The following is a 125,996-nucleotide window of genomic DNA, read 5'->3' on the forward strand; positions in this document are numbered from 1 at the left end:
AAACTTTAATAAAATAAATAAAACACACACCAAAAATACACATATACTTTCCCATAAAATACAAATAATATATGTTTACTCAAAGTACCTGCGTTCTGGGAAAAAATATTCATCTTCAGATGTTTGTGTTTCATCCATGATGGATCTGAACTGTTTAATCTCCACCACTGACTCTAGACGGAAGAGACAAACAATCTCAAAAACTACATAAGTAGTTCCAAACTGAAAAAAAAAAAAAGTACTTTAATTTGTTACATCCAGAGATGGCAAAAGTACACATATCCTTCACTCAAGAAGAAGTACAGATACTCATATTCATAATATTTTGGTAAAAGTAGAAGTACTGACTACACTTTTTTACTTAATTTAAAGTAAAAAAGTATGGGCTCAGAAATGTGCAAGTAAAAAGTACTCATTACTACTACCTGTTTTAGTGTCACGCTGGTAACTGGTCCTCACGTCATATTGACACTTACAAAATAATAAATAATGATAATAAAATAAATTTGTTAGCTAAGGAATGTATCAAGGCTAAACAACCACCATGTAGAAAAACCATGTAGTTTTTTTGTATGGCCATTACATTTAAATAAATATTTAAAAACTTAGGCTGGGGCCGTTCAAAATAAGAAAAAGGCTCTCTCTTGAACTTCCACATTCCTTTCCAGTCTCTTCATTTTCCATGATATCTCTCTTTATCTCACTCTGTGTGTTTGCTTTTTTCCACTAATTTTCCTGTACCTGTCACTTTTCCCATCAGCCATTTACTGTTATGAGCAGAACTGTCTTCACCTTGTTGCAAATTCATAGTTTCATATTTTTCTCTTACCAAAATTAACCATGGTTTATTACAGTAAAAGTACACTAACCATGTTTTTTTTTGTTTTTTTTTTGTTTTTTTGGCGGATTGATTACAATCTGTTTTAATTTAACTACAACCAATTATTATCTGCCCTAGCTCCCTTTGAACGTATTACAAAACTGTTTTATAACTTTTGTTTGCTAAATTATACTGTATTGTACTGTAATGATGTCCTTAAGAATAGAGTATTTTGAGTGATTATAGTAATTTCGTTTATAGTACTACTGATGTAGTTTTGTCTTTGTTTACTTAGTTAAGCAATAAACTGCTAGCAACTCTTAGCAGCCTGTTTACAGATAAAACTGACCTGCACTTGAAGTCCTGAACAGGTCAGTAGTTTTGCCTCTATGATCCACCCGGGTGCTTCCACTCCATTCTCGAGTCACTTGCAATGATTACTTAGAAACCTTCTGGCCGAGACGCAGAGCGAGCGCGAGCCAAATCCGCGTTGCCAGTCACGACTAACCCATCCATGATTTATTAGATACTTGTTATTGAACAGTGATCCACCAAACGATGATTAAAACTAAAGTAAAGAGCCTGGTTTGAAAATGTAAGAAGTAGAATGTACAGATATTTGTGTAAAAATGTAAGGAGTAAAAGTAAAAAGTAGTCAGAAAAATAAATAGTGACGTAAAGTACTGATACCAGAAACATCTACTTAAGTACAGTAACAAAGTATTTGTACTTTGTTACTTCCCATCTCTGGTTACATCCAACTTTTTTTGACCTTTGACTTTTTTTAACTTTAAATTTGATTAGATATTTTTCCCCAAAAAATAATAAGACCATACACCTTTTTTTTTTTTTTTTTTTTTTTTTTTTACAAATTATTATTATTATTATTATTATCAATATTATTATTATTTTGTTCATTTTGGAAAAAAAAAAATTTATTCTTAAATCTAAATATATATTTTGCTTCTGAATAAACTGCTGTTAATGGTCACCAAAGACCACGGTTACAAAATAAGATATGAGTATTACAGGTATTACTAGTTTTAACTTAAATAGAAGGAGCATATAGATTTGTTTATCCAGTATTATCTCTCTCAAGATTCAACATGTAAAAATACAAACAAACAAACGTTATATATTGCATTTGTTTGGAGGCACAAACATCATCATTTAGGAAAGGAAGTCCTCCAGAGACCAAGAATTTAAGGTGGATTTGAGCTTTTGGATTTAATAAAAAAAAAAATTCAATTGAAATTATACATTTAAAGTAAAATGGTTAGAAACCATTTATTTAAATCAGACTCAATTTGTTTTTATACCATTTACGTTTTTTTGTTATCGTGCAATACTTCTATTAATAAATTAGCCTGTGATGTTGTCTAACATTTCTAACAACAGGCTCTTAAGGCTGGGAAATGATGTTATGTACATATATTTTCCCCATATAAAGTAATTTTATAGAATAATGCTTATATTACAGTTAAAAGGAAATCTCTTTATTTACAATGTTTTTTTCTTTTAATTGCTTAATTGCTTTCATACGAAAATTTTATGAATAAATTGTCTTTTCCTATTATATATAAAGAATATTACTCTATGATAACAGCCATTCCCACAGATTTGTTAATGCTAACGAGAGGTCATATGTAATTTTTTAATATTAGCAGAACTGATTCCATACTTTGTTTAAATGGGGTGGACGTTAGTAGTTGAAAATGAACAAATAAACTTATCAGACATATATATAGTATAGCAACAGTAGAAATAATTGCAGTGTCAACTGCTATAGAGTTAATTTACTATAATATCAAGAAATGGCTTTCATCTGACATTTTGGTGTGACATCATAAATGAACAGCCATGCACACACACACACACACACATGCTGCTCGAAAAATCCAGCGTTACAGTCTATCATGGTTTTATTTATTGTAATTATTTTATGAAATGCAAATGTGGTTAACTGTTTCTGGAAGCAGATATTCATTTTTAATAGTTGCAAGAGTAGTTGCATAAATGATCTGTTGGGTATTTTGAACTGAAACTTCACAGACACACTCCAAGACCAATATTACATCTCATAAAAAGGGTAATAGGAGCCTTTTAAGTTAGTGTTTTATATATTTAAGTGTTTAATTTTATATTGTACTTACGTAGATTACTTATTAATTAATGTAACATAATAGTGAAGTCAACTTGCTTTGATCAAACTGTCAGGCTGCTACACTGTACAAACACTGCTGTTAAAAAGGTCAAATTCTATAGTAACATAACATTTTTCTATTAAAACTGTAATATTGAAAACAATGAATATTGAATATTGAATATTGAAAATAATGCCTTTTGGGTGTCACAATATAGAAGAAAACCTTGGGGAGACAAACAGGTAAGTTTGTGATCTTTATTGACAGCATGGAGCAGAGAGAAGAGATGTCGAGGCAATAGGTAAGCAGGTATATAGCAGTCTGTAAACTGGACTTAACTCGGGCGGGTAACAGTCCTATGTTTCTCTTTCCCACTGGGCAACTGGGCAATATTTGCAGTTTGCTATGAACTAGCCTACAGCATTATACTCTGAATTAACAGTTCAGAGTCCAAACTCAGATACTGTGTCTGAAATCACATCCTACACCCTCATTCACTCTTTGTTACATTAATGTAATAGTCTACTTGACAGAGTGAATTAAAAAACAAGTGAGTGAATTCAGACATTGAGTGAACTGTGACATTAGTGATGAACGTACTGTTAACAAGCAGAATCAATGAAGATTCTGCTTCAAGAAGAACATAAAAAGACGTGAGCAGAAACACAACTACAACTGAAATAAAAGAACACAACCTCCCTTCAGAGCTCACAGCCATTCCTCATCCAAAACACATGAACACAACAGCCAGGGCAGAGTCTGCAAGGCACTATGAGAAACGGTGGTGGTGGAGAGTCAAACACGTCTCATTCACCGCTGAGACAACATTACAGCACAAAGCCCATTACAGTAATATAACATATAGTGGTTTTGTATGCTTTTATACACTGTTTGTGCCTAACCATAAAAACTAAAAAGAACTATAAAACACGTCTGCTGTTTGTCTCATGGAACAAAAAATGTACCTAACCTAGCTTTAAATCTCACAAGACCTGACCAGAGGATGATAAACAACTCCACAAACAGCATTACCAGCTTTACTTATTACATACCAGTTTGACTTTATTACTATATATGTTTAAAAAAGCTTCACCTCTGCTGAAATCACTGTAAATTTATGTCAGACGTTTTCCTTTAGTAACATTTTGCTTTTCTACATCATGAGTAAAATATAGATTTTAAAATAAAAACTTAATTCTGCAGTTTTCTCTGACCACATTGGTATTATTTATCGGAAGATAATATTTTTCTTGCTAACATTGACGGTGATTTTGAGGCAATTCTGTTAAGTGAAACTAAGTGGTTACTACAGCTTACACAGTTGTTAAATACAGTCAAGATTAAACCAAATGGTTAATTCAGTCTGCTGTATGTTATACTGATGTTTCATATAACAAAGTTACATAAAAAGAGTCTTTTTAAGATTACCTGTAAAGCTTCCTGGATTTAAAGTTGTTGTTCCTCTTCATGAAAGCAGGGAGTGTTGGGTGGAGTCAGTGATTTTACAGAGGTCAAAGATTTCTTTTTGTATTCAGGCAAATTCAGGTCTTAGTACAAACTAACAAGATATTGTAAAACAGAGACTGTAAAATTATATTATTATATAACACGATGTGAATTTGAAAACTTATTGAGACTTATAGTGCTCAATACATATCTCTGGGTTGTATATGGAGGTCTTATAATTTATTATGTTAAATATTACATTAAATTCTTCTGTTTTTCTTAAAGCTTACTCTTTTCATGAATTCTTTTCATTTCCACTCCTTCTGCCACATTTTTGACTTTAGGATATTCATTTTTCTGCTTCAGTATTCAAATTTTATGACAGCAAAATGAACTCAATGCATGTGCTATTAAAAAAATCAAAGAAGTGTCTTATGTCATTGGAATTCTTGGCTGAGGAGGACACGCATGAGACAGACAGAACACGCTGATGGCTGAGTAACACGAGACCTCACGAGACCTAGGTGTGTGATCCAAGATGGTGGCACCTGTCTGCTAGATTATAAACAACTTTAATATTAAACATCCAAATATCTACACATTTTTTCTCTCTTTTCTTCTTCTTCTCTTCAACTTAGTAATCATGAAATAAATACTCTTGAAGCCCCTTTAACAGAACATTAAATTTTTAACACCCTTAAAGCACCAGGCCCAGATGGATTCCCTGGAGTTCTACAAACACTTTTGGTTCATCTTATCACCACTTTTTATCCGAATGATAAATTAATCAAAACTAAAATCAAAACTTCCAGATAACATGAATACAGCTACAATTTCACTTCTTCTCAAACCCAATAAAGACCCAACAGTACCATCAAGCTATCGTCCAATTTTCCTAATCAATGTAGACATTAAAATCATCGCTAAAGCACTAGCCCATAGAATAGAAAAAGTCACACCATCTATAATCCATCCAGACCAAACTGGTTTCATTAAAAACAGACTTGCATCTAACAACACATGCAGACTTTTTAACTTAATGTATTAATCATCAATTAAAAAAGCAAAAACCATCATAGTCACCCTCGATGCAGAAAAAGCCTTCGATAGAGTCAACTGGAAAATTCCTGTTTTCCACATTAGGGAGGTTTGGTTTTGGGGAGTCATTCATTAACTCATACACATTCATTCATTTACTCCATTCCCATTCCTGAATCAACAGCTGCCATAATGATCAATTGTTCTAAACTCTCTCTCTCTCTCTCTCTCTCTCTCTCTCTCTAATCTACAAGATGTGTTTTTGCCTTTGCACCTAGGTCCCGTCACACACACACACACACACACACACACAAGTTGTGTTTCCATGTTTTATGGGGACATTCCATAGGCGTAATGGTTTGTGTACTGTACAAACCGTATTTTCACCCTACACCTACCCTATACCTAAACCTAGTCTTCACAGAATATCCAAGGCGAGACAAGAGCGTAATCCAAAAAACAGCAGAAGGTCAAAATACCAGAGAGCAGTCCAAAGTAGCAAATAAAACAAGGCAATGAAACAAGACAAAACTATGGCAATGAAACAAGGAGAAACTATGACTATGAAACAAAAACAATGACCATGGAAATAACAAAACAAGGCAATGAAACAGGGAAAACGCTTGGTAGAGTCCGTCTGTTATCGCTCCCAGCAGAGGAAGCGATAACAGACAGTACATGGTAGGGGCTCTTTCTGCTGGCATGGTGTTACATGTATAAACACATTTTATTAATTTAAATGATTTCAATTCTAAAATAATAATAATAATAATAGCAATTAAAATGTATTTAAATTATAACAAATCAATACAAATATGTTATGAATAATGCTCTTGTACTCTTAAATAAACAGTTAGTATTGATGCATATGTAATAATGTATTAATAATAATAATAATAATAATAATAAATATTAATTGTATTTTATTTTCATTTTATATATATATATAAAACAAAATATTACAATAATCATATTGCACTTAAAAAATAATTTATTAATAAAATGTACCATGGCTATTATTGTAATGTAAATGATAACAAATGTAAGAAATAACAAAAAAATGATTGCAATAATCATAACAAAATTATCAGTAATATATTTGCTACAACCTATCTAGGGTAAAGGCGCAATACAAGTGGGGGAATTATGACTTCAGGAGCCGACAAGGCTAAAATAACAAACAGAAAGGAACTGATATTTTATCTCTCAAAAGAAAAGAAAAGAAAATACAATTATGTCCCTAACTCCTTGTACAAAAACAATCAATAAAAGATTTCAACAAAAATGTTGTCGGCCTCCCTACCTCCCCAAGAACACAGGCAGTAGTCAGAATTACGAATGGTTGGCGAAACGCACTAACAAACAACAATCTCTCACAGTTAAACACTCAAAAAGAACACACACAGAATCTCAGTCTTACTAACACATGTAACTAACTAGCACAGCGATGGAGAAGCAAACAGGCACAAAGCTAAAGCAGGAAGTGATGATGGGATCTTTTTTAATGGCTGCAGGGGAGTCAGCTGACCAGGCAGGGTGTGGCACCAGTTAGAGTACAGGAAACAATCAGACATCATCCTCCACAGAAACATACACATAACACTTCCCAAAAACAGAACAAAACACAGAAATAGCCAAGCCTCTGGTTCAAGCCTCCATTAAGGACAGCAAGCCAAGTTTGTTTACCATTGCCTATCAGGACTGGATGGGCAGGCGAACTCGTGAATCCGTATTTATTCATTTTGGTGTTTCAGCAATGAAAAATGTGATTGTTATCGTTGTAATTGTTTCATTCTTTCTGTTCGATATGATTTTTAAAGGCTAAATGCATGATAGTCAGTAATGACATGGACAGCTTCCTATGCACGTGAAACTGTATTTCGTAACTGACATAACTAAAAGTAATATCTTGCAGATCAGGCAATTACCGAGTTTGAACAATTCATTAAGACAACTGGCTCTTAACAATTATTTGTTCGTATATTATTCATATTAATTTTTTTTGTAGCAAAGGATGACCTCACTCTAAATTATTTAGAGCATCCCTCAAAAAGACAGGGGATTTTTTTGCCATTCTGTATGTACTGTCTTAAATGAACGGACAATAAGGAAACATTATCGGCCACATAAATCACATCCTTGAACACTGCATTTGTGGTTACCACTAAGCTGATATATGTCTTGTCTCTGTGAGCCGTGTGGCTTCTATACATGTGTAACTTTAATCCAGAAAAAGTCCTGAATTTGCCAGGACAGTGTTCAATGCCACATGAGAACCTGTAGTTGGCAGAGTTTCTATAACTTTTTAGATGGGCACAAAAGATTTTAAAATTAACAGTGCGGTGACTACAAACTTTTCATCTATACATTTTGCAAAACCCACAACCTCCATGCAACCTTTTTTTTTTTTTTTTTTACATTAATTGTTTGCTGGTCAACTCTTCATTGTGTGTCGTGTCCTGCAAAACTTTGTCATTCTTAGGTTCCCTCCTCATACAAGACCTGCTGCACTGATGTTCTGGTTCCCATCTAAATCATAAAAATAAATCCTATCAATCCAAATGTCAAAATAAGATAAAGAAAAAAAACGTCTTTGTGTCAAAATTGAATAAGAAAGGTACAATTGAACCAAGAAGCCTTTACAGAATACAATTAATACGTCAATATAAAAATACAGTAAATCTCAAACTTCACAAAGAAAATCTATAAAAATCTAATTCTAAAACAAGAAAGATGTCAGTGTTCGTTTAGTAATCTAGATAAATTTGTTACGTTATTTTCCCTACTAAGCTGCTGACCAACATTATCAATAAACTCAAAACCTGAGAAAAATCACAATAACTAATTTAATTAATACAAGATAAACTTTGCTTGATTAAATGATTTTGATTTAGCAATTCAATATACTGACAATATGTCGCTGAGCAAATGCTAACCAAGGTTATAGATTGGGGTGCACAAATCTAATAACTGTAGATATTGTCAACTCACACCCTTTTTTACCTTGATTGTTTGCTGGTCTTTCTTATTCTTTTAAGCAAAGATCTCCTCAAGTGTGTTGATCATCAGAGACGTCCTCTGAAACAGAGAGGTCCCCTCCTCAGACAAAACGTGCAATGTTACTGTGCTGGTTCCTGTCTAAATTATAAAATAGATCATATCAACCCAATTGTCAAAATGTGATCAAGAAAAAAAAACGTCTTTGTGTCAAAATGAGTAAGAAATGTACATGTTACGGAGAGTGAGAGACGAGAGGCGAGCGGATCCATTTGCGAGCTTTTATTGTATGGATGAGACAGGTACATGGTCGTGCAGGCAGGGTCAGGCAACAGTAATCAGGAATGTCTGAGGCGAAACGAGAGAATAGTCCAGTAAGGCGAGCGATAGTCCGAAAAGGCAGGCGGCTAGACAGTCGATAACGAGAAACCAGGCGGGAGAACAAAAACTAGGAACTAGGAACAAGAAACTAGAAAAACATTAACAAAGGGAATACAACAATAACAATCCGTGACTTGCAAGGGGAAAGTCCGGGGTTTTTATAGTGAGCCTGATTGGCTACCGGAGGCAACGCAATGGGCGCGGTGGAGGATGGGAGATGCAGTCCGAAGTGCAAAGTAACAGTCAGAGTGTAATGGAAAGGTGAGTGACATCTGGTGGTGAGCGGTCCGCAGAGCACCGACCAGATTCGTGACATAGCCCCCCTCCCAAGGAGCGGCTTCCAGATGCTCGAAGGAAACAACAGTCCAGGGGAGCGGTGGGGCGGGAGCGAGACAGGGCGAGGGCTGGAGGGCCAGGTCCATGTAGAGGACCCGGTGATTGAGGCAGGACCGACAGAGCAGGTATCCTCCAGGGCGGGGCCGGAGGCGGAGCAGGAGCCCCCCAGGGCGGGGCCGGAGGCGGAGCAGGAGGCGCAAGAGCCCTCCAGGGCGGAGCCGGAGGCAGAGCAGGAGCCCTCCAGGGCGGAGCAGGAGGCGCAGGAGCCCTCCAGGGCGGAGCAGGAGCCCTCCAGGGCAGAGCCAGAGGCGGAGCAGGAGGCGCAGGAGCCCTCCAGGGCGGAGGCGGAGCAGGGACCCTCCAGGGCGGAGCTGGAGGCAGAGCAGGAGGCTCAAGAGCCCTCCAGGGCGGAGCTGAAGGCGCAGGAGCCCTCCAGGGCGGAACAGGAGGCAGAGAAGGAGGTGCCGGGGCCCTCCAGGGCAGAGCAGGGACCTGCGTCATGGGCTGGGACCTGGGGAGAGCAGGGATAGAGGAGACAAACAGAAGAGCAGGAGTGGCAGGAGCCCTCCAGGGCTGAGCAGGAGGCACCGGGAACTTCCAGGACGGAACCGGAGGCAGAGCAGGAGGCGCCGAGGCTCTCCAGGGCGGAACAGGAGGCGCCAGGGCCCTCCAGGGCTGAGCAGGAACCCGCATAATGGACTGGGACCTGGGGAGAACAGGGACAGAGGAGGCAGACAAAATAGGGGGAGAAACAGAGAGACCAAAGGATAACGCCGCCTCCCTAGGAGGATCTACAGCCGAAGCTGACACCTCAGGAGGCATTGGCGCGGCTTCTCCGACAGGGTCGGCCTCTGGAGCTGACTCGTGGTCAGACGGGGCCTCTGAAGTAGACTTGAGACCAGACGGAACCTCTAGAGCAGTCTTGAGACCAGACGGGACCTCTGGAGCAGACTTGAGACCAGACGGGACCTCCGGAGCAGACTTGTGATCAGTCGGGAGATCTGGAGCAGGCTTGTGATCGGACGGGAGTTCTGGAGCAGACTGGTGAACAGACGTGGCCTCAGCAGCTGATTTGTGAACAGACATGGCCTCAGGAGCTGACTCGTGAATCGACATGACCTCAGGAGCTGAGTGTGCAGCCCACACACACCAAATGGCCACCGCCATTATAGGAAAAGCAGCGGCAGGTGACAGGACATCATTATAGGAGGGTTCTGACGATGTTGATGGTACTGGGATGTTTGAAGATCGCCCTGACACTAGTGGTGGGTCCACCACGCTGGCCATCATGACTGGCCATGCCCTTGGGGTGTTGGATGAGTTGTGACTTGACTCTGGGCCGTTGGACAGGGCATGACTCCACCTTGAGCCATCGGACGAGGCATGGCGAGGCTCTGGGCGGTCAGACAAGATGTGACTTGGCTCTGGGAGGTCAGACGAGACGTGACCTGACTCTGGGCCATCGGGGAGGACGTGACTGGGGCCGTCAGGCGGGACGTGACTTGACTCTGGGCCGTCAGGCGGGGTGTGGTGAGGTTCTGGACAGATAGACGAAATGTGACGGGGCTCTGGAAGGTCAGACGAGACGTGACTTGGTTCTGGAGCCGCAGCAATAACTTCACTTGGCCCATGAAGATCAGCTGTGGTTTGACCTGGTTCGTGGGGATTGGCTGTGATTTGACTTGTTTCGTAAAGATCAATGACCTTACTTGACTCAGGAACCACGGCTGTGACCTTGCTTGACTCAGGAGGAGCGGCCCTGACTTCACTAGGCTTGTGAAGATTAACAATGACTTCACTTGGCTCAGGAATGACAGCCTTGACGTTGCTTGATGCAGGTACGACAGTCTTGACGTTGCTTGATGCAGGAACGACAGCCTTGACGTTGCTGGACTTGGAAGCTTGACTGGACTTGGAAGCTTGACTTGGCTCTGGAATAACAGCAGCAGCTTGACTTGGCTCATGAGGATCTGCTATAACCTGGCTTGGCTCATGGGGATCCGCTGTACCGGGACTTGACTCATGAACGACATGGCTTGGCTCAGGAGCAACAGCTGTTACGTGACTTGCCTCAGGAACAACATGGCTTGACTCAGGAACAACAGCTGTAGCGTGACTTGACTCGTGGGGAACAAATGTGACTTGGCTTGACTCGTGGGGAACAGCTGTGACCTGGCTTGATTCATGGAGAACGGCAGCTGTGTCTTGACTTGACTCAGGGGTAGCCGCCGCGACATGAAGGAGCGCCACTTTAGCTGCCCATACCGTCATTAGGGGTGTGTCCAGCACGTGGGCCATCATGACCACAGGTGGCGTCCGGGTGCTGACCACAGGTTCTGGAATGGCAGCCATATTGTAGAGTGGCTTGGAGACGGTGGCCATCTTGTGCAGTGGCTCTGGCGTGGCAGCCATCTTGTGCAGTGGCTCTGGCGTGGCAGCCATCTTGTGCGGTGGCTCTAGCGTGGCAGCCATCTTGTGCGGAGGCTCTGGCGTGGCAGCCATCTTGTGCGGTGGCTCAGGAAAGATGGCTGTAACTTGACTTGACACAGGAACAATAGCTGTAGCTTGACTTGACTTGGAAACTTGACTTAACTCAGGAAATACAGCTGCGACTTGACTTGGGGACTTGACTTGACTCAGGAAACACAGTAGTAATCTGACTTGACTTGGAAACTTGACTTGACTCGGGAAATGCAGCTGTAAATTGACTTAACTTGGAAACTTGACTTGACTCAGGAAATGCAGCTGCAACTTTATATGGCTCTGGTATGGCAGCTGTGACGTGACGGAGCTCTGTTTTCGCCGCCATCTTGTGAACAGGCTCCGCCGTCGCCGCCATCTTGTGAGCGCACGCCGGCGCCGACGCCATTTTGTGAACGGGCACCACAGTCGCCGCCATTTTGTGAACGGGCACCGCTGTCGCCGCCATTGCTCGAGCGCGCTCCGCCACGGCCGCCATTTCACAAGCGATCCAGGCGGAAAACTCGTTTGTGGTGTCGTGATCCGGCGTTACCACCAATCTGCGCGCGGGATGCGCGGCTGCCATGTCCGCGTTGTCGCGTTCCTCCTTTGCGACCCTCACAGTACACGGCGAGCCCACACACAATAAGGCAAAGTTCATAAATTCCGTGAGAGATGAACGCGGACCCTCGCGTCTCAGCCTCGCCCTTAAAGGCTGATTTACGCCATCACAGACAATTTCTATTTTTAAACAGTCCGGTAGGGTGGAGTAGTTGGAAATGGAAAGAAACTCACGGATGTATTGATCCAGTGTGTGCGGTCCTTGTTTGATGCGGCAAAGAATCCTGTCTGTGTCCATATCATGTGAATGTCCGGCTAAAGAGCTGCTGGATCCTGTTGTGACGGATTGTTCTGTTACGGAGAGTGAGAGACGAGAGGCGAGCGAATCCATTTGCGAGCTTTTATTGTATGGATGAGACAGGTACATGGTCGTGCAGGCAGGGTCAGGCAACAGTAATCAGGAATGTCTGAGGCGAAACGAGAGAATAGTCCAGTAAGGCGAGCGATAGTCCGAAAAGGCAGGCGGCTAGACAGTCGATAACGAAAAAACCAGGCGGGAGAACAAAAACTAGGAACTAGGAACAAGAAACTAGAAAAACATTAACAAAGGGAATACAACAATAACAATCCGTGACTTGCAAGGGGAAAGTCCGGGGTTTTTATAGTGAGCCTGATTGGCTACCGGAGGCAACGCAATGGGCGCGGTGGAGGATGGGAGATGCAGTCCGAAGTGCAAAGTCAGAGTGTAATGGAAAGGTGGGTGACATCTGGTGGTGAGCGGTCCGCAGAGCACCGACCAGATTCGTGACAGTACATTTGCACCAAAGAGGCCTTTGGGGTATACAGTTCATCTACATTCATTTAAAAAATACATTAAATCTCAAACCCCACAAAATATATCTATAACAATCTACTTCTAAAACAAAAAAGGTAACGTTAGCTAGCAATCAACAGTTTTGTTTAAATGAATACTTAAAGATATCCTCCGGAATTGCGCCACCCTCCTCAGACAAAACCTAAACAAATCCTGTGGATCCAGATATCAAATCGCTGCGTTGGCGCTAAAGCCACTGTGGAAAATACAGTATTATACATCCATTTGAAAAAATACAGTAAATCGCTGTATTTGATGTTTGACGTCACAGACAATTCCCATGATGCAAAGGGAAATACAGTTTTTAACTGTAAATAGAATTTGCAGTATTATGCTGGATGAAATACAGTAAATAACTGCAAATTGCAAAAATGTCTAACAGTGTGTCTAAAGAATAATTACGGCAGAAGACAATTATTTTGGTCAAAATTAAATTGTAGCCTTAATTTAATAAATACCACTTAAAATTTTAAATGAATATGTTTTGCTTGAGGAGTGTGTAAATACAAATGTGAAATCATTGTAAGTGCCACCTTTTGTCTTTATTGGTTGTTGATGCTTCTGCCTCATTTTCTTTAATTTGTGTCTTTGTTCCTGCTAATCAGTACCTGCGTTAAATGTGAATGCAGTGGCTGAAGGTGAGACTTTCCCTGATCTCTGTGATAATGAGTGTTATAGTTATGCTGATTGGATTAGAGTTGCTGAAAATCTTTACACAGGACTGGCGGGATATATGAATGAATACAGCTTTATTATATATGGTATGTGGTTTATTTTGATAGGTTAACTGTTTATGCGGTGTTTAGCGCTCCTCAGCGCGTTCAGAGAGAGAGAGAGAGATCACATCACATATACGGTTCTTCCACTCACCTCTTTCGAGTGGATTTTTCCCTGGTTTTTGTTCTCCTCTTCGAGTCAAATATGGTTTTCCAGCATCCCTCAAAGCCTTCCTTACTCTGTCCTTTCATTTGGTCATGTCAGGCGGCTTCATTGATGCCTTAGTGCTGTTTGTTTTGACACGTGACACTAAATTATTGGCCAGTGTGGTCTAACCTAACTGTCGGCTTTGGTAAACCTCTACTCTTAACATATAAAAAGGTACAGACAACAACATTGTCAAAATGATCCCCATTCACACGGATCTGTAAAAATGACTAAAACAGGCTGTTTAATGCATGCCAGGTCTGACATCACTGCTTTGACAATTTTTTGTGGTTTACAAAAGTTATTTTCAAAACCTTGCACTTTTAAACCTATTTTCAAAAGCTTGTGTTTTTACGCTCCCTAAATCAGGTTGTCGTGTAAATGAACAGCCAAATTCAGAAACAGAGGTAGCTGCAGTCTGGAGCAATGGGCATGCCGAAAAGTAAATCGGTACAACAGAAACTACCCTTTAACCTTCCCCCACACCCTGACAGACTTTGTCCACCAATCATAAAGACATTTCTCCATGCCCCTACATTTAAACCTGCCTGAACCTTTCGCCATGCCCATTGCTCCAGCCTGCAGTTATTCCTACTTTTTTTATTTTTTAGTTGAAAAAGTTGTTCTATAGACATACCCTAAATGTATTGATACCTGTTGTCTTGTGCCATTCAAACTGTTGTTTTAAACTTTTTTTTTTTGTTTTGTTCTCACCTTAGATCTAATAGCACTGAAAGAGGAGAAAGAAGTACTTAAAAGAGATTGAAGAAAGAACAAAATGAGAATCTTCAAAAGACAGGAACTAAAAGTTATTTCTCAAGTTTTCCATTTGGAAAGAGTTTCAGTCAACAAGGTAACCTGAAAGTCCACATGAGAATTCACACTGGAAAAAATCCTTTCACCTGCCAACAGTGTGGAAAAAGTTTCAGTCGAAAAGGAACCCTTAACAGGCACATGCGAATTCACACTGGGGAGAAAGCCTTTTTCCTGCCAACAATGTGGAAAAAGCTTCACTCATAAAACAGATCTTGAAAGGCACATGAGAATTCACACTGGAGAAAAGCCTTACACCTGCTGTCAGTGTGGAAAAAGTTTTTGTCAACTTGGAACCCTGAAAGTCCACATGAGAATACACAATAGAGAAAATCCCTTCATCTGCCATCAATGTGGAAGAAGATTCAATCATAAAGGAAGCATTAACAGGCACATGAAAACTCACACTGGAGAGAGGCCTTATACCTGCCCTCATTGTGGAAAAAGTTTCAGCCAACAAGGAAACCTTAAAGTCCATATGGAAATTCACACTAGGGCCATGGGCCATCCAGTTTGAATGCTTTTCCATGGATTTACTGTAATAACACTAACTGCACTGTGGTATTTTAGCATAATTATGAAATGTATATAGAATTTTATCATATTATTGTAGGCATGTATTACTGCATTAAAGGGACCTTTCACCATTTAACACTTCAATCGATCTCAGACCCCTCAGAAGTGAATTAAACTTGTGAGGTGGTCTTTCATCTAAAGGTACAGTTCACAAAAAACATGCATTGTAAACACAAATCGACCCAGCTCACTTTATTTTTCCATTTGCAGATTCTGATTGGTCATCAGATGTCTTCATACAAATTAGATGTTCATAATGGCTGCTTCCTCTGGCAGATCTGTACAAATTATTTGCTCACAACTTCAGGAACTATTATTATTATTGAGCTGGGAGATGTAAAGTATTCAGGCCAACTGGCTCTTTTTGAGGCCCACCCACAAACTACTTTCTCTCTCCACCACTGCGCTATCGCCATTTACACTTAGTGCAAATTAAAAAAAAAAAATACATTTTTCAAATTAGATTTTTGGCCACCTTTGATCTTGTAGGCATTTGTTCCACTTTGAGAGATCAGAACTGCACATCTTTACTCTCTTTATTTCACTCGTCCCCTCACTGCAACCGCCTACTCTCACCTAAATTTCAGACGAGGCTAGCCACATCTCAGACGGTCCTATTATTTATAGTCTCATGTTGTCCCAAACCTGTATTAATTTCTTTAGTGTCTATTTACACTAAGTGCAAATAGCCTGCCTTGTTGGCAGAGGCTATTTACACTACACTAACACTAACGAAAGGTGATTGACAAATGTTAGTTCCAGTGGTTTAGATGTTAAAGCTGCAAATGACCCGAGTTCGAATCCGCCTTTTGCCAAACTTTTTTTCTGCCTTTTCAAATCTCATATCACATTGGAAAGGCATTAATTTTCAATACAATGAAGGAAGTAATTGAAAAGTTGAAAATGAAGTACCAGGTAGGGTTAGACTAGGTGTAGGGAGGGCTTTATAGTCCCAATAAGGTGGCATCTGTTTAATAATTTGAATTAAAATTATAATTTACACTCTATACGTTATTTACACTCAATACGATAATCGCATACCCATATGCAGTGGACAGTACATTGCAGGTCCCAGTTTATTGGTGGCCCCTCCCTGACTGCAGTAGTGGACAGAGGTTTGCTACATTTTGATTGGATCTTGTTGAACTAACTTAAGCAAACTGTCCAACGCCATCAGATAAAGGACAACAGCCAGACACCTCTTAGAGGGCAAGTAGAAAACCTCTGGTACAAATCCCTGGAAGGAAAGAACTTCCTATTGGTCAAAATGCAGTTTGTGCCTCTCACCCACCTTGAGACTGATTCGTAAGGGTTTGGCCTGTGATCGACCATAAAAATTCCTCAGGACCTCCATCCAGGATTTCATCCAAATCTCCCAAATGTGGGAAGTAAAATGATGTTTCTAAATGAATTTCCAATAATTGAAATCTGAGCGCTTAATACTTAACTTGTTTATATTATAATCACATTTTAGCACAAATAATATAGACTGACTTATAATTTGAATAAAGATAATTCGGGGAAATGTAAATCACATTTTGTTAATATTTATAGAAAACTATTTTAACCATTTCCATTAAACCATCAATGTAATCCTATATAGTTTACAGGCATAGACCTTTGATAAAATCCACTTTAACTACATAAAGTTTAAATTTGATTTATTGCCTTAATATTCTTGGGAAAAACTGAGATGGAATAAGACTGTCATAATTTCATTAAATAAATGAAATGGTTAAATCACTCTGAAACCACAAATTTAGTTTTGATCTACAAATTCTTTATGAGTTTGTAATATTCATAAATTCTTTCCAATCCTGTAATTTGAATATCGAGACAATGGAGTTTGTCTTTGAGAAGATCACAAATGCTCTGTAGTTTATCTTGAATTGAAAGCACTTCACAGTTGCTTGTATTTAGACTAGATGTAAAGCTCATAATAGCTTTGGGGGTTTGATAGTTCTGCAGTTCATCCCTTCAATTCCCCATACCTTATTATTTACATTTGTTTTCTAATGTAAATCCAAAGCTTTGTTTTCAGAGGTGTGTAAAGACCTTACATAATAAGGCTGATTTTCTAATGTAAAATCTACCTTACATTTGCTAAGGCTTAAAAGGCTTTTTATTTTGGTCTAAATATGTGACGTCACAAAGGCTGCTTTTCCCAGCGGAAGGCGCGCTCTGTGATTGTGATTCGGTTGAAGAGAGGTGTGTGATTTTAATCATTTATAAGGTGTTTACATCAATAAAACTTGTTTAAAGAATGAACTGTAGACTTAAAAGTAAAACTGTCTCAATAAATGTGACTGAATAATTAAGTAAATATAATTCTTTGAAAGCTTCTGCGCCCTCACCGCTAGATGCACCTTTAAAAGGCTTTTATTTTGGTCTCAATGTGATGTCACAAAGAGAGGTGTGTGATTTTAATCATTTATAAGGTGTTTACATCAATAAAACTTGTTTAAAGAATTGAATGTAAAACTGTAAAATTAATTATTACTGAATGTAACACTTATATGCCTTTAATCTGCCTGAATGACGGGCTTTTTTTATTTAAAGCGCTTTTGCAAGTAGTGATGGTGGAGACACGGAGGTTTTTGAAGATCCGAGTCAATTGAATCAATTGATTCACAAAATGATTCACTGTTTTAAATCACTCGAATCAGCGCGCGAAGACACACCTGCTGATCAAAAGTGTAAATGAAACGACACAAACTTGAAATTAAAGTGTAATATATTAAATAAAACCTACAGATCAGAAAATGCAAAGTAAATCTTAATACAAATATGAACCTTGTATAATATATAATTAGTGTAATTTTATTTTATTCATTTGAGTGCTAGTTTTTGTTGTTGTTGTTGTTGTTTGGTCTTATCAGGCAATTTAAGGCCATTATCTGACTGACTCCCTTATCAGTGCACTGACTAACCTACTAAATAGAGACACACCCAGAGATTTAGTTTGGATTAGTTTTTTTTTAATTATTAATATTAATTCTTAAATAATTCTGTTAATTCCTGTTAATTATATCTTCAACAGGACAAAGTGTCCAAACACAGCAAAACTGGTGAAGCAGCTGAGATCCATGTGACACACTGTTATAAAGATGGTGTTTATTAAAGAGGAGAGTGAAGACATGAAGATTGAAGAAACATTCAGAGTCAAACATGAAGATACTGAGGAACAAACAGGTCAGTTTTCATTCTCAAAGCTGAACTCAAATCAAACAGTTAATGTTTTTGAGTAACTGAACAAGACACTGTGAACTAACAGAAACATCTGTTGTGATTTTCACATCTTCTGACAGCATCAGCTGTAAATGTATCATCAGAAGTTGATCTAGGATGAGTTTCTTCTCCTGAACTCATGTAGCAGCACATGTGGGATCTTCTTCACATTAAGACACAATGTAAATGTGAGGAACAATCTCTGAATTGTACTTTAGTAACAGGTGGATTTGTACAGAGAGACTAAGACCAGTTTTTGATTCTGCTAGTGAATGCTCATTTACTGCTCATAACTCATTTAAGGTTGGAGGTCAAATGTCCCATATGACAGTTTGCACTGACAGTTACATTAATATTAACCAGACAAACTGAACACTTTTAACTAAGAATGCAAATGTCACAAAAATCATCTGAAAATAAAGTGCATTAAGTGAACAAAATGTATAAAACTGAAATAGTCTGCTCTATTATGCTGTAAGCAATAACATACTGTAGCCAATGCAAAGTTCTTTTCAAGTGTCATCTATATTTTAATAACTCATGATTACATTTAGAAACATTTACATCTACATCTAGATGTCCATTCATCACACATCAGGGCCATTCTCTCTGCACAGTTGATGTTTTTACACTAATCTTTACCTCTTCATAAATCTTGGGCAGTGAAATGTCTGTTGTGTGTCTGTGTGGATTCGAGATCATGTAGCAAAGCACCGTAGTGTTCACCATATGCCTGATATAACAAATCCTTACAATGAAATGCACCATGACTCTGTTATTTTCTTTGCATAAGCAGATGAGGTAGATGGAAGCTTGTTGGTGGTATTGTCCAGTGCTGTTGAATCAACAGGTTTTGGCTGAGGTGTGTGGTGTCTTGTTGGTTGTGCTTCCAGAATTTTTTAGTGTGGCAGGGCAAAGCTCACAAACGGCATTTATCTAATTTATTACTCCCTGACTTATTTTTAAAACCAAAGTGCACCCACACATCGGCTCTGAAAGCTGGAGGAGCTCTTATATTTCCCGCCATGTTTGCTTCCACTTACTTCTGAGACATTGGCTGTATGTATATGAAGTGCAAGTGTTAGCTTTGTAAACAGCGAGTCAGTGACAGAAGCAGGGGAAGAGGTTGTTTGACACACACAAAAGGATTTGATAAAAAAAATAGAACGTAGTTTTAAATCTGTTTAAAACATGATTTAAAAAAGTATAGACAGCATTATTGATTTTAATGGAAGTTTTGGTGCCATTGCAGAACTCAGTGAATGAGCTCAAGCTGATCTGAAATATTTGACAGCTCTAGTGATTATAAAGACTGCTCTTATTTCACTTTGATTATATCATGTTTTATCATTTCAATTTTTAGCGCCTTCCTTAAACACCTATTCATTTATATGTGCCTACAGATTGCTGCATAAAGATTTTACACAAATGTATAAGTAGGTGATCCAGGGTGTTCAGTGTTCAGTTCTGCCAGTATTGTTCACTCGCACAAGATGGAGGAAAGGGAATAAAAATTCTGTCTGTTTCACACCATTGCAGTTCATGTGCAAGTAAAGCCACCACAGTCTATGTGACAGAAACAGAATGCAGCATCATGTTTTCATAATTGTTGGAAGACAAAAATAAGTAATAAATAAAATGAAACTATGATTCTATTAATTGCACAGCTGCAAATCAAAAGAACAAATGTTTATTAAAAACTGCCAACAAGAGGAAAAACTCAAAAGTAACATGCAGTGTTAAAAGAAATGCAGAACAAGTATGGCATTAGCAGGTACAGAGTTTATAAATAAGGCACTGAACATTTGCTGACTATAACGTTTATGACCAAATTTTACTTTTTTGGCAAATTTTGTATACTGTATAAAACTACTATACAAAACATAATTGTACAATTAGTTAATAGTTTCTTTTTTACACAAACTATTCTGGCATGACAGTGCACTAATAAACCACAATATTAACATTTTATAATATATAACATTTAAAACAAGCAAATGTGTAAAGTATTGTGAGCATGTGTATGAATGAGTGTGAACTTCATTTCTACTGAACAACACAGAACACTCATTTGACATTGTGGAAAGAGTTACTATACATATATAATTCTTCAAGACAATTCATGTAGTCATGAAGCCCCATCAACTCAGCAAAGATGTGCGACATCTTTGACATTATCCAGGGCGGCCTCCTCCTTTAAAACCACTGTTGCATCAGTTTGGGGGAAAGATCATTTCTCCTCTTTGTCCAGCATTCATCCCAGTCACCACTTGTTCTTCATCAGTGGTCTAAAAGAGAAAAACATTTAAAAAAGAAAACATTTAGTTAAAATGTACCATTTTCAAACAGAGGTGCATCCAATTCTGTAAGGATACAGTAGGTAACTAGATTGTTTTATAATTTCAGCCATATTGTGTGGTTGTTTATTGTCTTTGTCTACCACAGCGCTCTAGAATACTACAACAGCAGACAACGGTAACATTTATTTTCTAAAAAAAAAAATAACTCCCATCAATCTTAAAAGAATGAATGAAGCTCTCTTATGTCTCTGGCCTTTTAACATCTACATAAAACTTTCTTTTACACTTGATACAAACAGTGGTCAATTTGGATACTGTGTGCTCCAGCTGCTGTGCTAAAAACTGGTGTTAACTTGTATTTTTTTCTTTTCATCTTAGACCTGATGCCACTGAAAAAGAAGAGTCAAGAACTGAATGAAACACAAGAGAAAGATCAAAATGAGAAACATAATGAATTCAAAAAATCGACGAGTCGCTCACAGACTGAAAAGACTTCTTCACCAAAAAAAGCTCAAAAAACACACAAAATACAATCCTTAATTCCAACATGAGAACTCAAACTGGAGACAGCTCTTTCATCTGCCAACAGTGTGGAAAAATATTTAAGCGGAAAGGAAGTCTTACAATCCATATGAAAATTCACATTGAAAAGAAACCATTAATATGCCCTCAGTGTGGAAAGAGTTTTGCTCGGAAACCACTCCTTAATGTCCATATGAGAATTCACACTGGAGAGAAACCTTACACTTGCAAACTGTGTGGAAAGAGTTTCTCATTAAACAAATATTTTAAGACTCACATGAAAATTCACACTAAAAAGAAGCCATTAATATGCCCTCAGTGTGGAAAGTGTTTTTTAGAGGAAAAAAGCCTTAATGTCCACCTGAGAATTCTCACTGGAGAGAGTCCTTTCACCTGTCCTCAGTGTGGAAAGATTTTCACACGTAAAGGAAACCTACAGACTCACATTAGAAATCACACTGGAGAGAAGCCTACATATGTAGTCAGTGTGGAAAGAGTTATAGATATACAGAAAACCTTAATACTCATTTGAAGATTCACCTAAGAGAGAACAGTTTTACATGTCAACAGTGTGAAAGAAGTTTCACAGACACAAATCAGCTTAAGAATCATGTTAAAATTCACATCGGAGAAAAGCCTTTCATGTGCCATTACTGTGGAAAGAGTCACTTAAGTGTTCACACTGGAGAGAAACCTTTCATCTGCGAACAGTGTGGAAAGAGTTTCACAGTTAAAGGAAACCTCAAGGTTCACATGTTTAACAGTCATTTGCACATTAATTTGAGATTCAACTGTGGTCAGTGTAATATGCCTGACTGTCGTCTTCTTTTATGGTAAACCCAGAAGCCATGCCGCTTGATGCGCGACAACTGATGAGTTTTATTCTCATTCGTCAAGCGTGCACATTTCTGACCAGTCAGAATGTAATGGGAGGAACCTAATGTTCATTGGAGAACATTTCAACATCTGTAAGAGACCATCCTGTCCTCTTCCTGTAAGTGTAAGGGAGTAGTGTAGCACTTTTTTGCTTGTTTCGATTTTAAATAAGTCCCCTAGTAGCGTCACGGCAGAGGATGACAGGACACTTCTGCAGTGTATGACGCGTATGCTGATGCCCATTTTGGTAATAATGCACAACTACGATTTGGTTTTACAAATGTTTGCAAGAGTTTATTTATATATCTTTTTGTAAAGTTCATTGATATTTTTCTATACCTGTAAATAAAGGTAAGTAATTAAATTTTTCAGTAATTACAAGTTTTCATGGATTACTTGACAAATATAACAATGTGAAAACCCACCAGTGTCCAATCAAACATTACACAACTCTATACATATCTGTGACTGACTCTTGTTACACTTCCAACATTCAAAGCATATTTACAAACTTGTAGCAACTTGTAAGTTAGTTCAGCAGCGTTTCCTGAGGACCTGAATAACAAGCAGATGAAAGTTTCAATGACTGATGACTGATGACTTCTCATTCTCATATCTCTTTCTGGTAGAAGTGAAAGAAATTTCAGCGTTTCCATTCAACACAAAAAATACAGATGTACAAACACTGAGGTGAGTGTTTCATCCTTTCGTTTCCTCGTTTTCATATATGTGTTGTTTTATGATGTGTCATTGGTCACTTTGTGCTTCTTAGACTAATGCTGTGCTGAAGTCATTTTGATGATTTAATTTAAACCTCTTTATCATGATCAAATGGATGATCAAGTGTGTCTTTGTAAATGACAGAAAGTTGCATATTCTGATATTGTTTTTACTGTGTTTATTAGTGTGTGTGATTCTCAAACAGTCTTTCTTATCATGCGCTCTTTACTCTGAGAGAGAAACTATCACTCAACAGCGTTGTGGCATCTGCAGACAGTTTTGATTTAATACTGTCTTTATGATGAACTCAGACTTATTCAATAAAAATCAAGTGCAGCATTTCTGCAAACTTCCATTTACAAACTTCCATTGTAAAAATAAAGTGTTCATAAATATATTTTGTTCACTTTTGAATGTTGATTCGTGAGATTGGGAAAGTATAACAGCTTTGTATTATTACTAAAAACTGAATGTACTGAAAGTTGAGAGACATTTATTTTAAGTAAAGTAACCCTGAAACATGATTCAGAAACATAAAGCAGCTTATTTGGAATGTAGTATCTAAATATTATTAATGTTTAACTGGAAAGGTTTCTGCGACCTCTCATGAGATCTTATTTCCTGTTGTGTGTATGCGCTCTCAAGTGTCCAATTGTCAATAGTCTGTCTGTCATTCAAAAGGAGAAACCGAAACAAGGATATTCAAGATATATAGAGAGATACAACATGTAAACAAAGCAGCACTTGCTTACCATTTTGAATAACAGTTATATTGATAATTTTTTTAAGCAGCTCTTGTTGTTATGAAAGTATTTGTTTATTTGAATGCTCAGTTAAGATAACTTAATATTAGACCAGCTTTCTGTCTGTGCCATTTTGACTCGCTTGTTTTCATCACTTTCACCTTTATTCTCAGGCACTGACTTTTTCTCTAAACTGTGCATGCAATCAGAGTTCTCATTCTCCCCATCCATCATAAAAAGTGTCCCACACTCAGAGGGGTTAATAAAGGCCACCTGAAGCAAATAAAGGCACTTCTGTATGGAAAAATATCCATGTTTAAAACTTTATAATCAGTAATATCTAGCTTCTGCTAACTGTTCAAAATAGAAAGTCATAAATCGAGTACAAAACAAGAATTTGTAAAGGAAAATGTCAGAGGATTTTGATATAAGCCAAAATGAGAATGGTTTTTTTCCTTTGCTAAAGTAAGAGGAATCTTTGCACCCTTTACTTCATTAAACAAAACTTGATTCTCGCGAGACTAGCAAATTCTCACCAGCGCATACGCTATCCCTGCGTCCTCACCTGGAATGTCACTCTATTGTGAACATTCGTACAGCAGTTTGCAGAAGCTAGAGATGACTGTTTATAAAGTTTCAAATATGGATTTTTTTATATATATAAAAATAATGATAATCGATTAACACATCAATTCAAAGGACATTTTTTTAAATAGAACTCTGAGTGAATTTGTCTAAAAGAAGAAAGCCATATACACATGAGAATCATTGAGGATGGGGTCATTTTCATTTTTGGGTGAACCAACCCTTTAAGAAAAAATTTGAGAATAAACTTTTTTCAAGACTTTAAATGAAAGATAGCTTCAAGATGGTTTTGTATTTATTCAGATCATGTTGATCAAGATGATGCTTGTTTAACAATGGCTAGACTACAGTATGTTTAAACATGGCAAGCAGAACTAGATAGAACATCTGAAGGACAGTTTGTGGACTTCATAGTGGAAGCAATGTCAGAAAGTATTCAAGTTGACACAGGTTGACACTGATGTAGTAAGACTCTAGTAAAACAGCTTTTTGGCCCAGGTTTGCCCAACACTGGACATCTGGTATTACATAGTCAGTGGAATGTTGACATTTGAGCACTCCACTCCATTTATTAATTTCATACATCTACAAGTCTTTAATGAGAAAATTAAGGTTTATTTCTAGGTAATGGTTTAGGAAGGGCATCCAGCATAAACGTGCCAAATCCGCTGTGGCGACTTCTGATAAAGGGAACAAGCCAAAGGAGACAGAGTTTTAGTTAATGTTTTACTGAAAATTATTTGTTTGAAGTCACTGTTGTGGTGATTCATGTTTTCTTTAGTTATAATCTAGTATGTGCTTGAAAATTTGCTGCAAATAATGTCACTCCTTGTGACAAACTGATTGTGTTGATTCTTTTTGGATAAAAGCATATGCTAAAGAAATAAATAAATAAATACATATAATGTAGACCTTGATATTCTAGGTACCGTCAATAATAAACCAACAACAAAAAACAATGTTTGTTTGTTTGTTTTAAATAGATACATTAGGATTAGATCGTTATTTACACTTGGACTGTAATGTTTAATAAATAAAGGTTAAAACATAAAAAATGTAAAAGGTATTTTGGAAAACACAGTGGTAAATGGCAAAGTTTTGGAATTAAACATTTTATACTTCTGACATGTTGCCAGTACTCAGTCAAAGCATCAGTGTCTGGGTGATTAGAAATGACACTATATCATCAGAAGGGGTACATCTCGAAAATTCACGTGAGTTTTGAGACTGTTGTGGTTTTGTACTTGTTCTGTAGTGTTACGGCATCAATAAATAAAATAAAATAAAAAAATACCTCAGGTATCTACCTCGGTTGTTACCCAGTCTCATGAAAGTGTGTATTTGGTGTAGGTTACTACTTATTTATACGCAGAAATTGACTTCAAATGACTTCAAATGGCGCAATGGGTAGGATTAGGGGTGTGGGGTAGATGCGTATAATATGCATGCAAAAACTGCGTATTATGCACATCAAACACATGCATATCATATGCCCACCATAGTCAATTTCAGCATATGAATAGCACGCCAAATAGAAACAGAAAATCGTGCTATTGATGATACGCATTTTCACGAGACCGGGCTCTCGAATTAATACATTATAGGCTAATGAAAACAATACTTTAAAAATGAAAAGAAGCAGGTTGTTGTGATCACATAATTTTAAACTGCTAAACCCCTGCAAAGTCCAAGGATCCAGTAAGCCAAAGCATTTAAACATTCTTGTCACAGATCAAAAACAACTCGTTGATTTATAAGCTTTAGGTGGAGCATAACGAAATTCTTCTGGCAAATCAGCAGTCTCGCACACGAAATTAGCTAGTTCACAGAGGAACTTGCAAAATGTTAAAGTAAAATACTAAAATGTAAATGCGCATCTATGCTTATGAGAAATATTTAATTAAAATGAACCCATACATCCACGTCTCTTGGTAAATAATCCATTGTTATTTGCTGTTATCACAGCCCACAGCACAAAATAGCATATAGACTGAACTGGAATTCAGTCCTACAAATGGCGGCCGCACCACTGTGTGATGTCACATAATTATTCACAAGGCTGCGTGTTCTTATCCTATGAGAAGATGCTTCACCTAAATATTCACGGCAGCCTGTGGTGATTTGCTTCAGACTGTGAGATATTAACATATATTAACTAAGAGAAACTTTCATGGATCAAAGCAGAGTGTTTGTTTTTGTTTGCTTTGTAAGAGTTTGGCACAAACGCGATTCATTCACAGGCCCTGTTTACACTAGTTTTAAAATAAAAATGATCCGTATCTACACTATGTTTTCTCTGGTTTTCAAAAACGATCTCCGTCTACACTACACAACCGAAAATGCATGTCACATGACCATTCACGCAGATACAACCATAGTATAGGTAGATTCCCACCCAGCAAACACAGAACATTCCCCTAACATTCCCCTATGGTTCCCGTTTGGTTATTTTTTTGGGAACTAAATGAGAACGTTCTAGGAACACTCCCTGTAGGTTCTCTTTTTAATAACCTATGGGGAACATTCCCAGACTTTGCAGATCTTTCTGATTATTCTAATGCTGAAATGTATACTTTTTCATCATAAACAAACAATTTTTTGCAGAATTTCATGTCTGAAATAAGCGTTTAATAAAGTGTAGACATCAAAGTGGTCAAATCACATTATGATGATAAATTATAATGATACATATAATATAATTCCAACTTTATACCTAAAATTAAGCCAAGGTTAAGCGTAGTCAGAAAATTATATCATTAACACTGGGTTTGAATGTTTCTTTTCTGCGCGCCTCTGATCTGCATGCGCTTCTCCAGCACTCGCTCAATCCTGTCTTACACAGAAAGCCGCGCACCTGTCTTACACAGAAAGCCGCGCACTTTTTAATTTTTTAAAAATTAATGGTCATTTTGTTTTACTGACTGACTAACATTCGTTGATTGATCTCTTTAATGAGTAATTACTTATAATTAATATATATACGAGAGTAAATATTGTGATTTTAGGGAAATTTGACAAGTCTAACTGAAGAGAACATAATGTTAACGGAGAAGTTTTTGTGTACTGACCAGAAGAGAGAAGCACATCATCGTTAATTCAGTGGTAAGAAACAAATGTAATATTATTCTAAGTAAAGTCAAATAAATGTTATTCGTTTTCATTGTCTGTAAAAATAAAATTCACATTTTTAAAATCCAATATTTTCTTGAAGTCAATGTTATTTGGTGCTTTAATAAACAAAATCTGGGTTATGGTACTTCTAATCTTACATATTAATGAATACGACAAATCTAGCATATTAGAGGATAATTTAAGCGGTATCGGAGTGAAGAGGTTAGGAGAACGTTCTGGGAAACTTCAGAGAACTTTCAGGGAACCTTCTAGGAACATAAGTAGAATGTTCCCTGTTGGTTAGCCAGGAAAGTTTTCTTAACGTAAATAGAACGTTCCCTGTAGGTTAGGGGAACATTCTGGGAACCTATCGGTAATGTTCCGGGAATGTTCTCAGAACGTTGCGGGAACGTTGAAATATGTAGTAATTTCAATGATAAATAGGGATGATCATTGCTGTCTGCCTTTTCGTAACACAATCAGAATCAGAAAGAGCTTCATTGCCAAATGTGTTTACACACACAAGGAATTTGTCTTGGTGTCAGGAGCTTCCAGTGCAGGCAGTGCAGACATAGTGCAGACATGCATATAAATTGGTTCCTGAAGTCCACTATGTCAGACCTATGTGTACCCTTTGGACTGTTTGTGTTGTTATCCCGGTGTTTGCCCATATTTGGTCTTCCTGTTCCTGTCCTTGTTAGTCACGTCATTGTCCTATCATGATCACCTGTCCTGTTTTGATTGGTTTGTTCTGTGTATTTAAGTTTGGTTGTTCCCCAGTGTCTTTGTCGGTGATTGTCTTGTCTTCCCTTGCTGTTCGTTTAAGTTTTCTGTTTGGATTTCTCTGCCGTTTCTGTCTGTTCCTGTCTCCTTGTGGATTTAATTAATAAAGTGTGTGCACTGGACTTTCTCGTCTGCTCCTCGTTCCTTGCACACCATGACAGCGTGACACTATCATCTTGTTTTCATACAAGTTTAGAGATTCTGATTATTCCTCCATCTCCTCATGGTGTCTCTCCTTAAGCAAATGTTTCTCATTTTGTAAATGCATTGGGGCTGCTCATTAACTGTTTAAAAATGTCAATTATGAAAACAGGCAAAACTTTCTGATGACAGAAGTAATGATAAGTAATTTGATGAGATAAAATGAATGATGATTTGGACTATTGCTGGAACAGATAGTGTCTGTAATGATTGTAATGTGAAATGTTATTTGTCAAAACAATTAAACTTGTCAATTTATAAGACTATGACACTTTCAGCCAATATGAAATATTTCCTTGTACATCCTGAGAGTTTGTGCAGCTCAGATCTGCATCTCTCTGACATTATTTATTGATTCACAGTATTTCATATAGGCATTCATCTACTACAATTACAGAGCAACATGTCAATAAGTTATAACAACAATCTCAATAAGGTCTGTAGTGCAGATTGGATTATTTTTTTTTGTATTCATACAATCATAATATTTTTTTTTTCCAAAATCATTTTTTAATCAATTTCAACAAAGCTTCATTAAAAATGAAAGCAAAGAACAAATTTGTGAAAATAAATGATTTTATAGTATATAAAATAATTATAAATTATTTACCAATGATATGGTTATTTCATGACTTACAAAACATTTTTGGATGACTTAAAACACTTGTGGCATGTTAACATTTCACTTATTAATAATCTACAAATGTATATTAATGTTTAAATGATTAATTAATTGTTAACAAAACACTTTTGAATTACTTGATCATTATTATAAAGTGTTACCAGAAATGTAATAAAACAGTCTGCAGTCACTGTCCCAAACAAACTGTGTAAAAACTATGCTGATCATGATGCTTTTTCCAGGGAGATTTGGCAACTTTGCATGAAAAACAAGCTGCTTTCGCTTCTGTTTTGTCAGTAGAGTTTCCACTTGACCGTTAGATTTTTTTCATTTTGAAAAACTGATTCTCAAACTGTTTTTATTATTTGCTAATGTTTACATGTACGCAATGAGAAACCAAGGACACTTTGAGAACTTGTCTAGTAGCCGAACATTTTGATCAAAGCAAGTCTTCTGGTGTGGAGCACAAAGGCAACTTCCTTATTATGTAAGTCAGCATAAAATACTAACTTCATCATGAAACACTCAAGAAACATGATTAAATATGGACAAACAGGGATTACAAGATTGTAACACATTTCACTCTAATGTTCTGTAATCATGTTTTCAGACTTTTATATAATTAATATAATGATGATTTTTAAAGTTGCCTACTGTTACCTTATAGGTTGTGTTTTACACTGTAAGTAATATGAAAAGTAAAATGTATTTCAGTCATAGATATTACTCTTGCATAGCCTTTCTTAATTACTATAAGGAGAATATATCACCTTTATGTTCTTTGTGAAATCTTGAATCAAAAACACTTCTATGTTTATTTTCCTCTTGCAACTACTCAAAATAAATATGTGCTTTTAGAAACAATTCAACACAAACTGCATTTTATAAAATAATTACAGTAGATACACCCTTTATATTGGTTTGGGCAGTAACACTGTACTGTCTGTAGTTAATGACACTAGAATTGTTAATTTTCTTCATAAAAAGCCATCAAACTCTTATATATTTTTTATTTTTTGACATGTACATAAAAAAGTATATATGACTCAGCTGACATGTAACATGAAGTGAGGATTATATCTCTTATATTTAAAGGACTCCAATATAGCAGTGTTGTAATTTATGCTGAATTTGACTTTATGTAAGCTACAGGTTTTTACCTAACCAGAAAAAAAGACAATGCAGAGACATGCAAACCGATTCAAACCAATTGCATAAATAAAAATAATCACTAAATACTCCTAGCAAATGAGATTAACATGAACAAGGCATATTAGAAATAAAACAAAATATTAAATCATGTCAGGACTCGCCCCCTTTTGGTTGTACAATGAAGAAACACAACACCAAAAAAATGAAGTTAACAAAACAAAACAAAATGAATAAACAGACACCTAATAATAGAACAATAATATAATAAGATCTAAATAAACATACAAATAAGTAGATACAAATAATAGGCCCCTAATCTCATTCACTTTTGCAACAAATAAATGTGTTAAACAGTTAGAGAAACTGTATAAATGTGGATTTCTGTATTTTCCAGGCTCGGTGGGATGATCTACTAAAAACATATGCATATTTTTAGTTTTTACACATGCAAATTATTTCTGAAATGAATGAATTTCTGATGTAAATTAGTAAAGGTATGTCATTTGTTAATCATATGTAAGATCTTGTAAGATCGTAGAAAGTATATCAACCTATTTGATTAAACATTGTTCATGTGAACTACTTAAAATGTTAACTGATAAAACTAAAATTGACTATCAGAATTGAGTAATTACAATGATTTGTATGTTGTGTGGCCAAGTGTGAAATATTTATTGCAGAAAAATAGTTGCTTATAGGATTTATCCTTCTTTCTGATGTTGACGTATGACTTAACTTTGGTTTAACATTTTATTAATATTATTAGAAAGTATTTGACTATTTATTTAACTTTCAATAAACTGTAAATAAAAGTATATTTTTTTATTGTATTACAGTATAACTGATTTACATTGTTACATCAATTATATTAGTTACTAATGTATTCAAATAGTAAATGAGGGTGTAGACTGTGATTTGAGACAGTCTCTGAACACTGCTAACTCAGGATATATTGCAATAGACTACTTAATAGGAAACAACAAATATTGTACAGAATACCTTGTTTTCGAGTTATTTAATGAAAAACAATGTTACTGAAGAAATGTGGCAAGCATTGTTACAGCATTTTTACAGTGCTTAATTCTAAAGTAAAACTAGTTTGCATGCAAGTCTGTACTGCTGTTAATCCCTTTCAATTATAAATTATGTTTAAACTTAAATAGTTACAAAGTAGATGACATGATAAAACATATACAGTTAAATGCACCCAGCATGTATGTAGAAGGTTCTCTGAGAGAGACAGAAAAAGAAAGAATGTTTAGCTTCATAAAGGAAAAAAGAGAAGAGAGCTGTCAGGACTTGAATCTCACCTATGGCTCATGTAGAGAGGAAGAGAAAAGTCCCAAGAAAAGAGCCAAAAAGAATAGAGAAGAGCCAGAGTTTCAATCTTCTTTTAACCCAAGATTCATTACTATTGGGACCTCAGTGACTTCTGGAATGACAAATGGCTCTTTTGGTAAGAAAAAGGGTGTTGTAACAGAAGTACAAATGTCTACAGTTATAGCTTTTGTCAGCCAGACTGTATCTGGCCGATACTTCCATTCCAGAGTAATACTGTATTTCCACCTCCATGTCTGGAACAAACAGCATAAGCAGAAGACTGTTTAGTCCAGTGTGTCACAACAGAGAGAAGGCTGTTTCAAAGGATGATGAGCAGGTGGATGTGCATCTCTTGAACTTGAATGATTACAGAGACACAACAGTTGACACGTACTGATGTTTGTCATCTCCTGGTCACCATTATGAACAGCATAATGCTGTGCTGCACTTCACTTTTTCCCTTAACTGTATGTTTCAGTGCTGTCTGTCTCTGTATTACACTCTCAGAAAAAAAGTACAATAGTTGTCATTGTTAAAAGGTACAAATATGTAGCATTTAGGTACTAATATGTGTATTTAAGGTACCAATATGCACCCTTTATGGGTAAATAAGGTACAAAGGTGTGCTTTTTGAAAAAGTACCGCCCAGTGACAACTTGTGTACCTTTTTTTCTGAGAGTCTAGACATGCGTTGGTCATCATACAAAGTGTAAATCGCATATTTTGGTAACACTTTACTAAAAGCTTTTATGTATAAATTATAAATTATTATTGAATGGTATAATGAATTCTAATTATTCATTAGTCAATGATTTGATAGGTGTTACAATGTATTAACTATCTTGAAGAGCAATCTTCCTTCTAAAAGAGTGATTTCTCTGAAAGAGCTGGCACGGTGGGATTGTGTGTTGGTGAACATGTCTTTCCCTCCGTGCCATCCTGGTTGCGGCTTACCTTCCCAAACGATCGACATGACCGTTGTGTTCACTGTTGAGTTATGCTCACGCTGATGCAGCGTTTGTTGTTGATTCATGTTTTGTTTGCGAGGACATGATCATGGGCGTGCTTTGCTCGCGAGCCGCAACTGCTTCCCTCTCTGGTCCTTCTGCTTCCGGGTACGAGGCCGTTGCGAGGTGCGTCAGTGGCGAGCATTAGGAAGCAGGGAAGGTTCCGCCGGGTGAAAACCCCGCGAACCTCTCGCTCCTCGCGTCCCTCGATCGAGCTTTCGGACGAGTTTGTTAGTCTGTCTCAGTACAGCTGACTTTCTTATTCGGAGCTCCTAAATGGGCGGAAAAGGTTAGTGGCAGCATTGCTAGGAGGGCGTAAACTGTTTAAAGCTGAAGTTTCAGCTGAGCAAAACTCTGTGGGGGGGTTGATTCTCAGTTTGAGGCGGACACTAAAATGGCAGCCGTGCCTGAAACGGGCAGCCAAGGAAGGGCTGATTAATAGACATCTGGGTAATGACCTGTATGCTCGTTTCCAGTGCCTGTTTCCCGGAAGTGCACGAGAAGTCGATGGGATCGCAGAAAGCCTGTTTAAAAAAAAAAAAAAAAAAAAAAGTGGATCGTGATAGACCAACTTCTCCTCCTTCACCACCCTTGATGGGGGTCCAGCGAGGGGGTTTCAGAGGTTCCCCAGGCGGAGGGGGCGTACTCCCCGCAAAACGCCGCCACTTGTTGGATTCCTCCCATCACCCCCGTCCAGAGCCTGTAAGTTCTTTTTGGGCAAGGCTTACACGGCTTCTGGACGAGCTGCGTCCACCTTACATGCCACGGCCATCCTCTGGGCATTCAGGCCATGGCGTTGTGAGTTCGATACGAGGGTGGTTCCAACCCAGAGCTATGGGAACTGCGTACAATAACCGATTACGCTCACTGAGCTATGAGGTCGTGGCGCACGCTCTGGGAAGGGCGATGTCCACCTTGTTTGTACAGGAGCACCACCTGTGGCTTCACCTGTCAGAAATGCAGGAAATTTGAAGTCCGCTTCTTACCCCCCATTTCCCAGGTCAGTCCTTCTGGCAACACCGTGATAGAATTTGCACGCAAGTCCTTCATGGTGGTTAAGGAGCAGGCTCAGCCGTGGGTCGGGCTTCGGCCCTCTCTCCCGACTACTCCGGTCTGTTCGTCGCTACGGACGGCCCCCTATAGAACTTCTGAGGCCCCGCGACAGCCGGGCCTCCGGCCAGACCTGCCCAACGGTCAAAGTTCTTCTGGGAAGGTGGCAACACCAGCTTGTCAGTAGGCTTGCTAGAACCCTCGTTAGGCTTCTAGTTTTTCCTCAGACGAGCAATCCAGAGCAGGCGGCCTAACTGACCCACCCAGATCCACTCTCGACCCGGGGATGAGAGGTGGATTCGGCACAACCATTTCTGACTGTCTGTCTTCCGCAGACAGTCACTGCCTGGTCAGTATATATTTCAGCCCCTACTTAATTGTACTAGGATGGGTGGTCGACTCATGCCAATCTTAACCCTCTGGGGTCTGAGGGTGTTTTGGCACCCTGGAGAAGTTTTGACATGCCCTGACATTTGTGCTTTTTTCAGTATCTAAAAAACATATTAATGGCTAAAGTTTGATTACATTGTAATCAGCACAAAGCAAGCAACATTAATGTACATGTTTGTGTTTTTGAGGAAACATTTACACGTTTTGTGATTGAAAGGGATTATGCGAGGGAGTGACAACGGCCATGAATATTTAGTGATTCGCACCAAAAGGCCCTCCCCTAATGGCCCATCAATAAGACTCAGATTGTCAGGTAGAAACAATGAGAGATTCAAAGAATGGAGTTTTAGACTATTTGTATTTTATTTACAACACAGTATCATCAAAACATACATAATGAAGGTCAAAAGCACATTATTGACTACATTGATGTTACATGTACAGAGATGTGAACAGACTTTGTGTCATTCCTGAAAACTGTTTTCTGGATTCTGTTCAAGAAGTGAAACAAGTAAACTATACCTGATATTTAAGTGATTGCTGCTTCTTTCCATGGATTTAAGAAACAAAACTCATCATCAGTAGTCCAGGTGGCAGTCTTCATGTGGCATTCATGTAGCATTCATCTGTGGTGCAGGTATCAGATCACTAGAGAAAAACAACAACAAAAAAAACATCTGTGAGCATGTTAATATCAGGAGCATCTGTAATGTATACATATAGTATGATTTTGTAGTCATAGACTCACACATGCTTTATACTATCATAAAATATTGACAATTTATATCTGGGAAACTAATTATTATTGTTTAGCATGTTAAACACCTACTCACAAACAGTATTAAAAATAAACTAATATTACTTTTATATCCTATTGTTATACAATAAATATGATTTTATAGTCAAACACAAGCATGCTTTGTATGTATTATAGAATACATACATTTTATGTCTGGGAAACTAATTTACTATTGTTAAGCACGTCATAAACATCTATTCGTGAACAGAGTATATGACAGTAGTTTTGTCTAAACAACCTTACACTGTCATGCAGTGTTACAGTGTAAACACTATTACTTTTATATTGCGTCATTTTTATTTTATAGAACATTAAAAACAGCCTGGCATCGTCGAACATTTCGATGCAATGAAATGAAACATAATTCATAACGTTTCACTTGATTACACGTAGTAAGGAATTATAGTTTGGAAAAAAATCTAACTACTATAATGTCTTCAAGTTATATCACAGTAACACAACTAACGTAAGTAGGCTAATAAAAGAAAGACTTACTTTTTCGGTGGATCTTGCCATGCATCGCATCGCGCTCTTCCTCTGAGGGAAATATAAATCTCCTCACAGCGCGTCTTCTTCCAGTAACAAGATGCAAGTAGCCGAGATGAACAATGAAGTGAAGTCTAGTCTCCCACTTTGTTTACGTTGATGTGGGCGGTTCACCGCTTGCGCCTCCACGTGGCTGATTATAATAACAAACTGAAAGTAGCCCGTGGGCGTGATCAAATTAAAAATAATTAGGTCTGATGAGAAAGACTGGACATGGGGTTGGTTTCATACAGATTACTTTAACACATGAGGGAGTGTTGTTTTCGATAAGACTAACTCCATTTAAAAGTAGACATATCAGGCTTTCTATAGATATCTCTCTCATATATCTGTGTGGAGTATTCGCTGAGTTTTAATTCATTTTAGTGACGCATTTCTTAATGACGATCACAGAGAACAATGCAGCAGACTGCATACCCTGTTTGTTTGCTTTATTTCACAAAACCACGGAGTGTTGTTGTTATTATGAGTGTACACAAATAAAAGTGAATTCCTTACAGATTCCATTGATGTATTGCTCTTATCTGTACGATCAAAAATGACAGAGTAATTGAAGTTCTTTTTGGCATTATCAGGAGAAACGGCCACAAACCGCGCCGGCACGTTTTCGACCCCAGGGGGTTAAACAGGGATTTTTTGAATCGGCCCCTTTTCAAGCACCCGTTCAAATGTTAGCCCTGGAACATACAGCTCTTGTGGGTCAGGGCTTAAGATTGGCGTTGGACCTGAAGGACGCGTACTGTCACTTCTTGATCCTTCCAAGACTCTGTCTTCGAGATCAGGCTCATCAGTACAAGGTTCCCCCTGCAGCCTATCCCTACCACCTGCACCTACACGGAGGTCACGGGGGCCACCCTCGCCCCCTCGGGGTAGAGGGCATGTGCATTCTCAGTTTTCTCTGTGACTGGCTGTCCTAGCACACTCACGAGGTTCGATTTGCACTCTCAGGGATGTGGTTCACAACCCTTGATTGGGACTTCAGGTCATTTGGGAACAGAGTAAACTCTTCTCAGTACGGGGTTGCTTTCTTCTGTATGGACTCGGTCACTGTTCTACGCATTTTGCCTAGGACTGTGTACAGTCAATGCTGTAGAGCGCAAGTGCACTCCGGTTCACCACAGCAGATTTTCCGGCTTCGGGCTTTGCTACTGTTCGGGCGCTTTTGCTTACTGCTCCGCACTTTGCTCCCTATTTATATACTTTTCTCAGACTTTTCTAAGATTTTAACCTCAGCAGATCAGCACAATGCTCAAACAACACATTTTTGGCACAAACACTAAATTAAAAACTTTTTGTAATACTACGAAAAAGGAGACTCTCTGCCTCTCACTGCCAGCAGTTTACATTCCGGAGATGGGAAAACACTGCTGCCTACTTTCAACAGACGAGAAAGAAAATGCCTCTTCAGCCTCTTCTGGAATCTACTTGCTGCACAAACTGCCACAGACTTCTACAAAGGATTGTGGTTCTTGAAACAAAGTTACTTGCTGGACTTCCAAAACAGGCGGACACACTCAGTAGACCATCGTCACGGACCCCCTCAGCATACAGCCGGTGAGTCCTGTCAACCTAGTGAATCTCAACGGTTTATAAGTGTAGAGGAACAAGCCGAAACTGATCGACACACTAATCGATGGCACAAACAGGGAGCGAGACCCAAAGGCACTCGAGACATCAGATTGTCCTGAGTGTCTCGTATTGCTGCAGTAGCATCCTCTACCCCTGATATGGCTATGACAAGGCTTGCAAAAACTGGTATTTTACCACTTCCTGTACAGCTTGAAAACAGATTTGAAGCACTAATGAATGTAGGTGAGAATCCCCAAATGTGATTGAACATGGATCGTATGAGCCAGCAGCTAACATCGCTACTAACAGGCGCTCAAGGTCGAGCAGCGGCACTCAGCTCAGAGTGTGGCCAAGCCCAGGACTCTGATAGTGGGTGATTCCATTATCAGAAACATCAGTAGCAGGACTACAACTACATGCTGCTTTCCTCAAGCGACCGTCTCTGTTGTGAACAGGGAACTTCGGAATATCCTCATGAAGCACAAGACTGCAAATTGAATCATCATCCATGTGGGGAAGAATGATATTCGGAAAGAGCAGCCAGAACTCCTGAGGAAGGACTTCAGTGAACTCATTGAAACACTTCAAAGACTTGAAGTTCAGATGTTCATCAGTGGACCACTCCCAGCAGGGGGAACTAACATTTTTTCACAGTTGCTCGGGCTGAATACATGGCTACAAAGAACCTGCAGACTAAAAGGAGTCAATTTCATTGACACCTTTAGTCTTTTCTGGGGCTATAGACAACTGTTTAAACTGGATGGCCTCCACCCAAACAAACTTGGTGCAAGAGTGCTAAAGGACAACATCTATTTTTCACTCCATCATCCTTCAGTAAAGTGTGCCAGTCCACCCAACATGAATGGCACTCACACACCTGGACAAAGTATGAGTGACCACAGGACTTCAAATCAGCTTCAGAGTCGTCATGTGGTCGACACATCCCACAAGGACACTGACAACGCCACACAGCCACAACAAGCACTGCTCATGGACACCATCCCGGCTGAGCCCTGCCCACAGAGCTCATCACAGACAGACTGTGACGTACTACAACAGCTCCAAGACTCAGCGCAGAAGGACGACTTTCTGGTAAACAGCCAGGAAAACCAGGACAACATATTTCAGCCACCGGAAACACCAGAGCCAGAGCCCCGCTCACCAGACACATTATCCCTCTCTCCATCTTCTCCACTTCTAAGCTTCTCACAGAAAATGCAGGAACTGGTATATGCTGGAACCAGACTCTCCCACTCTTTTGCTGCAAGTGATATCAACTAAAAAATGACAGGCACCACAACCACCAAAGCCTGTGGGCCCAGCTCGCCCTCCTCCTCCTTCAAGAGTTCTCCGGCCGCTGCCACAATGCCAGGGCCCAAACCCTCCTCCATCTGCTGTAGGTGAACCAAAAACAACTGATAACAACTCTCAGTGATATGTGTTGGGTCCCCGCTACGATAGCAGCAACATTCAGGGATGTTTACATAACAAACGGAAACCCAGTGCGCCTGTAGCTTTCTCTATCTTTGTTTTATCACATGATAGAAAGTCTAAGGCCTTCTCAAGCCGTACAGCTGACCCATCTAATCTGCGGCCTATTAGGTATCAAACTAAGACTGCTCTAGAGACAAAAAGCATAAAGTTAGCATTTTTAAACATTCGCTCACTAAAAAAATAAATCATTTCTGATCAATGACTTAACCACAAACAACCTGGACTTTATGTTTCTAAACGAAACATGGCTTGAAGACAGCTGCAGTGCAACAGTCCTCAATGAAACAGCCCCTCCTAACTTTACTTTCATGAGTGTCTGCAGAGCTGTTAGGAGAGGTGGCGGTGTAGCGGCTCTTTTTAAAGATGTCTATCAATGTAAGCAAGTGTCATTTGGTCAGTACTTGTCTTTTGAATATCTAGGGCAGGGGTGCCCAACCCTGTTCCTGGAGATCAACTTTCCTGCAGAGTTTAGTTTCAACCCTAATCAAACACACCTATCTGTAATTATCAAGTGCTCCTTGAGATCCTAATTAGCTGGTTGAGGTGTGTTTGGAGCCAGGGTTGGAGCTGAACTTTGCAGGAAAGTCGATCCCTAGGACCAAGATTGAGCACCCCTGATCTAGGGATTGTGCTGAAAGGTGCTCCACGAATTCTATTTATCATTATTTACAGGCCTCCTCGCTTAAAAGAAGTCACTTTGTCTGTTTTTGAAGCAATTGATAGCAAAACTTTGGAAAAAATAGTACAGCACCTTAAATCCTCAACCTGCAACCTTGACACACTTCCCACATCTTTTTTCAAAAGTGTGTTTAACTGTTTAGAAGCAGATCTCTTAGAAGTGGTGAACACCTCACTTCTTTCTGGTACTTTTCCATACTCCCTGAAAACTGCAGTTGTTAAGCCCCTTCTGAAAAAGAGCAATCTAGATAACACGATTTTGAGCAACTATAGACCAATATCTAATCTTCCTTTTATAGGCAAGATTGTTGAAAAGGTAGTTTTCAATCAGTTGAACAACTACTTAAACCCAAATGGATACCTGGACAATTTTCAATCTGGTTTCTGACCACATCACAGTACAGAGACAGCGCTCGTTAAAATAATAAATGATATTCGCTTAAATTCTGATTCTGGCAAAATATCAGTGCTGGTACTACTAGATCTTAGTGCTGCGTTTGACACTGTTGATCATAACATTCTTCTAGAGAGACTGGAAAACTGGGTCGGGCTTTCTGGGATGGCTCTCAATTGGTTCAGGTCATACTTAGAAGGGAGAGGTTATTATGTGAATATAGGAGAGCATAAGTCTAAGTGGACGTCCATGACATGCGGAGTCCCTTAAGGCTCAATTCTTGCGCCGCTCTTGTTTAGCCTGTATATGCTCCCACTAAGTCAAATAATGAGAAAGAACCAAATTGCCTATCACAGCTATGCTGATGATACCCAGATTTACCTAGCCTTATCGCTGAATGACTACAGCCCCATTGATTCCCTCTGCCAATGCATTGATGAAATTAACAGCTGGATGTGCCAGAACTTCCTTCAGTTAAACAAGGAGAAAACTGAAGTCATTGCATTCGGAAGAGGAAGTTCTTAAGGTGAATGCATACCTTGATACTAGGGGTCAAACAACTAAAAACCAAGTCAGGAATCTTGGTGTGATTCTGGAGTCAGACCTTAGTTTCAGTAGTCATGTCAAAGCAGTAACTAAATCAGCATACTATCCCAGCTAACAAAAAAAGGTCGCCACAAAGTCCCCTGAATGGCATCTGCGAACGTCCCCTGGACGTCATCGTGTAGGGTTTTTTGGACGTCATGAGGACGTCGCAAGTTTGTTCGCGGGACGTTCGCGGGACGTTCATGAAAACATTGTGGGGACCTATTGCGATCATTCGCTACAGGTCATTTTAACATATGTAAACCTGTCATTAGATCAGACAAAATTGAACTACCCAAGGAATAAACACACAAGCAATAGTACGTTAACAATACTTTTTTATTTGATAAAATATTTTTCTTCTTTTGGTTTGTGTGTGCATCTGTCTGTCGTCTGTCTTGTGTTCCAGATGTTAGGTTCGAAACCTAAAAAAATATAAATGAACAAAAATCAGAAATGGTTTTAAACCTTGACTTCATTTTCACATAATGACATAACATTCTATAAAACTGAATCAACTGACTACACTTTATCTGCGCAAATGCGACCTGTGTAGAATTTCCCAATGTAATAAGTAAATTAACCGATGAACATATCAAAATAATTGACATTTTTGCCAGATTGGATGCTGTGATGTATCTCAGTAGAATTTTGGTACTGCAGACTCAGACTCACTGTAGAGACACAATTTCTTTTGATGCTTTTTACTATTTTTTTTTTTTTTTTTTTTTTTTTTTTTTACAGCTGTTTTAGGTTAGAGGACAATTCTTCCCGTTGTCCTCTAACCTAAAACAACAAAATGAACTCATTCAGTAGTAGTATGATTTTATATGTCTACCATCATTTATCTATTGAAAAAGATTTGCAAATACTGCTGACAATTTGGATTTAGACCATGCAGTCTGAAATTTAGCGCACATACGAAGATATCCCTACCAAATGGGCTTTTTTTCCGCATTTGAGTCTCAGTGTGTGTTTTCACCACATGGAAATTCAATATTTAAGTTAAATATCTGTCAATATTATATACCTTTAATCATTTCAACTTTACGTGCTAACGTTAGTTTCGAAAGTGTTTAGGCTAACGGCCAGCAGCTGTACACGACGGACAGACTCAGCAAACATTTTAAAAGATAAACTTGTGTTTGTGCCGTGTTTGAGGAAATCACCGGTAAGACCATTAACTGTCACTCAGTGGCTCAGCGTTGCCATGGATACATGAGCGTACCATAAAGTGATGTCATTCGATCACAAGCTCATTTGATTGGCTATATTACACTTTTATTTTTGCGCTGCACGTATAACAGTCTTAAATGCAACAACTAAAAAAATAATTTTCCTAAATAACTTTTCTTGTCAGCTTACCAACAGTTTGATATGTAAATATTAAAAAGTAAGAATTAATTTATTTGTCTTACCTGTGTTTTCCACTTTCTTTTCTATTCGTCATGTTTTCCTTGGCTGCATTCATCACTCTTCAGGGATTCAACCTTATTTTATTTATGTATGTGGAATACATAGGGCCTAATTGTAGCCCATGTTCAATTACATTATTGAAGTGTGTCTTGTTTTTGATGTTTAAATGCTGAAAACAGACTCGTGATTTGATGACATCTTGAATGTTATTAAATATTAACATCATATTGCAATGAATTCAAATCTATTGTTTATACTATAGTATAATAATAATAGTAATAATAATAATAATAATAATAATAATGTCAATCTTTGCATTTTACATTCCATTATCACAGTTAAAAAAGGGATTTTATTTTATGGAATAATACCCTCTAAAATTCAATATGGGTTTATTTTTCGTTTATTTGTCTTTAATTTAATTAACTCTGTCTGAGTTCCAAGGTGTCAGGTCTGATGATAAAGTCCAAGCATGGGCGACTGGATTTTTCAAGTGTTCTTATGGAAATGGAAGATAAGGGACGAACGTTATAAAGCGCACAAAATGCGGACGTCCTCCGAATGTCCGCCAGCGAACATTACAAAGCGGACGTGCTGCAGACCTAAACCGACATTTGCAACATCCGGGGGATGTCCCCTGTTTGCTGGGATCATCTCAAAAACATTGCAAGAATTAGAGGTTTTGTTTCCAGTCAAGACTTGGAGAAACTTGTTCATGCCTTTATCACAAGCAGGGTGGATTATTGTAATGGTCTCCTCACTGGCCTTCCCAAGAAAATCGTTAGACAGCTGCAGCTCGTACAGAACGCTGCTGCCAGGATTCTGACTAGAACCAGAAAATCTGAGCATATCACACCAGTCCTCAGGTCTCTACACTGGCTTCCAGTTATATTTAGAATTGATTTTAAAGTACTTCTACTCATTTATAAATCACTCAATGGCCTAGGACCTAAATACATTGCAGATATGCTCACTGAATATAAACCTAACAGACCACTCAGATCATTAGGATCGAGTCAGTTAGAAATACCAAGGGTTCACACAAAACAAGGGGAATCTGCTTTTAGCTGTTATGCTGCCCGCAGTTGGAACCAGCTTCCAGAAGAGATCAAATGTGCTAAAACATTAGCTACATTTAAATCTAGACTCAAAACTCATCTGTTTAGCTGTGCATTTACTGAATGAGCACTGTGCTTCGTCCGAACTGATTGCATTATGTATAATAATGAATAAATACATTTTCTGTTTTTAACTGTCTTAAATTTATTTTAAATCAGTTTTTAAATCATTTGTAAATCATTATATCAATCAGTTTTTACATTTTACGTTTTTTGTTTTATTGTTGTGATCATTGTTTTTATGATTGTTCTACTTCCTTTTTGTGATTATTGTTTTTATTATTGTTTTTATGATTATTCTACTTCCGTTTATGTAAAGCACTTTAAATTTTCTCTGTGTATGAAATGCAACCTTCAGCCTTGGGGACACATTAGTTCTGCGGGCAGGTTGCCCCTGGGACAAGTGTCTACACGCACTGTGTCTCTACAGTTGCTTCCAAATCAAGCTGGGGTGCCATGTGCAAAGGGTATGCAGCCTTGGGGTTCGGTTGACAATGCTTGGGCCCTGAAGGGGTTTCGGCCTCTGTCACGACAAGCATGTGTTGGTCGGCGCTGACAACACAGCGACTGTGGCATACACCGACCACCAGGATGGTGTATGCTACTTTCACATATCACAACTCACCCACGATCTCTTGCCCTGGAGCCAGCACAGACTCTGGTTTCTGTGCGCCACTCACTTTCCGGGTGACAGGTTTGCCCCAAGGTGAGTGGAGGCTCCACCCTCAGACGGTCCAGCTGTTTTGGAGTCAAGGACTCCCTCGGTTCAGATCCGTTGACACTCAGTGGACCGTACGTCTTATTCCCCAGTGAGCCTTATTGCACAGACACGGTGCAATGTCGGGAAGGTTTCAAACAGATTCTCTTGGTAGCGCTGTTGGCCCAACGGAACTTGGTTCTCGGAACTCGTGCTCCTACCATCGTTGCCTTCCTGACACACCCCCTGAGAAGGAACCTCCTTCCTCAGGGGGGGGCACAATCTGGCACCCACGCCCAGATTTCTGGAACTTCCTTCTATGGTCCCTGATCGGTGGGGCACGATTTGTTATGAGGTGCCTGGAAGGCGAACCCTCCCTGGTAGCACCACATCCCCTCTTGTTCTGTCTGTGGTCCTCGGGCCTACAGTAAGATCCGTTGAGCCCTCAGTCGGTTGATTCGGTGCCCTCTCCATGGAGACGGCCTCCCCGGTGGCGCTCACCCCTGTTAAGAGCGGGAAACCTTCAAGCCCTTTGCATCAACGTTCATGCCTGGAATTCGGGCCGGTGAACTCTCACGTTGTCCTGGGAACCCGGCCTGGATACATGTCCTTGGTAACCACCAATCCCTCAGAGCAGGTGGTGACCCTGCAAGCAATTCCTTACCAGGAAGATGACCCCAACCTGACCCTATCATGCCCGGTTCGTGTCCCAAGCATTACCTAGAATGTTCTCAGCACTTCAGACGTTCCAGTCAGCTCTTTGTCTGTTATGGAGGACAGCGGAAGGGGAAGGCTGTCCCCAAACAAAGGATCTCCCACTGGCTTGTGGATGCGGTCTGTACGGCCTACCAGGCCAGAGGCCTGCCTTGCCCACGGGGAGTAAGAAACCAACCTGACCAGGGGCATCGCTGCCTTGGCGGCTCTTGCAATGCAGCCTCGTTAACAGACATCTTCAGAGCTGCAGGTTGGGCTACACCTATACACTTACCAAATTGCACATGGAACCAGTGTCAGCTAGAGTTTTAATCGCAAGCTCTTGGTGCAGCACTCTGGTTGGGTGTAGAGCTTGCTTAAGCGCTTCCCCTAAATGGTGATTACGCTTCTAAGTTTCAATAGGTTTCCTGTCGCGAACCCTGAACACCTTCTCCATCACTTGGCACTTCTGGACATGGCAGAGTTCGGCGGAGGAACTCGCTGCAAAATCCCAACATAAGGTATGTTTACTTTACGAACTCTTGGTTGGGATTGTGCCCCATATGCAGTGGCTCCTTATGTGGCCCCATGTGTGTAATACACCCTATAACTCTCTATGTTGCGGTGTTTCCCCTAAAGACAGGTTTGTCTCTAGGATCTGAATTTGGTAGTCTCCCTAGCATGAGACCCATGTCAGGTTCCATATCTAATAATATTCACGATTACACTAAATGCAAATAGCAATAGATTCTATTTATACTGTAAAATTAACAGTATTTTATTTGCAATAAGTGTAAACAGCAGTTATGGAATTTACACTACTTAGTGGCAGATATTTTCACTTCAGTATTATAATAGAACGTATAATATAGAATGCACACTCATTTCCTTATTTTTTATTTAAAATAAATGCCTTTTCCGATGTGATATGTGATGTGAAAAGGGAAAACAAGTTCAGCAAAAGGCAGATTTGAACTTGGGTTCAGAGCTATGTGCTTTACTACCTACACCACTGGAGCTGATGTTTAACTGCTGTCATTTAAAATGTCTAGCCCAACAATACAGTGGTGGACGGAGTTAGTGTAAATAGCCTCTGACAACAAGGCAGACTATTTGCACTTAGTGTAAATAGGCACTCAGATTTTTTGGTTTTATTTGAGCCAATCTTTGTTTCGAACTTGCACACAAACTGCATTCCAGTAAAATGCAATTTGTGTGGAAATTATGCGAAATCTGTAAAGAGGATGTTAACAGAGACCAAAGGTGGGACACACACAAAAAAAAATGCTGTATTAGAGTCAGCATTTTTAAACACAGGGTTCCCGTGGGTCCTTAAAAAGTCTTACATTTAGTATCACATTTAAGGTAATAAAAAGTAATAAATTGTACAAGAAGAAAATTGTACAATAAAGTCTTAATTATGACTAAGAGGTCTTAAATTTTACGCACAGAAAGACCAGAATTGCGATACAGCTTAGTGTGACAATTAAACTTCAAAAGACTATGATTTCCTTAAATAAATTTGTAAATAAATAGCTTTCAATAAAACATCAACACTGACTACAGCTAAAACTGTTAATTCTCAAAAATAACTTTCGTAGATGCATGACAGAAATAAAATCATATTGGTTTGTGATGAGTGAAGACAGGAATGCTGTTTTTTGAGTTTAATCATCCTCTTCTGAGATCTTAAGCTTTAACGTCTTTTTTAATATGGATTTTTAAATATGGATTTCTGTATTTTCCAGGCTCGGTGGGATGATCTACTAAAAATAAATTAAATAAATAAACTTAAATAAATTTGAGCGCTGCACGTTCAAAGTCTGGTGCTGAGCTGCTTTGTGTACTGCCCTTACCGGGGAAACCCATGTCTGCAGTTCCGAATGCCCCATCTGCTGGCAGAGATTGAATGTGCATTTTCAATTACCCCTTTTTTTTTTTCAGTAGGGCATTCTTACAATACAGGAGGCTGTAGTTTCAGGACCGCATTTCTAGGACCCTGTAGTTTTTTTTTAATATTATTATTATTTTATTTTATTTATTTATTTGTCATATGTACGCATTAACAGCTCATACTATCTATAGCACTTGCTTTAAAATTCTGTATATTATTATTTTTAAGGAAATAGTATGTAGCTTAATTGTATACACTTAATTTTTGTCTTAACCAACTCCTAACCCTAAACCTACCCCTGGGCAACCTCTTGAAATATTTAACCTAATTTATTTCAATATATTCTAGACTTCAGTTCATTAGCCACAGCACAGAGCTTCATGTCTGATGTGTGACCCACTCAACAAAGTGCAGTAAACAGTAAACAATTGCTGTACAAATTAGTGTTTATTTGTACTTCAATACATTTAAAATAATTTGAATGCAAATACTAATTTACAACATCCAGCAGCACAATGAACTGTTTTGGACAGCTAAACAGATTCAATGACAAATAAATTTAACAGCCACTTCTTGCCATCAAGTGGTAAAATTATGTAGTTGACATTATTTGAAATGCCAGTTAGTTTCAAAGATGACTTGCTCAAAGCTGTTTCTTATACAGGGCGGGGCTGATTGAGCACAGGTGTGGAGGATTAGAACTGAGAGCAGGTGGGCGGTACTTCTGGTGATGTGAAAGGTGGCTGTGACTGTGGTGAATGCCTGACAATATCCAGAACATGTAAGTATCGCACTTTTTATTTTGTCAGTGCTAAATTGTTAGCACACTGTACGGCTAATATGGCTAAAGTTACCAATGTCTCTGACTGTATTCACAGAGAGTAGAGCTATGTCGTTATTATTTTTTAAGAAGCAATAAATGTGTGTTTATGAATTATACAGACGGTGAGCATTTTCAGGTTAAAAAAGTAAAAGTAACAACACAGCTCTGGTCTTTGTGAATACAGTAAGATAAAACATATTAACAAGCACTTTCAGAAAGGTGATTTGCAAACATTCACAAAATATAAAGCAAGGTACTTGCATGTCCTGAATATAAAGTTAGATCACAAACATTTGGTATTGATCCATCTTTGAGAATTAACTTTTGTGCAAGTCATTTAATGATCTCCATGAATAAAATGAATCCACTGTGTCCTCAGAGTGTCACAGAATGAGAGTTGATGGAGAATATGTTCTTTATTACAGCCAACGACAGAACAGCTATAATGTTTACGTAGCTCATAAATAGTACTAGCTGCTCTAGATATTATATAAACATGTATAAAAAGGCTTACCAAAACAAAGTTACTGGGTTGTCCTTTTTCATGTTTTCTGGTTTGGTAGATGCACTGGGGACCTGATTCTAGCACCTAAACATGGAAAAAAAGTCAGATTTGCGTGATATGTCCCCTTTAATAGTGAGAATACCTGAACAACATATAAATTTGTTTAAAATGTACTTAAAATGAAAAACTGGTATCGGAATGGGCCCATTTGTTTTTGAAATAGTGGAACCATAAAAATTATGATCAGTGCACTCCTACTCTGTTTATCAATGTTTTTCAATGTTGTCAATTATTATACTCAATGGTGTGTCAGATATGTTGTGTGTGGTCTGTTGATGACAGATTCTCCACATGGTTTACTCTCATCTTGAGTCTACTATATTTTTCATTATATATTTGTTTTCTTAAATTGTTTTGGTTTAACATGTTTAGGTTCTGAAGAAATCATCCCCCTTCAGAGTCCTATAAAAATTCAGAATTGAAATGAGCTTCATAATCCACTTAGGTCCACATGTTAAGAGTGGAAGTTCTTAAGATCTTTTTTTTTTTTTTGACCTGCAGCTGTGAGTTGGTGAAGGACGATGGCGTCTGTTAAAGAGCTGCTCGTGGACTCACTGAAGGAACTGGTAGAAGCTGAACTGAAGGAGTTTCATTGGCGCTTAATGAATACATCTCATAAGTATATATCAAAGTCTGAAATGGAGAAGGCAGATATATTTGACACAGTAGATAAGATGGTGGTGTGTTTTGGACCAGAAGAAGCTGTGAAGGTCATGGTGGACATCCTGAGAAAGATGAACCAAAATGATCTGGCTGAACAGTTGGAGAATAAAAACAAGCAAGGTAATTCACTGTAACATGATTAAATATTTACAAGTGTGAAGGTTTGAATTAATTTTTTTTTCCTGTTTGCTCTGCTGATGTGTCTCTCTTTCTCTCTCACACAGCTCAGGCTGAGGGCAATATGAAGACATCTGTCACTGTCGGAGGTAATTCACAACAGATCTGGAGTAAATATCAATCACTGTCTGTAAATGGGAAATAGAGAGGAAAGATAATAAAGAGAAAAATAAAGAGAAAATATAACTGCAAGCAGCAAATACAGGGCCAGACACATCCGCACTGAAAAAGTGTTAGGCCGGTGGTATCTTGGCGGAGGGAGTCTTCCTCTCAATCTGGCCATTAGTCTGTGGGTGGTAACTGGAAGAAAGGTTAACGGAGACACCAAGCAGCTTAAAGAAAGCTTTCCATACATGAGGTGAATTGAGGACCCCGGTCTGATACAATCTCCTCCAGGAGGCCGAAATGTCTGAAGACCTAGTGAAATAGTTGTTCAGCCGTTTCCATGGCAGTCAGTACGCCTCTTAGAGGAACCAGCTTACAGGATTTGGAAAAACGGTCAACAATGACAAGAACACAGGTGTTACCTTCAGAGTCAGGCAGGTCAGTGATGAAATCCACTCCTAGATGGGACCAGGGCCTCTGTGGGATGGGTAGTGGAACCAGTTTGCCTGTAGGAAGTTGACGGGGTGAGTTAGACTTGGCACAGACTAAGCAGCTTTGGACGTACCTGATGATATCACGGGGCATACTGGACCACCAGTAGCGAGATTGTAGAAGCGAGAGGGTCCTACTACTGCCTGGGTGTCCAGAGCCCGGAGACCCGTGAGCTGTGCCCAGAAGGTTAGCTGTTGGGAGAGAGGCACGTAGATCTTCCTCTCTGGGCATTCCGGCGGAGCCGGAAAACTGTCATGAGAGAGCATCTGCAGGTATATTCTTTGAACCAGGTCTGTAGGTGATGGTGAATTGGAAATGTGTCAGGAAGAGAGGCCAACGGGCCGGTCTTGGGTTTAGCCATCGGGCTTCTCGGAGGTATTGCAGGTTCTTGTGATCAGTGATTATGGTGAATGGGTGAGCTGCTCCTTCTAGCCAGTGACGCCACTCCTCCAGGGCCAGTTTGATGGAAAGCAGTTCTCGATTCCCAACATCATAGTTCTGCTCCGCTGGAGTCATCTTACGGGAAAAGGCACATAGGGATGGAGGAGGGATGACTCACCGACCGCTTGCGATAGCACCGCTCCAATTCCAAATGGTGGAGGCGTCGACTTCCACAGTGAATGGGAGTTCAGGGTCCGGATGGTGTAGGATGAAAGCGGTGATAATGATGGACTTCAATTGTTGGAATGCTTTGTGGGCCGTGGGGTTCGTAGTGACCAGTGGGTGTAATAAAGGCCGTCTTCCACTCGTCTCCCTCACGAATATGAACAAGGTTGTATGCACCCCGCAGGTCCAGCTTCGTGAAGACCCGGGCTCCACGAAGCTTCTCGAGGGCGGCCGGGACCAGGGGTAGAGGATAGGGCTGCTGGACGATCTGGGAGTTGAGTTGCCTGTAGTCGATGCATGGCCGTAAACCTCCATCCTTCTTGACCACGAAGAAGCTGCTTGAAGTGGCCGGCGATGTGGATGGCTGGATGAAACCCTGTCTTAGGGCCTCCTCGATGTACTCCTCCATCGCCTGGTGCTCGGGGATGGACAGGGGGTAGATCTTTCCCTTAGGTAGTTTCGCACAAGGCATTAGTTCAAATCGCACAGTCCCATGGCCGGTGTGGTGGAAGATAGGTGGCTGCTTGTTTACTGAATACATCCTGGAATGCTATATACTTCGCCGGGATCTCTGGAGGATTCTCAGGTTTGGGGCTTTCTACTTGGGTCGAGGATAGAAGTACCAGAACAGGTGGTGGTCTTGGAACATTGGAGAGGCATTGTTCATAGCAGCGTTCACTCCAGCCGGTGATGTCGCAAGGATCCCAGCGGAGAATGGGGAGATGTTGCTGCAGCCAGGGGCGACCCAGGACCCAGTGGAATCCTCCAGTACCAGATACCGTATCAGTTCTGAGTGAAACAACTTGCTGGTGTGATGTAGGGTGATGAGTGACGAATCCGCCCATGCCCAAGTGGTTTTCCCTGAATGGTCTTAATGGCATATTCGTGAGGATGACGTTGACGTGATAATTGAAGTTGATGTAGACATTCCTGTGTGATGAAGTTGCCAGAGGAACCTGAATCAATTAGAGCAGGCACAGGCAGCGAACAATCAGCAGTATGAAGTACAACAGGTAATAGAGTTAAGTGAGCAGTTTCAACATCAGATTGTATGGTACTCACCACCGGGCGTGGGGGCCGAACTGGACAATTACGGATGTGATGACCAGATTGACCGCAGTATAAACAATCCCAATGTGATCCGACGATTTCTCTCTGTGCGTGATAGGCGATCCACTTGCATAGGTTCTGGTACTGGGGAATAAGCAGCCACCGAAGCAGACTGAGGAGCGGTTACAGGTGGCTGGCAGGTGGCTAGTCGCTGGGAAACATGGGTGGTACGTTGTAGAAAAGACTCCAGTCCAATAGCGTCATTCAACCCGAATTTCCAGGTTGAATCCTTGACGATAGGCGCCCAGGAGCGCGACCTCATTCCAGCCACTAGCCGCCACCAGCATGCGAAAGCAGAGAGTGTAGTCATTCACCGAAGAAGTGCCCTGTTGCAGAGGGAAAGCCTGCTGGCTTACCAGTCAGAAGAGAGACGAGGAACGCCACCTTAGCACTTTCTGACGTGAACTGTTGTGGTTGCATCTGGATAAACAGATTGACTTGGAGAAGGAAACCGCTACCTCAGCCACTTCGCCCGCAAACGTTGCGGGCATGAGCAGTTGGTTGAGCAGTCCAAGGGCAAGAGCAGAGCAGATGAGATGAGATGAGATGCACACCGGAGAATCTGGAGAGCATAGGGTCTGGCGCTAGCGCAGGGGAAGTGAACAGTAGACCAGACAAGGATTGAATGAGGAGAGAGTCTATTTATAGGGCTTGGTAATTGGATTCAGGTGTACGTGATTAGAACTCCGGTGAGGCAGAACGAGTGGGTGGTGCTGTGGTTGATGTGGCTGATGGAGGTGGCTGTGGTGAATGCCTGACAAAACCCTTTTTTCTGATGCCACAGTATCCAGAATCCTTCTTCATACACAAGACTAAAATGTAAGTCTGAGCTGTTTCAACTGAAAGAAACATGCACTGGCTGATCTTAAAATATATCAGTGCCTTGTTTTGTCTCAAGATGTACACCAGTAATGTTTTTTTTCTAAGGCACGTTTATAAAAATGACTTAAATGTCCTAATTGAACTATGGCCTAATCCTGGTTTAGTCTAAGACCTGTCTGTGAAACCAGGCCATAAAATGATAGATGACATTTTAAATGAGAAATTACAACAAAACTAGATTAGTGAAGTAGTTACAATATTCAGTCATATATCAGCAAGACTTCCTGCTGGGTCCATAGCTGAACAAAAATCAAAACAAAAGCAATTTTAACTTAATCTTTATTGAGTACATTTAGGTACAGTACAGTTTTTATTTAACTTTTAGGTACAACACATTTTAATTTAATTTTTATTAAAGTCTTTATTTATTTACCTGTTTTTTAAGCACAGTGCAGTGTTAATGTTCAAACTGTATATTTACAATGTTAAAGTGGCTGACAACAATAAATATTCTTATTAGGAAAAAAACTTTCTGAACTGTGCAGAGCTGCAGTGCCCGGGGAGCAGTTGGGGGTTTGGTGCTCAAGGGTGGAAGAGAGTACTGTACATTCACTCCCCTTGATTTACTGTCCCTGTCGGTACTGAGACTCAAACCTGTGATCTTTGGGTTATAAGTCTGATTCTGTTACAATTAGGCCATGATTGCCCGAGCCTTCAACTTTGCTGTGCCTTGGAATCCTTTAAAAAAAAAAAAAGAGAGATTTACAAAGTGCTACATGTCATCACTTTAACCCTCTGGGGTCGAAAAACGCGCCGGCGTGGTTTGTGGCTGTTTTTCTGATAACGCCAAAAAGAACTTCAATTTCTCTGTCATTTCTGATCATACAGATAAGAGCAATATATCAATGGAATCTGTAAGGAATTCACTTTTATTTGTGTACACTCATAGTAACAAAAACACTCTGTGGTTTTGTGAAATAAAGCAAACAAACAGGGTATGCAGTCTGCCACGTTGTTGTCTGTGATCGTCATTAAGAAATGCGTCACTAAAATGAACTAAAACTCAGCGAATACTCCACACAGAGACATGAGAGAGATATCTATAGAGAGCCTGATATGTCTGCTTTTAAACGAAGTAAGTCTTATTGAAAACAAATATCATGTGTTAAAGTAATCTGTATGAAACCAACCCTCATGTCCAGTTTTTCCCATCAGACCTAATTATTTTTAATTTGATCACGCCCACGAGCTGCTTTTGGTTTGTTATTATAATCAACCACGTGGGTGCGCGCGGCGAACCGCCCACATCAACGTAAACAAAGCGGGAGATTCACTTCACTGTTTATCTCGGCTACTTCATCTTGTTACTGGAAGACGCGCTGCGCGCAAGAAGAAAAAAGATTTATATTTCCCTCAGAGGAAGAGCGCGATGCGACGCACGGTGAGATCCACAGAAAGAGTAAGTCTTTCTTTTATTAGCCTACTTACCTTAGTTGTTGTGTTACTTTGAAAAAAAGTGACAACGTACTGTCAACTATGGTGACCCAGTCGAAATTGGTCCTCTGCATTTAACCCATCACGAGTGCACACACACAGCAGTGAGAAGTGAACACACACGCGCACACACACACACACTGTGAACACACACCCGGAGCAGTGGGCAGCCATTGCTCCAGCGCCCAGGGAGCAATTGGGGGTTCAGTGCCTTGCTCAAGGGCACTTCAGTCATGGTATTGAGGGTGGAGAGGGCGCTGATTATTCACTCCCCCCACCTTCAATCCCTGCCGGACCTGGGACTCGAACCTGCAACCTTTCGGTTCGAGACCGACTCCCTAACCATTAGGCCATGGCTGCCCCTGATATAACTTATACACATTATAGTAGTTAGATTTTTTCCAAACTGTAAGTCCTGACTACATGTGCAATCAAGTGAAACGTTATGAAGTATGTTTCATTTCACTGCATCGAAATGTTTGATGACGCCAGGCTGTTTTTAATGTTCTATAAAATAAATATGACGCGATATAAAAGTAATAGTGTTTACACTGTAACACTGAATGATAAGAGTCTAAGATTGTTTAGACCAAACTACTGTCTTATACTCTGTTCACAAATAGATGTTTATGACGTGCTTAACAATAGTACATTAGTTTCTCAGACATAAAATGGCTTTGTACTGTATAAGAGATACAAAGCATGCTTGTGTTTAAGATTATAAAATCATATTTATTTATTTATTTATTTATTTATTTATTGTATAACAATAGGATACTATTCGTTTATTATTAATACTATGTTAATGAGTAGATGTTTAACGTGCTAAACAACAATAATTAGTTTCTCAGATATAAAATGCCTTTTTTAAAGATAATATAAATATAGTATATTTTTTTTGTTTTTTGATTTTCTAGTGATCTGATTCCTGCACCACAGATGAATGCTACATGAAGAGTGCTGTACCAACATCAGATGTTCAACTACACTGATTTTTTTTTTTTATTGTAAAACAATTTCCTGGACTACTGATGATGAGTTTTGTTTCTTGAATCCATGGAAAGAAGCAGCAATCACTTAAATATCAGGTATAATTTACTTGTTTCACTTGTTGAACAGAATCCAGAAAACCGTTTTCAGGAATGACACAAAGTCTGTTCACGTCTCTATGGTTAGATCAGTGTAGTCAATAATGTGCTTTTGACCTTCATTATGTATGTTTTGATGATACAGTGTTGTAAATAAAATACAAATAGTCTAAAACTCCATTCTCTGAATCTCTCATTGTTTCTACATGACAGTCACAGTCTCAATGATGGGCCATTAGAGAAGGGCCTTTTGTCTCTCAGGTGTAGATCACTAAATATTCATGGTCGTTGTCACTCCCTCGCATATTCCCTTTCAGTCACAAAACATGTCTTAGAAAATTTAAATCAATATATTGTTTTCTGTAAATGCGTAAATGAGATGATTTTCACATCTTTTTGTAGAAAAAACTCTAGACAACCACATCCAGTTCTCAAAAGTCTTGTGAACTAATGTTCTGAATGTGTTTCATGGCCTTATTTCAGTGACTTAAAGATTTTAGTTTTTCACTAACCACGCATAAATGTTGTTTTCTCAAAAACAGTTAACCCTCTGGGGTCTGAGGGTGTTTTGGGGCCCTGGAGAAGTTTTGACATGCTCTCACATTTGTGCTTTTTTCAGTATCTTAAAAACATATTAATGGCTAAAGTCTGGTTACCCTGTAATCAGCACAAACTGGGTTACAATAATATGTAAGCAACATGAATGTACATGTTTGTGCTTTTGAGAAAACAACATTTATGCGTGGTTAGTGAAAATCTAATTTTTTAAAAAAAATTTACACATTCAGAACATTCGTGCACAAGACTTTTGAGAACTGGATGTGGTAGTGTAGAGTTTTTTTCTACAAAATGATGTGAAAATCATCTCGTTCAGTCGTTCACAAAAGCATTGCCGCTTTGTTTACGAGTTGATGTGGACGTTCATTTTGCTCGTCTCTCACATGGATGTTTGTAATAACAATAGCGACTGACAGCGCATGGGCGTGAACTAATTAGCGGTAATGAGGTCAGAGGGGAAAAACAGGACATGGTATTGGTTTCATACGGATTACTTACACACAGAATATGTGTTTTCGATTAAACTTACTTAATTTAAAGGTAGACATTCCAAGCTTTCTATAGATATATCTCTGGTGTTTGTGTGTCATGTATTTGCTGAGTTTTAGTTCATTTTAGTGACGCATTTCAACTGGATATTCACTGAGAATGAGAAGACTGAAATGATAACCTGTATATTTTCTTTATTTACAAAAACCACGAACATTTGTTGATATGTTGAATGTACACAAATAAAAGTAAACTTTCTACAGATTCAGTTGATGTATTACTTTTATGTGTCCAATTAAAATTGAGGGAGCAATTCAAGTTCTTCAATTCAATTCAATTCAAATTTATTTGTATAGCGCTTTTCACGATACATATCGTTGCAAAGCAGCTTTACACCAAATTGACATTTTTACAATATATGTAGTAGTAGCTTGATGTAAATATGGTAGAGATGTGTGGTAAAGATCAATTAATGACGTAATCAAACAGACAAAGAACACTATAAATTAGTAGCAGAATTCGGTAGTGCTGTATGTTTTCAGGGTTGGGATCATCTGAAGTCCTCTGTGGTGTTGGCATCATCTTTTCTTAAGTGTTCTGGATCCACACTGGAGCTTGTGAATTCCTAGTTACCATGGGATGTCAATCCCACCGCAAAAACAGAGAACAAATAGGAACATAATTAGCATAGCTGCTGTTCAAGCTAAGAAAAGGAAAGTTTGTTAAACCAGAGCTAAAAGATTAATAATGAACATTTGATCAGATATAGCTGCAGGAAAAGTTTATGAGATGCATTATTTGAATGCTTGGCTAAAAAGATGAGTCTTTAATCTAGATTTAAACAGAGAGAGTGTGTCCGAACCCCGAACGTTATCAGGAAGGCTGTTCCAGAGTTTGGGTGCCAAATGTGAAAAAGCTCTACCTCCTTTAGTGGACTTTGCTATCCTAGGTACTACCAACAGTCCAGAGTTTTGTGACCTTAGGGAGCGTGATGGATTGTAGCATGGTAGAAGACTAGTTAGGTACGCAGGAGCTAAACCGTTAAGTGCCTTATAGGTAAGAAGTGCTATTTTGTAGCTGATGCGGAACCTAATAGGTAGCCAGTGCAGAGACGTTAAAATTGGGGTAATATGATCATATTTTCTTGATATGATCATATTTTCTTGATATGAATTATGATCTTAATATGATCATAAGTTCTTCAGTTATTTTACGTACAGATCGCTGCATTCTTATAGATTCTCATTTGAAATCGGATATACAGCTGAAGTACCACAGAAAGTTTACATTTGTTTGAATGCATTATTAAATCACGCTTTCACTTGAAGATATTCAGTATCTTGAAAGAACAAACTAATTCATTGAAAACTATAATTTTCTGCTCACGTCCATTGCCGTCATCTTAGTTTTCACATTCTTTCTCATTTGAGTGAAAGCTAGCTAAATAGGCTTTGTTTAACACGTGAATTCTTGCTATATATGCAGTTATATTATGGGTCGTTGTCATGAATTGTACTTATGATGGAGCGATGCTGGAGCGCTCTTGGAGCGAGTAAAAACCACAACGCTCCAACTTTTAAAATCTCCGCTCCTCACTCCATTAAAAATCAAACCGCTCCACTCCGTGCTCCGCTCCCACTCCACTCCGCTCACATACTCTGATTGGAATGCCCTGGGTAATGTTTGCAGGCAAGCAATAAATAAATAAATACAATGTAATTGAATGATATGCAAAAGAATATGTGATGAATCATAAACTTACTGGAAAATCTTTACAGAATAACTCAGTCCAATATCCAGTAAGAATGGTCTAAGCAACCCTCCTATTAAATGTACATAATACACAAAGGTCAGCAACATTAGGCAACTGTAAATGAATCTTAAGTATTAACAGTACTACAGTACATGTTTTAAGGGAAAGAGTTTTACATTGTCTCTGTTATTAAAATTATTATGCTTCAGTAAGCTTGAGAATGTTTTACTTACATTAGTTGATTAGTTTGTGCTGTATTCAAATTATTATCATTTTTAAACATGGTGGCAGTTTCTAGCTTAAAAGACAAATAATTTTCTAACATCTTTGCAGAAATAGTTTTAATGGGTCCAAAACCACACTGGGTGTGCATGATTTTCTAATAATTCAATGGCACATCATCATTTTTTTTATATATAATGTAATTTATTGTAATCAATGTAACTATAAATGCATTCAAAATAAAACAGGTGTTTGTTGTGACTTGTGGAAAGTATATGTAGAGCTTTATACACAGTGTGAGCCATTGTCTAGGTTTATCCCTCACAGCATTGTTTTCATCCAAGAAAAAAAAAGTCATATAAAACCCAAAACACACACAGCCACAATCAGTAATAAAAGAGGTGCATTTTCTGCTCTCATTCACCAAGATACCTACTCATTTACCCCCACCCTTGAATTTATACATTTACTATATCAATGAATAAAGTCAAGTACCGCCCTATAATTTATCAAATTCTAAAACCTGTTTCACTCTGAAATATGTCACAAGATGTAAGTCAGCCATCATTTCTGTTACATGACTTTAAGTTTGCTAAGCAGAGCGTGGACACTAATTATGATGTTGTGAAATCAAAAATCAAAATGGCAAGATCCACTAGAGGTTTGCTTTTTTTTAACATTTCAATTGACATTGAGTTTTTCTAGTTGTAAAGGTTAAAAACAGGGGTGCCCAAACTCGGTCCTGGTCCTTGGTTTAGCTCCAACTTGCCTCAACACACCTGCCAGGGGGTTTCTAGTATGCCTAGTAAGAGCTTGATTAGCTGGTTCAGGTGTGTTTAATTGGGGGTGGAGGTAAACTCTGTAGGATACAGGCCCTGCAGGACAGAGTTTGGGCACCCCTGGGTTAAAACAATGTTAGGATACTGACAAACAGTAGTGTTTCCCTGGACTCAGACTCGAATTGACTCAGACTCTGCCCTTTGGAACTCGGACCTGAGTCCGACTCCGCCCATTTTAGACTCGGACTCGTCTCGAACTCGATTGGTTAATGGCTTGGACTCGACTCGGACTCGACTTAGGTGGACTCGAACCCAACACTATTATGTGATACAACTGTTTATTAAAGTTAACCAATATGTGACACTGTCACCAAATTGATTTAGTATCATTAAGACATGATTACAATCACACATGCAAAGGCTCATATAAGCAGGTTAAAACACATTGTAAATACAGCCTCACATTTTGTTTGATGGGCTAAATGATGTGGCAATCATTTATCAGCTTTTGGTAACATTGGTCAGCATGGCCTAAAGATGATCTCAATCAATACAATAAGTGATCCGGATAGAACGTAAAGAGAAATTGTAAAACTGAAACCCAAGTTGTTAGGGATGGTCTGCTGTTTTCAGTAGTAAGAATTTTATCTGTCTGAACCATTTACTACTAATGATAATCATGCTGATATGAAAAAATGTGTCAAATTTATAAATGCTTTTTTGTTTTATATCTCTTATTTGTTTTTAATTATAGAGCTGCAAAATGTCTTGAAAACTCACAAAAACAACATGAAGAGAAAGGCAAAATATATTTTTGAGGGCAACATGGAAACTGACACAGATCTCAAGGCTGTTTACACAGAACTGTTCATTACAGAGGGAGATATGGAGGACGTCAATCAAGAACATGAGATTTTAAAGATTGATGATGTTTTCACGAACAAAAAAACACATGACAAACCAATTAAATGTAATGATATATTTACTGAACTGAGGAAAAACAATGAGGAGAAGATTGTGCTGACCAAGGGAGTCGCTGGCATTGGAAAAACTGTCTCTGTGCACAAGTTCATCCTGGACTGGGCAGAAGGAAACACCAATCAGGATATAGAGTGTGTGTTTCTGCTTCCATTCAGAGATATCAATGTGATTAAAGATAGAGAGATCAATCTCCATGAGTTTCTGCTGAAATTTTATCCTGAATTTAAGGATATAAAGAAATCAAAGTTATATAAGGAATGTAAGCTAGCATTTATATTTGATGGACTTGATGAGAGTCGTCTGCCATTGAACTTTAAAAGTGAAACATTGGACACTGTTGAGGAAAGAGCATCTGTAGATGTGCTGTTTACAAGTCTGGTCAAAGGTAAGCTGCTTCCATCAGCTCATGTGTGGGTGACATCACGACCAGCAGCAGCCAATCAGATCCCTTCTCGGTATGTGGGTTTGTTCACAGAAGTCCGAGGATTCACTGACCAACAGAAGGAGGAGTACTTCAGAAAGAGAATCACAGATGAGACTCAGGCCTCTAGAATCATCTCACACATTAAGACGTCTCGTAGTCTCTACATCATGTGCCACATTCCTGTGTTCTGCTGGATCACGGCCACAGTACTTAAGGATGTTCTCATTAAGAACAATGCAGAGAACATCAGCACAACTCTCACTGAAATGTACATTCACTTCCTGCTGATACAGATGAACAGGAAAAGTCAGAAGTATGATGAACAAGAAGAAGGAGAACGTACAAAGCATTTACAATTAAATAAAAAGATGATTTTGAAGTTAGCCAAGCTAGCATTTAAACAACTGAAGAAGAAAAACATTGTGTTCTATGAGAAAGATCTGAGAGAATGTGGTATTGATGTGTGTAAAGACACTGAGTTCACAGGAATAATCGCTGAGATCTTTAAGATGGAAGATGGACTTTATAAGACAAAGGCCTTCTGCTTTGTGCATCTGAGTGTTCAAGAGTTTCTCGCTGCAGTGCATGTGTTCATCTGCTACCTGAACAAGAACAGACAGGAGCTTTGGTTTTTCTTTGAAGATTCACAAACTACAGTCTTACAAAAGCTTCTATTCTTTTTTAGAAATGTCAAATTTCATGACTTAACAAAGATGGCCACTGATAAAGCAATGCAGAGTCAGAGAGGACATCTGGACTTGTTCCTGCGGTTTCTCATGGGAATTTCACTGGAATCCAGTCAAAATCTACTCAAAGGCCTGTTCACACACACTGAAGACACCACAGAGAGCATCAGACAAACAACTGAATACATTAAACAAGTACAAAACAAGAATATCAGAGATGAAGCTTCAGTCAACCTATTCTACTGCTTACTTGAGCTCAAAGATCATTCATCATATGAGGAAATACAGAGTTACCTCAGTTCAGATGAACACCCAAGTAGAGACCTCTCATCTTCAATGTGCACAGTGCTGACTTACATACTGCTGATATCAGAGAAGGTGCTGGATGAGTTCAACCCAGAGAGGTTCACATTATCATCTTCAAACTACACAAAGCTCATTCCAGCTGTAAGATGCTGCAGAAGAGCACTGTGAGTAATTTCACTGACTGTTGTTCAATCAAACATTTTGTTCTACATCACTAAACAATTAAGTGTCAGAATAATATTTCCCCAAATTATAAAGAGTGCAATGTTTTTTGCAGAAAAACTGAACATCAGAAAATAATTTGCCTTAAAACACTGTTTTGTCAGATTTGACAGCTGTGGTTTTGATAAAACATGCTGTGAAACTGTGTCTATTGCTCTACAATCACCGAACTCCCATCTGACAGAGCTGGATCTGAGTCGCAATCACCTGCAGGATTCAGGAGTAAAGCTGATTTATGATGGACTGAAGAGTCTATACTGTCGACTGAACATACTGAGGTTTGACATTCACATTCACTGAATCACTATTTGCTAGCTATAGTTAAACACTTGTCTATATTGTAGTATGATTGTATCAGTGGCATTTTCTCCAAGAACACAAGGTAGGTAATCAAAAAACCTGATGAGAAAACAGTCAGGGTTCCCAACCATCCTGGAAACCTGGGATTTTGTAATGCAGTGTTCCAGTTATGAGAATGAAATAATACCATAACTTACTTAACCATAACTAACATAACTTAATGACTTCTTTCAGTTGTTTGTTTTGTGTCTTGACAACGACTGTGACCGGATCATTAAGTCAGTGAGATGAACTGGATCAGTTTGATTCATGAATGATTTGTGGCAGTGTTGAGCACAAATGCACAGATGAATTATGAGCTTAACTCTCAGGAGTTGACCCTGAGGCATTTTTCAGACCTTGAAGATGTTGTGACATTTGTATTTACTTATGTTACTTAAGACATTTTAATGGATAATGCGGTAACACTTTAACAGTAATAAACTGTTGTTAATACATTAATAGACTATAAACAAACAGAGAGCTCTTCATTCATTGTCACTGTCATTAAAATTTTTTTATTGTTTAATCAGCTCATATATAAAGAGTTAGATAATGCTTTGCAATCAATTTAACCGCAAATAGTTCTCACTTTAAATGATGTCATGGTATATCAAAAAATGTAATCAATTAAGTGCTTAGGGGTATAAAGTGAATATCATTAGATATGGGACCTGAAGTGGGTCTCATGCTAGGGGAGACTACCAAATTCAGATCTTAGAGACAAACCTGTCCTCAGGGGAAACACCACACCACGGAGAGTTATAGGTGGAATTACACACATGAGGCCACATAAGGAGCCACTACATATGGGGCATAAATCCAACCAAGAGTTAGCAAAGTAATCATACCTTGTGTTGAATTTTTGTTCCTCCACCAAACTCTGCCATGTCCATAAGTGCCAAGTGATGGAGAAGGTGTCCAGGGTTCATGTCAGGAAACCTCCTGAAACCAACTGAAGTGTAATCACCATTAGGGGAAGCGCTTAAGCAAGCTCTACACCCAAACAGAGTGCTGAGTCAAGAGCTTGTGTTTAAGACTCTAGCCAACCCCGGGTCCATGTGCAAATTGTAAAATCAAGTGTATTAGGTGTAGCCCAACCTACAGCTCTGTACATGTCTGTTAACGAGGCCCCGTTTACAAGAGCTGCCGAGGCAGTGATGCCCCCGGTTGAGTGGGTTCTCACTCCAAGTGGGCAGGGTAAGCCTCTGGATTGTTAGGCCGTACGGATCGCATCCACAGGGTTTCTGGAGGCTTCCTGGTCATGTCCAGGGACCATAGAAGGAAGTTCCAGAAATCTAGGTGTGGGTACCAGATTGTGCCCTTCCCTGAGGAAGGAGGTTCCTTCTCAGGGGGATGTGTCAGGAAGGAAACAATGGTAGGATCATGAGCTCCGAGAACCAAGTTCTGTTGGACCGAACAAGGCTACCAAGAGAATCTGTTCCGAGACCTTCCCGACATTGCACCGTGTCTGTGCAATAAGGCTCACTGGGAATAAGCCGTACAGTCAGCTGAGTGCCAATGGATCTGATCCGAGGGAGTCCTCGGCCAGGCCGTACCACCACTGGCAATGAGTGGATTCTGTTGAGGCAACAGATCTACCTGTGCCTGGCCGAATTGACTTCAAAACAGCCGGACCGTCTGAGGGTGGAGCCTCCACTCACCTCGGGGCGAACCTGTCGCCCGGAAAGTGAGTGGTGCACAGAAGCCTGAGTCTGCTGGCTCTAGGGCTGGAGATGGTGGGTGAGTTGTGACATGCAGAAGTAGCGGACACCGTCCTGATGGTCAGTGTACGCCACAGTCGCTGTGTTGTCAGCGCCGACCAAACACGCTTGCCCCAACAGAGGCTGAAACCCCTTCAGGGCCCAAAGCATTGTCATCAACTCCAGGCAATTAAATACCCAAGCAGCCGAGGGCCCAACAGAACCCCGAGGCTGCATACCCGTTGCACATGTCGCCCCAGCTTGACTTGGAAGCAACTGTTGAGACACCGTGTGTCTAGACACTTGTGGAGAACCAATGTGTCCCCAAGGCCTGAAGGTTTGCAACACAAAGTGTGACGTGCACATGATGTGAGCCTGGGTGCCATGCCCATCTTGGGACTTGGTATGAAGTCAGTGCTACAGCGGTTCCATATGCATCAGGTCCAGCAGTGTGACCACAGCTGATGATGCCATATGTCCCAGAAGCCCTGGTACATGAAGGGGGCCGCTGTACTTAACCAGAGTGCACTCACGCACTACAGCACTGACTATGCACAGTCTTAGGCAAGACATGAAGAACAGTGACCGAGTCCATACAGAGACAAAAGCAACCCCGTACTGAGGAGAGTTTACTCAAGCAAAACATGAATCAACAACAAACGCTGCATCAGCGTGAGCATAATTTAACACTGAACACAATGGTCGTTTTGATCATTTGGGAAGGTAAGCTGCAACCAGGATGACACAGAGGGAAAGGCATGTTTACCAACACAGTCGCAACCGTGCCTGCTCTTCAAGATCACCGTTGAAGCACGCAGGGGAACTCTCACAACGCTTATCTGTTTTTGAGAAAAGAGAGACCACTGCTTGCGTCATGAATCCAACGACGAAGAGGTGAATGGTGCAGCTTCTCACAGAGAGACACTGTAGTCGACTCCGAAGAAACAGAATGAGTGAGCAGAGCATGCACTGCCCTATTTATAACCCTAATGTTCGGGGCATGGCCAGCTATGCAGATCTGCACACCCAATTTCATTGGCCTTTTCTCAAACTATCAGAGGTGTTTGGGCTTGGTCGTGGACCATCCCGCAGTGTTGCAGATCTCCTGCATAGGGACACCTGCCAAGAGGGCCTTGGAGGCCGCCATACCTCAGGTGGAGTGAGCCTTGACCTCCAGAGGCGAAGGGAGATCAGAGGACTCATAGGATAAGGAAATGGCATCTACAATCCACCTGCTGAGGGTCTGTTTCAAGGCAGGGAAACCCGTTTTGGGGGGACCATAGTAAACTAGCAGTTAGTCCGCTGGAGGATGGTCTCAACAACTTCAGTTGAGAGACTGGACGCTATGAGCTGTGCCCCCTCAGGGGCCACACCCACAGCTCCGGGCGGGGGTGAAGGATGATGCCCCCCACCTGTGAAAGGAGATCCCTCCTGACAGGAATCTCCCATCAGAGAACCATACTCGGCACTGCCGAGCCGCCAAACTCTCTGACTGAGCTGAAATCAACCAATCGTTGAAGTAGTTGAGTATGTGAATGCCCTGGAGTTGTAGGGGGGCCAGAGCTGCATCCACACACTTCTTAAACATATGGGGTGAGAGTGCTAGGCCGAAGGGAAGAAACTGATATTTGTATGCTTCGCTCCTGAAAGCAAACATCAGGAACTTCTTGTGTTGAGGCAGGATGGAGACGTGGAAGTATGCATCCTTGAGATCTATCATGACAAACCAGTCCTCGGACCTTATTTGAGACACAACCTGCTTGACAGTAAGCATCTTGAACTTCAACCACATGACTGAGTGGTTGAGTCGGCGCAGATCTAGAATGGGACGCATCCTTCTTCGGAACAATATTTACTTGTTTTCAATATGGTTGTTTTGTTCTTTACACAGGCTATGTGGATGTAATCTCACTGCTCATTCCTGTGAAAGTTTGTTCTCAAACTTCCTGAGAGAGCTGGACCTGAGTAATAATGATCTGCAGGATTCTGGAGTAAAGCATCTTTCTGATGGACTGAAGAGTCCAAACTGTCAGCTAGAGATTCTGAGGTAAATGGTTTTAATAAAATAAATAAGCAAAGTGTGTTTATTAAATTGTAAAGCTTGCGATGTAATTTGATATAATTATACAGTGCAGCACTATGTTTATATTCATGCAAAAAGCTCATGGTTCATTGATTTCAGTGTCTTTCTGGATTTGAAAATACAACATGCATCAAACATCTGCCCTTTATTTGATTGGCCATCCTAATCACTAGTTGATATTGTCTGGTGTACTGTTAGTTTAAATGTTTTTGTCATCCAAACAAATGGTTAATATGTGTGTAATGAGTGCAGCAGAACAACATGAAGAATATCTAATATTAACCCCTTAGCATTCTTATGAAATGTAACTAAACTCGAAATGTACAACAGGTGCTACAATGAAATGCTAACATGTTAACATCAAATCAGGGTTCTACACTTACATTTCTTTTTAGTATTTTTACATAGTCGTATACAGTAGCTTTCAGTCACAAATGCAACTTGGTACCTATATAAAAGACTCGTTTATATCTTGCTGTTTGATAGGGGATCAAATACTTATTTTACTCATTAAAATGCAAATCAATTTATAACTTTTTTTAAAATGTGTTTTCCTCGATTTTTTAGTTGTTATTCTGTCTCTCACTATTAAAATAAACCTACCATTAAAATTATAGACTGATCATTTCTTTGTCAGTGGGCAAACCCCCACTGTGTAAACAATGATTTTTGATCGTGGAGACATTTTTATCGTCCATGATCAAACATCTTAATTTTGGAGAAATAACATAATATTGTGCTATTCTATCAGTTGCAGTCCTGGTACCTCCATCTCAATATACTGTACAATGTGACATACATTCACATCGGTGTTAACTCAACGGTAGAGTTACACTCACAGGACACTGCACTTATTCACAATCACAAAAGTACATTATTTGCTTTAAAGCCTTGCTGGTAAAACATTTCATAAGCATGCTGTTCCAGTGTGTGTACACCTGAAGAGTGCTCCTGTCAAATAGCACATAGTTACTGAACTAAGTTACATATTGCATCTGATTGCGTTAACACTGTCAAAACACACAAGGTTTACATATGACAACAGTTGCTTATGTCTAAAGTGAAAGTAAACAGTTGAAATAAAAATGGATGCATGTCTGTATATTTGATAGGTGCAGCTCTTAAAGAGACAGCTGACCAATTATACTAAACATGCTGCTGCTTGTCATTAAAGGGATAGTTCACCCAAAATTATATTTCCATCATTCTCATGTTGTCCTAAACCTGTATTAACCCTCTGGGGTCGAAAAACGCGCCGACGCGGTTTGTGGCCGTTTTTCTGATAACGCCAAAACGAACTTCATTTTCTCCGTCATTTCTGATCGTACAGATAAGAGCAATACACCAATGGAATCTGTAAGGAATTCACTTTTATTTGTGTACACTCATAGTAACAACAACACTCTGTGGTTTTGTGAAATAAAGCAAACAAACAGGGTATGCAGTCTGCCGCGTTGTTGTCTGTGATCGTCATTAAGAAATGCATCACTAAAATGAACTAAAACTCAGCGAATACTCCACACAGAGACATGAGAGAGATATCTATAGAAAGCTTGATATGTCTACTTTTAAATGGAGTAAGTCTTATCGAAAACAAATATCATGTGTTAAACTAATCTGTATGAAACCAACCCCATGTCCAGTCTTTCTCCTCCGACCTAATTATTTTTAATTTGTTCACGCCCACAAGCTGCTTTCGGTTTGTTATTATAATCAGCCACGTGGAGGCGCGCGCGACGAACCGCCCACATCAACGTAAACAACGCGGGAGATTCACTTCATTGTTCGGCTACTCGCATCATCTCGGCTACTTCATCTTGTTACTGAAGAAGATGCGCTGTGAGGAGAAACATTTATATTTCCCTCGGAGGAAGAGCGCGATGTGACGCACGGCGAGATCCACCGAAATAGTAAGTCTTTCTTTTATCAGCCTACTTACGTTAGTTGCTGTGTTACTGTGATATAACTTGTAGACATTATAGTAGTTAGATTTTTTCCAAACTATAATTGCTGACTACGTGTAATCAAGTGAAACGTTATGAAGTATGTTTCATTTCATTGCGTCGAAATGTTTGATGATGCCAGGATGTTTTTAATGTTCTATAAAATAAAAATGACGCGATATAAAAGTAATAGTGTTTACATTGTAACACTGAATGACGGAGTCTAAGATTGTTTAGACAAAACTACTGTCATATACTTTGTTCACGAATAGATGTTTATGACGTGCTTAACAATAATACATTAGTTTCCCAGACATAAAATGGCTTTGTATTGTATAAGACATATAAAGCATGCTTGCTTATTACTCTAACATCACATTTATTTATTTATTTATACATTCATTCATTCATTCATTTATTCGTTTATTTAACGTATAACAATAGGATAATATTACTTTAGTATTAATACTATGTTAATGAATAGATGTTTAACATGTTAAACAATAATAATTAGTTTCTCAGATATAAAATGCTATTTTTTGAAGACAGTATAAAGCATGTGTGAGTCTATGACTACAAAATCATATTATATGTATATATTACAGATGCTCATGATATTAACATGCTTACAGATGTTTTTTTTTCTAGTGATCTGATTCCTGCACCACAGATGAATGCTACATGAAGAGTACTGTACCAACATCAGATGTTCAACTACACTGATTTTTTTTTTATTTATTGTAAAACAATTTCCTGTTTTGTTCAGTTTTACTGATGATGAGTTTTGTTTCTTTAATCCATGGAAAGAAGCAGCAATCACTTAAATATCAGGTATAATTTACTTGTTTCACTTGTTGAACAGAATTCAGAAAACAGTTTTCAGGAATGACACAAAGTCTGTTCACGTCTCTATGGTTAGATCAGTGTAGTGCTTTTGATAATGTGCTTTTGATCTTCATTATGTATGTTTTGATGATACAGTGTTGTAAATAAAATACAAATAGTCTAAAACTCCATTCTTTGAATCTCTCATTGTTTCTATCTGACAGTCACAGTCTCATTGATGGGCCATTAGGGAGGGCTCTTTGTCTCTCAGGTGTGAATCACTAAATATTCATGGTCGTTGTCACTCCCTCGCATATTCCCTTTCAGTCACAAAACATGTTTTAGAAAATTTAAGTCAATATATTGTTTTCTGTAAATGCGTGAATGAGATGATTTTCACATCATTTGGTAGAAAAAACTCTAGACTACCACATCCAGTTCTCAAAAGTCTAGTGAACTAATGTTCTGAATGTGTTTCATGGCCTTATTTCAGTGACTTAAAGATTTTAGTTTTTCACTAACCACGCATAAACGTTGTTTTCTCAAAAACACAAACATGTACATTAATGTTGCTTGCATATTATTGTAGCCCAGTTTGTGCTGATTACAATGTAATCAGACTTTAGCCATTAATATGTTTTTAAGATACTGAAAAAAGCACAAATGTGAGAGCATGTCAAAACTTATCCAGGGCCCCAAAACACCCTCAGACCCCAGAGGGTTAATTTCTTTCTTGTGCTAATCACAAAATAAGATATTTTGAAGAGTGTGGGCCTAACCAAAAAGTAGCTGGTCCCTATTGAAATTAATAATAGAAAATATCAAATAAATAATGTTCAACAGAAAACAGAAACTCATTCACATTTAAAACAACCTGAGAGTGAGTAAAAAAGAGATTGTATAAATATAAAACACTATGACGGAATTGACAGACAAATGACAGAATTTTCATTTTTGGGTGAATTATTCTTTTAATGTTAATAAAACAAAAATAAAAAAAAATCGAAAAATCACGCACTGCTCTTGACTGAAGAACTTTAAAACAGTTGCTTTAATAAGAAACAATGTTAAATTGATGTATATAATGTATAAGTATGTAGTGTATCACTTTGGCCTAAATATCTGCCATTCTTTTCTGTTACCTTTAAAGGCTTTGTTTTTAAAGAAAGGAAATTAATTTGACTGTACTGCTCGGTAACCTTGCAAAATAGTAAAACCAACATGACAAAGAATCGTGATAAAATCGTGAATCGTGATATTTCTGGGAAAAAAAATCATATATGATGTTTTTGTCATATCACCCACCCCTCTCTCTCTCTCTCTCTCTCTCTGTATATATATATATATATATATATATATATATATATATATATTTTTTTTTTTTTTAATACTTTTTTTAATCCATGGCTGCAATGGGTATAAATGTGTGAAAGATTTGTCTGATTGTCACGTGGACTATTGCTGTGTTTTTAGATTGTCTGGCTGTATGGTGACAGAGAAAGGCTGTCGTTTAGTGTTTTCAGCTCTGAGTTTAAACCCCTCACACCTGAGAGAGCTGGATCTGAGCTACAATCACCCAGGAGATTCAGGAGTCAAACTACTCACTGAAAAACTGTTGGATTCAACCTGCTCACTGGACAAACTCAAGTATGTCTAGCAGGAAGATTTTACATTTTTCTATTTCAACTCCTCAGTGGCTATGTGCTATATACTCTACACTTATACACATATTTACATACACACACACACACACACACATATATATATATATATATATATATATATATATATATATATATATATATATATATATATATATATATATATATATATATACAGTCGCACAGAACGGTGCAGAAGTCTTAGGCTACTAGTATTTTCACCAGCTAAAAAAAAAATTGTGTTATTTCTATCTTCTACTGTAGTGTCAGTAGAAAATATCAGTTTACATTATCAAACATTCATTTGGCTATTAATTTTAATAACCCATTGAGACCAAGGAGTCTGACAACAGCCAGTGCTCTGCACAGAGATCTGATCCCACCATCATCTGGAATGACATGAAGAAACAAAAAACTGAGACAATTCAGATGAACTGTGGTAACATCTCAGTGATGCTTGAGATGCACTGGTGGTTATCAGACTCCTTGTGCAAACAAAAATCCCACTGGATTATTACATTTAATGGAGATAGAAGATAGAAATAAGATAGAAATAATAGAAATAGAAATAATAATAAGATAGAAAGATAGAAAACTGACATTAAACCATTTTAGCTGGTGAAAACACTAGTGGCCTAAAACTTTGGCACAGTACTGTTTATATATGAAAAGTTCAGATGCAAAACCAGCTAAAAGCCATCTCGGTCAAAAATAAGATAATGATACTGAGTGAATGCTCTCGACACATATTATACATCCATATTATACTCGCTAAATTCCAGCCTCAGCCCAGAAGTACCAGACATACCCGAACTTACCAGAAGTATCAGAAGTACCAGAACTTACATAGGAACCTATACATCTGAGCCTGATAAAAATGCATTTTTTAAAGAAAGACGTCAGATGGATTTAGCTGGTTTTGCATCTGAACTCTTCATATATATACAGTGATTCTTTTTTTTTTTTCAGTTTAATGTATGAAAAATATTTAACACGATTAACACAGGGGCAGGGATAGGGTTAGACACACTCACAACTGCTGCTTCTGTCTCTTTTCTTTTTCTTGACAAGAAATGTGTTTATTTAGAAATAGAACATCTTTACAATGAGACTTTTCAGATGCACTCTGCAACTTCACCTCAGCACTTGGTGCTAGTCCGACAAACATGGAAACAGTACCGGTTATGAGGGGCTTCAGTAGAACAAAAGTGAACTGCAGTCAGATGAGAGGTTGTCAGGCCATATGTAGGTAAAAATGAAATTTTCTGTTCTGTCAACCGTTTTACTGTGCTGGTAGGCTGCATTTTTGATCAAATAAATGCAGCCTTTATAAGGAACTTTTAAAAAACATTAAAATCTTACTGATCCCAAAGTGTATAAAATCCCTATATACATACATACATTTTAATGTTTTTTAAAAGTTCCTTATAAAGGCTGCATTTATTTGATCAAAAATAAAAATAAAATAGTAATATAATGAAATATAATTGCAATATAAAGTAATAGGTTTCTATTTTAAAATACTTTAAATAAGTATGTATGTATTTATCTGATGCAAAGGGTTTTTTTTATCACCCATTACTTCAGTCTTCATTGTCTTCACAGTCACAAGATCCTTCAGAAATCATTCTGATTTATTTTAGAAATCATTCTGAGTTATTTTAAATTGTAATAATATTTCACAACAATTTAACTACTTTTATTTACTATTTACAACAGCATAGCAAGACCCAATGAACTAGGAGTGTGTTCAATACATATGACAATGTACTACTTGATGATAAGGGTATTGATGCAGCTGTTTCTGTATCAGTTCCACAGCAGGTGCACAGCAGTGGAGCGCACTTAACTTGAATGAAAAAAAAAACAACAACAAACAGATTAAAACAGAAAAAACAGTGAATAGAGGATATTATAGACTAAACAAAGTTTAATCAGGCCACAGAGGAACACAACTGATGTTGCCTGATATAAAGAGACGTAAACCCTGAAACAGAGCTTCACATTTGCAATAGTGAGATATCTGCTAAATGTGTTACCTATTTTTGTCAACCTGGCAACCATGTGAACATGCTCTCTCTCTACTTTAGATAAAAGTGCTGCTATTTGTTTATCATTTATCAGTGCAGCTGTGACTTTAATTGATTCCAATAACAATGATGTTACAAACTCCTTGCAGAGATAGATAATGCAGCTCTTCAGCAGTTAAAATATTTTATTGGTACGATTTGCAGGGAAGCACTTAAGTTTGTGTTTGAATGTGTGTGTGTGTGTGAACTACAGTGAAGACACTCATTAGTTTACGACACTTCTCTTTTTTTAAGCTTGTGATTGTGAGATTGTGTTATTATTTGTGTAGTAATCACTTACCAGCAATGTAAAGATGCTTTTATTAATATGTGAGCTTGATTGTCTGTTCTGCCTATATTTAGCTATCAGTATGCAGGGTGTAATAAACAGCTGTTTCACTTAATTCTGCTGAGGTGAAATTTATTGCAGTCCCATATCCAGATACACAGCCCTACTAGCAACCACCCCATGTACCCTAGCAACTGCACGGCAAAACCCTAGCAACCACCTTGTGTACCTTTGCAACAGCATAGCAACAGCCCTGCCACCACTCCAAGTACCCTAGCAATCACCTTGGCAACCACATAGCAGCAGCCTAGCAACCACCCCAAGTACCTTAGCAACTGCATAGCAACCACCCAAATACATTGGCAACTGCATAGCAACAGTTTGTTTACTGACTGAATGTGTGTGTGTGTGTGTGTGAACTACAGTGAAGACAGCACTTTAGTTTACAACACTTCTCATTCTTATTTTTATTTATTAAAGGTAGAGAGTGGGTTGATTTGTGCAGTGATCACCTACCAGCAATGTAAAGATGATTTTATGAATATATGAGCTCAACTGTCTGCTCTGCTTGCAGTTATCTATGATCTAGAGTATTCAGTGTGTAATAAACAGCTGTTTCACTGCTGAAATTCACTGCAGTCCCGTATCCAGATACACAGCCCTACTAGCAACCACACCATGTATGCTAGCAACTGCACAGCAACACCCTAGCAACCACCTTGTGTACCTTGACAACCACATAGCAACACCCTAGCAACCACCCAGAATGTATCAAGCACACAGCAAATACCCTAGCAATGATATAGCAACAGCCTAACAACACCCCAAGCATCTTAGCAACTGCATAGCAACACTCTCGAAACCAGCCAGAACACCCTAGCCTCTACATAGTAACACCCTAGCAACCACACTGGGTGCTTTAACAACTACATAGCGACCACCCAGAACATGTCATTAACACCTTTGCAACCACCAAAGTACCCTGGCAACTACATAGCAACTCTGTAGCAACCACCCTGAGTACATTGGCAACTGCATCGAAGCAGTTTGTTGACTGACTGAATGTGATTCTGTGTGTGTTTTCTAGTGTGGATCATGGAGGAGAATCCAGGATTACAGCAGGACTGAAGAAATGTACGTCTACAAACACACACACACACACACACACACAGCTGTAGTGATTGTTGTTGTGTTATAAATGTGTCTGTTCTTATGTTCAGATGCCTGTTATCTCACACTGGATCCAAACACAGCAAACACTGAACTCAGACTGTCTGAGGAGAACAGAAAGGTGACACGTGTGGAAGAGTATCAGTCGTATCCTGATCATCCCGACAGATTTGATGTGTGTCAGGTGTTGTGTAGAGAGAGTGTGTGTGGACGCTGTTACTGGGAGATTGAGTGGAGTGGAGATGATGGTGTGTTTATATCAGTGTCATATAAGAGCATCAGGAGGATGGGAGTGGGTGATGGGTGTTTGTTTGGATATAATGATCAGTCCTGGAGTTTGATCTGTTCTCGCTCGTGTTACACGTTCATATACAATAAGATAGAGACTGATCTCCCTGTGAAGTTCATCAGTCGTAGAATAGGAGTGTATGTGGATGTGAGTGCAGGAACTCTGTCCTTCTACAGCATCTCTGACACAATGAGCCTCATCCACACAGTCCAGACCACATTCACTCAGCCGCTCTATCCTGGGTTTAGGTTTTATTGGTCTGGATCATCACTGAAACTGTGTTGATGAATCAGAATAGACTGATGAGAGATTCTACCCATAATGCTTTGAGCTGATGATGAATCAGTAACAGTGAGATGTTATGGAGTCTCTTCATGACATTAATACTGCAGCTCAACTTCTGTCACTCAAATAACAGAATAAATGTGTCAGAAATCCTAGACAGTAACATCAGTGTGTCTACATTTGTTTTTATTTTTGTCTCATCAGTCATTTGTTTTAATGTCAAAATGTAAAAATGTCACAAACATGATTGATGAAGATCTTGTAATTAATCTCTATTGTTTTTTACAGAAATAATAAACCCAATGAAAAATCAATTTGAGATCAGATTTTAATTGATGTTTGTATCATGAATATAATCGATTCCTCACAAGACTGAAATGAGTTTCTGACATTATAAAATATTACTTTAATCACAGCATTTAATAAAACATATTATTGTAACTAAAGTAAAGCTGTATTAAATGATTATAAGATCTCTTTTAATAAGTGAAAGAACCTGTCAAAATACATTTTAAAATATTTTCTGAGTTTTATGTTTTATAGTTTTGTTTTAATGAGTATATTATAGACAAAAATCATATTTCTTATTTACTTTTTATATATTGAATTAATATGAACAAGTATTATATTATAGATATAATGCAAACGTTACTTCAGCTGACATATTTATATCAACACCTTTTATTAATTTAAATTATTTAAACTTCAATTATTGCAATTATAACAAATCAATAAAAATGTAATTATAATAATACTCCTGTTGTCACACCCCTAGACTATTTGTATTGGTTTTTCCCTCATGTGTCAATATATGGTTGTTCATGTTCCTGTCCTTGTTGTGTCATTATTAGTTAATCACCATCACCTGTTTTGTGTATCATTAGCCACCCTTTATAAGTTGTTTGAGTTCAATGCTTTGTGTCCGGTCTCTTTAATGAATATGTGTGTTCCTGGCTCCCTTTTGTGGATTTACCTGTGTGGATTATATTAAAGATTTTACAGTGCATTTTATCGTCATGTTGCGCCTTCCTCCTCACGTGTTGTGACACCTGTGCTCTTAAATAAACAGTATGTATGCATGTACGTAATAATGCATTTATTAATAATAATAACAATAATAAACATTAATTTTATATAAGTAAAAAAACAAAACAATGAATATTACAGCAATCATATTATTTACATAATAATACAAAATTATTTGGTACAATTAAAATGGTACAATTGCTGTAAAATAAAGTCAGTATTTTAATTCTATTATTATTGTGTGTTATTGTACATTTTGTATTATTGTTGTTTTTTATATTAACCGTCTGGTTGTGTTCAGGTCAAACTGACCCGGAAAAGATATTCTTTTATCCAAAAATACTAGTTAATGTTATCGCATTGGACTCAAACTTACTGACTTTGTTCACACAGGGTATAAGTACTTCTCAGAATTCTTTTTTTTTTTTTTTTTTTGAATTTTTGTAATTTTTGTGGGTTTTATTTCACCTAGTCACACTTGTGGTGTTCCTGGTCAAAAATGACCGGACTCCCAACAACTGCTTATAAATCTCTCATTATGGTATATTAAAACCAAATATTATATTCATTATTTTTGTCAACTTGATTTCTTTCATTTAGGACTGGTTTTGTGTTTCTGTTTGCATCTGATTAATCGTAGGCCTCATTTTTCTGAGAGTAGTGAAAAAATAATTTTTATGAATGATTTTCACAATATGATATAAAAAAAATGAAAATTTACACTGTTTCTCACACTGGTGTGCTTTAATGTTTAATCAGGAAGTTTGCTTTTAAAAGCTTTTATTTTGTACGAAATTGCACAAAGTCACACTTGTCAAAAATGGCCAGCCATTGAAAGTGAATGGGGAAGATCACAAAAAACAATGATTTTATTTTCTGAAAAGGGGCACAAAGTAACACTTACGCTGTTCCGGTTAAATCTGACCATCGTGACTTACAAGAAAGAACGTCACAGGTTACGTATGTAACCATGGTTTTCTGAGAAGGGAACGAGACACTGCGTCCTCTAGAGGTCGCTATAGGGAACACCTCGGCATGAGTGGTGTCCTGAAGCATACATCTAAACACGACAATAACATTGGCGGGCGACAGCCTATGATGTCACTCCCATAGTATAACCGCAGTATAAAGGGGCATCTGAAGCTTGTGTTTTTTAGAGGACACAGTGTCTTGTTCCCTTTCAAGGGAACATCGAACTGTGTCCTCTAGAGTTCGCTATTGGGAATATTATACCCACGCTGCCATGCTGAGTGCTGAGTGCATGCCAAGCACAAGCCCAGCACCGAGTACCAACTCTACCAAGCTAAGAGTTGCCCCAAGGACGCCTAGATGGCTGTCAGTGACATTATCCCCTTCGGCCAAAGGCCTGAGCAGCATACCCCAAAGCTTACCTGTTAGGGGTCAGATATCCTGGACCCAGGGTAGATCTCAAAGGCTTGGAATCAGAAGAAGAGATTCCTTTAAGGAGATACGGGCAAGCACCTAGGAAGTAACTAGGCCCTGGCCTGTCACCCAGGGGCTACTGCCAGCTCTGCATGAGCTTGCTTAAGGAACTGTCTTCAACAGATCCTTGGTAGCAACACCCTTTTTAAGTCGGTATCACTAGGGATACATAGGTAGAGTGGGGCCCGAGGGAATCGTGGCCTGAGCCAACTCAAAGAATGGGAACGAAGTTGAGCGCGTAACCCATACCATACAGGTTTTTAGAAACAAACACAAGATGCTTAATGTGTGTCCTTACCACAACATGGATTTTAGAAAGTGCACAGAGATTTAACATGATTCTGCATGTACAGAGAGCTTGTCACGGAGCTCTGGGGAGTGGAGAATTTAACTCTCAAGAAGAGAGGAAATTCTGAACAACCCTCTGAAGTGTGGGAAGCATAGCTGAGTTCACAATGAAACAGTCTAGGGGGAAGGCTGGATAAGGCCAGACCCCCTGACATTGCTGTGGAGGCCACAGGGAATTCAACTCTTCAGCATAAGAGAGAAACGCAGGTGCTCAAAAGGGGGGCAGCATGCTCATAGGTTATCTCCTAGGGTGAGGAGAGCACTGCTAAGCTGGAGAGGCCTAAGCAGAGAGCTCAACTTTCAGGATGAGAGGGAAACTCAAATGCTCAGGGGGAAGCAGTGTGTTCATAAGTGACCCTCAGAGTGAGGGGAGCACTGCTGAACTCACCATGAGAGCAACCTAAAGGGGAGGGTGGAAAAAGGGCCTGACACCTTGGCATGGCTGCATGATGGATCCCACAGAACAGAGAATTCAACTTTCAGGATGAGAGGTAAACTTCTATGCTCAAAAGGGAGTGGCATGCTCAAAGTGACCCTCCATGGTGAGGGGAGCAATGCTAACTCGACCATAAAGCAACCTACCAGGGAGGCAGAAGGTGGCCCAACAACCTGGCATACCTGCTAACTGGAGCTCTAGAGGGTGGAGGCTCAGCTCTCAAAATAGGTGAGGAACTCAAACGCTCAATTTTGGCAGCGGCGTGCTCATAGGTGACACTCTAGGGTGAGGGGAGCACTGCAAAGCTTAACCAGTCAGAGAGCAAGCTAATAGGGAGGCAGAGAGTGGCCTAACAGACTGAGATTGCTGACTCACAGAGCTCTGGGGAGTGGAAATTCAACTCTCAGAATGAGAGGGATCTCAGGTGCTCAGAAGGGAGCAGCATGCTCATAAGTGACCTCTATGGTGAGGAGAGCAATGCTAGCTCAAACAAGAAGCAAGGAAGCAACCTAACAGGGAGGCATAGAGAGGCCTAACAGCCTGAGGTTGCTGACTCACAGAACTCTGGTGAGCAGAGAACTCAGCTCTCAGAAAGAGAGGCAACTTAGACGCTCAGTTTTAGGAGCAGCATGCTCATAGGTGACCCTCTAGAGTGAGGGAAGCACTGCAAGCTCAACCAGCATGAGAGCAACCTAACAGGAAGGCAAGAGGGGCCTAACAACCTGAGGTTGTTGTTGCTGAGAAAGCATGAGGCCAAAGGCTATAATCCAGGCTGCATCCAGTACTGACGGATGAGACCATCACCACAATCAGTTGACAGATAAAGAGGTTCTGACAGGTCAATATAGCGCCATCATAGCTCCTGCGCAGGTCCAACATAAGAGACTGCAATGCAAGTACAGAAGGCTCCTGCCCAACCCTGGTAGACAGAAAGGGTGATGGTGTCTGTAAGCATCATGGAGGTTCACAAGCCAACACTTGAGCATGGAGAGAAAGGGCTCTCGGAGTGCATATAATGTGATCATCCACATCCTATAATTCATTAGGAAATTACTGAAAGGGAGAAAATATCCCGTCAGGTCCTTTCCATGAACTGCCCTATGAACTGCGAATCGCGGGCAAAAGGCAGACAACCATGACGCGCAGCATGTATTCGGCTCCCACGAGAGCTAAACACATTCTGCCCACACGCTAGATTCCTCAGAAATCAAGAGAGCTGCCATCGCGAATGCGTCGCTATTCCTGCGGGAGGCGAACGCACTCATGCGAACTCGGGTACTAACACAGGAAAACAGTGAAGCACTCACCTCCCGTCTCAGTAGTCCCGCGAATGTATCACAATGAGCACAAGCTGTCTCCTTGTGAGTAGAGCATGTTCAATTCATGCTTATTCATCACGAGAAACAAGCAATGAAATCTTTGAGCGTATTCAACTATCTTGAGAGCTGAACACGCTTGCTCTTCACCACTAGGGTTGGGTACCGAAACCCATGTACCCATGTGACCAGTATGTACCGGACTGAATCAGAAAGCGAATTTCAGTGCCTCATTTTGGTGCCACTTAAATGCCTGAACTGTCGATTGAAATATTTGTCTTCTGGTGCTATGACACGGATGTAGAAGCATTGATTCATCAACATGCATGATTGCTAGTTAAATTTAAATACTGCATTCATGGGGTGTCAGAATGATCAGAAAATGTATTTACTAAATGAGAAAACTCACATGAACGTCGGAAAGATTTGATGATAGAAATCCAAGACATCTTTGTAGTTACTATCCATTTTCACATTTCAAATTAAAAGCACAAATCGTCTGGAAATGAGACCATCCGAGAAGCGTGTGAATGCTGCAACTATCATTACACTTGCTCTGACTGCAGCAGGTGGTTTTCCGTTAGCTTAGCTCGCTACATTAAACGCGTCTAACTTAAAATGCCAAAAGCGAAACATTCTAAAGTGTGGTTATATTATGACGCTATACGCGTCAAACCTAATGAAACATTTGATGGTATGTGGAATAAACTTGAAAGTAGAGGGATGCAGCGTGTTTGACAGTTTGCAGACATCAGCTGGAGAGGTGTCGTATTTTGCCAGAGACTGCAAATATGTGATGCGATTTAGGAAAACCCAACACATGGTGAAATTTTACCTTTTTTAGGTTTTGACACCATATGAAAGCTGAGTTCAGGCCCCTTTCCAAAACTTTAATTTTTTACATAACCTACGTTATGGCTATCTTAGTTTGGCTGATAGCGATGATTTTCAGGAATGGGATTTTGAGAAAAACAGCTTTAAAGTGAGACGGGTTTCACTTTCACTTTACGCGTTTAACGAGAGCTGTCTGTCAAGTTAGGAGCACTATACTGCATCATTACACAAACAGATTAACGTTTGTTTTCTGTTGATCACCCATTTTATGTTTAGTAAATAATGCAGCAACTTAAAAGTAGTAAAAGCGAGTGCAGCGCAACTGTTCGCACACTGTGATAAAACAGACTGTCATCGGACTCCTCTTTAGTAACTTTATCATCCGATCCTTCATCTCCGGATGTGAAATAGCCCATAACATCATTTAGGGCACTGACATCACCAAAACTGAGCAGACTGAGACGAGTAAGATCGGTTAAGTGAGCAGCTGCAGTACTTCAGACGGCGTTGTTGTGCTCCGCCATCTCACCATATTAAAATAAATAAATAAATACATACATAAATATATAACTTTGCTTGTCATACTTTACACAGGACTGGTGGAGAATGTGAACTTTCAGAGATGATAGACAAGATGTTATAGAATAATAATTTAATGAAAAACGAATATCCTGAAAACGTCCCACCGCGACATCCGACAGGTTTTCCCAGATCTCATCACATATAGTCATATTTCTGCAAAAGAATTGCTGAAATTTTAAGCTGTTAAATTATTGTAGTTGGGTTAGGTGGCTTAGGTTTTATTGTTGTTGCATTTTGCATTGACTTAATAATGTATAGTACTACTACTACTTTTTTTTTTTAATACATTGTTCAATTTAAAGAACTTTTTTGTCCAATAAAAATATATTCTTGTGTCATTCACCACTTTGTGGCTTTTTTAAAAGTATCGGTTCAGGCACCGTTTTGGCACCAGTACCATTTTAAAAGTATCGATTTGGCACCAGTATCGAAAAAAAACCAAACGATACCCAACCCTATTCACCACACACACAACCCATGAGCCGCATGAAACAGTGGGTAACAGAGCATGTGTATTCCTCGTGAGAAACAAGCAATGAATGCTACAAGCGCATTCAACTCCCCCAAGAGCCAGACATGCTTGCTCTTCACCACACACACAGACCACAACACATCACTTCCAGTAGTTTTCAGTAAAAAGTCCAATGAAGAATGCCATATCAGTCAGTAGGTTACAGTCTAGATGAGGCTGCACAGTTGTGTTGTTTTCACCCCATATGGACTCAAGACCTAAAAAAGAGAAAAATATTAATACACAGCAATTATTTACTTACATGGCTACTTTTCATGTAATAAGTGTCCAGTGTATTATCCTTTATGTAGACACTTGCAAGGGTTAACATAAAAGAAAAATCATTTACTAGTCTCACACATACCAGTACATCATTTAATTAAACAAAATTTGAGCAGAATTTGTGGCAAAGAGATGAAGAAAGAATTGAATTTTAGAGACAATTGTAACCAAAAAGCATACAGCCTCTGAGTTCAGTCTGTAAGAGATGACTCACCCCAAAATGATTTTTTTTTTCATTTCTTACTCATCCTAGTGTTGTTCCTTTGTTCTTCTCTATTTTGGACCACATGTTACAAAGTAATGTGTTACTGCCCAACACTGCCCTTGGGGTAAGCAGATAAACAATCAAATTTTCAATTGCGGGTGAACTATCCCCTAGTGAAAAAAAAAGTATACTTTATTGTATTTGTAATATATTTCCTGTTTCAATAGTACATTGCAAATATACTAACCAAAAATTGTACTAACTTTAAATATATAAAAAAGTGTATTACCACCATGCTTTTACATATTTTCACAATACAACTTTTAACACACTTTAAAATTATTTAATTTAGTATATTTTCTAAAAAATATATTCCAAAAATATACTTGAAATGTAGTTTTGTTTGTTTTTAAAAGTGTATTGATTTGCACTTTATGTAAATATATTTTAGTATTATTTTTAACTGTGTGCTGAAATGTAACAATGCATTGAAAGTATACTTTTAAAGTACATTATTAAAGAACTTGTTAGTATGCTTTAAGTTACATTTTGGAGTAATTTTTAAGTGTACTTCTTCATGCTTGCAACAGAAAGTAATAAAACATGATAAATGCATTTAAAGCCCATTTAAAACATTATTAAATGAAGTGTATGCATACAAAAGGCTACTCTTGTAATTGTGATTTAAGTATTTTAATAAATGTATACAATGTCACAGAGAGGTCCATGTACATCAATGCATTTATAATTTTATACCAACAGCACACCATACGAACACAAGAAAAAGTGTTTTACACTGTAAAACCAAATAGTATTCCTTGCTATAAAAATACTAGTAAGTTTACTCTATTTTAACCAATTATTTATATTTATCATCATGTAAAGTAACTGTCTATTTCAGATTGGATGTGAAAGCTGATGTCACTGGTATCTGGTAATTGTGTGAACTGGACATTGAACATACATTGGACAGTGGACATACATAGAGGCTGTTTTCATTGAGTGCCAAGGCCTGACACCTGACACCAGACAGTCAATTAATTTTGCATTGCTTTATTCTACATACATAAAATGTCCCTTGTCTTTTCAATTTGAGTTATATTCATAACAATTGATTTTGTTTACAATTACCTAATGTATTTGTCAGAGTGACAGTTAATGAATGTAACTAATAATTACAATACAATTTTCAAATTAAAACACTAAAAAGGATAATGTCTGTTAACCTGTATGACATCAGAGAAATGTTAACATAAAAGTATGTTGTTTGTAAATTACTGAAATATTAACTTTAATTAAAGATATTAATCTCAGGAGGAGACAGGAGAACAGAGTTTGGCTGACAAAGGCATTTTTGGTTCCATTGTATGCATGCTTAAAAATGTGATTTTTAATAAGATTTTTAAATGTTAAATATGATTAACAACACTGTGGGTTATGAATTTTTTGATGTTTTCACAGACCATTCTTAAACATGACATTAAAAAGGTTTGTCAGTGCAAAATTTGGTCAAAGAATGGACACAATGTATGCTTATGCCTATGTTATTTATTATAATATTTAGTACATAATTCTTTTTTCTGATTCCCTAAACTCTTAAGCAATGTTATATATTTGGCTGTTAATTAAACACAATAAAGAAAAACATGACATGCTTTTGTGGGTCCATTTTAAAAGTACAGTTCATTAAAAAATAAAAAAATAAATAAAAAACCTTAAAACTGTTGTTTCATTCTTCTGTAGAAGATACTTTGACAGAGTTGCCATTTTTGGGTGGACTGGGAGATTGGTAATTCTCAAACAGGTTTTTTCAAAAAAAAGTAAAAATAATAATAAGAGAAAATATGTGTCTGAATTTGAATATAGTTCAACATGATATCCAGTTTAATATGAAAAAAACAAGAAAATACTGGCTAATAAACAAACAAACAAAAAAAAGTGAAAGAAAGAATAACACAGGATACTCACACCAATTTTATTACCATCATGTCACCAGATGTCACCAAAGTCACCAAAATTTTAGATTGTGGCTTGTCTGAACTTACTGGAATTATAGAAGAAAAACTATATCTATATCTATCTATCTATCTATCTATCTATCTATCTATATATATATTCTTTTTTTTGCATAAAAATATGGAAATGTTAGAGGTAAATTTAAAAAAGAAAATCACCAAAAAAAAATCACACACAAATAAAAAATGCAAAAATTGATTATAGTAATGTGAAATTTGGGGAATCCCATTAAGAAATCAATAGTGGAAGACAACAGCAGCACGTTAACAGAACACGGATCCAATATTGTATACAACTATTTTGGATTACAAAACTAAAGGGCAGTCTCCGATAAACAATACAAAAAAAATGAAATTAGACGAAAGGCTTCGGAATGTCTGCTGACATATAGATAAATGGGTAAGCAAGCACTGCAGTTGAAGAAAACATACATATTTAAAATGGCTTTTTATTGAATTTTACTTGCTTACATGTATATTTTCCATTGTGATGATTGTGTCATTTTTGTGTCATTATGTCAACTCAGCCTAGATTATTTCGTATTTGTACTCACAGTCATTCGCTTTCTATCATAGCCTTTCATCACTCTTGTCAGTCCATGCCTCAGCTGTAAAGTTAGTTTGATGTTTGACATTCATTAGACATTCGGAGCCCAATCTAACTAATATAGACATAAATATATGCCCTTTACATTGCACAAGGCTTAATTTATATATATATATATATATATATATATAAATTAACCATATAAATGAATCAAATAATACTAAAATGTTCAGAAAAACATCCCTGTTATTGCACAATGCTTCGTTTTTGGAATTAGCCTTTTATGTGTTTTATAAAATTTTACAACTTTTAATGTATGCAATAATATAAATCCATTAAACGACAACAACATTTAAGCTAAAGGTATCAAATAAGTTATAAAATATTCTGAATATTATTGTCTATAATCCACAGGGCTTAATTTTTATATATGGTACTTTTACATACTCATTTAAATTTATTAAACTCTGCCACCGTTTGAAATAAAGGAATCAAAACAACTGTAAAATATTCTGAATATTATTCCCTATGGTGCAAAAAGCTTGTTGTTTTTTTCTGATTATTTATTATTTTTATATACTGTACTAAATCAATATTTTTGAAATGTTTTAGAGGTCGCGTTAACCGAAAATTGTCCATCATTGACAGAATTTTTTTTATCAATGACAGAAAAATCTGAAGGCCATCCGTCATTTTGATGGGGTGAAGGATGTCTGCAGAGCTTTGGGCAGGTCAGTTATGTTTATGTATTTGATTAAATTTGTTTATAGTAGTGATGTTACATATGACAGCGAGAACCTGATGCATGTATCGAGCACGCAGTGCAATTTCCAATGAAGCTCCGTTTAGAGGCGTGTATTGTTTCCACTGAATCACGTGGCTGATAACAAGTGTGATACTGATAACAAGTACAATACTGTACACACACAAGGTACACAAATTGTAGTATCATAATTTCACTATAACATTTACCTATGACTTGTATTTGTCATTAAAAATGCTCTTCACTTCAGGTTCTCGAAAGCAGATGATTGATGATGCACTGGTGAATATGATCATCAAAGACTCTCAGCCGTTTTCACTGGTGAAGGATGAAGGTTTAAGGGGTCTCATCCATGCTCTGGATCCTACCCATGTACTGCCAAGTAGGCAGGTGTGTGTAGAAATATTCAGAGTCCAGTTCAACAATTTACACTAGATAATATTTTAATAACCCTTCTTTTACATTTATTTTATTGTTGCACATATAGGCCTTGAAGAAAATGGTGGATTCAAAATATGAGGAAGCCAAGATCAAGGCAAAGGCTGAATTGGAAAATGTCAAGGCTGTGTCTTTAACTTCAGATGTGTGGACATCACTTAACATGGATGCTTACTTGGCCATAACCTGCCACTAGATTAATGGGAATGATAAGCTCACCACTGTCTTGCTGGGGTTAGAGCACTTTCCTGATAACTGCACAGCTGAAAATATAGCCCTCGTAAAAAAAATAAATAAATAAATAAAAAATAAATAAATAAAGTATATGGAGGAGTGGGAAATCAACGCAAAGGTCAAAAGCATTGTCACAGATGCAGCAGCAAATATGATTGCTTGTGCAAAGATTCTACAAGTGAGGCACACAATCTGCATTGCATATGCACTTAATTTAATGGTTAAAAAATCATTTGACCAAGTTTCTGCCCTCTGTAACCAAAGCAAAGAAAATTGTCACGTATCTCAGATCCAGCACCACTGCCAAAGAAAAGCTGACCCAGATACAGCAAGAAATGTGCAAACCTACTGTTAAACTTATCAATGAAGTGAAAACACAGTGGAACAGCACTTTTCAGATGCTTCAAAACCTTATGGAGAAAGGCAAGCTGTGGGGGCATCCCTAGCCTTTCTCAGGACAGCCTTACACCTTATTGTACAGTAGGTCAACAATTATGATGTTAATACAAGGAACCATGTTTTAGTTTGTAATACTCTCTTTTGTAAACTCCCTCGTCACGGTTCTCAATCTCGTTCGATGATGACGTATTGCTCTCCCGTGGACTCTTGGGACTGAAAAGTATCCATCGGTAAACACTCCAGAATGTGGGCTGAAGCAGTAAGACATCCAGGGATTTCTCGCCTACTCTTTTAGGTTTCAAATGTACTTCTTTCTTCATGTACTTATGTTTTCTTACTATATAGTAGGCAAGTAGGCATATTCGGACGCACTTTAAGCAGATGTACATCCGAATCTCGTGAGAATTAGTACGTCACTCAGGTAATTCTCGCCTACTCTTTCAGGAATACTAAGGATTTGGACATACATATTTGCTTGTCTACTGCTTTTCCCCTACTACATAGTGAAGTAGGCGGTTTCGTACACATCATTGTCTTTATGAAAAGATTATCATAAATCACTAGATTTTTTCAAAAATGCAATGCACTTTCATTCATGAATGAAATACGGCTGTGTTTGCTTTTAGAGATGCACAGTGATTGAGAAGTTACGTTATTTGGAAGTATTTTCGTTGATGAAATAGAGTAAAATCAGGCAGTAGAGTTACAGTCAGAAAACGTAAGTCAGTTAATATTAACTTCTTGTTTATTGAACTGTCTTAAATCAATACTACATTTGCAAACTCCTTTAACAACTGTTAAACAGCTGTCACTCTCCTTATCGCAATCTGTGGGCGCATGACAATGGCCAATAAGAGAGCGTGCAAATGAGTCTCTCTTTCACTTTAAATAAGCAAGACACAAAAGCATGTGCAAATGATACATTCCAAAGAGTAATAATACCTACGCCAAAAATTTGTGTTCTCTGCTAATTACCTGTGAATGATGCGACCGTCACTATGTTGTCACTGGCATATGTAATGCTCTATACGTTTCCTTTCCCCTCATTTTCTCCAATTGATGGAAATCCGTCGTGGAGACGGATAACTTTAATCTCTGTGAATCCCATTAAAATCCTGTAGAAATGATCCTACAGGATATTTGTCTTGTCCTATAAGATTATCCTATAAGGCAATTACTAATGGAATCCTAGGAATGCTTCCAAAATATGATAGAAATTCTAATTGGAATCCTTTAGGATATTTTGCAGATTCTGAAAAGGGGATGTAAACTTTTGACCTCAACTGTAGTTTCTCAGAAATAGTTGTGGTTGTAACAAAGTGGTTGCTGAGCAACACACAGGCAACAAACAAAGAGGTGTATGTTTGTAGAGTAATTTACAACAACTTCAAATGTGGCTCAACTAATCAGAATCAAGGGCCGGAACTGTCCATTTTGTCCATTTTGTTTTAAACTCTTTTCACATTAAGGGGATCTGCTAGGCTTCTCTCCATTGTGAATTTTCATATGCCTGTCAAGATTTTCTCGTCGACTGAAACTCTTTCCACACTGTTTGCATGTGTGAGACTTCTCTCCAGTGTGAACATTCATGTGCCTCTTAAGGCTTCCTTTTTGAGTGAAACTCTTTCCACACTGTTGGCAGGTAAAAAGGCTATCCAAAGTGTGAATTTTCTGGTGGACGTCAAGGTTTCCACTTTGATTGAAACTCTTTTCAGGTTGAGGGGATCTGTTAGGCTTCTCTCTACTGTGAATTTTCATGTGTGTGTTAAGGCTTCCTCGTTGACTGAAACTCTTTCCACACTGTTTGCATGTGTAAGGCTTCTCTCCAGTGTGAATTCGGCTGTGGACATAAAGGGTTTGTTTTTGATTAAAACTTTTCCCACACAGATGGCAGATGAAGGGTTTTATTCCAGTGTGAACTTTCATGTGGTTTTTAAGTTTTAATTTTATGCGGAAACTCTTTCCACACTGTTTGCAGGTATAAGGCCTCTCTCCAGTGTGAATTTTCATGTGGACTTTAAAGTTTCCAGGATGACTGAATCTCCTTCCACACTGACTGCATGTGAAAAACTTATCTCCTGTGTGAATTTTCATGTGACTTTTAAGGTGTCCTTTTTGAATGAAACTCTTTCCACACTGTTGGCAGGTGTAAGGCTTCTCTCCAGTGTGAATATTAATGTGGACTTTAAGGTCTCCTTGTTGAGTGAAACTCTTTCCACAATGTAAGCAAGTGAAATATCTCCTAGTTCCTGTCTTATGAGCTCTTTTTTGTGTAGAAGTCTTTTCAGACTGTAAGGAACAAAAAGATTTTTCTCCAGTTGTGAAATCATGAAGATTCTCATAATGATCTTTCTGTTCGATTTCATTCAGTACTTCCCTCTCCTCTTTCAGTGGTGTTGGGTCTAACGTGGAAAAACAAAGAAATAAATGTTAATCCCAGTTTAATGTCACAAAGCAAGTAACACCAAAACATGTAGATATGCAATACATGTATGCTAGATCCTACGCCAGGGTGTCCAAACCTGAAACTATGAAAAATAGAAAAGGGGACAAGCTCCTCATTCAACCGTCAGATGAGAAATTCATCATAAAATAATTTCTTCTGAAGTTTTATTAAGGGGACAATGATAGCCAATCATAAACATGGGTGGTTACACTAACCTTTAAAATAGAAAACACCCCAAAACTGACTGTTTGAGTCAGAGGATGAGAAGCACATGGCCAAGTATGGTGAATCTCTGCTCTGCATTTAATCCATCCAAATGCACACATCCTGAGCAACTTTGGCACCTAATTCTAACCTGGTCCAAGGAAGGCTAACTGTCAGGCTAAGCTGGGTCCTCTAACACTGACCAATAGAGATGCATTGATATTACATTGCTATTACCACTGACTCTCTCACATACAATTATTTGACTTTATCATCACTCAAAACATATGAATTAAGAATGAGCATGCACATCAAATTATCTTCACTCAATGAACCTAGATCAAATTAGTGAGATTGTATGACTTTAAATTGTCATGTATGGTACTGCTTTTTTACCCTGATTGATTTGTTAGGTTATTTCGAGTCAGGTTTAGGACTTTAACCCCAGCTTTTCTCAGCATATTTTTTGAAACAGTCCCCGGGGCTTAATATTAAGCATTGATATGTACTTGTCCTTTGGGCAACTACACAAAATTATGAACAATGAATAATGAATTTAGCAGCAAGAAACCTGATTCACTGTCAAGGCAACTAGCAACCTCGTTGCCAGCCCCTGGCAACATGCAGTTAAAGAAGTCGCTACTACTGTGAACGCAGCTTAACACTTGAGGGCATATTCTGCTTTCACGTTGTCTCAGCGAAGAGCATGTGCGTTCTGTGTTACACGCTCATTGTGATAAGTCACGATATCTATGCTCCGCTCATGTTTGTCTCTATTCCTGAGGGGATGTGGGACTAAGGGTTTGTGTCTTGCGGCCCGGTTCCCTCTGTAAATCGATGGCCAGATGCTAGATCATGGGCGGAGCTATATTCAGCTCAGCCGTGCCTCTCTATGTGCATGCTTTTGTGTGTGGAGAGCCCCGCTGGGCGCAAATATATTTAAATACTATGTGGAGAAATGCTTGCGAGCTTTTTCTCCCAGAGTGTTTCAACACCTAGAGAGGTTATGGGGATGATCCTTTCTGTGTTAAGCTGAGAGTATGGCTTTTTGCTCCAGCTCAAGCTTACTTTGCTCTGGAATATGGCAGTCATGAGGGCAGCCATGTTCTAGCTGGGCTTCTATAACCAGGTTGGGTTCCCCTTGGCACAACTCTCTTGAGGAAGTGCTGAAGCCTTTGTCTAGGAATCTGCTTATTGAGGATAGCTGTGTTGCAGCTTGAAGGCTGCTTTCCTTTAGGGTTTTTGAATAGTGGTCTCCTTGAGCCTCTTGCCTAGACCGTGCCGTCTTCCCTTCTGGGTTTTATGTAAATAGCCCACTTTCACGTGTGAGATGAGTGGATGAGTGTGAGATTTCCTGGCCAGAAATTTTGTCCTAGTCCACCCCTGAGCTTCATCTTCAGTGAGCGGAGGACTTCACTCTAAGAGATGAGAAGGGAACTCCCACATTCACCTTGAGAGCGGCATGCTCATAGGCAACCCTCTAAACTGAGTTAGAGTTAGGATACCACTGCCAGCTCAACCATAAGGGCAGTCACATGATGGAAACTCCAGGGAGCAGCATGTGAGGCCAGTTAGGAAAGGCCTAATCCACCTGGTATTGTTGCCTCACAAAGCTCCAAGGAGCAGAGGACTTAACTCTCAAAGATGAGAGGGGGACCTAGATGCTTTCCTTGGAAGTGGCGTGCTCATAGGGGACCCTCGAGAGTGAGAGGAGCACTGCCAAGCTCAATGACAGGAGCAGCCTAACAGGGAGGCAAAAAAACCTGGCCTAAGAACCTGATATGACTGAACACAAAGCTTTAAGAGCAGAGTCCTTGGCTCTCCAATCGAGAGAACTCACATGCTCCATCCAAGACTGGTAGGCTTGTTTCCCCAATAACGGCAGTACACAAAGCAGCACTGCACTCATAAACACTGCTTTATCAGGCATTACATACTAGAGTTGGGGTACTCTGACTCGTACTCGGACTCGAGTCCGGTCTCGAGTACAATTTTTAGGCGACTCGGACTTGTCACGGACTCGGATGCATTTTTACTCGGACTTGACTCGGACTCAAGCCTTCCGGACTCTGAAAATATCCCGAGTCCGTCCGAGTCCAGAGACAGTTGACGAAAATGTCACTGACTCCATGCATTATCACGAAAGTGTTGTCCAGTAGCTACTTGAAAGCCGACGGGTTTATGCGTGCACACACTCAAAGCGCGATCACAGAACGCGCCTCTCAGTCAGTGTGTGAATACCGAGTTCTCTTTCGCTTCTAACAGGGTCTGTTATTGCTACACACATGCTCGTATTGGAGACTATTCATGTAAATGAAGTTGGTTTTGTCTTAAGTAAACCTGAACAGCTGGTAGAAACACTAATGTGTCAAAATATTTGATCTGTGCGTCAGCAGCGTAAACCTGCAGCAGCTGACCACGTCAAACAATAATCAAACAACAAAAGAAAAAGAGAAAATCACTCACTGTTCTTGACTGAATCACTTATTAACTGTAATAAGAATTATCTTTAATGTATACAGTGAAGATTTGGCAGTTTTTATTTTAACATTTATTACTTCATGAAATATCTGTCGTCTATTTCTGTAATAGCCTTTATATAGACCTACATAAAAAATGTAGATTAATATATGTATTAATACTTTTGCTTGTAAGTAATACTTGGAGTTACTTGCCTTGAGCTTGAGAATGTTTTACTTACATTAGTTGATTAGTTTTTTCTGTATTGAAATTATTATTATTTAAACATGGTGGCAGTTTCTAGCTTGAAAGAAAAATAATTTTCTAAACCTCTTTGCAGCAATAGTTTTTATGGGTCCAAAACCATATTGGGTGTGCATGATTTTTTAATAATTAAATGGCCCATCATCAATTATTCCTTATATAATGTAATTTATTGTAATTAATGTAACTATAAATGCATTCAAAAATAAAACAGGTCTGAGTTTGCGGTGACTTATGGAAAGTATAGGTAGGGCTTTATACACACTGTGTGTACCATTGTAAAGACTAGGTTTTTCCCTCACAACCTCATTTTCATTCAAGAAAAAAATAAGAGCATTTTCTGCTCTTAACGGGGTCATCGGATGCCCAAGCTGATATGATTCTTTAGGGTCTTAATAAAAAGGGCGGACTGTGATAGCTGATCTGAGATAAAACGCTCATGTCAATCAACTATGGTGGGAGTGGCCTCTGTCATGTGACGCCACAATGACAGGCATCTGAGAATGGCTCGATTTGAAAAAGGGAATAATATTTTTACAGATTAATTAAAAACCACTGCATGGATTTTTATCATTATAGGGTAGATTTGTACATACATTGCCAACACACATTAATGACAGACAGCATGAAAAAGGGAACTTAGCATCCGATGACCCCTTTAATATCCCATTCACCAAGATGCCTACTCATTTACCCCCACCCTTGAATTTATACATTTACTACATCGATGAATAAAGTCAAGTCCCACCCTATAATTTATCACATTCTAAGACCTGTTTCACTCTAAAATATGTCACATTACATAGATCAGCCATAACTTCTGTTGCATAAGTTTGCTAAGCAGTGCATGGACACTAATTACGAGATATTGTGAAATCAAAATAGCAAGATCCAATAGAGGTTTGCTTTTCTTACATTTCAACTGACATTGCATTTTTCGAGTTGTAAAGGTTAAAAACAAGGGTGCCAAACTCAGTCCTGGTCCTTGGTTTAGCTCCAACTTGCCTCAACACACCTGCCAGGGGGGTTTCTAGTATGCCTAGTATAAGCTTGATTAGCTGGTGTGTTTAATTGGGGCTGGATCTAAAATTTGTAGGACACCTCCCTCCAGGACAGAGTTTGGGCAGCCCTGGGTTAAAACAATGTTAAGATACTGACAAACAGTAGTGTTTCCTTGGACTCGGACGGACTCGACTCGGACTCGGCCCTTTGGGACTCGGACTTGAGTCCGACTCGGCCCATTTTGGACTCGGACTCGTCTCGGACTCGACTTAGGTGGACTCGAACCCAACACTATTACATACAGACAAAATTAAAATTACATCTAAAATTTTCTGAAGACAGTCGGTTTCCTTCAGAGATACAGTGATATAAAAACATTGATTTAAAACATAGAGTGCTCATGTTTATTCAACAGTCAATGCCTTTTGGAAAACCTATTTGTGGTGGTCAATTTTGATAGGGTGATTCGCCACAAAAAATCAATGTATGGGAAACACCACAGCTCAACAACATGAGCCCAATTTAAGCCTACTCATCACCTTAACTTTAACTGTGTTTGTAGTTGGCACCACTAGCCAGACTGATAAACAAACACAGACCAGTTAGCTTTGGGCCAGATGCATGTCTGATGAAACTCATATAACAGTGCTTCTCAAATGTTTTACAGTGGTTCTCCTGTTTTATTGTTGTTTTCCTCTATTCTGATCATTTGGAATAAGGATAAAAAAAAAAAAAAAACATGCCAGTAAGTTCAAACATTAATTCAGTATTTCCTGAATATTGTGAAATTCAAGATATCCGCCCCCGATGATGTCACAATATGCAAATTAGATGAGTATATTTGAAGAGTTCAGATGCAAAACCAGCTAAATCCATCTGACATCTTTCTTTTAAAAATGCATTTTTATCAGGCTCAGATATATAGGTTTCTATGTAAGTACCGGTACTTCTGATTGGGCTAAGGCTGGAATTTAACGAGTTTGAAGAAAAAGTATTTGATGGACATATAATATGTGTCGAGAACATTCACTCAGTGTGATTATCTTTTTTTTGACCGGGATGGCTTTTAGCTGGTTTTGCATCTGATCTCTTCATTTACACCCCACTTAAACTTTTGGTAATGCCCAACATTTTTCTAATTTACAGTAGATCTCTATATTTAAGCCCTTTCAAGCCACAAGCTTTTGAAATCTTGATGTCAAAATCGAGCATTTTAAAAAAAAAAAAAAAACCTGGCGCCTAAAGGGTTAATCACTGACTCTCTAGATGGTTTAAAGCTGCAGATTCCTTCACTAATGAAGATGCAGATTTGCAGATTTTGCAGATTTTCTTGGAACTATTATTATTTTGTTGTAAATTGTAACAATATTGACAATATTGCATTTAAAATGTAGCCAACTTTTAAAATGTAAAATGCGCACTTAATATTACCTTTTTTTATATATAACTTATATAAAATCAACATTTGCAATCATTTGGATATTCAGGGAAAAATGCATTCTTGCTCGTATTTTAAACATGAAAAACAATAACTCACACGGGATGTTTCTTAAATCGACCTCTATGTACAGTCTTTGTCAACATTTGTTCTTCATGCTTATAAGTGCTACAAAGCAGCACACTCTGGTGTGGATGCAGTCAGTTTTGACTGCAAAAGAAAAAAAAAAAGGAGGTAACGATGTCATTTGACCATTTACTCCAATTTTCTTGTTTTTATACTAAAAGTGGCATTTTGCTTGTCAAAAGTACATGCTTGGTTTTAATGTTACTTTTGCTCCACTTTGATGCCTCCAGAACAGTGATGGGGCCTGTCCGTACCACCACAAACTCAGCACCAAGATCTTCTTAGATACTTTGCATAATTAACCAAAGTGCCGGAAATCAATGGTTTTAATATTAGATGCAGACATTGGGTTTAATGTTACAGAAAAAGATTTTCTTAGGCTAATTCCATATTATTGTTACAACTTAAAATGCATGTCATAACTATGCCCAGTGTGAAAGCAGGAGGCACTTGAAAGCAGCATTAGCATTTGTCATGTGATTTCTGTCAAATGTCTCAACATTTGGCTGCAAGGATCCAGGATCAAGAGATAATCCATCACGAAAACTATTTCATAGGAATCAGCGAATCCTGGGTGAAAAACTAAACCTCATTGTTTCAGTGACACTCAGGCACAACTATAGATTTAAATTGATTTTAGTGGCTTATATGTTTATATTTCAGGCCTGCCTGACCATTCTGTTGCCCTGGATGTAAAGACACACTAGAACTGCATTTCTCATGGTTGAAAGAGTTCATCAATATCCAGACATACAAGAAGCATTCCTGGACCCACACGACAAAATGCTCAGGAGGAGAGGCAGGTAATCCACAGGTTTGGATTTTACAATTTACTCATAACTAGATAGATATCACTTCCAGATCAAAAATTAGGGGTGCACCGATACTGGTATGAGGTACTGTACGAGCTTGACGAGTTAATATCGTTTTCTCACAGACATTACTGAGAAGTTTGTAGTTCTGTCAGATATGTCAAAAACAAATAAGTAAAATGCACAAGTTATCTAAAGATAGGGAGAGAGAGGGGGGCGGGGGAGCGCAGTTCTGTTGGGTGATCTTTATTGATGTTCACTCACTTAGCACATGCATAATTTGGATTAAAACTAATTCGGAAATATAACATTTATAGGGGCATTCACTATAAAGCATACACAACTTTATTGGTGAAAATATCACTGTTAGGAGATTTATAACAAGTAGTTCCCTGCATTATTACAACAAAACGCATGATTACAGTAGCTGCTGCAATGGAGCAGCTCTAATGCTAATAAATTAAAGATGATGTACCATAGAGCAAAACATGAACAGTGAAAGTAACGAAAACTTAGGTGTAAGTGTTAAGCAAAAACTAAGTGTAGATATAACTGAAAGATATACAGTCAAATCAAAAATTATTCAGACACTAGTATAATTTTTATGTTTTTTTTTTTAAATTAATGTGCAGGACACTATAGTTCATTTATGTAAATCAGCAAATTAAAGTAAAAGTGTGACATATTATACCCCCAAAAATTTTCTTCCAGTAAAATTGATCATTTGGGATCAAAAATAAGTTCCATTTTGCAGAGAAAAGCTTGTGAGTGATTTACGACTCCATGTATAAATTGCCGTTCCAGCTGAATGCACGTGATGGAAATTTACTACTAATCAAAGAAATTGGCTTTACTGACTATATGCGCATGATAATTACATGCAATTTATCGTGCAGCCCTACTCTAGCCCTATGCCTAAATCATACACAAAATCACTTTGCTGTGTTTCCCACAGGATTTTTTTGAGACTATGGAGGATAGCTGGACCTTGGTCTGCCTGGGGGATCTGGGGCCATGGTCTTGTGTAAGAAAAATGTACTGTACAGTTTAAAGTTAAATTTGTCTATCTGGTGCACTTTGAGAGTTCAGTATTAAGAGCTCCAACCCATGCACAGTGTGGAAATTTAACAAAAAAGAAAGTCTATGCCAGGGTTCCTCAAATCTTACCCAGGATGGACAGTCCACTGCAGAGTTTAGCTCCAACCCTGATCAAACTCACCTGCCTGTGATTTTCTAATGATCCTGAAGACATTGATTATCATGATCAGATGTGTTTGATTAGGGTTAGAGCTAAACTCTGCAGGAAAGTGGATCTCATGGGCCAGATTTGAGGATCCCTGGTCTATGCATTGACTGAACCCTCTTTTTAGATATTGTAGACTCTTAACCCTCTGGGGTCGAAAAACGCGCCGGCGCGGTTTGTGGCCATTTTTCTGATAACGCCAAAACGAACTTCAATTTCTCCGTCATTTCTGATCGTACAGATAAGAGCAATACATCAATGGAATCTGTAAGGAATTCACTTTTATGTGTGTATACTCATAGTAACAACAACACTCTGTGGTTTTGTGAAATAAAGCAAACAAACAGGGTATGCAGTCTGCCGCGTTGTTGTCTGTGATCGTCATTAAGAAATACGTCACTAAAATGAACTAAAACTCAGCGAATACAAAACGCAGAGACATGAGAGAGAGATCTATAGAAAGCCTAATATGTCTACTTTTAAATGAAGTAAGTCTTATCGAAAAAAAATATCGTGTGTTAAAGTAATCTGTATGAAACCAACCCCATGTGCAGTGTTTCTCGTCAGACCTAATTATTTTTAATTTGTTCACGCCCACGAGCTGCTTTCGGTTTGTTATTATAATCAGCCACGTGGAGGCGCGTGCGGCGAACCGCCCACATCAACGTCAACAAAGCGGGAGATTCACTTCACTGTTCGGCTACTCACATCATCTCCGCTACTGCATCTTGTTACTGGAAGAAGACGCGCTGTGAGGAGGAAGATTTATACAGTATTTCCCTCAGAGGAAGAGCGCGATGCAACGGGCGGCGAGATCCACCGAAAGAGTAAGTCTTTCTTTTATTAGCCTACTTACGTTAGTTGTTGTGTTACTGTGATATTCCTGACTACACGTGTAATTAAGTGAAACGTTATGAAGTATGTTTCATTTCATTGCGTCGAAATGTTTGATGACGCCAGGATGTTTTTAATGTTCTATAAAAAAAAAATGACGCGATATAACAGTAATAGTGTTTACACTGTAACACTGAATGACAGAGTCTAAGATTGTTTAGACCAAACTACTGTCATATACTCTGTTCACTAATAGATGTTTATGACGTGCTTTACAATAGTACATTAGTTTCTCAGACATAAAATGGCTTTGTATTGTATAAGACATATAAAGCATGCTTGCTTATGATTATAACATCACATTTATTTATTTATTTATTCATTCATTCATTTATTTATCGTATAACAATAGGATAATATTAGTTTAGTATTAATACTATGTTAATGAATAGATGTTTAACGTGCTAAACAATAATGATTAGTTTCTCAGATATAAAATGCCATTTTTTAAAGACAGTATAAAGCATGTGTGAGTCTATGACTACAAAATCATATTATATATATATATTACAGATGCTCCTGATATTAACATGCTTACAGATGTTTTTTTTTTTTTTTCTAGTGATCTGATTCCTGCACCACAGATGAATGCTACATGAAGAGTACTGTACCAACATCAGATGTTCAACTACACTGATTTTTTTTTATTGTAAAACAATTTCCTGTTTTTTTTTTTTTTTACTGATGATGAGTTTTGTTTCTTAAATCCATGGAAAGAAGCAGCAATCACTTAAATATCAGGTATAATTTACTTGTTTCACTTGTTCTTGATCTTCATCTTCATCTATGTATATTTTGATGATACAGTGTTGTAAATAAAATACAAATAGTCTAAAACTCCATTCTTTGAATCTTTCATTGTTTCTACCTGACAGTCACAGTGTCATTGATGGGCCATTAGGGAGGGCTCTTTGTCTCTCAGGTGTGAATCACTAAATATTCATGGTCGTTGTCACTCCCTTGCATATTCCCTTTCAGTCACAAAACATGTTTTAGAAAATTTAAGTCAATATATTGTTTTCTGTAAATGTGTGAATGAGATGATTTTCACATCATTTGGTAGGAAAAACTCTAGACTACCACATCCAGTTCTCAAAAGTCTAGTGAGCTAATGTTCTGAATGTGTTTCATGGCCTTATTTCAGTGACTTAAAGATTTTAGTTTTTCACTAACCACGCATAAACATTGTTTTCTCAAAAACACAAACATGTACATTAATGTTGCTTGCATATTATTGTAGCCCAGTTTGTGCTGATTACAATGTAATCAGACTTTAGCCATTAATATGTTTTTAAGATACTGAAAAAAGCACAAATGTGAGGGCATGTCAAAACTTCTCCAGGGCCCCAAAACACCCTCAGACCCCAGAGGGTTAAGAGTTTTGTAAATAGGTTTTAAACTAAATATCCTAGCTAGGACACATAGTAGTAAGATATAATTCTCTGTGAATAAGGCCCCAGATTCTGCCTTTCCTTTAGAAGCTGGAGAACCACTTAAGATTTCAAAAGGCACCTTGACAGTTTGTGGCCACCATCAAAAAAAGTCTGGGGTGACTTATGCAAATTCTCTTTTTTTTTTTTTGTGTAGATTCAAAGGAAAGGTGATAAATGAGGAAGTCTGGAAATGACTGAAGAAGGCAGCTGTGAGGGAAGGCAGTAATCATCAGAACGTAAGTTCTTTTTGAGAATGTGTGCATTGTTTATTACAAGATGTGTTTTCATTTAAATGTAGTAATGTATACTGTTGGTCAAACTTTGAAATTAATCTTAAAATGTAAATCATTTCTGTGATCGAAGCTGAATTTCCAGCATCATTACTCCAGTTGTAAGTGTTCAAAATCATTGTAATGATTTGCTGATTTGAAGAAACATTTCTGATTATTATCGGTGTGGTTGAAAACAGTTGTGCTGCCTAAATTTTTGTGTACACTACAGTTCAAAAGGTTGGAGTCACTAAGATTTTTTTTTTTCTTTGGGAAGACATTAATAGCAAGGATGCATTTAATTGATCAAAAATGATAGTAAATACATTTATAATGTTACAAAAGTTAAAAAAATATATGTTTTGTTCGTTTTTGTATTCATAAAACAATTCTGAAAAACCACAATTTACACAGAAATATTAAGTAGCACAACTGTTTTCAACATTGATAATCAGAAATCTTTCTTGAGCATCAATTCATCATATGAGTGATCATGTGACACTGAAGACCGGGAGTTAAGGCTACTGAAAAATTCAGCTTTGCCTCACAAGAATGAAATACATTTTAAAGTGTATTTAAATAAAAAAAAATCATTTTAAGTTAAAAATATTTCACAATATTACAGTTTTGTACTGTACATTTGATTAAATAGACTTGAATAGACTTCTATCAAAAAACATTGAAACACAAAGACTGCAGATATTTGACTGATTGTGTACATACATTAGCAACATTAACAGGGTGATCCTCCCTTTCAGGTGCCAGAGAATGATATTGGCAGTACAGGCTCAAGATGGCGAAGAGGAGGAAGAACGTCTCAGGTTACGTATGTAACCCTGGTTCCCCGAGGGAACGAGATGCCGCGTCGAAACGCTAGGGGAATGCCTTCAGCGTGACTGTGCTCTGAATCACATGTGAAATCAGTCCAATGAAAGAGCGAGACGTCATCGGCGGGTGACATCACCAACCAGGAAGCTATAAAGACACATGTTGGAAACCGGCGTCAGCTTCAGGAGAGAAGCAGCGCTCGCAGGGACGCAGGATGAGGGCCTCGAGATGCGGCGTCTCATTCCCTCTGGGAACCAGGGTTACATACGTAACCTGAGACGTTCCCCTTCAGGAACTCGAGCCGCGTGGAAACGCTAGGGGAACGAGATGCCCACGCCGCCAGAAACCAAGTCCCTGCCTAGGAAGAGCTAGGACGAAGGACGGAAGAGCCAGGAGCGACTCGCAAGTCCAGGTCATAAAACCTGACAAAAGTAAGGGGCGTGGACCATCCCGCAGCATTACAGATGTCCTGAATAGAGACACCTTCGAGAAAGGCCTTGGAGGCAGAAACACTCCGGGTTGAGTGAGCCTTGACCCCTAAAGGAGGAGGGAGACCAGAGGACTCATATGCACTAGAGATAGCATCCACAATCCAACGACTCAAAGTTTGTTTGGTGGCCGGAAAGCCTCGCTTAGCCGGACCATAGCAAACGAAAAGCTGATCAGATTATGTGTCTATGTGTCTAGCGCTCGAACTGGACACATACAGTTTAGTTTCTGCTGGTCGGGCTCCCGGAAGGGAGGAGGACAAAAGACCTGTAGTACGACTGGCCGTGGTGCTGAGGAGGGGACTTTAGGGATATACCCCGGACGAGGGTGCAAAAAAGCTTTTGCCAGACCTGGCGCAAAGTCCAGAAAAGAAGGGGCCACAGAAAGGGCCTGAAGATCCCCAACTTTCTTTAGAGAAGTGATAACAATAAGCAAAACTGTCTTAATCGTAAGGTGACGATTAGAAATCTCTTCAATAGGCTCGAAGGGAGGCCTACAGAGAGCCTCTAGCACCAGCAACAAGTCCCATGAGGGAACACGAGACCGTACAGGAGGCCTCAGCCTCAGTGCACCGCGGAGGAAACGTGAGACAAGGGGGTCTTTACCCACCGAGAGGGGCATGGTAGGCCGCAATGGCCGCCATGTAGACCTTCAGGGTGGAGTGGGATAACCCTGCGGAAAGCCTATCCTGCAGGAACTCCAGCACTGTACCAACTGGGCAGTTAACTGGGTCTTGCTGGTGGCGTCTGCACCAAGAAGTGAAAAGCTTCCACTTCAAGGCGTAAAGTTTCCTCGTAGAGGGAGCTCTAGATTGGAGGATGGTCTCAACAACCTCAGGGGCCACACCCAAAGTTTCCACAGCTCCGGGCGAGGGTGGAACACAGTGCCCCCCGCCTGTGAGAGGAGATCCCTCCTGACAGGACACCCCGTCCCGGCGCACTCTCTCTAGAACTCTCGGGAGCAGAGCGATCAGGGGAAAAGCGTACAGACGAAGCCTCGGCCACGTCTGTACCATGGCATCCAGCCCCAGGGGAGCTGGATGAACTAGAGAGTACCAGAGGGGACATTGCGTGTTCTCCCTTATGGCAAAAAGATCCACTTGAGCTGGACCAAACACTCTCCAGATCTGCTTCACCACCTCGGGGTGAAGCATCCATTCCCCGGGCCTCGGCCCCTGTCTCGACAGGATGTCTGCTCCCACATTGAGATACCCCGGCAAGTAAACCGCTCTCAGCGAGAGGAGTTTGCCCCGGGACCACACAAGAATCTGGTGCGCCAGCTTGTACAAGGGGCGCGAACGCAGACCTCCCTGGTGGTTGATGTAAGAGACCACCGCTGTGTTGTTGGTGCGGACCAACACATGCCGGTCTCTTAGGTCCGGGAGAAAGTGCTTCAGCGCTTGAAACACGGGCAGCATCTCCAGGCAATTTATGTGCCATGAGAGTTGGTGACCTCTCCACAGACCGCGGGCGGTGTGGCCACTCATGACCGCGCCCCAGCCGGTGAGGGAAGCATCTGTTGCTAGCGTTACGTGGCGACAAGGAGCTCCCAGCACCGGGCCCTGAGACAGGAACCAGGGATTCCTCCACATGTCCAAGGCACGTAGGCATCGCCGCGTCTCAGTCTCAGCCCCAACTCTTTCATGTGAGCGAGCACAACATCTCGATGCTGAGCTGCTAACTGTTCCGACTGTGCTAGGATTAACCAGTTGTCGATATAGTTTAGTATGCGGATGCCCTGGAGTCGCAACGGAGCCAGAGCTGCATCCACACACTTGGTAAAAGTGCGGGGGGAGAGTGCTAGGCCGAACGGAAGAACCCGATATTGGTATGCTTCGCCCCTGAAAGCAAACCTCAGGAACCTGTGTTGAGGAAGGATGGAGACATGGAAGTACGCGTCTTTCAGATCTATCGTCACAAACCAGTCCTCGGACCTGATTTGCGACACTACTTGCTTGAGGTGGGGGTGAGTTTCTTGGAGTCAGTGCGAAGGTTGATGTTCCGGGTGGAGAGATACACTCTGTCACCTACGTGGAACAATCGTCCCGGAGGGTGTCGGCGGCGGTGCTGCGTGATGTAGCGTCGGTTGGTTTTACGAATGGCAGCCCGAGCGTGGTTCCAAAGCCGCCGACACCGGCGGACCAACTGTTGGGCCGACGGGACTTCAACCTCCGGCTCCTGATGATCGAATATGGGAGGTTGAAACCCGTAGCATACCTCGAATGGGCTCAGGCCGGTGGAGGTGGAGGTGTGGAGGTTATTGGATAACTCGGCCCAGACGAGGTAGCTAGCCCAGGAGCGCTGGTGTTCACTGGCAAAACATCGGAGGAAGCGCTCCAGTTGTTGGTTGGCCCGCTCCGTCTGGCCGTTAGTCTGAGGGTGGAAACCGGACGATAGACTGGAGGTGGTACTGACCAGACGGCAGAAGGCCTGCCAGAACTTGGCCGTGAACTGGGGCCCTCTGTCCGAGACGATGTCCTTGGGGAACCCATGCAGGCGGACTACGTGCTCGAGAACTAACTCTGCAGTGGTTTAGGCAGTGGGGAGTCCGGCGAGAGCCACCAGGTGCACAGCCTTGGAGAAACGATCCACGATGGTAAGGATGGTGTTCTTTCCTTGGGAGTCGGGGAGTCCAGAGACGAAGTCGAGGGAAATGTGAGTCCAGGGGCGTCTGGGGACGGGGAGGGGCTGTAACTCCCCGGTGGAGGGCGCGTTGGGGTTCTTAGAATGGGCACAGGTGTTGCAGGCCTGGACGTACTCCTGTACGTCCTTCCTCAGCGTCCTCCACCAGAAGGCCCGGCCGATGAAGTTGATGGTTCTCTGGACTCCCTGGTGTCCGGCCAACGTGGAGTTGTGTCCCCACTGGAGCACCTCCTGTCGAAGGATGTTGGGGACGAAGAGGCGTCCAGCGGGCGTGTCCGGTGGTGGAGGCTCTTGGCCGTGCGCCTGGCGCACTCTCTCTTCTAACCCCCACCGGAGGGGGGCCATGATGATCTGGGGGGGTAAGACAGGCGCGGGTTCGGAGGTGATGGTGTCACGTTGGTGTTGGCGGGAGAGTGCATCAGCTTTAGAGTTCTTGGATCCGGGGCGGTATGACAGGTGGAAATTGAAATGCTCAAAGAAGAGGGCCCACCGCGCCTGTCTCGGGTTCAACTGCTTGGTCTGACGAATGACTGTGAGGTTCTGGTGATCGGTCCAGACGGTGAACGGGTCACCGCCGCCCTGGAGCCAGTGACGCCATTCTTCCAGAGCCCACTTGATGGCCAACAGCTCACGGTCCCCCACCCTGTAACGCTGCTGTGTGGGATTAAATTTTCTGGAGAAGAAGCTGCAGGGGTGCAGCTTCTCGTCTGGACCTCGTTGTGAGAGAACGGCTCCTACGCCCACATCGGAGGCGTCCACCTCAACAACGAAATGTTTGTTCGGATCAGGATGGATGAGGACAGGTGCAGTGGTAAACTGATGGCAGAGTGTCTTGAATGCTTGGGTTGCTTCCGGGGTGAGGTGAAAGTCTCCGCAAGATGGTTTAGTGAGAGCAGTGAGAGGCGCCGCAGTGGAACTGAAGCCCCGGATAAATCGCCTGTAGAAATTGGCGAACCCCAGAAATCGCTGTAACTGTTTAAGCGACGTGGGTAGGGGCCACGCCCGCACAGCCTCCAGCTTCTGGGGATCCATGGCCACACCCTGGGAGGAGATGACAAAACCAAGGAATGTGGTGGTGTGCTGGTGGAAAGCACATTTCTCCAACTTATAGTACAACTGGTGGGCCCAGCAACCTCTGTAACACTGCTCGGACATGCTGGGTATGCTCCTCTTGGGTCTTTGAGTAGATTAAAATGTTATCAAGGTAGGCGTAACACCATCTACCCAGCATGTCCCGGAGAATGTCATTAATGAAGTGTTGAAAAGCAGCTGGACTGTTGCAGAGGCCGAAGGGCATAACGAGGGTCTCGTAGTGACCGGTGGGGGTTATGAATGCCGTCTTCCACTCATCACCCTCCCTGATGCGTACCAGGTTGTATGCGCTCCGTAAATCCAACTTCGTAAAGAAGTGGGCACCAGAGAGGGCGTCCAGGGCGGTGTTGGTAAGAGGGAGTGGATGACGGTTCTTCACAGTGATCTGGTTGAGCCCCCGATAGTCAACGCACAGAGACCCCTGTCCTTCTTTTTGACGAAGAAGAACCACGCGGCCGCGGGTGAGCTGGAGGGTCGGATGGTACCTGAGCGAAGACCCTCCGCCACGTACTCCTCCATCACCAGTTGTTCTTGGGGCGACAAGGAGTACAGGTGGCCGCGGGGCGGTACCGCGCCCGGCACGAGATCGATAGCCAGATCGTAGGGGCGATGAGGAGGCAGCCGAGCCGCGCTACGTCTGCTAAAAACCTCGGCCAGGTCACGGTACTGGACGGGGATAGCTTCGCGGTCGACATCGGGGGCCTCGGACTCCCCCGAACACGTCCCAACCTTGGCCCGGAGACAGAGCTCCTGACAGGTCGCACCCCAGTGAATGATGCGGTTGGAGGTCCAGGAGATGAGAGGGTCGTGAGTGATGAGCCAGGGGTGTCCAAGGATGATGGGTGGTGCAGGAAGCTTGGTGACATAGAGGTGGATGTTCTCGGAGTGAGTGCCGATGATCAAGGTAATTTCTTGAGTGCGATGAGTAATGGGGCTAAAGCTGAGGGGGCGACCGTCGAGGGCGGTGATGTTCAAAGGTTGGGATAATGCCTCGGTTACAATCCCCAGCTGGGCAGCATAAGCCTGATCGATGAAGTTCCCAGCCGCACCCGAATCAACGAATGCGGCGGTCTCGATCCGTTGGTGGCCCATGAGGATTGATACCTGTAGCAGCAGCCGGGAAATGAAGGACTTAGGGTAGGTTTTCGCAACAGTGGGACCAGATGAAGACCTCCCCCTCTTCACCTGGTCTGTCCGTTTCCCGGCCGAAGAGGGCAGATAGCTCGGTGATGGTCCGGGGAGGCGCAATAGGCACACAGGCCCTCGCGGTAGCGTCTGGCCCTCTCTGCCGCTGACAGGGAGGTGCGCCCTATTTGCATGGGTTCCCCGGCTCCGGTCGAGTGGGCCTCTGAGGCGACTGGTGGAGGCGGTGGAGACGCAGTGACAGCGTGGGAGGCAGATGGTTCTGGAGTCCTCTGGTAACCGGTGAAACCTGTGAAGGAACGGAAAACAGATTTAGTGGAGTGACTCATCTGCTGATCCACCCGGAGGGCCAGCTGGATCATGCCCTCCAGGGTGTCAGGGAGCTCCCGCACAGCCAATTCGTCTTTGAGACGGGTGGAAAGTCCTTCGTAATAGGCTGTGCGGAGAGCGGCGTTGGACCAAGTGGTTTGAACGGAGAGAGTGCGAAATTCAGTGGTGTTTCTGCTGACGCTGCGACTCCCTTGCTTGAGGTGGTAGAGACGTGAGTCGACCTCCACCTCGCTCTCAGGGTGCTGGAAGACGGTTCTGAGTTCGGTGGTAAAGGCTGGGTATGAATGTGTGATGTCCCCATCGGCCTTCAGAACCGCCGTAGCCCACTCGGCTGCCTGTCCCGTAAGGAGGGAAGTGAGAAGTGCGATCCTGCTGCGGTCGGTGGGGTAACGTGATGGCTGGAACTCAAAAACCAAACTGAGATTAGTAAGAAAAACGTCACATTTGGTCCCGGACCCATCCCATTTGTCCGGGAGTGAGATCTTAGGATGACTGGCAGGGGGAGGTTGGCGGATTGGTTCGGCGGGAGGAGCCTGAGCAGCGGCCAGGTCATCATGATCCGCCTGCAGGGCGGTGAGATCCGAACGGAGGTTCTCGCACTCCGTCCGAAGATCTGCTGTCTCAGTGCGCAGCGCGGTGATCTCCGTCCGGAAATGCACCAGCTCCTGCCGCAGATTCATAATTTCCATAGCCTGCTACCGGATCACTCCCACCAGCTGTTCCAAATCCGCCGGGACCATCTCGGGACCAGACATTCTGTCACGGAGGCAAGACAAGAAATGAAAGATCGAGGAAAGGTCCCTGTGTAGCGTGACGGAGAGCTCGAACGCGGATATGCACGAACGAGCAGGTTAATCACGCAGTTGATCTGAGAACGCTCCGATAAAGGAGTAGAGATTCCCAAAAGGAAATCTGCGTTCTCACACGCACACAGACAAATACACAAAAGCTCCGAAGAGCGGTACTCACGTGAGTAGAGCAGAGGAGAGATGAGGCGACCTTCAACAGAGTCCCGCATGAACTCAATGTCTGGTGCCAACCAACCTTTTCTTCCTGTTTATATACCCACGGAGATTACTTCCTGGACCTCGTGACCTCACGTGATCCGGTGCGTGTGACAAGGTGTTTCACACACAGGACACTCAGGAAACAAATTAACTTAAAGTAATAAAGAAGTGACTACTGAATTGTTTTTTCTTATCAGTGTCTTTTTTGTACCAGATTATAGGGAGCTGTCAATGAGTATTGATTAATTATTGATAATTTTACAGATAAAATCGTTAACTATACCCATCAATAATGAGAAACTTTTCTGTGAAATTAAAACAATTCAGTAAAATTTACATGATTTATGTATTGATGTGTTGAATTATCTGTGCTCATGACTTGGTAACACTTTGCATGGTTAAAGAATAGGTGTAATGTTCAAAATGTATTCACTTAGTGTTTGTAGAAATAACACTGAATAAATGCTGATTAATAAATGAATGCACTGTTTTTGCTCCTTTAATGTTTAGAATGTAATGTTTTTGTAATGGTTTGCATGTATGTATTGAATATATTCACTAAAATATTCTATAGTGATTAAAAAAACATTAGAATGAAGTGTTTTATTTTTTTTATAGCAGAAAATGTTTATGAGTTTGTCATTTACTACCGATTTAAAGGTGGTAGGAGCACATCCTCTGGACCAGACTAAAGGTGAGAAGTAAAAATTTAAAATATATGGAACGTGGTAGTTTGGTTGTTAGGACGTACTAGTCACGTCCCACCAACGTAACACTGTAACGTCGCCACGACCAATATGGGAATCACAAAGTTACGTCGCTGGTACGTTGTTTGGTACGTCGCTGTGACCAATCTGGTCCTTTATAGTCACGTCCTCACAACGTGCCAGTTTGGTCACTGAGACGTACTCGCCACGTTCCAGCGACATACGAAATAACGTCGCCACGACAAATATGGGAATCACAAAGTTATGTTGCTGGAACGTTATTTGGTATGTCGCTGCGACGAATATGGTCCTTTCCAGTAACGTTGTCACGACGTAACTGTGTTAGCTGGGTATTTAGCACCGTCTAGTACCTCCGTACAACCGGGCCTGGGCATGGCAAACCGCTCCAATTGCAGTGTGGCTGACAACGGGGATGACAACTGCCCCCCCCTTGCCCCACCCTAATGTTGCCCATGCACACACATATATTATGTAAACAAAAACTTTTATTTTGGATGTGCCCAGCACTAATAATTATTATTATTATTATCTGCAATTAAAAGTTCTTTATTATTCATTTAATTTATAATTAATTAAGAATTGTATTACTTTAACTTATATTATACATTTATTTTACATTAATATTAAGAATTACTATAGTATTCAAATTGATTAATTAATATATTATTAATATGAAATATTATTTTAATATCAGATATCCAAATATTATTTAACATCAGTATTATTATTATTATTATTATTATTACAACTATTACAAAGCTTTAGGGCAGTAATGACAATTCTTTACATATTTGTTACATTTTATAATTAATAATGATATTATTTTATATTTTATTTTAAAATATTATATACAATATTTATAATATTCAGATTGATTAAATAATAATAATTATAGAAAAACAAATGAATTGTAATAAGAAGAATTTGTTACGGGGAGTGAGAGACGTGAGGCGAGCGGATCCATATGCGAGCCTTTATTCAATGGACAAGACAGATACATAGTCGTACAGGCAGGGTCAAAACAACGGTGAACAGGAGTGTAGGAGGAGAGACGAGAGAATAGTCCTTAAGGCAGAGCGATAGTCCAAAGGCAGGCGGAGAACAGACGGAAACGGGGAGCCAGGCGAGGGGATCAAAAAACACAAGGAACAAGAAACAATGGAACGCTAAACACTGGGGAAATACTATACAACAATCCGTGATTAGCATGGGGAAAGACCGGGGCTTTTATGGTGCTGCTGATTGGTCACATGTGCTGACGCAATCAGCGTGATGCATGACGGGAGATGTAGTCCGGGGTGTGGTACGACAGTTTGAGTGTAATGCTGGGGTGAGAGTGACATCTGGTGGTGAGCGGACAGTGGGACACCGACCAGATTCGTGACATAGCCCCCCCCAAGGAGCGGCTTCCAGACGCTCCAACAGCAAAACAGTCCTGGGGAGCGGTGGGAGGGCCAGGAGACTGAGGCAGAACCGGTAGGGAGGAAGCCCTCCAGGGCGGAGCCGGAGGCGGAGCGTGAGGCGCTGGAGCCCTCCAGCGCGGAGCCGGAGGCAGAGCGTGAGGCGCTGGAGCCCTCCAGGGCGGAGCAGGAGGCAGAGCGTGAGGCGCTGGAGCCCTCCAGGGCGGAGCAGGAGGCGCAGCCACCCTCCGGGGCAGAACAGGAGGCGGAGCAACCCTCCAGGGCAGAACAGGAGGCGGAGCAACCCTCCAGGGCAGAACAGGAGGCGTAACAGCCCTCCAGGGCGGAACAGGAATCTGCGTCATGGTCTGAGACCTGGGGAAAGCAGGGACAGAGGAGGCAGACAGAATAGGGGGAGAGGGCGCAGCAGCCCTCCAGGGCGGAACAGGAGGCAGAGCAGGAGGTGCAGCAGCCCTCCAGAGTGGAACAGGAGGCGCAGCAGCCCTCCGGGGCGGAGCCGGAGGCGGAGCGTGAGGCGCTGGAGCCCTCCAGGGCGGAGCCGGAGGCAGAGCGTGAGGCGCTGGAGCCCTCCAGGGCAGAGCAGGAGGTGCAGCCACCCTCCGGGGCAGAACAGGAGGCGGAGCAACCCTCCAGGGCAGAACAGGAGGTGCAACAGCCCTCCGGGGCGGAACAGGAATCTGCGTCATGGTCTGAGACCTGGGGAAAGCAGGGACAGAGGAGGCAGACAGAATAGGGGGAGAGGGCGCAGCAGCCCACCAGGGCGGAACAGGAGGCGGAGCAGGAGGTGCAGCAGCCCTTCGGAGCAGAACAGGAGGCGCAGCAGCCCTCCGGGACGGAACAGGAACCTGCATCATAGTCTGGGACCTGGGGAAAGCAAGGACAGAGGAGGCACACAGAGCACGGAGAGGAGCAGAGACGTTGTAAGGGGACGCCGCCTCCATGGGAGGTTCTACAGCCACAGCTGACACCTCAGGAGGCATTGGCGCAGCTTCTCTGACTGGCGGGAGCTCTGGAGCAGGTTTGTGACCAGGCGGGAACTCTGGAGCAGACCTGTGACCAGGCGGGAGTTCTGGAGCGAACTGGTGAACAGATATGACCTCAGGGGTCGACTGGTGAACAGACGTGGCCTCAGGAGCTGACTGGTGAACAGACGTGGCCTCAGGAGTACGGTGTGCAGCCCACACACACCAGATGGCAACCGCCATGACAGGAAGAGCAGCAGCAGGGGGCAGGACCTCCTTAATAGTTGGTCTTGGAGACGCTGATGCCGCTGAGATGTTAACTGCTCTTACTGACACTAGGGGTGGATCCAGTACACTGGTTATCACGATGGGCCATGATCTTGGGATGTCTGACGAGATGCGACTTGACTTAGGGTTGTCGGACGGGGCATGACCTGACTCTGGGCCGTCGGACAGGGCATGGTAAAGCTCTGGGCGGTCAGGCGGGATGTGACGGGACTCTGGGCGGTCAGGCGGGACATGACGGGACTCTGGGCGGTCAGGCAGGACGCGACGGGACTCTGGGCGGTCAGGCGGGACGTGACGGGACTCTGGGCCGTCGGGCGGGACGTGACGGGACTCTGGCCCGTCGGGCGGGACGTGACGGGACTCTGGCCCGTCGGGCAGGACGTGACTTGGTGCGTGGAGATTGGCTGTGACTTGACTTAATTTGTGAAGATCAGTAGGGAACTGACTTGACTCTTGGAGATCAGCGGTGACTTGACTTGGCTCATGAAGATCAGCGGTGACCTGATTTGACACGTGAAGCCCAGCGGTGACTTGAACTAGCTTGTGAAGATCAATGACTTTACTTGACTTAAGAACCACGGCTGTGACGTTGCTGGACTTGGAAGCTTGACTGGACTTGGAAGCTTGACTGGACTTGGAAGCTACAGCTTTGGCTTGACTTGACTCTGGAACAACAGTCGTAGCTTGACCTGGCACAGGAGACATGGCTGTAACTTGACTTGACCTAGTATGAACAGCTGCTGTAATGTGACTTGACTCGTGGAGAACAGGTGTGACTTGGCTTGACTCGTGGGGAACAGCTGTGACTTGGCTTGACTCGTGGAGAACAGCAGCTGTGACCTGGCTTGACTCTGTGTCTTGACTAGACTCAGGGGTAGCCGCCGCAACATGAAGGAGCGCCATTTTAGCTGCCCATACCGTCATTAGGGGTGTGTCCAGCACGTGGGCCATCATGACCACAGGTGGCGTCCGGGTGCTGACCACAGGTTCTGGAATGGTGGCCATCTTGTGCAGTGGCTTGGAGACGGCGGCCATCTTGTGCAGTGGCTCTGGCATGGCAGCCATCTTGTGCAGTGGCTCTGGCGTGGCAGCCATCTTGTGCAGTGGCTCAGGAAAGATGGCTGTAACCTGACTGGACACAGGAAACACAGCTGCAATTTGACTTGACTTGGAAACTTGACTTGACTCGGGAAATGCAGCTGCAACTTGACTTGACTTGGAAACTTGACTTGACTCGGGAAATGCAGCTGCAACTTGACTTGACTTGGAAACTTGACTTGACTCAGGAAACTAAGCTGCAACTTGACTTGACTTGGAAACTTGACTTGACTCAGGAAGTACAGCTGCAACTTTATATGGCTCTGATATGGCGGCTGTGATGTGACAAAGCTCTGTCCTCGCCGCCATCTTGTGAACGGGCTCCGCCATCTTGTGAGTGCGTGCCGGCGCCGCCGCCGTCTTGCGAACAGGTCAATTTTGTGCACGGGCTCTGTTGTCGCCGCCAGGGTAGGAACGCTCTCCGGCGCGGCCGCCATTTTTTGAATGGGCACCGCTGTCGCCGCCATTGCTCGAGCGCTCTCCGCCACAGCCGCCATTTCACGAGCGATCCAGGCGGTCAGCGGTTCCGTGGTGTCGCGCTCCTCCTCCGCAACACCCACGGTAAATGAAGAGCCCATGCACAACAAAGCATAGTCCATAAACACGGCCAGAGACGAACGCGGACCCTGGCGTCTCAGTCTCGCTTTTAACAGTTCATTTAAACCATCACAGAATATTTAAATGAGGATACAGTCCGGGAGGGTGGAATAGTTGGCAATAGCCAAAAACTCAGATGTATTGCTCAAGCGTGCGTGGTCCTTGCTTGATCCTACAAAGAATTCTGTCAGTGTCCATATCGAAAGAGTGTCCAGGGGTGAAGCTGCTGGATCCTGTTGTGACGGATTGTTCTGTTACAGGGAGTGAGAGACGTGAGGCGAGCGGATCCATATGCGAGCCTTTATTCAATGGACAAGACAGATACATAGTCGTACAGGCAGGGTCAAAACAACGGTAAACAGGAGTGTAGGAGGAGAGACGAGAGAATAGTCCTTAAGGCAGAGCGATAGTCCAAAGGCAGGCGGAGAACAGACAGAAACGGGGAGCCAGGCGAGGGGATCAAAAAACACAAGGAACAAGAAACAATGGAACGCTAAACACTCGGGAAATACTATACAACAATCCGTGATTAGCATGGGGAAAGACCGGGGCTTTTATGGTGCTGCTGATTGGTCACATGTGCTGACGCAATCAGCGTGATGCATGACGGGAGATGTAGTCCGGGGTGTGGTACGACAGTTTGAGTGTAATGCTGGGGTGAGAGTGACATCTGGTGGTGAGAGGACAGTGGGACACCGACCAGATTCGTAACAGAATTGCAATTAGATTTCCTCAATTTGTTCAGCCTGTTTTTCATGAAATAATGCACAATGGCCAGTAAATTTAATGGCTGGTAAATTTTCTCAAGTCTCCGGGCATTGGCAGGTGTTGAAAAATATTAGTTTGAAGCCATGTGTGTAAATGTTTAGTAGTAATAAATATTTTTGGTAATATATATGTCACAGAGAGTAAAGGACGAGAGGCGAGCGGATCCACATGCGAGCTTTTATTGTATGGACGAAACAAAGACATGGTCGTACAGGCAGGGTCAAGACGGGAGCAGACAGGTATATCACAGGTAGTCGAAGAGAGTAATCCAATAAACAAGCGCGATAGTCCAAAAGGCAGGCGGGAACAGTCGAAAAACGAGAAAACCAGGTGGGAGAAACAAAAACACAAGGAACTAAGAAACGTTAGACAAAGGGAGAAATACTATAAACAATCCGTGGTTTGCAAGTGGAAAGACAGGGGCTTTTATAGCGCTGCTGAGTGTCGCGGGTGAAGTGCAATGGCTGATGGGGAATGTCGTCCGTGGTGTGGTGCAACAGTCTGTGTGTGACAGGGCGAGAGTGACATCTGGCGGCGAGCGGACAGCGGGATATATATATATATATATATATATATATATATATATATTTTTTTTGTATATTTCAGTATAGTATTACTTTAGAAATGTAGCAAATATCTGTCTTATTAAATTTTGTATCATGTCAGCTTTGAACTTATCAATTTTGAAAAGAGCAAGTAAACTGTAATATCGCCTGTATGATGTTTGATGGTTTTTGCATCTGAGAGAGGAAAGAATTCATGTAATTTGAAAGAAGTAAAAACTGAATGCACACTGTCCCAAAGCAATGAAAAAATGATCCTCAGTTTAGCCAAGCTGCTGTTGTGTATTAGATACACATAATACACATTTGAATTAGAGATAGTAAAGAACTGTATTTACTCATATCATCTGATACAGAAACAGCTAACTCTGTATGTAAACAGACATATGTCTCCTCACCAATCACAACCTCTCTGTGTTGAAGAGTGGCCACTGTCTTTCCATTGACTCCTCTCCAATTAAGGTTCTTCACCAGGGAGTTGACAATCACCCTCTTCAATATGCGCCGGGTGCAGTTGCTCATGTCCGCCCCACCAATAAACCCCAACCAGTTTATCTGACAAAAAAGGTCAATAAAGCATTTTTTTATATTCACTGTTTAAACTTGTATATTTCAACAATGAATTAGAGTAGGAAAAAAAATATATTATTAAAGAAAGTTTGATATAAAAACTGTTTTATGTGCAATATAAATGGTTGTTATATGGTTATATACATGGTCAACTGCGTATAAATTCAGCACCCAAGAATTTTGACAGTAATTCCAGAGAGCATGTCATCAAAGCCCTAGTTTATGTGTATCAGTTTGAAAAAAAAAAAAATTAGTAGCTGTGCAATTGTGCAAACAATTGTTAAAAAAAAAAGAAAAGAAAGAAGGAAAAAGCCTCACCAGTTTTGGGCTCTGCAGCATCTTTTGCTCCAGGCTAAGCAGTTGTGGAAGGTTTTGCAAAGGCAGCAAGCCTTCCTCAATATCCAAAAGCTGCCCCTGGTCCTCCCGCAGCTGCAGCAATCTGAGGATGGTGGATTGTTGGTCCAGCACCATCTCTAATTTAGTTAAAACCTCTCTCAGCAGGGCTATGATAAAGACATTTACAATACTTTACAATGACACTACACACTACAAAACTGTAACAAAACTCCATCAGTCTTATTAATAACCAATAAACATGTAGTAAAATGACTGAGTGGAAATCACTGTTGGACCAACCTGGTTCTGATGATTGCTGGGGGGAAATTCTGAACGTCTGACAACCCTGCAGTGCTATAAAAGAATGCTGTTTTAAGTGAATTGAGGAAAAAGTCCTACAAATGAAATATTTAGAATACACTCACATGGCAGCTTTGCAGCATCTCTGTTTACGTCCCTTGTGGTGCTGGTGGTGCTGCTGTTGGCAAAATGGTGGTGGGAACAGGGGGGAAAGTGTTGTATGGGATGACTGCAGGAAGGTTTACAGTGGGGGCACATGGAAGAAGTTGCTTGGGGGGTGAGCCAGACTCCTCCTCTGAGTCCAGTAAAAAAAACCTCCAGGTGGGCCAATCCAAACACTCTTCCTATTTTAAATGAGTCATCGGATGCCCATTTTCCACAAGTTGATATGATTCTTTAGGGTCTTAATGAGAAATCTATAATATACTTTGGTTAAAAATTCTCAGTGGTTGTGTAAAACAACACCCTTGACAAAATCAGCTCTGCAAAAATCATCTCATTCTGTTCGAGGCTGCTTTAAATGCAAATGAGCTGTGATTGCCCCGCCCCTCTCTTCTCTCTGTGGAGTGACGAGCCTGTTTACTTTAGCCGCGTTTAGTCACTAAACTTGCTAACTAGCACATCATTAGGAAAGGCCATCGCAAAGATTCATAAAAAACGTTTATACTCACTTCTGCAGTAAGTGAAGCTGGATCAGGAATGATTCGCTTGAACATAGACGGATTATATGTAGATCGAGAGGTGCGTTCCCTTCACAAACAAACCTTATCCACTGCATCTTCAGCGGCTCAGATGTTGGGAGTAAATGACGACCACTATGTTCATTATTACATCCAGCAACACAACACTTCAATCACTCAATCAGAGATATTCTTGTCTAACTTACATCCCTGCTCCGGCATTGAAACAAAGAGGTCGGACTATTACAGCTGATCTGAGGTAAGACGCTCATGTCAATCAACTATCATGGGAGCGGCCTCTGTGGGTGAGACGCCACAATCTGAGAATGGCTCGATTTGAAAAAGGGGATATTATTTTTACAGATTAATTAAAAACCACTGCATGGATTTTTATCATTATAGGGTAGATTTGTACATACACTGCAAACACACATTAATGTTCAAACAACATGAAAAAGTGAACTTAGCATCTGATGACCCCTTTAACTTAGAAAATATATTTTATAATCGTATCCTTTTACATGTTATTATAATTTTGTACATGTCAAATTCAGATCCTGAAACAAGAATGTTGACTGCCGTACCCATGACTTCTTTTGTCATCGAGCTGCAATCACCAGTACAAACAACAGCAGCTGGGACTGTGACAAATGATCCTGCACCTATTCACGTACAACAGGTAGCAGGACTTTCACCTCTTTATGGACTTCAGGGATTTCTAAAAGGCCAACCAAAGGCCCTTGGGGTGAGAAATGTCCCACATAACATTTATTTATTTATTTTTATTTGTGCATGTTAGTGTGAGGTAAGAAAAGCACATTAATATATTCTAAAGAGGAAGGAGCACACTCATTAAGAAAGCATATGCAATTTTTATTGAAAGTGATGACTTTCCTGCTTGGGATTGTGTCTACAGTTTATGCAGAATCCATCTTTGTCTATAGTGGTATTCCTTACTGGGGATCTCTTATCATAAGAAATCATTCAGTTTAGTGTTTTTTCTTTTATATTGCAAGCTACAGAAGGTAGTCAACCAAAAATGCCTTTTACCACCAAGTGTATCACTGCCACAAGGACATGACAGTAAATACAACAGTTTGAGAAATCAACACCGGGCAGCACAAAAAGACGGTTGTCCGCATTGCTCAGTAATGCTAGTGTCACGGATCTGGTTGATGCTCCGCGTACCGCCCACCATCAGAGGTCACACTCTCCTTATTTTTCACACAGACTGTTACACTATCTCTTGGACTGCATCTCAAATCCGCTCGTCTCTCGTGACTCACTCTCCGTAACAGCTAGAACTAATCAAAACAAAGTGTTTGTGTATTTGTATTATTTTATTCATTTGTTTATTACCAATACTACTACTACTATTATTGTTAGTATTATTTATGGTTAAAGTTTTGAGTGTTTTTAGCTAATCAGGTGATTCAAGGGCATTAACTATCACTCTGACTGACTCACTTTACTTGTGCACTGACTGGGAGCTGATTGAGACACAACCAGAGATTTAGTTTTGGTTTATTTTTCTTTCAAACAGAAGCACATCTGGTGAAGCAGCTGAGATCCACATTACACACTATTATAAAGATGGAGTTTATTAAAGATGAGATTGAAGACATGAGGATTGAAGAAGCATTCAGAGTCTAACATGAAGATACTGAGGAACAAATAGGTTGCTTTTCATTCTTAAAGTGGAATTATTTTGTCCTGTACGTTTTCTCAATTAATTTGCCATTGCCAGGTGTTTTTGTACTCTTGTCTGTCCTCTTGCATCTTTCTGTCCTTTGTTTATTGAAAGGATTTCAGCTTCATTTAATGCTTTGTTTATTTTTATAATTTTAATAAAATAACAATGTTAGTATGAAATCTACACACATTTAAGAAAAGTCAAGGAATTATAGTAATGTGGGATTTATTACTACAAAGTTATTACATTGCAAAATTTAAAAAGCGTCAAATTGACTGTCTTGGTAGTTGCAGTGTTAATTCTTCAATGTAAATGCCTATTGCTAAGATTGAGTAACATCTTTGCATATGAAATATGTACATGTGGAACTCTTTTGAAAATATTCCTTACACTTTTACGGCTGCCAAGATGAACTTATCCTGAAAAGTTGTCTGAATGTGGTCCATCTCACTTTATATGCTGTAGCTCGATGTCACGCTTGTCGCCAGAAATCGCCAGCTCTCCATTGAAATGAATGGGATCGCCTCTGGAGCTGACTCGTGGTCAGACGGGGCCTCTGTAGCAGACTTGAGACCAGACAGGACCTCTGGAGCAGACTTGTGATCAGTTGGGAGCTCTGGAGCAGGCTTGTGATCAGGTGTGAGCTCTGGAGCAGGCTTGGGATCAGGCGCGACCACAGAGGCTGACTTGTGAACAGACGTGACCTCAGGAGCTGACTTGTGAACAGACGTGATCTCAGGAGCGGACTCTGGGCGCTCCGACGAGACGTGACTTGACTCTGGGCGGTCAGGTGGGATTTGACGTGACTCTGGGCCGTCAGGCGGGACATGACTTGGTTCGTGGAGATTGGCTGTGACTTGACTTAATTCGTGAAGATCAGTGGTGACCTGATTTGACACGTGAAGCCCAGCGGTGACTTTAACTAGCTTGTTAAGATCAATGACTTTACTTGACTTAAGAACCACGGCTGTGACGTTGCTTGACTCAGGAACCACCGCCTTGACGTTGCTTGACGCAGGAACGACCGCCTTGACGTTGCTTGACGCAGGAACGACCGCCTTGACGTTGTTGGACTTGGAAGCTTGACTGGACTTGGAGGCTTGACTGGACTTGGAGGCTTGACTGGACTTGGAAGCTACAGCTTTGGCTTGACTTGACTCTGGAACAACAGTCGTAGCTTGACTTGGCTCATGAGGATCCGCTATAACCTGGCTTGGCTCATGGAGATCCGCTGTACCGGGACTTGACTCATGAACACCATGGCTTGACTCAGGAACAACAGCTGTAGCGTGACTTGACTTGTGGGGAACAACTGTGACTTGGCTTGACTCGTGGGGAACAGCTGTGACCTGGCTTGACTTGTGGGGCACAGCTGTGACCTGGCTTGACTCATGGAGAACGGCAGCTGTGTCTTGACTGGACTCTGTGTCTTGACTTGACTCTGTGTCTTGACTTGACTCAGGGGTAGCCGCCACGACATGAAGGAGCGCCATTTTAGCTGCCCATACCGTCATTAGGGGTGTGTCCAGCACATGGGTCATCATGACAACAGGTGGCGTCCGGGTGCTGACCACAGGTTCTGGAATGACGGCCATCTTGTGCAGCGGCTTGGAGACGGCGGCCATCTTGTGCAGTGGCTCTGGCGTGGCAGCCATCTTGTGCAGTGGCTCTGGCGTGGCAGCCATCTTGTGCAGTGGCTCTGGCGTGGCAGCCATCTTGTGCAGTGGCTCAGGCGTGGCAGCCATCTTGTGCAGTGGCTCAGGAAAGATGGCTGTAACTTGACTTGACACAGAAGACACAGCTGCAATTTGACTTGACCTGGAAACTTGACTTGACCCGGGAAATGCAGCTGCAACTTGACTTGACTTGGGAACTTGACTTGAATCAGGACACGCAGCTGCAACTTTAAATGGCTCTGATATGGCAGCTGTGACGTGACGGAGCTCTGTTTCCGCCGCCATCTTGTGGACGGGCTCCGCTGTCGCCGCCATCTTGTGAGCGCACGCCGGCGCCACCGCCACCGCCATCTTGCAAACGGGCACCGCAGTCGCCGCCATTTTGTGCACGGGCTCTGTTGTCGCTGCTGTATCATGAACGCGCTCCGACGCGGCCGCCATCTTGTGAACGGGCGCAGCTGTTGCCGCGATTAGATGAGTGCTCTCCGCGGCAGTCGCCATAGCTTGAGCGCGCTCCTGCACGGCTGCCATTTCACGAGCGATCCAAGCGGCAAACGTGTTTGTGGGATCGTGCTCCGGCATGACCGCCAATCTGCTGGTGGGACGCGCGGTCGCCTTTACCGTGTTGTCGCGTTCCCTCTCTGCGACCCCCACGGTGCACGGCGAACCCACACACAACAACGCAAAGTTCAAAAATGCAGCCAGAGATGAGCGCGGACCCTCGCGTCTCAGCCTCGCCTTTAAAGGCTTATTTATGCCGTCACAAAAGATCTCAATAATTGTGCAGTCCGGGAGGGTGGAATAATTGGCAATAGCCAGAAACTCACGGATGTGTTGTTCTAGTGTGCGTGTCCCTTGTTTTATTCTGAAAAGAATTCTGTCTGTGTCCATATCTGAATGTCCGGGGGTGAAGCTGCTGGATCCTGTGGTGACGGATTGTTCTGTAACCGGATGAACGAGACAAGAGGCGAGCGGATCCATGTGCAAGCCTTTATTTGGAGGACGAGACAGATACATAGTCGGGCAGGCAGGGGTCAAACAACGGTAACAGGAGTGTCAGAGGCGAGACGAGAGAATAGTCCTTTACGACGAGCGATAATCCACAAGGCAGGCGGCTAGACAGAAGGAAACGAGAAACCAGGCGGGAGATCAAAAACTAGGAACTAGGAACAGGGAACAAGAAACTAGGAAATGCAAACACAGGGAATAACAACAATACAAGAAGTGCACTGGGAAGGACCAGGGCTTTTATAGAACGCCCGATTGGTCACGGGGCTGACGCAATCAGTGCGGTGGAGGATGGGAGATGCAGTCCGGAGTGTGGTGCAACAGTCAGAGTGTGTAGGTGAAGTGAGAGTGACATCTGGTGGTGAGCGGACAACGGGACACCGACCAGATTCGTGACAATAACAAACATAAGACATGTTATAATTTAAGTAATCATAATAACAAAAATGTCTGTTAAAATATATATTTATTAGATTTTCTTATTTAAATTACAAAAATTTAACAAATCAATAAAAAATCTTATTGCAATATTGAATTTTTTTAAATAAGTCAGTATTTATTAATAATAGACTACATATTACTTTAATTTCATTAATAAAATATAACAAATTATGTTGTAATTGTACATCAATATAAATTATTATTATTAATTTATTTAGTTATTTTCTTATCATGTTAAGGAAAAATACAATTAAATGCTATAATAAGAAAATATTAAATATGATGGATGTTTTTTTATTTATTTATTATTGTTGTTAATTTAATTTTATTATCAAAAGATATAAATAATGTTGGAATTGCAATATGTACATTAATATCAACTATTATTATTATAATTATTATTCATTGTAATTGTTATAATATTCAGCAAAAATACAAATAAATATATTTAGCATTATTATTATTATTATTATTACTATTATATTTTATTATTAAAAGCTAACAAATTATTTTGTAACTGCAATATGTACATCAACATCAATTATTATCATTATTATTATTATTGCAATTTTTTGTAATACTATATAAAATATTATTTCTACTTTATTGTAAATATACGCAAATAAATAAAAACTCTTAAATTACTGTTACATATTGCACTGTAAAATAAAATTTCAGTATTTAATAATAATAATAATAATAACAAAAATAATAACTAAACATTTTTTTATTTTAATCAATTTAACAAATGAGAAAAAAAAAAATTACAGTTGCAATAATCCAACTGTTCTGTAAAATAAAAAGCGAGTATTTAATAATGCAATAATAATATCTAAAATAGTATTGTAAAATAGTTTTTCTTTAATATAACAATTAGAACAAATCAACAACAACAACAACAACAACAATAATAATAATAATAATAAGAGCTTTGCTAAATACTATTTAAATGATGAAAACAAATCCATAAAATTTGTAGTTGTAAGTAAAAAAAAAAATGTTATTAGTTAATAAGTTATTATTATTATTATTATTATTAATGAATATTTAGTTTTTGCTTTATTTTATTATTATCTTATATTAAATAATATTTTGGCTTTTACTGAATAAAAAGGAAGATATCTATTGACTTTTCGTTAAGGAAAATATTGAAGTAGTATTATTGCATTACGTTTGGTTTTTGTAATTTTAATAATCAAAGTATAATTAATTTTATTGATTTATTAATTTATATAATTTTGTTATGATTATTGCTTTTTTTATTATTATTTTATTATTTTTTTATTATAATATTTATTATAATTTACATTATAAAAATAGACAAAATAATTTTATTTTATTATTAAAATGCTGACTTTTTATGATATATGATTATTGTAATATTTATAGTTTGTTTTACTTACATAAAATGTATATTTATTATTGTTATTATTATTAATAAATGCATTATTACATACATACATATTATTATAGCATTATTATAATCATAACATATTTTTATTGATTTGTTATAATTGCAATAATTGAATTTGAAATAATTAAAATTAATAAAAAGTGTTGATACAAATGTCAGTTGAAGTAATGTTTGCATTATATTTATAATATAATTGTTCATATAAATTCAATATATATTTAATAATAATATATTTATTTACAAAAAGTAAATAAAAACAGTAAATCAAAAATATGATTTTGGCTATAAATACACTGTGATTAAAACATGAATCTCAGAAAATATTTTAAAATATATTCTGACAGCTTCTTTCACCTAATTAAGAGATCTTATAATCATTTAATACAGCTTTACTGTAGTTACAATAATATATTTTAATAAATGCTGTGATTAATGTCATATTTTATAATGTCAGAAACTCATTTCAGTCTTGTGAGGAATCGATTATATTCATGATACAAACATCAATTAAAATCTCAAGTTGATTTATCATTGTGTTTTATTACTTCTGTACCAAAAAATAGAGAAATGAATTACATGTTCTTCATCAATCATGATTATTGTCACGAATGCGGTCTCTGTGACTCCTCCTGTCTCGCGCCAGCGGGAACCCTCACCCGAATACTGACTCGATTTCCCACAATCCCGTGCCTGGGGACTCCCGCTTCCGGTTCCGGGTCGCCCGGGTCACTTCCTCTCGGGCGGCCATTTTAGCGTGCCGTGCCGGTTCGCCCTTTGCGAAGTTTTGTCGGCTATGTCCCCAATCCTGAGCGTTTTTCTATCGGACTGTCTTACTGTTGCCAACTGGACTGTTTATACCGTGTGTGAACCTTTTCTGCCAGCCTTGTATCGACCCCCGCCTGTCTTACGGATTACTGCCTTTGATCGCCGCCTGCCCCGACCTTTTGCATGGACTGTTATTACTCGTCTGCATTTGCCTTCACCACGTCAGTCTGCCGTTGTTGACCACAGCCTGTTTACTCTGTCCGATTTAATAAAACTGCTGCAAATGGATCCCACGTCTCATGATTCATCAGTAGCCGCGTCACAGAAAACTTCGCCACAAACGGATCCAGCGACAGTTTCCCAGATCGCGTCTGAGATGTCAGCACAAGCCACCATGCTAACCCAGCACCAGCAGCAACTGGATCGCCTGACCGCCCTGACGGAACAACTCGTGCAGGCAATCCAAGGTATGCGGACCACTCCGGCGGCACAACCAGTCACTGCCAGCCCGAAGCTCGCTTTCCCGGAGAAATTCGACGGGACCGCTGCTAAGTGCAAGGGATTTCTGCTTCAATGCACGCTATTTGTCAACCAGCAACCTAATCTGTACACATCGGATGAGAGCAAAATCGCCTTTGTTTGCTCACTCCTCACGGGAAAGGCTCTCGAGTGGGCCACCGCGGTCTGGGATCTGGGCCATTCTTCTTACCCCACGTTCACCACTTTCCTCCGGAGCTTCAAAGAAGTATTTCAACCCACCTCGGAGAGCGGCGAGGCCGGAGAACAGATCGTCGCGCTTCGTCAGGGCCGACGCACGGCCGCGGATTACGCGCTGGAATTTCGCACATTGGCGGCACAAAGCGGATGGAACGACGAACCTCTCAAGCTGCATTATCGGAAAGGATTAAATCCGGACCTGCAAGTGGAACTGGCATGCCGAGATGAGGGCTTGAGTCTTAATCAATACATCGATCTGTCCATCCGCATCGACAATGTCATGCGAGCCCGGAGGCCCGCTCGCCCTTTCACTGCCCCACTGCCTTACCAACCTCCAGCCGCTTCAGCCCCTGAACCCATGCAGCTCGGTACCACGAAACTCACCACAGAAGAGAGGGAACGGCGGATTCGTAATCACCTGTGCCTATACTGTGGAGTGGCGGGACACATTCAAGCCACCTGTCCCACACGACCACCTCGTCCGCCCACCTCGGTGAGTGAAAGAAGTCCTACTCTAAATAAGTGTGAAATAACTGTGCTACTCGGTTGTGGGGAAAGATCCATCAGGACTAACGCTTTAATTGACTCCGGCGCTGCCGGCAACTTTATTGATAAGGACTTTGCTAAATGTAACCAGGTGCCTCTCTCTCCTTGTGTTTCTCCCGTGGCAGTGGCCGCCCTCGACGGGAGACCACTAGGAACTGGACGTATTGACCACACCACCACTGATCTCATCCTCCGTATTGAACCCGGACACCAGGAAACCATCCGATTCTTCGTCATTTCTTCTCCTCAGTCACCCCTCATCCTGGGTTTCCCCTGGTTGGACCGACACGAACCCACCATCGCCTGGGCTAGAGGCATCGTTACTAAATGGTCACCATACTGCCAGCAGGCTTGCATCCAGTCTCCGCCCAAGACCCCAACCTGCTCAACCGCACCATTCCCCAATAGCACCATACCGGCCGAATACCACGATCTGCTCGAGGCCTTCAGCACTGCCAAGGCCACCGAATTACCGCCCCATCGACCAGGGGACTGCGCTATTGAGCTTGTGGCTGGAGCTGTACCAACTCGGGGCCGCATCTTCCCCCTTTCACAGCCCGAGACGGAGGCCATGGAAAACTACATCAAAGAGGAGCTCGCTAAGGGTTTCATCCGACCCTCTACTTCTCCAGCTTCGGCAGGCTTCTTCTTCGTTAAAAAGAAGGACAGAGGACTGCGACCCTGCATAGATTACCGTGCCCTGAACGAGGTGACTGTGAAGTACCGATATCCGCTACCGCTCGTTCCTCCGGCTCTGGAACAGCTCCGGTCAGCCCGGTTCTACACCAAGCCGGACCTACGCTCGGCCTACAATTTAATTCGCATCCGCAAGGGGGACGAGTGGAAAACGGCCTTCTCCACGACCTCAGGACACTACGAGTACAGGGTTATGCCCTTCGGGCTGGCCAACAGTCCATCGTACTTCCAGGCCTTCATCAACGACGTCTTCCGCGATATGCTGAATCGGTGGGTCATCGTGTATATTGACGATATTCTCATTTACTCGAATACGTTCACCGACCACGTTCAACATGTAAGGACTGTTCTCCAGCGCCTCATCCAGCATAAGTTGTACGCTAAAGAAGAAAAATGCCAGTTCCATCAAGAAAGTGTCGCCTTTCTGGGATATATGATCAGCCCTGCAGGTGTGGCCATGGATGAAACAAAGGTCAATGCTGTGCGTAATTGGCCTCTCCCCAAGACCCTCAAAGAACTCCAGAGATTCTTGGGATTTTCGAACTTTTACTGCAGGTTCATACGCAACTTCAGCACTGTAGCCGCTCCGTTAACTGCCATGGTCAAGAAGGGTAGCACCCGCCTGAGCTGGTCCTCCGACGCTCTGCTCGCCTTCCAGGACCTACGTCAGCGATTCACCACCGCACCCATCCTTCGTCACCCTGATCCTCAACAACCCTTTATCGTCGAGGTCGACGCCTCCAGTACTGGAATAGGTGCCGTTCTCTCACAGCGCCAGGGTCAGCCATCCAAGACCTACCCCTGTGCCTTTTATTCGCATAAGCTCAGCCCAGCCGAGAAGAATTATGACGTTGGAAATCGCGAGCTGCTCGCCATGAAGCTCGCTCTGGAGGAATGGCGGCACTGGTTGGAGGGAGCACGGTATCCATTCGTCATTCTGACCGACCATAAGAACCTGGAGTATCTACGAACGGCCAAGGTCCTCAACCATCGTCAGGCCAGATGGTCGTTATTTTTCACCAGGTTCAATTTTTCAATTAATTACCGCCCAGGTTCCCAGAATACGAAGGCGGACGCTCTGTCCCGTGTTCACGAGCCCGATTACACCTCTTCGCCTCCTGAAACTATCTTACCCACCTCTGTAGTCATCGCACCTGTTACTTGGGATCTCACGACAGAAATCACTGAGGCCCAGACCCAGGACCCCCCACCTGCTGAATGTCCCAGTGACCGTACCTACGTTCCAGCCGCTCTCCGCCAACGTGTCCTCTCGGAGGTCCATGCCACACCCAGCTCCGGTCACCCAGGGATTGAGGCCACCATCCATTTCCTCCGCAATCGTTACTGGTGGCCCGCTTTGCGTACTGACGCTATCACCTTCATCAAGCGCTGCACCATTTGCAACACTTCCAAGACCACCCATCAACTACCCGCTGGTCTACTACAGCCGTTGCCAATCCCCAAACGCCCTTGGTCCCATATCGCAGTTGACTTTGTAACCGACCTACCTCCGTCCCAGGGACATACCACCATTCTGTCAGTAGTGGACAGGTTCTCCAAGGGCTGCCGTCTAATACCTCTCCCCAAGCTGCCCACTGCCATGGAGACAGCAGAGGCCCTGTGCAACGCTGTATTCAGGTTTTATGGCCTACCTGAAGATATCGTCTCCGACCGCGGCCCACAATTCACCTCACGACTCTGGGCCAGCTTCTTCCATCTCCTGGGCGTCAACGTGAGCCTTACATCAGGCTACCACCCGGAAGCCAACGGACAGGTCGAGAGGTTAAATCAAGAATTAACCCGCTTCTTGCGCTCATATTGTCAGGATCGCCAAGGGGACTGGAGCCGCTTCCTCCTCTGGGCCGAATACGCCCAGAATTCCATTCGGAAGCCTTCTACCAACATGACCCCCTTCCAATGCGTGCTGGGCTTTCAGCCTCCCTTATTCCCCTGGTCCGGGGAACCCTCAGATCTGCCCGCTGTCAACTCATGGTTCCAGCAGAGCGAGGCTACCTGGAACCAGGCGCATGTCCACCTCCAGAGAGCTGTCCGTCGCAACCAGACCCAGGCTGACCGCCGGCGCCGGCCCAATCCCCCTTACGAGCCCGGACAGTGGGTTTGGCTCTCTACCCGGGACCTACGTCTCCGACTACCCTGCAGGAAATTAAGCCCCAGGTACGTGGGTCCATTCAGAATTACCCGACAAATTACTCCAGTATCATTTAGACTTGATTTACCTGCAGAATATCGCATCTCACCCACTTTCCATGTGTCTCTGTTGAAGCCCGCTGGTCGCCCGGGAGGGACGGAGACTCTAGACGAGACCGCTCAGCAGAGGCCTGCCCCCCTGATCATCGATGGCGAGGAGGCGTACCGAGTCAATACCATCCTGGACTCCTGACGCCGGAGTGGTCATCTACAATACCTGGTCGACTGGGAAGGCTACGGACCTGAGGAGCGGTCTTGGGTGCCCGCCAAGGACATTCTGGACCCTTCGCTTACCAGAGACTTCCACGCCAGCCACCCAGATCGGCCAGGACCCCGGGGTAGGGGAAGACCCCGGCGTCGGTTGCCTCCTCGTGCCAGGAGTCACTCGCAGGGGGGGGGCTCTGTCACGAATGCGGTCTCTGCGACTCCTCCTGTCTCGCGCCAGCGGGAACCCTCACCCGAATACTGACTCGATTTCCCACAATCCCGTGCCTGGGGACTCCCGCTTCCGGTTCCGGGTCGCCCGGGTCACTTCCTCTCGGGCGGCCATTTTAGCGTGCCGTGCCGGTTCGCCCTTTGCGAAGTTTTGTCGGCTATGTCCCCAATCCTGAGCGTTTTTCTATCGGACTGTCTTACTGTTGCCAACTGGACTGTTTATACCGTGTGTGAACCTTTTCTGCCAGCCTTGTATCGACCCCCGCCTGTCTTACGGATTACTGCCTTTGATCGCCGCCTGCCCCGACCTTTTGCATGGACTGTTATTACTCGTCTGCATTTGCCTTCACCACGTCAGTCTGCCGTTGTTGACCACAGCCTGTTTACTCTGTCCGATTTAATAAAACTGCTGCAAATGGATCCCACGTCTCATGATTCATCAGTAGCCGCGTCACAATTATGACATTTTTACACTTTTTTTTCTTTTTGTCAAATAAGTTTTTTATTTAGTCATCGAATAACCTTGCAATAATTACAAGTTCCAGGATTAATTTTCTGATATGCGCAAAAACTTACAAGAACATAACAAAAAATAAAAAACATAACACACATAAAATGAACACCCCTTCCCCAGCCTGTAAGTATACAATACAGTGATAATCAAAACAACTTTATAGTTACAATACATTGATTTAAGGAATAGAATTCCTGTTCAGCACTGTTCAATGAATATGTATAATTGGAATATCCCAATATAATGAGCATTGGGGTCTGGATCTAAGTTTACATTAAGAACATCTGAAATCACTTTAAAACCTCACACCAGAATCCATGTATTTTATGACAAAATAAAACTATGAGCTAGATCAGCATCCTCTGATTTGCACTTATCACAAATAGGAGAGACATTGGGGAAAATCCTATGTAATTTCTTTTTAGAGAAGTGTAATCTATGTAGGACCTTGAACTGAATGAGGCATAATCTTGTGTTGACTGATTGTTTATCAATATCCTCCAAGAAACTCTGCCAAATCTCTTCCGAGATTCCAATTCTAATCTCTCGCTCCCATTCCTCTCTGATCAACTTTGTAGAAGGGGAAATAGCTGCTTGTAACCTTTCATAAATTAAAGATAACTGACATTTGCTTCCCCTGAACTGTGTGAGACAATCATCAATGACTGAGAGAGGGACCTCGTTTAGAGAAACATTATGTGTATGCAAGTAATTCCTTATTTGTAAAAATCTAAAAAAAAATTTTTTTTTGGAAGGTTATATTTCTGTTGTAATTGCATAAAGGAAGCTAAAGCCCCATCCAGATAAAGGTCCTTGACTGTGCGTATACCCAATTCCTTCCATTGATTAAAGGTTGTATCCAACCTTGGAGGAGGAAATGATGGGTCATTTGCAATTGGAATTAAGAAAGAGAGTGATTTTATCTTAAGGTATTGTCTTATTTGTCTCCAAATACGTAACCGATTCTTTATAACAATACTATTAACTGCTGTTTGGTCTACTATCACTGGGGATAGTAACACTGCTCCAAGATCATAGGGATGGCAGTAATCACGTTCTATCTGAAGCCAATCTGGGGCAATAGCCGACTGTTCCAACCATAGTGCAAAAACTTGTAAATGTGTAGCCCAGTAGTAAAGGCGAAAATCCGGAAAGGCTAACCCCCTCTCTTGTTTGGGTTTACAAAG

The 125,996-nt window shown here is 40.6% G+C and overlaps 2 protein-coding genes and 1 long non-coding RNA gene across 3 annotated transcripts in view; 2 read left to right on the forward strand and 1 right to left on the reverse strand.

Moving 5' to 3' along the window:
- The window catches only part of LOC127160995 (NACHT, LRR and PYD domains-containing protein 12), a 120,819-nt gene extending 115,303 nt beyond the window's left edge, over positions 1-5,516 (reverse strand). The window contains exons 1-2 of the mRNA XM_051103644.1: positions 5,494-5,516; positions 89-173 (exon numbers count right to left, since the gene is read on the reverse strand). Coding sequence (XP_050959601.1) covers positions 89-138 — 50 coding nt within the window. The 5' untranslated portion in view covers positions 139-173; positions 5,494-5,516. The remainder of the gene's footprint in view (positions 1-88; positions 174-5,493) is intronic.
- Positions 5,517-64,060: 58,544 nt separating this feature from the next.
- Positions 64,061-73,030, forward strand: LOC127161001 (ribonuclease inhibitor-like). The gene is made up of 5 exons (XM_051103651.1): positions 64,061-64,071; positions 64,162-64,317; positions 68,595-68,768; positions 72,228-72,274; positions 72,361-73,030. Exons 1-5 carry the CDS (start codon positions 64,061-64,063, stop codon positions 72,882-72,884), a joined length of 912 nt encoding a protein of 303 aa, XP_050959608.1. The 3' UTR covers positions 72,885-73,030.
- A 19,876-nt stretch (positions 73,031-92,906) lies between these two features.
- LOC127161000 (uncharacterized) lies at positions 92,907-97,668 on the forward strand. Its single transcript, XR_007826905.1, has 4 exons — positions 92,907-93,006; positions 93,971-94,039; positions 96,740-96,821; positions 97,613-97,668. It is a non-coding gene; the product is annotated as an uncharacterized LOC127161000 (long non-coding RNA).
- The last annotated feature ends 28,328 nt before the right edge of the window (positions 97,669-125,996 follow it).

The sequence above is a fragment of the Labeo rohita genome, unplaced genomic scaffold (genome assembly GCF_022985175.1).
Source record: "Labeo rohita strain BAU-BD-2019 unplaced genomic scaffold, IGBB_LRoh.1.0 scaffold_52, whole genome shotgun sequence".
Classification (NCBI taxonomy): Eukaryota; Metazoa; Chordata; class Actinopteri; order Cypriniformes; family Cyprinidae; genus Labeo; species Labeo rohita.

What these genes read in the sequence shown, in the direction of transcription:
- LOC127161001 (XM_051103651.1), top strand. An exon ending in TGTCAGCTAGAGATTCTGAG is followed by an intron (nt 64,318 to 68,594) that starts GTAAATGGTTTT and finishes CTGTGTTTTTAG; the next exon opens with ATTGTCTGGCTGTATGGTGA. An exon ending in TGCTCACTGGACAAACTCAA is followed by an intron (nt 68,769 to 72,227) that starts GTATGTCTAGCA and finishes TGTGTTTTCTAG; the next exon opens with TGTGGATCATGGAGGAGAAT.